At 36.6% G+C, this 130,710-nt stretch overlaps 9 protein-coding genes across 21 annotated transcripts; 6 read left to right on the top strand and 3 right to left on the bottom strand.

Annotated features, from left to right (window-relative positions):
* Positions 1-26,650: 26,650 nt before the first annotated feature.
* LOC147540012 (uncharacterized) lies at positions 26,651-27,262 on the top strand. The gene has a single exon (XM_086643189.1). The coding sequence runs from the start codon at positions 26,651-26,653 to the stop codon at positions 27,260-27,262; it is 612 nt and encodes a 203-aa protein (XP_086499315.1).
* A 5,948-nt stretch (positions 27,263-33,210) lies between these two features.
* LOC147540011 (wax ester synthase/diacylglycerol acyltransferase 4-like) lies at positions 33,211-37,385 on the top strand. The gene is made up of 4 exons (XM_086641891.1): positions 33,211-34,270; positions 35,758-36,111; positions 36,622-36,759; positions 36,972-37,385. Exons 1-4 carry the CDS (start codon positions 33,506-33,508, stop codon positions 37,128-37,130), a joined length of 1,416 nt encoding a protein of 471 aa, XP_086498017.1. The 5' UTR covers positions 33,211-33,505; the 3' UTR covers positions 37,131-37,385.
* Positions 37,386-43,599: 6,214 nt separating this feature from the next.
* LOC147540010 (Plastid-lipid associated protein PAP / fibrillin family protein) lies at positions 43,600-47,373 on the top strand. Its single transcript, XM_086640571.1, has 4 exons — positions 43,600-44,001; positions 45,643-45,766; positions 46,185-46,364; positions 46,858-47,373. The coding sequence occupies exons 1-4, from the start codon at positions 43,756-43,758 to the stop codon at positions 47,046-47,048; spliced, it is 741 nt and encodes a 246-aa protein (XP_086496697.1). The 5' UTR covers positions 43,600-43,755; the 3' UTR covers positions 47,049-47,373.
* A 1,070-nt stretch (positions 47,374-48,443) lies between these two features.
* On the top strand, positions 48,444-51,320 carry LOC147540009 (uncharacterized). Of its 4 annotated transcripts, none has more exons than XM_086643394.1 (6): positions 48,444-48,711; positions 48,811-48,884; positions 49,106-49,356; positions 50,398-50,471; positions 50,785-50,883; positions 51,013-51,320. In XM_086643394.1, the coding sequence occupies exons 1-6, from the start codon at positions 48,603-48,605 to the stop codon at positions 51,078-51,080; spliced, it is 675 nt and encodes a 224-aa protein (XP_086499520.1). In that variant the 5' UTR covers positions 48,444-48,602; the 3' UTR covers positions 51,081-51,320. The 4 variants fall into 4 exon arrangements, with proteins under 4 accessions (XP_086499520.1, XP_086499518.1, XP_086499521.1 ...); XM_086643392.1 differs by having other exon boundaries at positions 49,100-49,356; XM_086643395.1 differs by having other exon boundaries at positions 48,542-48,708.
* A 6,841-nt stretch (positions 51,321-58,161) lies between these two features.
* On the top strand, positions 58,162-61,110 carry LOC147540008 (Tetratricopeptide repeat (TPR)-like superfamily protein). The gene has a single exon (XM_086640553.1). The coding sequence runs from the start codon at positions 58,401-58,403 to the stop codon at positions 60,906-60,908; it is 2,508 nt and encodes an 835-aa protein (XP_086496679.1). The 5' UTR covers positions 58,162-58,400; the 3' UTR covers positions 60,909-61,110.
* A 710-nt stretch (positions 61,111-61,820) lies between these two features.
* On the bottom strand, positions 61,821-80,886 carry LOC147540007 (histone acetyltransferase HAC1-like). Of its 4 annotated transcripts, none has more exons than XM_086639334.1 (18): positions 80,475-80,886; positions 80,152-80,263; positions 79,356-79,689; positions 74,727-74,832; positions 74,113-74,428; positions 73,560-74,042; positions 71,609-73,449; positions 70,091-70,387; positions 69,730-70,008; positions 69,309-69,437; positions 68,546-68,746; positions 68,245-68,387; positions 67,824-68,136; positions 67,565-67,704; positions 65,235-65,313; positions 64,742-65,128; positions 62,510-62,727; positions 61,821-62,406 (listed from the first exon to the last, which is right to left on the bottom strand). In XM_086639334.1, the coding sequence occupies exons 3-18, from the start codon at positions 79,547-79,549 to the stop codon at positions 62,292-62,294; spliced, it is 5,241 nt and encodes a 1,746-aa protein (XP_086495460.1). In that variant the 5' UTR covers positions 79,550-79,689; positions 80,152-80,263; positions 80,475-80,886; the 3' UTR covers positions 61,821-62,291. The 4 variants fall into 4 exon arrangements, with proteins under 4 accessions (XP_086495460.1, XP_086495462.1, XP_086495461.1 ...); XM_086639336.1 differs by having other exon boundaries at positions 71,609-73,251; positions 80,475-80,839; XM_086639335.1 differs by having other exon boundaries at positions 80,517-80,838.
* Positions 80,887-83,308: 2,422 nt separating this feature from the next.
* Positions 83,309-87,965, top strand: LOC147540006 (U-box domain-containing protein 52-like). 4 transcript variants are annotated; one of them, XM_086643389.1, is made up of 10 exons: positions 83,309-84,069; positions 84,150-84,244; positions 84,374-84,495; positions 84,897-85,111; positions 85,193-85,250; positions 85,343-85,655; positions 85,763-85,864; positions 86,146-86,571; positions 86,672-87,466; positions 87,578-87,965. In XM_086643389.1, exons 1-10 carry the CDS (start codon positions 83,889-83,891, stop codon positions 87,587-87,589), a joined length of 2,319 nt encoding a protein of 772 aa, XP_086499515.1. In that variant the 5' UTR covers positions 83,309-83,888; the 3' UTR covers positions 87,590-87,965. The 4 variants fall into 4 exon arrangements, with proteins under 4 accessions (XP_086499515.1, XP_086499513.1, XP_086499516.1 ...); XM_086643387.1 differs by having other exon boundaries at positions 83,424-84,069; positions 87,595-87,965; XM_086643390.1 differs by having other exon boundaries at positions 83,492-84,069; positions 84,897-85,099; positions 87,595-87,965.
* A 1,360-nt stretch (positions 87,966-89,325) lies between these two features.
* On the bottom strand, positions 89,326-106,044 carry ATMIN7 (HOPM interactor 7). Of its 2 annotated transcripts, XM_086643385.1 has the most exons (35): positions 105,941-106,044; positions 105,434-105,611; positions 104,835-104,910; positions 104,209-104,416; positions 103,932-104,053; positions 103,796-103,854; positions 102,896-102,953; positions 102,723-102,807; positions 101,089-101,307; positions 100,939-100,997; positions 100,762-100,831; positions 100,577-100,645; positions 99,177-99,299; positions 99,044-99,097; positions 98,854-98,942; positions 98,590-98,686; positions 98,390-98,488; positions 98,126-98,314; positions 97,786-97,896; positions 97,533-97,717; positions 96,541-97,158; positions 95,993-96,410; positions 94,375-94,614; positions 94,137-94,260; positions 93,860-94,008; positions 93,160-93,516; positions 92,321-92,487; positions 91,978-92,231; positions 91,646-91,818; positions 91,300-91,416; positions 91,053-91,189; positions 90,530-90,860; positions 90,101-90,196; positions 89,935-89,996; positions 89,326-89,776 (listed from the first exon to the last, which is right to left on the bottom strand). In XM_086643385.1, coding segments are annotated over exons 2-35 (5,325 nt in total). In that variant the 5' UTR covers positions 105,543-105,611; positions 105,941-106,044; the 3' UTR covers positions 89,326-89,775. The 2 variants fall into 2 exon arrangements, with proteins under 2 accessions (XP_086499511.1, XP_086499512.1); XM_086643386.1 differs by lacking the exon at positions 89,326-89,776 and having other exon boundaries at positions 89,934-89,996.
* Positions 106,045-108,604: 2,560 nt separating this feature from the next.
* Positions 108,605-125,761, bottom strand: LOC147540004 (Calcineurin-like metallo-phosphoesterase superfamily protein). 3 transcript variants are annotated; one of them, XR_015225215.1, is made up of 13 exons: positions 125,367-125,722; positions 114,191-114,253; positions 113,929-114,107; positions 112,766-112,901; positions 112,285-112,381; positions 111,536-111,595; positions 111,348-111,448; positions 110,899-110,930; positions 110,728-110,785; positions 110,331-110,405; positions 110,100-110,257; positions 109,568-109,983; positions 108,605-109,214 (listed from the first exon to the last, which is right to left on the bottom strand). XR_015225215.1 is itself a non-coding variant. In XM_086640521.1 (13 exons), exons 1-13 carry the CDS (start codon positions 125,520-125,522, stop codon positions 108,977-108,979), a joined length of 1,629 nt encoding a protein of 542 aa, XP_086496647.1. In that variant the 5' UTR covers positions 125,523-125,761; the 3' UTR covers positions 108,605-108,976. The 3 variants fall into 3 exon arrangements, 2 of the variants coding, with proteins under 2 accessions (XP_086496647.1, XP_086496648.1); XM_086640521.1 differs by having other exon boundaries at positions 109,568-109,843; positions 125,367-125,761; XM_086640522.1 differs by having other exon boundaries at positions 109,568-109,843; positions 114,191-114,258; positions 125,367-125,611.
* Between the last annotated feature and the right edge of the window lie 4,949 nt (positions 125,762-130,710).

Genomic DNA, 130,710 nt, shown 5'->3' with positions numbered 1-130,710 from the left:
TATATCTAGGATTCCTCCAAATGTGTAATATGTAATGTTTTTTATTTTCATTGACTTCTGCAACTCCCTGCTTACTCATCACTTTATGATCTGGTTACAGTCTTTTGCAGAACCGAATTTTGTTTTTTTTTAATGAGAGACGAAGATGGGTACAGTCTTTTCAAGGACCGATTTTTTTTTTTTAAAGAATCCGACTAGTTACAAGACATTGATGCATAATGAAGATGTAATAAGCATGATAATCGCCTAATTTAAACCAAGACTGAAAGAGGCCTAAAGCCCAACAACAAAGAGGCTTAAAACCCGACAAATTATTACATTATTTATAGCCTAAATTACATAGGATAAATCTTGATGGCAAACTGCTTCCACCAAGACCCGATCCCACGACCTTATGAATTTAAGAGGGGTGTCCAACCGTTGCCCCAAAGGTTGGTGCATTTCAAGGACCGAATTTTGATGGATATGATCTTTAATTTTTGAGGGGAAATTTTGGTCATATGAAAATTTTGATGGCAAACTGCTTCCGCCATTTTTGTTCTAACAGAGGGGTAGCTAAATATATAGTAAATAGTCAACAATTTTTAGTTAAAGTGGTTACCAAGTTGATTTCTATCTTTTTGTGTCTTCCGTTCCAAAACAGATACTAAATTACCTTTCTAATTGCCTGATCTTCACCATCTTCTCGAATAAATACTGACTCATTTCTACCACCACTCCACCTCCATCTCTACTGCCACTTTTCTTATCCTCCTTGCAAGTTATAATGCAGTTCTCCATAGATTTTTTTGCTATGGTGACAGAATACAATCCGTCCCTAAATCCATCCCAAATATTATATTTGGACAGTTTTGTTATTAGGGACGGTGTTTAGACGTCCCTAATGGATCATATTTTGTAGTGACATGATTTTATTTTTCTCTTCTTGCTAGAGAAAAAAAAGCTCAATTGATGCAGAAGTCGATCTTTTGAACTTCTTTTTTGAGGACATTGATAGGCCACTAGTTGGAAGGAGCTCGAGTAGGAAGAAAGAACTTCCTATGGAGCTCTCAGTGAATGAAGTATTTACATAAACATAAAAAATAATAAGAAAAAGTTTTGTAGGATGTTTTTGAAAGCTCCTTCAATTTCGAAAATCATGAAAAAGTTTGTTCATCCGGATTCAACGAAATCTCTAATGAATTTTTATGAAACAAAAATCATTTTTCTGAAGACACTGTACATCCTAAAAACCATTATTTATACCCTATTAGTACATAATTAATAAATGATAAAATTTTCACTTCCAACAAATATCGATCCTTTTACTTCTGAACTCTCATAACGTATGTACTATGTGTGGAGCAAGATATCAAGTCTTCATGGAATGAAAATAAAATTCCTAAATAGTTGTGAAACCACAGGGACGGATCTAGGATTTCGAAGAAGGAGGTTCGAAATTATATATCCAAATAATTTATATTTACAAACACAGTAATTAACAAAATACTTTATATTCATTGATCATATTAATACATCAAGGATTACAAATGCAATTGACCTCCGCGAGAGTTCATGTTTTGAAATGTTTGCATAATTGACTCATTGTCTATTTCACTGAAAACTTCTTTTTCGATAAAGAGTATTAAACTATCATTTAACCATGGACCACTCATCTTATTTCTTAAACATTTATTGACTGACTTCATGGTTGAAAAAACTCTTTCAACGGAGGCAGTTGGAACAGATAAAGTTAATGCTAAAGTGATAAATCAAATAAACTAATGGTGGTGTTTGGATGACGGAATAATGAATCCAAGTAATATTTTTTGGTTTGTTTGGCGACTCACAAGAATCCTATGATTTATTATTGTTTGAGTATCTTTAAACACTTCTTTAGAAAAACGGTTGTCGTAAAATCGGGTTTTGAGAAAAAAACTATTTTTTGAAGAAAAAAGCGATTTTCGGGGAAAAAAACGATTTTTTTTGAAAAAAAAATATTTTTAAAATAATTATTTTGTAGAAGGAAATATATTTTTGTTGATTTTAAGTTTGAAATTTAGGTTTATTAATCCAAATCCTAGGGGGTAGGGTGGGATTTTGGTCCAGTACAAATTTTGGAATTAGGAATCATTAGGATTCAAGAGTCCTAGGTTTCTTGGTAGCCAAATAGACCAAGGATTCATGATTCCTACCAAATTCCACTTTTGATAGGAATCCTACAACCAAACACACCATAAATGATATGCCTTATCTTTCTTAGTTTCTACTAATGTTCTTGCAAGAATTTCAATCCCATCTAAATTTGAGAACTCATCATTCTGTTAGTTTTCTCCAACTATTCAAACCTCAGTTATCAAAGGAATCACGACCAAATTTACCTTTTTCAGCAACATAACATAACAAACAAAACAACATTTTTTTCAACACTATACTCTAACCACTATTTATGATCATTAAACCAAGACGGGACGAAGTGCTTTAAGAAAATTATTGTCCATTGGTTGAAATGGACAATGTTACAAATAGTATCTAAGAATTTCATATCTATATTTGTGTTATTGTATATACAACATAGTTATTTTGATAAATTTAAGTAAATGAATATAACATATATTATATGAATATATTTTTCTACGACCAAATCATGATCAAAGAACTCATTTTTCAGTTACGAACTACCTCGTAGCAGAAAGTTTGTAACTAAAGCCATTTGCGACGACACTACTCATTACGGGCTGTTTGTCATAGCTAAAGATCATTTGGTACGAACTTTTGTTCATTTGCTACAAATGTGTGTCGTCACAAAAAACCTTCGCCTTTGTAATGACTAATAATTTTTTTTTTGGGAAGATCCAGGGGGTGCGGTCACACCCCCTTGGATCCGTCCCTGGTGAAACCCATGAAATGTCCATATTACATTGATGGGCGGTCTTAACCCATAATTGCAGTCTATTTATTCGTATTTTTTGCTTGCTACGATGAGATAGATAAATGATGGTCTGTTTTTAGTTGGCTCAATTTTATAATGATAATGGGACACGGCCAACAAATTGTTAGCTGGAAATTTTGTTAAGTAGAGGCATGTACACTGACCTAGTGACCCTTGGACAAATACTTTTTCGCCACCTTTGGGCAAAATTGGCCTTTTTTTCTTACATAAGAAAAATAATTTGTTTAATACAAAGATTGTCACAAATCCTCAATGATACAAACATCAAATACAAGATAATTTAAACAAATCAAATATCAGTGCCATGTGCCCAAGACTACTAACAGAGATAGGACGTGGTCCACTTATTTAATAATGTTACTTTAGTACTGTTTATTTAATGGCATCTTAGTAGTGTTTCTTTGTTTTGAGATCAAAATTGACATCCAATGGCCTATAAACCAAGAAAGAAGATGAAAATGACACTATAGACCCTCTCTCTCATATGATTTCGAATAGAAAACGACAGTATTAATCAAATTCTAAGTGGACGATACAAGTGGTAGTTCTTGATATCTCTAAATTTCTTCTTCCAATACTTTTACATCGTGTTGTCCATGTCCTGTCTGATGTTGTATCATCTTGACCAAACACTTTTATAATATTTCTTTTAAAAATTCAAATTATAAAACCAAGAAAACACGATCAATACTTCTGAGTAAAACAATAAAACTCAAAGCATTTCTATTACTTTCAATTTGACATATTTCATGCACAATTTGGTAAGTGAATCATGCCATAAAACAATAGCGATCTTATTAACTTTAACTTTTTTTTTTTTGTTGAAAGTTACTAATATTATCAGTTATCAAATAAAGAGTACAGTTACAATACATATTATAAATTAGTCTTGAAATATATTTTCAAAAATTTATTGTTTCGTGTGGATTGAACCCATTTGGCAAGTTTGTCAGTTGGTTTATTTTGAATTATAGGGATGCAAGAGAATCTTATCAAATTTAGTGGGGTTTGAAAAGAAATGTCAGTTTTTGTTTTTAGTTGAGTTTGCTTTTTAAGACTGATGAGTTTCTTGTTGGTTTTCTCAAGAAGTTGATAAGATTTATCTATAAAGGAAAAGAAAATCAAAGTTTGTTTGAGAAGAAACAAAAATATGGACCCTTTTTTGATGAAGGATGACAAAAGTCACACTTCATTAGTCTAGCACATGTTTGACTAACTAAGATGATTTTTTTAGTGGGTATTGGGAGTTCCATTAGTTTATGGCTAAGAATCTCTCTTAGAAAGATATTGCAAATCTTACGTAATGCACTTTGAATTGTTGATGTTGTTTCCCTATCTATTAGCGTTTGTTTTACGTTATGTAGAACGTAGAAGTTCAATTTTGTATGCTTTATCGAACTAAAGAAACTATTGTTTTCTAAATGTATACCAGTTTAAATTGTTTTACGTAAGTAATTGATGTAAGGAGATTTTCAGAATATATTTCGAAAATCATAAATATCTAAAGATCTAATAGTGTTAGTAATTTAATATTTTTGTTAGTAGAGAGTTATTAGTTTTAGCCGTTTTATATTTCTAAGAGACTTAGATTTTGGTATTTTATTTATTTAGAAGTTGTTAATTCTATTTTAAGAAATACACACATGTGTTGTGCCGTGTGAGAGATGAACCTCTCAGTCGCATAATATTCCAGTATTGAACATGTCCTAACCTTCCATGGAACATCCTTCTCCTCTCTTGATTCAATTAGTAGGGCCTTGATTTCATTCGTTCAACTTTCATATTGTCGAAAAACTCTAATTAAAGTTTGTACAATTTGGGAAGCATCAAAGTTCTTAGTTAAGCCACCGCTACGAGGTGGTTATTTTTTCAGAAGTAACTTTTGGTAACAAATAAATATTATACTTTATTATTATGAATAGTAAGAAAACAAATGGAATCTATTATTAAGTTTGTTGTTTGATTCCTTCATCAAAAAAAAAAAGTTTGTTGTTTGATGAGATAATGACCTATGTGACCAATTGAACGTCTCAGTGATAGTCAGTGGAAAACCATCATTGAAGTGTATAATGATATATCCTAATAATGGATTATTTTGTTATCGAATATAAGATTTCACTTGTATAAATAGATAATTCCAGCAGACACTGACAATTTGTTCGTTTGTCGAGTTCAGAAATAATACATGCATAGACAACTGATTCATTTGCGCATGTACATTTGTTATAATTGAGATGGACATGTCAAGTCAAGTCAAAATCAGTCATCGATGATCCACACCACCTACACCACTCATGTTAGGTCACACCTCACACTCTACATATGTACATGGGTTGTCAGCAGGATGGAACCAAACAAATATTGTAAAGCTATTCATCACATGTTGCCAGGATGGGACCAAACAAATTATTATGTAGAGCTACAGAACCATTCCAAACTATTCAACATTAGTTAGGAAGCTTCAATTACATGGTTATTTCAAGTATGAAAACAAAAATAATGGTCCATAGTGTAACCATAAGAACCCTTAAAGTCTGCCCAACTATCCGTTCAATTTTGTCCGACTGCCAATTTCATTTCGGTTTCTCTCTCAATAGTGTTTGTCTACGTGCGTCTAGATGTCAATATAAAATTAAACTGATAGTCGGGAAGACAATTATTTTGGTCACAACAAAGATAAGAAAGCATAACATGGTTGTTTGAGGCCGGTTGAACACCAAAATATTGGTAGTCCATCCTCTCTAACCCATTATGATAAGAAGCACCACATAATATATAGTTAATACCATTGGTGTTAGGGGTAAGTCTAGATAGGGAATCAAAATAAAATAAGAGGTATTCGCCCATGCGGCCATTTTGAAATAATCTTTTAAAAAATATATGGTATGGATGGCCTCGGTAACATCAAATGATAGGTTAATCACATAATTTTTATGAAATGTCATATCACATGGATTCAACATAAGATATAGAAAACAAACAAACTTAAAAGTTTAAGATACTCTAGCAGTTACTATAATTTTAGGCCAGCGCTTTGGGGAAAGTTAAATAGTTTCCGGGGTGTGAAATTTTAAAAGGAATATGTAGAATTTTAGAAATTTTTCGGGGAAAACAAATTTAAAAGTTTAAGATACTCTAGCAACTACTATAATTTTAGGCCAGCGCTTTGGGGAAAGCTAAATAGTTTTCGGGGTATGAAATTTTAAAAGGAATATGTAGAATTTTAGAAATTTTTCGGAGAAATAAAAAAAACACTCCACCTCACCTCAATCTCTCTCCACCTCACCTCTTTGTCTTCTCCGATTAGGTCGCCGGCCGGAAAATTTTCCGGCCGCGACCATGAAAAAAAAAATAAAAAAATTTCACAGACCAGTTCCGGTCTGTTCTTCAACAGACTGGAACTCCGGCGAAGGGAAACCCCTTCGCCGGAGTTTCTAGAGAGAGAGAGAGTGAATTTTTTTTTTTTCATGGTCGCCGGCCGGATAATTTTTTGGCCGGTGACCTAATCAGAGAAGATAAAGAGGTGAGGTGGAGAGAGTGAGGTGAGGTGGAGAGAGAGAGAGAGCTGAAGTGGAGAAGTATTTTGCTTTTCCCCTAAATAAAATTGTCAAACAAAATTGATCAATTTTTGACCAAGTCTTCACACCCCGGATACTATTTAGCTTTCCCCAAAGCGCTGGCCTAATTTTAATAGTAGTTAAAATAAAATACAAGAACGAAAGGTACAATATTAAAAATGTAAAAGAAGAACCTAAATAAAAGTAAGACGATATATTTTGATTTGTGACTATCTAGTGCCACCATATATATGATTTGATGTCAATTGTCAACCACATGACTCTATGATGGAGGAAGTGTGAGCGGGATGTAGGAGGATAATATCATTCTTCAAGGTACTATTGATTTTCCGACCATGTGGTGTAGGGATATGATTCGACATCAACCGATGACTCCTACTATGTTGGATTAGATGTGAGTGGTTGTATTGCGAGCAAGAGTACAAACTAACATGCAACTTGGAAGCGAATCATAATGAACCTTTCGCTCTAGTAGCCTCTCAAAGGAGGTTAATTAAGTTTGGCATTGTCGAGTTGACGGTGACTAAGAAAAGTCTACATAAAGTAGGACAATACTATGTAAAGGAATGACATTGATATTGATTTTGTGACTTTTTGGTGTACAGATAAATTCGATATTAACTAGATGACCCCAACTATATTGGAGTAGGTGCGAGTGGATGTAGTGAGAGAAAAATACAATTAACAAGTTGAGGACATTATTTTAGGATGCTAACTCCTAAATCAATATTTTCATATTTTTTTGTCCTACTAACCTTTCGAAAAGAGGTTGAATTTAGGACAGTTTTATGGGTGGTTCTAAAGGCCCTCTTGATTAATGTTGTTAGCGCTCCTTCGTAAGCAAAACTCTATGGGTGTTTATGTATAATTTGGACGTATACATGGCACCTATAGAACTTCTAGCGTTTTATTGTTAGATATTGTGATTTTTAGTTATTTTTTTTATAGTTTTCATTTTGAAGTTTTGTTAAAATATCACCCTCAATCAAACCTCCTTTTATATCATTGGGTAGGTAAGTCATGACCCCTTGCCACAGAGAAAAAAGTAAGTCATGACCCCAACTAGGTAAATGGTCACAATCTTAAAAACAGAAAGGGTTAATTCCTTTTTCGTCCTCTAAAGATGACCCACTCACCAAAAAATCCCCAAGATGACCAGCTTTCGAAACGACTTGTTTTTTCGCAAATTTAAGTCAGTCACCTGTTAGTTATTTTAACAGTTAGTCTTTACCTTTTTACACTTATTTTCCTATGCGTTCACCCTTGTATCCTTTTTCATACTTTTCTTCGTTTAAGTAAGGTTGTCGGTTACAAAAAATTACTTTTTTAGTCTTCTTGCTCCTCCTTCACCACCACCTCCCTCCGGCCACCCTCTCCCTCTCTCTCTCTCTCTCTCTCTCTCTCTCTCTCTCTCTCTCTCTCTCTCTCTCTCTCTCTCTCTCTCTCTCTTTGTCTCTCTCTTTCTCTCTCTCTCCCTCTTTACATATATCCCTCCTCAGGGAATCTAAAAGCATACAAAAGGATGAACGTCGTCCGGAACTCGAACAAACAAGGGTTCTGAATCCTCGTCCACGAATAAAAAATAGAGGAGGGTTTCCGGATCACCAAACAAGGGTTTCAAACCCTCGTTCGAGAGAGGCAGATAAAAGAGAGAAAGATAAGAGAGAGATGTTGGTGGTGGCCGGGTAGAGGTGGTGTTGGAAGGAGGAAGAAGGGAAAAAACTTTTTATATAGGGGGTTGCCAACAATGGCAAGCCAATGGATCGTCGTCGACAACCCCTCTTCGGCTGAAGAAAGAGAGAAAGAACAAAAAAATCTATTTATCCCTCCATTTGGTCCCTCCCCCCGCCCTCTGCCTGATGTGGCGATATATCACTTAAGCATATATTCTCACCATTCTTTCTCCATTTGTTCCACATTCAAGTGATATGTCGCCACATCAGGTGGAGGGCTGGGGGAAGGACCAAATGGAAGGATGAACAAAATTTTTTGAGAAAGAATAAGTAGCGGAATACTTTCCTTAAGAAGGATAAAAAAGAACGAAGATAATGGCGGTTGAAGTAGGGTAACTAAAAAATGAAAGAAAAATGTCAAAATAGTAATTGGTCATCATTTGGGGGGTTATTGTGTGGCGAGTTGATCACCTTTAGAGGGCCAAAACAGCATTAACCTAAAAAAAAGACATAAAGGGTCACTATTACATGGTACAATAGAGAACCTCCACTATGCTGGACTCAGTGTGTTTCTGTGGATGTAGTTAACTAATGAGAGTGCTATCAGGATCTGCAAGTTGTGAATTTGGGTCCTAATTCCTAACTACTGCACCAAAACAAACATTCTACTGTTGGATTGGACCTTGACAGTCAGGGGCGGATCCATGGGGGTGCGAGGGGGTGCGGCCGCACCCCATGGATCCTCCCGAAAAATAATATAGTAGTAGTAGTTTTTCTTTTTTAATATTATCTGATATATAGGAGCTCATGTAATAAATAGACATAAGGTAGGATTTGGCTTAGTGGTGAAGGTGTTGTGTTAGGAACGTGAGGTCGTGAGTTCAAATCCGTCTACAAGCATTTTAGTGTTTTGTACATTTATATGTTTACACCCTATACATGCCTTATTGTGTGTATTAATGACGAGAAGAAGTACTTGGCTCAATGGTTAAGGCGTTGTATTTTGGGTCGTGGGAGCGCGAGGTGCTGGGTTCGAATCCCACTAGTTGAAATATTTTTAACTTTTAATATTTCAACTATCCTAACTTATAAAATTCTTCAACTACCTTAAACTCTATAAACTTCAATTCATCTACCATAAACTCCTACAAACTTCAACTCTTCACCATAAACTTTATAATATTCAATTCAACTATCCTAAATTTTTATAGTATTCAATTCAACTATCCTAAATTTCTATAGTATTCAATTCAACTACTTTAGACCCAACAAACTTCAGTTCTCAACTTGATAATTACATTTACGATGTTAGGCAGAATGATGATTTCTCAAATTTAGATGGGATTGGAGCTCTTGCTAAAACATTGGTGGAAACTATGAGAGATAAAGCATATCATTTAGTTTATTTGATTATCACTTTAGCACTCACTTTGCCTGTTGCAACTGCATCCGTTGAAAAAACTTTTTCAGCTATGAAGCTAGTTAAAACACGTTTTAGAAACAAGATGAGTCATCCGTGACTGAATGATAGTTTAGTGATTTTTATTGAAAAAAAGTTTTTTTGTGAAATTGACAATGAGTCGATTATGCGAACATTTCAAAATATGAACTCTTTTAGAGGTCAATTGCGTTTGTAGTCGTTAATGCATTAATATATTTAATGAATATAAATATTTTGTTAATTACTTTGTTTTAAAAAAATTTAAGTATATAAATTCGCACCCCCTAAATGAAAATCCTGGATCCGTCCCTGTTGACAGTGGCAGTTCAGAATATGAAGCTCGTTTGGTTAATCATGGTTGAAGAGATACCAGGCTCAAATCTTTTACCTCTTTTAAATCAAACTATACCTTTTTTTGTATATGGAATTTCAAGAGCCATTACAATACATTGATACACCATGAATAAACCAGTAAGAGCCATATGAATACCTTCATCAAAGACGTCTAGGATTTTAAAGACCACATAAGCACTCTTAACGCTATCTTAGAGAGAGATGAAAGCAGATATCCATATTTGCTTTATTTATATTCCTTAATACAAGCCAGTAAACGATGTGTTCCACTTCCACGGTAAACCGAGTATGTGACCTCTAGGTTTTCGATATAGATGCACAAGCAACTTACCAACCAATTTTTGGCAAACTACAATATTCTTATTCTTATGACTAATATTTTAATTTTTTTTCTTTGTTGCAAAGAGTTTTAGTCCCAAACATGGGTTGCACTTCCACTCTAAATTGGTGACCTCTAAGTTTTGGGTGTAGATGCACAATCAACATATAAAAAAAATGAAATAATGTATGGAAAACATAAAATAAAGTATGAAACTTAAACAATAAATAACAGGTAATTTATGAAACAAAACAAGAATTTTTCAACAGAAAAACACTGTAACTTTGAAGTCTAGATATACTTTAAATAATTTGGACTAAATATCCATTATAATTATTATTTTGGCTTAAAATCCTATATTAATATTAAGGGGGACTAAATGTGTGTTTAGGGGTAGATTTTTGGACTAGGAACCCAAAAATTCTTTTTCATTAGCTTTCAAACAAGATCGACTTTCAATCATTTTTTTCAAAAAAAATATTCAGAAAAAATGGCGTTTTTTCTGATAGTTTTTCTGCAAATTGCGATTGCAAAAATATAAATTGCAAGCTTTGCGGAACATAATCTCGGATTGTAGATCTTGCAAACTTGGTTTGCAAACTCTGCAAACTCGGTTTGCAAATTCTGAATATTTGGATCTGGTTTTAGGGTTTCTAGAATAAGAATAAAAATCAAATAAGAAGATTTGAAGAAGACCAAAAAGTTGAAGATCACAGTTGAAGAAGAAGAAGATCAATATCTAAATAATTAATAAAACTAGGATCAAGGCTTGTGTTATTGTAGATTCAGATTTGAAAGAAACCATTATCACCGCTCATCATCAATCATCGTCTTCAGATTTTGCAAGATTTAAACAAGATTTAACAATATAACAAGTTCTTTTAGGTTCATCTTTAACAAAGCAAGATTGAAAAACGCAAGATTGAAAAACGCAAAGAACTCACAGCTCATCATCGATCTGGATATAATGATGTACTCTAGTGAGAAAAAATGAAATCAAAATCTTATTGTTTTTTTTCTTGATCTAACTCCAGTGGTCATGTAATCTCCCTTTCCTACCTCATTGGGCGGTGTTTCCCCCTTAGATGACGAAGAAGATGACGACGAAGAAGATGATGGCGAAGAAGATCTGGCGATGATGATGATGTGATTCACGAACTCAGAGAAAGAAGAAAGAATGAAGAAGATAACCCTAAAAAAATTATGGGTGACTTTTAATGTATAAGGTAGTTTGGGAACCAAAATATTATAAAATGTCCTGATTAATAATTTCTCAGATTTTATGTATCAATACCCATATTATGTTGATAACTTTAAGTTAATAAAAAAAAGGGTTATTTTCCTAATACCCCTAACTTGGTGACCAGCTTCTTGCCTAGCCCTAACTTTATCAAAAATTTCTAGATGACCCTTTTTTCAGTTACTGTTAGAATGTCGTTAACCAGTCATCAACTCTCTCTCCTACATCTCTTCCTCTCTCTCTGCCACCTCATCTTCTCGCCACCTCATCGTCTTCTCCAGCGAAGGTCGCCGGCCGACCAATTTTTCGACTGGCGACCTTCAAACATTAATTTATTTTTTACTCTTCCTCTCTCTCTCTAACACTCCGGCGAAGGGAAACCTTCGCCGGAGGTCTGGTCTGTTCTCACGAACAGACTTTCAATGGTATGTTCTCACGAACAGACTTTCAATGGTATGTTCTCACGAACAGACAAGACCTCCGGCGAAGGTTTGCCTTCGGCGGAGTGTTAGAGAGAGAGATGAAGAGAGGGAAAAAAATTTAAAGCTTGAAGGTCGCCGGCCGGAAAATTAGTCGGCCGGCGACCTTCACCGGAGAAGACGATGAGGTGGCGAGAAGATGAGGTGGCAGAGAGAGAGGAAGAGATGTAGGAGAGAAAGTTGATGACTGGTTAACGGTGTTCTAACGGTAACTGAAAAAAGAGACCATCTGGAAATTTTTAATAAAGTTATGAGTTAAGCAGGAAGCTAGGCACAAAGCTAGGGGCTATTAGGGAAATAATCCTAAAAAAATTACTAGTTGAATTGAACCAAACAACCATTTCTCCTTCAGAAATAATATAAATTTTATTGTGGTTTGGAGTCTGGACCAAAATAACTTGGGTAAATGGTAAGAAAAACCACTTGAACATCAATACGGCTCTTTGGGTAAAAAAATAAAGTAAAGTCGAATTGCAGGTTAGATCACCAAATGGCAATCAGCCGAAACTTTTATTCACCCACACCCCACACATGTGCTTTCACATTTTTTAGTAATGACAAAAATGTCCTTTTTGTCAAACAATTGTTTGTTTTTTAAAATTGTTGTTTGTTTTCACACGTAATATGGCTATTGATCGTCGGATCTCGTCATCTTGATACGCGTATCAAGATGACGAGATCCGGAATTTTTGACCGATCAACGACCCTATCAGAGAAGATGATGGTGTGGCAAGAGAGTTGGCGTGGCAGAGATAAATGATGTGATGAAGGAGAGAGAGTAACGGACACTTAACGGTAACAAAAAAAAGAAGTCATCTCGGTATTATTGACAAAGTAGAGAGCTATACGCGGGAAGCTGGTCACAAACTAGGCCTGAAATAACCCAAAATAATATTATTTTTTTTGTTGACATTCCAACCCAAAATAATATTTGCTGATGTTATCCTAAAAATGTTATTGTGTGGCCTAAGTTACATAAGTTAATCGGTTTTTATGTGTCATTCTTAATAATTTGTTTGAGTTTCTTTCGAGAAACAACTTTTTGCTACAGGCTTTAACTACGCCTCTTTTATTACAGATTGCAGTACTGTAGCTACTAGTTAACATTTGCTATGAATATTTATTAGTCGTAACAAATACCGTCTAATAACTACAACGTGTCGAGTTGCCACTCATAAGTCTGTGTCAGGTGTGTCATACGCACAAGTTTTTTAGAATTGAAACGTGCATAACCTTGACTCCCAACATTCTCCCCAATTATGTGGGATTATCACATAACACCGTTTTCACCTGATCTCAAAACCTTTCTCAACTATTTACTCTAACACCCCATTATAAGCTTCAGGTGTCTTTATTTTTAAAGTTATACACATCAATATCTATAGATCAGCCTCAATCTTACTAAATTTATTACTTCGCTTACCTACACTTTGAGTTTACATCTTTGTGGTGCTAGAATTTGCCATTTCAATTATTAACGGGACAAGTTTGTTGTATCTCAGCTGACACCTTTATATATATGCACCTTTTTTTTTTTTTCCTATAATTCGTCAATTTTCTGTCATGTTATTGCAGCTATAATTCCGGACGCATTAGCTTATATGTAACAATTCTATCACTCATTCATCTCTTTTGGGTATGCCATAATTCTCTTAATAGAAACGAGTGTATTTGCTGGAAACAAAACTAATTTGCTATGGACAAGTCAAAATACCTAAATTAGTGCTCTTAATCTAGTCTTCTAGTCTATATCTAACTGACAATTTTTTCAATGGTAACAATCAACAAATGCAATTTCCAGAATTATCAACAAATGCATGAACCCAAAGTAATCCACTTTAATCACTTGTCACCCAGTCCCACATAATTTACGCCACTAACAATTGACAATTCATACATATCTTAATCAAGTAGTAATAAATTAGTCAATTTTAAATTAAGCATTATTACTAAAGACAAGATTACAATAAGACATCAGTGTCTTATGGGAGATAATTTCTTCCAACAAATAGGGTGTGGTCATGACTTTTCTACATAATTTCTCAATGTTAATCTAGACTTTTAAAAGTACATTGATGAGTTCGCTAGAACTCATTTATTTATCGTCAATGTACATTCGTTAGTCTTTAATTTTGGTGAAACTAATGAAGTTAATTAGTTTTTCAGGAATAACATATAAATGTGAAGAAGCGAATAGAAATGGGAATTTGATGTGTAATTTGGTACCAAAGAGAGTCAGTTCGGTGCAACTAAAGTTAGTTTTGAGGTTGGTCTGCAATAAAGACATTTGACGGGGGTGTTCTACAGAAGTGGTCATTGCACATGCACTATTAATTGGAAAATATCCCACCATTCCACCTACAAGTGCTATACTATTAATTGGCAATGTAAAGTGGGTACCACCACTTGTCATTTAGGTGCCATTTTTTATGTCTTTTTGAGGGGAATTAGGTTTGTAATTGGTGGTCAATACGCGGACAACCGTTTTTCTTATATGAACAACTATTTTCGGGCCCGATGCGAGTGAACTATACTTGACTTAGTTGACTTTGATTTAATAAGGGGACAACTCCATAAAGTCTTAAATACTAATAATTAGTAACTTGTGGACTACTAACAAAAATAATAGTTAAAGATTGAAAACCTAAACTGTCTTCTTCTTCATCTTCTTCCTTCTTCTTACTCTTATTCTTCTTTCTTCACTTCTACTAAAAGTAAACTGTAGTTTTTACCATTTTTTTTATCAAACCCTAGATGGATGAAGAAGACAAAATCTCTTCTTAGTCTTATTCTTCTTTCTTCACTTCTACTAAAAGTAAATTGTAGTTTCTACCATTTTTTTTTATCAAACCCTAGATCGATGAAGAAGACAAAATCCCTCAATCTGCACCCGAAGAAGTTTTTCCGGGCGTTTCTATAATAGGCATTAATGAAATTGATGAGGTAAAACAGAACATAACTTGCACAAAAATCTGGCAAAATCGGACAATTTTCCAGATTTTCGTAGCAACTTAGCTTCTGTTATGCCATATTTTCGCAGATTTTCTGCGAAAATATGGCATAACAGATGCTAAGTTGCGACGAAAATCTAGCAAGTTTTCTGATTATGCCAGATTTTCGTCGCAAGTAATTTTCTGTTATGCCATATATTTGCACAACCCCAATTACCAGATTCATCTTCCTCTTCACCATCGTTTTAAGAGTTGAAACCAACAAATCCATCTTCGTCTTCCACATCTTCTCTGATTTTCTCTCCCATCAGTACCATCTTCTTCTTCATGGTTGGTTTTAGAGTTTTAGGGTTCTAACCTTTATCTTTGGGAAGATTCTACAACAACTCCCTTGCCTTTGTTTGATGCTATAACCACCAATATTGCATCTCCAAGGAATTTCTCTCTCTAGAAATTTGGGTGATGATGAAGAACAAGTAATAGAAGAGATGAAGACTAACTAACCTAGGATTTATGGAGAAAGAGGGAGGTCATCAAATAATACATCTGATTCTAAGAGGACTTGAGTGAAAATAATAGAGAGTTGTCCCCTTAAAAACTGATGTCCATATAAAAATTTAATTTTTTTACGTTGTCCACATAAGATAATTGTCCATATAAGAAAAACGGTTGTCCGCGTATTGGGCACCTTGTAATTTGGGAGCCCAAACGGAAGATAAAGTTGGCCGACTTTCATATCCTATGACAGGGGATTAACCGGTTGCATTCAGGGGTAGAGTTGGAAGTGGGAGTTAATTAGAAAACCCTAGACAACATTACATGTATGAGACGACCGCAACTTTAAAAGGGTTGGGGGGATCAACAGTAAAGGGAAATTAATTTTGGAGGAACAAACAGTGAGAGGCAGCCGGACAGAGATCCACGAGGAAGATTAGAGGCAGCCGAACAAGAAGATTAGGACCATACTCAATCAAGAATAAGGAGGGATAACAAGAGAAGAAGAGACAAAGACTATGATCAGAACTTAAATATCTCATTCGGGTGATTTCTTTTAATATTATTTTTTTGTCTCTGGTTTTTTGGGCTTACCCCCTCGTCACTAATTGGTAATTGAGTTTACCCCCCTCAATAATGGGTAATTGAGCTTACCCCCTTGGACTTACTATTAATGACAAAAACACAAGGACTATGTTTGGCGTACATGAAATAATTGCCACTACCACGAACAACTATTCTTCAATATGATTCACATTAGGGATTCTACCTCATTTTATTGTTTGATTTGGTTAGGAATATGATTAGTAAAGATTGATTTTGTTTATATATTATTTACTTTCTGATTTTATTATCACACACCAAACATATCCTTAGTAGTTTTGACAAAAAATCTAAATTGAAGGGGGTAAGCTCAATTACCAATTACTCAAGGGGGTAAACTCAATTATCAATTAATTTTGAGGGGGTAAGCTCAAAAAACCCTTATTATAATGACAATAATTCTTGATTATATGTGTTGCTAAATATTCATCTAGAGTGGAGGATGAAACCCATATTAGATCTTTTGATACATGTTCTTAATCGATTAAACTCTTTTATTTGATCTTTAATGAATACATAATTATTTTTCATTGATAGTACTATTTGATTTAATTTCATTGTTTATGCTTTTAGTTTGATATATCATGCTTGAGTGAAATCTTTTTGATGATATATGCTTATTGATTGATAAGCAATAGTTTAAAAAATCTTATTTTCTAAGAGAAGGTAATTATGATTTTATGTTACAATAGCGTACTTAATCGAAAAATCTTCCGAAATTCGGGTAGTTCATTATCTCGAATTCCGAGTTAATAAAAGAGAGTTTTAGTCAGTTAGTTACATGTGTTTAAAAGTGATTTTTGTGGTAGATTATGAAACTCTATACCTTTCTCCGTTATTATTTGTCATTATTATTTTAATATCTCATCACCAAATCAATTTGAAAAGAAAACGTGCTACTTGTAAGTTTTAGAATAGGTTTTAATTAGTCTCTGTGGATCGATCCCGGTCTTACTGAATTTTACTACTTGACGCCCGTATACTTGCGGGTGGTGACCTATTTAGGAAACTTTCTAGGCCCATCAAATTTTGGCGCCGCTGCCGGGGATTATGTTTTAAATTTGTTCTAATCTTGGAAAGTTTTTATTTTTGGTAAGTTTTGATTTTTGGCCACTTTGACTTGCTTCTCTATTTTTGGTGTGTAGGGCATTAAGGAGCTAAAGAGGAGGCGCAACAAGGAGGAGGACCCCAAAAGAAGAAATTTACATTTTTTTAATTTTTTGTATTTATTTTGGTGAGAAAGAGAGACTTTAGACTTTCTTAATTTTATTTTTTGGATTAAAGTTTTGACCCTAAATTAGAGGGCTTTTAAATTGTAACCGAAAATCAAACGAAGCCTCGGGTTCGAACACTCGCAGGGAGAGTGGCCCGGGTCATCTGCAAAGGTCGTCGCCCGTCTCGAACGGGAGGTAACTTTCTCTAATCACCCACGAATCCCCTGTTAGTGGGTACTTTTTATAAGATCTTCGTAGTGCTTCCTCGGTTTTCGTGTTAAAAAAAAAATAAATAAATAAAAATATTGATGAGAAATGGATAGATCGTGGTCCCAACATAGTGGCAGAAGGGACGAGAGTTCTTCAAATCTACCATGGTGGTATTTAGCAAATGGGCAGAATAGTAGTAGTCATCCTAGAGACAATGTGCATAATGATGGTCGTAGGGATTATTATCAACCTCAAGAAGGTTATGAACCATATTATAGATATCCTGACAGATCACCTTACATGCATTATAGTAGAGAGTCTTATGCTCCAAATGTGTCCCAACCTCAATGGGAAAACATTGAAACTAATGACTCTTACATGCATTATAACGAAGAATTTTATACTTCACACGTATCTCAACCTCAATGGGATAACGGTGAAACTATTGATCCTTCATCTTCAGCATCACCTTCGTTGGCCGAAACTATGAGTATGTTAAAGAAGGTTCATGAAGAGTCTATGAGTGCGCTAAGGAGGATTAATGGAGAATCTTCTGCTCCACACGTGTCTCAACCTCAATGGGATAACGGTGAAAAGGTTGACTCTCCATCTTTAGCATCATCTTTGTTGGCCGAAACTATGAGTATGTTAAAGAAGGTTCATGAAGAGTCTATGAGTGCGCTAAGGAGGATTAATGGAGAGTCTTATGCTCCACACGTGTCTCAACCTCAAAGGGATAACGGTGAATCTATTGACTCTCCATCTTTAGGATCATCTTCATTGACCCAAACTGTTAGTGATCTTCAAAAGAGTACTTTCGAGTTTTGTCAGACTTTAGAAGAAAAGAATGACAATACCTATGGAACTCTACAAGAAATAACAACTAGTATTATAGAAGAAGATCACCATGAGAATGTAGAGTACGGTCCACAATGTCCTGTGTGCTATGATGACGAGGATACAATTTTAGAGGAGTACAGTTCTCCCGATAACATCGTTATTGAGACTAAAATCTCAGAAACGATGGAGCCCAATATAGAGATATCCTCTCATTGTATCAAACTTGAAATACATTCAGACCATAATGAAGAGTTCACTAGAGTTGAAGATGATTTAAAGTCGTTTGACTCAACTGAGGATGATGAATCATGGTTGACCAATTTGCTAAATGAGAGGATTGACTCGCCTGATTTAGGCGAAGATTTAGAATTCTTTAGGGACACCGATGATAACATGATAAAAGAAATTACAGAAGGACTATCTAACTCGACTTCTAGGGATTGTGAGTCTGATAGTAGGGTTTCTCCATTGAAGGAACCCGAAGTACCTGTTTTAGAAAACCCTAGTTTAAGTCCGGGTGTCATTGATAGTCCTCTAGATTGCTTTGTATTTTGTCCCTCAAAACCATGTGTAGATTTTGAAGCACTCACTCCCTCTGTCGATCATCCATATGAAGACCCATTCTATCCGGTCTGTGATCTCTCTGGTGCAGTACCAAACTTAACGACCTTATTGTCGTCTAAGTTTGGGGATTGCCCTTCTATCTTGATAGTCTCACTTACACTATCACCAAGTTACGAAAATGTGAGACTATCGTTCACTGAAAACTTTGTGTTTTGGGTGGACCCACAGATGTATCGATTATTGGTTTACAGTTAATCACATATTTGTAATCCAGTAGGTATAATTTTTTCTATTTTTCGAACCATCTGTTTCGTCTGGCTGAAGACGTTAAACTTAGCGCTTTCTGGGAGGCAACCCATGCAGAGGACGCTGAATCGGGTAATATCTCCCCCTTCATCCTGTTATTTTTGCATAGTCTTCAGAACATTGAGGACAATGTTCGGTTTAAGTTTGGGGATAGGGGAATGAATTTTTTGTTAAAGTCCTTATTTCAAAAATTCAAAAGGGTTCAAAATTTAAAATTTTTGGATTGAAAATGTGAGTCTAGTTGTTTTTGTTTGTTAATAGTTATAGAGTCTAGTTGGTCGGACTATCCGTTTGCTGAAGGTTTTTCCATGAATTTCGAGTTTTGAGGTTGTCTGTGCACTAGCCATGTGAGTCTTAGATAGGTGAAGAGTTGACTTTTCTGAGAGAACTTAATCGATCATTAGTGGAGACTTAACCTATGTGAGATTCCGAGCCTTTCTTGTTGTTTTGAGTGATCTCTTCTGAGCTAATTCTGAGTAGAATGAAGAGCTACTCAACCTCGCAATATTGAAAGAAGAACTCATTTGATCTCCTGAGTTCAAATTTTACAACCACTAGGGATGTCATCAGGAAGCGAACCCTTCTCTTGTAGTCTGGAAACTTGAAAACAGTCTCAACTAGAGGAAGATAGGGACTCTACCATTATTTAGAACCCTGAGAATAAGGCATAAAGCAAAGTTGAGAGAATTATACCCAAGGAAAGTGTCAAGAAAGTTCTTTGTGTATTTGAGTTTGATTACAAAAAAAGTACTATGAAAAAAAAAAATAGAAGAAAAAAAAAAGAGAAAAAGGAAAGTGTTTGTTTAGTTGTGTTTGAGTATTTATCCTTCGAAGAAATTCTTGAAGATTTGAAGACGTCGAATTCTCAGGAGTTCTAGTTCATCCTTTGCATCTATTGACCACTAGGAAACATTGTTAGACAGTTGATCAGGTGAGAAGAGTTGGTTAGCTTCCCCATCCCGTATTAGTGGTTGTTTCCGTCCTATGAGATCAGTCATTCACCAAACTTTTAGTCCATCTTTTCCATGTGTTGAGTTTTCCTTCATATTCATACTCACACATTAAGTGAACCATTTCTGAGTGATTTGAATTTTTGAGTGTATGACCGTAAGGCAGTAGTCGAGGCGAAATGTATCGAGACGGTAATCAAGGTCTTGTCTTTTCAGAACCGAAACGATACTTATATTGGCTGGTCACGTGCACTTCGAGTCTTGATTACTTATGAAGAGATTTTTAGCGTTTGTATGGTTTGGTCGATTTGGATTTCATTTCTATTAACTTTTGAAAATATACCGGATACACATTTTTAGTCATTATCATATTTAGACCCTTCTGGATTTATGAAATTTTTGAATTTTGTGGGTAAATTCACTGCAAACCCTCACGAGACAAAACTCGTCCTCTAGGGTAACCTAGAGGTTTAACGGCTTGTTACACGTGCTAAGTGCAATCGTGATTCCCTACGAAACTGGTGAAATGGGTATGGTTTTATTTTTCTGTTTTGCTCGACTAGCAAAATGTAAGTTTGGGGATGTTTGATGAGTTCGCTAGAACTCATTTATTTATCGTCAATGTACATTCGTTAGTCTTTAATTTTGGTGAAACTAATGAAGTTAATTAGTTTTTCAGGAATAACATATAAATGTGAAGAAGCGAATAGAAATGGGAATTTGATGTGTAATTTGGTACCAAAGAGAGTCAGTTCGGTGCAACTAAAGTTAGTTTTGAGGTTGGTTTGCAATAAAGACATTTGACGGGGGTGTTCTACAGAAGTGGTCATTGCACATGCACTATTAATTGGAAAATATCCCACCATTCCACCTACAAGTGCTATACTATTAATTGGCAATGTAAAGTGGGTACCACCACTTGTCATTTAGGTGCCATTTCTTATGTCTTTTTTAGGGGAATTAGGTTTGTAATTTGGGAGCCCAAACGGAAGATAAAGTTGGCCGACTTTCATATCCTATGAGAGGGGATTAACCGGTTGCATTCAGGGGTAGAGTTGGAAGTGGGAGTTAATTAGAAAACCCTAGACAACATTACATGTATGAGACGACCGCAACTTTAAAAGGGTTGGGGGGATCAACAGTAAAGGGAAATTAATTTTGGAGGAACAAACAGTGAGAGGCAGCCGGACAGAGATCCACGAGGAAGATTAGAGGCAGCCGAACAAGAAGATTAGGACCATACTCAATCAAGAATAAGGAGGGATAACAAGAGAAGAAGAGACAAAGACTATGATCAGAACTTAAATATCTCATTCGGGTGATTTCTTTTAATATTATTTTTTTGTCTCTGGTTTTTTGGGCTTACCCCCTCGTCACTAATTGGTAATTGAGTTTACCTCCCTCAATAATGGGTAATTGAGCTTACCCCCTTGGACTTACTATTAATGACAAAAACACAAGGACTATGTTTGGCGTACATGAAATAATTGCCACTACCACGAACAACTATTCTTCAATATGATTCACATTAGGGATTCTACCTCATTTTATTGTTTGATTTGGTTAGGAATATGATTAGTAAAGATTGATTTTGTTTATATATTATTTACTTTCTGATTTTATTATCACACACCAAACATATCCTTAGTAGTTTTGACAAAAAATCTAAATTGAAGGGGTAAGCTCAATTACCAATTACTCAAGGGGGTAAACTCAATTATCAATTAATTTTGAGGGGGTAAGCTCAAAAAACCCTTATTATAATGACAATAATTCTTGATTATATGTGTTGCTAAATATTCATCTAGAGTGGAGGATGAAACCCATATTAGATCTTTTGATACATGTTCTTAATCGATTAAACTCTTTTATTTGATCTTTAATGAATACATAATTATTTTTCATCGATAGTACTATTTGATTTAATTTCATTGTTTATGCTTTTAGTTTGATATATCATGCTTGAGTGAAATCTTTTTGATGATATATGCTTATTGATTGATAAGCAATAGTTTAAAAAATCTTATTTTCTAAGAGAAGGTAATTATGATTTTATGTTACAATAGCGTACTTAATCGAAAAATCTTCCGGAATTCGGGTAGTTCATTATCTCGAATTCCGAGTTAATAAAAGAGAGTTTTAGTCAGTTAGTTACATGTGTTTAAAAGTGATTTTTGTGGTAGATTATGAAACTCTATACCTTTCTCCGTTATTATTTGTCATTATTATTTTAATATCTCATCACCCAATCAATTTGAAAAGAAAACGTGCTACTTGTAAGTTTTAGAATAGGTTTTAATTAGTCTCTGTGGATCGATCCCGGTCTTACTGGATTTTACTACTTGACGCCCGTATACTTGCGGGTGGTGACCTATTTAGGAAACTTTCTAGGCCCATCATACATAGTTTAAAGTTACATCTCTAATTGTTCTTTTAAGATGTCTCAAGAAAAAATTCAATATCTGAGATTCATTTTATGGACTTCAATTGTCCACATCAACATTTTTTATGTAAAAGAAGAAAACTATCCATCTAAAAATATCACCAAAGTAATTTTTAAGTTTTTAAAGTGTTATATTAGAAAAATATTTTGAATAGAGTATTTGAGTATTTCAATAGTATCGTCTAGAAAATGTCATCTAAGTAAATTCTTGTTTGGAGCGTTGCATTAGAGATACCTTTTCAACAGAGTAACTCAATAGTGCTATATGGAAAAGAAAATCTCAATTGAGACTTGACACAAAGAACAATTAACTTTTTTTTGGAGTTTTGCATTGGTGACGCTCTACCTATATAACTGAAAGTATGGATGGGAATCCGGCGGGTTCAAACGGGCTCGGCCATAATATAGCCGGACTCGAAAAGATCGGACACTACTAGTGTTGTTATAAAGGCCAGGCCGGCCCGGGTTGGGCCCGGGACCGGCCCGTTCCGTACAGGCCCGGCCTGGCCCGTACGGAAAACGGGCCTGGCCAACCCGGGTTCTATTCAGGGCCCGGGCTGGGCCTATGGTTTGGGCCCGGCCCGGCCCGTCAAAACCTGTTTTTTTATTTTTATTTTTTTTATTTCATGCCATATCTTAAAAATTTCATAGAGAATTTAAAAACATTCATTTTCGAAAAGATCTATCCAACAAAATCGTTCCTAAAATATTCATTTCCATAAAATATTTTCGAAAAATCTTTCCTAACTTGTTAATTTATCTGTTTAAATCATCCTCTATATTATTTCCAAAACGTGACTTCTAAAATCACTCTCACGAAATCTTTTCAAAAATCTTTCTTAAATTTGTTAACCTATTTATGTAAATCATCTTCTATTTATATAAATCATCCTCTACTAATTAGTTTCAAAATATAATTTTTAAAATCATTTCCCAAAAATCTTTTCATAGAATCTTTCCTAAACTTATTAATTTATTTATGTAAGTCACCCTCTATTAATTATTTCCACAAAGTAATTTCTAAAATCAATTCAAAAAACTCTTTCTAAAAATCTTTTCTATACTTATTTATGAAAATTATATCCTATTAACTATTCCTAAAATCTTTCCAAAAGTCATTTCTAAATCATATCATTATTTATAGAAAATCGTCTCTAAAGTTTTAATTTTTTATATTCGAAATAAACAATAGATTTGTATTTTTTAAATTTAAATTTTGATTTTTCAAATATTTTAAAAAAATATATATTATAGAAAATCCGGGCTGGCCCGGCCCGGCCCGGATTCAACTCGGCCCGGCCAGGCCTGGGTCTATACCCAGTCCCGGGCTGGGCCCTTGTATAACCAACCCGGGTTGAGCCCGGCCCGGGAAATTTTCAACCCGGGTTGGCTAGGCCCGGCCTGGCTAGGACAGGCCCGGGCCGGCCCGGTCCGACCCGGCCTTTTAAGCATCACTAGACACTACCTTGCCTAGTTGTCGGGGGGATCGGGCCGGACAAAAGCCACCAATTCAAAGCTCGTCCGAGCCCGCCTGGCCGAGTGGGCTCCAACAGACTCGACCCAGACGGGCTCGGATAATTTTATTAAAAACAAAACATCACCAGAGATTTACTACACCAATAATATATACATAAAAAGAAGGAATTACATATATAACTAACAGAACTAAAAAACTAAATTACAAAAGAATTGCACTTTCCAAATCTTCAAGTTCCAACTTTAATTTGCAATCCAAAAGAATTTGTGTAAGAAAAGAAAGAATATAACACCAACATATGAATCATATAACATGGGGTGGCAGAGAGAGGTGATGACTAGTTAACGGTGTTATAATGGAATCTGAAAAAGGGGGTCATCTAGATATTTTTGATAAAGTTGGGGGCTAGGCAGGAAACCAGTCACAAAGTTGGGGGCTATTAGAGAAATAATCCTACAATATAACATCATCATATATATATATATATATATATATATATATATCTAATAATATATCTAATACATCAAGATATAGATCTATCTCAGAATATAGATCATAACAAAAAAAATAACAGATCTGATTCATGAGAAGTAATATTTGAAATTTAACCTTTCATAAAAATAAATCAAAAGAGATTTGTTTACATTAAAAAGGTTTCTCTGTAATAAATCCGGATCTGATACATTTGAAAAAAAAACCTTCATTTATAAATCCAGATCTGATTCAAGAGTAGTTTTCATATTTTTTTTCTCTGTCTCTTCAGAACTCCTTTTGATCTTCATCTCGAAGTTGAGTTATTGAAAGCAATGACATTATCTTCTTTAGAAAGCAAAGTTAAAACTATAAATAACCTTAAGGTTAAACTCTACAAAACCCTAGAAGGTTAAACTTCAAAAAACCGTAACAGGTAAATGAAGCTTCTCATCCATACCGTCTCTTTCTCTTTCTCTATCTCTTTCCCCTTCTCTTTCTCTTTTTCCCTCTTTCCCTCTCTAACTCAAAAATGGTTGGAAAATAATGAGGGATCTGTAAATTTGGCTTATATAGTGTAACCCTAACTCTGTAAGTGTATGATGGGTTAAAGAAACGGACCCCAGTCGTTGGATCAATAGATCCTACGAACCATATGTCGGGCGGGTTTCAGGCAGTATGGTGGCGGGCTTTCGGGCGGGTATGACAGGTCGAAACTCGGGTAAGACACCTTACCCGAGTCTCGCCCGCGCCCGATCGAAATTTCGGTCCGGGTCCACCCGAACCGGGTTCTTCTCGGTTGTCGGGCGGTTAGGGTCACATTTCTGATTTTCGGACCGTTTTCCCGGCCCTAACTGAAAGTAAAAATGTCTAATCATTTAGATCGATATGTGCATACATACGGCGGGAAAACAGTCCGCAAGCCCGTGACCTGAAGGTGACATCCCAGACCGCGAAAGGGTCGTGGGCAAAATGACGAGTCGGGCTTACCCGACCCGTTAAGGCGGGTTGTAGTAGTTGGGACATGGGTAAGTCCATCTACCCGAGTCCCGAATTGAAATACCTGATGAGTGATAATTAGGAGTTTGTTTAAGTGAATCTGAAAGTCTGCATGCCTTAGTTACTTGATCCAGCAACTGAGATTACATGTCTCATCAAGAGAGAATCTCAGCCACTGGATATGAAGAGGTCTCTTTTCAAACCCTAACTAACGACGCGTCTTCATTTCAGTAATATATTTTCTCTCATCTTCTTGCACGTTCTCTTCATCTTCTCTTTATCTTCAAACTCTCTTTAACTTTTGAAACCTCTCGCCTTATCTTAACTTTGGACTAATAAAAAATTATTTTCGTCTTACATTACCAAAGGGCCCCTAAATTTCGCACCCTACTCCATTTTTCTCAGCCACCCTTCGTGTTTATGTATTTCTAGTTACTTCTTGTTTTACTTTACACATGTGATATGCTAGTCTCGGATTTCAAATACAGATAATTCATGTTGCAGAACTACATAAACAATAAGATTTGCAAAAAAAAAATACATAAACAATAAGATACGGGGATTTGTGCCAGAAATAACAACAAGAGAAATCCTCAAGATAATTTTACCTAGACAAACTACAAGTGATAAATGGATTTGGATACATACAATAAAAGGAGTCTTCACCACTAAATCACTATATACATCGATAGTGAATGATCAAGGTACATCATCAAAATCGATAGAATTGCCATTCGGTTTAACATGGAACCGGGTATGGAAAAGACTAAATCTCGCACCAAGGGTCAGAACATTTGTTTGGCGTATTCTCCAAGATGCTCTACCAACAAAGATAAAAGCACTGCAATTTAATCCGGTAGCCTCGAAATTGTGTGAGTTTTGTAAAATCGAAGAAGAAGATATTGACCATATTTTCAGAAAATGCAGAAAAGCTCAAGAAACTTGGATTTGTCCCCCAATTAATTTGAGAGTAGATGGAAATAGAAGTTTTCATGATATGTTATGTACTTGGTTAAAAGGTGAAGAGGACGACAAAGTGATTTCACTTAGGATTTGTGTTGCGTGGTATATATGGAAAGCGAGAAATAAAACGGTCTCTGGAGAACTCTCAATGGGGAGTAGAGAAATAATTAAGGCAGCAATGTCCATGAATGAGGAATTTGAAGACTCCAGTACACTGCTCAATTCATCTCCATCTACTTTAGCAACCCAGATTCCATCCTCATGGAAACAACCTGATGATAATTCTTTAAAAATCAATTTTGATGCTGGATTTAAAGATGGAAAAGCTAACATAGCAGCCATTTGCAGAAACTCCAAGGGAGATTATGTGCTAGCTCGAGTGCACTCTACAACAGCAAACTCGGCTCTAGAGGCTGAAGCAAAAGCTGCTTATCTAGCCATGGAGATTGCTATTGACTTGCCTGAATATAAATGCACTATTGAAGGTGATTCGATGACGGTTGTACAAGCCTGCTCTTCGATGAAAGAAGATATGCCGTGGAAAATTCGAGCAATTATAATGGATATACAAACCATGATGCAACAACTACCCGAGTGTACGTATTCTTATTGTCCAAGAAATGCGAATAAAGTCGCACATTTATTAGCTTATTCTCTTGTTAGAAATTCATATGATATACCAAGTACCTTGGTTGATGTTCCTGAAAGCATTGTAAGTCAGTTGGAGACAGATCAATCCAACATTCCTCTGATTTTTTAGAGTTAATAAAGTTAGGCTGAGTCTAGTTTCATCAAAAAAAAAAAAGATACGGGGATTTGTTGAACATTTATTTAAAGATAAAGTCACATTTTAAATATGACTAATCATAAATGGTTACTTAATACAATTCATAACCCACCTTGACCATGATCACTATCATCCTTTAAACCAGAATACCCCAATGTACAATTTCAAAATATGTCTTTTTCGGAAATTCTTTTTTTTATCAATATAGTTATAAAATCATAGTACATGATTTTGATTACATCGCGTAGATCAAAAAATCAAATCATCACAAGACTTATTGAAATTTATAAATACTTTGTTTATAGGGAGATTTGCGATTTGAACCCCCTTTCCTGTAGTTGACTTGCTGTTTGGACTCCTTTTTTTCCACTATTGCACTTTAGACTTCTTTTTTCGAAAGTTAAATATAACAATTCCAAAATACTTTGAACTATGTTAAATATAACAATACCAAAAAAGTTCTCTATATTCATAATTCACCATTATTAACTTCCCCTTCCGAATATTAATATTTCTCAGATCTATATTTTCTTGCTTCCTCAACATTGATCCCCTTCCACTCATAAACAACTTTAATCAAGATGATGAAGTTTGATTTCATGCATTAATCAATTCTGAAACATAACTGCGGAAGCCATTCTGGGTTGATTTTGATACAGTGATGAACTCCATGGGTCCATCATAAACCATCATTTACTGGATGAACTCCATGTTGTTTACATTCAATTACTGGATGATTACATTAAGAGATTGTAATTTGTTACTTAATTCTCCCATTTGAGCTCTGAAAATTGAATTTTCAGATTCCATATTCAATTACTTTTGAGTTGTTAAATTCAAACTATTAAAAATTTCATTGTTCTCTTTCCTCAACTGATTAATTAGAGGCAGATGCTAATTGAGATAACATTATAATTCTAGATAAAGAAAATAGAGAAAAGAAGGTTTTTAGAGGAGCAAAATTTGAAAGTTGATTCATGAAAACATATAGAACCAGTAAAGGAAGCAAACAGAGAAAGATTGAACTAAATGGGTCCTGCGTCTAAGTGCGGAATTTTTCATAAACCCAGAAAGAAGGATTTCACTAAGAATTAGAGACATGAATCTCAAACATTAATAGACAAATACAACGCATCAAGATTAAGTTAGAGAGAGAAAACTGATTACAGTAGAGAGAGGGGGGGAGGGACTGTTCACTCGCTGTGGTTTATCGAGACTGAAATACTCCATCACTTGGTGATCAAAATTGAAGAGGTTGAAGAAGATAGATATGTTGACAATGGTGAAGTTCATCTTGCTTAGTTTGCCATCAAGATTTATCACATGTAATCAGGTTATAAATAAAGTAAATAATGTCATAAATTTACCGGCTTTAGGCTTCTTTTCTTTTATTGAGTTTTAGGCCTCTTTCATTCATGGTTTAAATTAGTCGGTTATCGTGCTCATCACATCTTCATGATGTATCAATTGCTTGTCACGACTAACGTAGATTGTAGACGAATTCTCGAAAAAAAAAGTTTTAGAGACGGAATATTTTTGGTTGATTCCGTAAAAGAAGAGTTTAAAGTGCAACACTGAAAAAAAAAATCCAAATAGTAAGTCAATTATACGAAAAGAAGTCCAAACAACAATTCACCTCGTTTGTACTATAAAATCTAACAAACTTTTTTTGGGTGAAGATGATAACTCTCACGAATTAAATGTATGACGTCATGAATGTCATAGATGTCTCCTATAAACCTAACAAGAATTCCACATTTAGAAAACGTATTAAAATCACATTGGTTGATGAAGTTAATGGAGATTAGGAGATTCAATTCCAAATGGGTTTCCTTTTCTTGTGTTCTTCTTAAGTCAAGTAGGGTTCCAAATTTAGTCCAATGTGTGGGCTCCATAGAGTTTTCAACCTTCACAAAGAAACAAATGCAAGTGGCAGTCATGGTTGCATCATTTTCCACTGTATAGGTAGATGGAGGTGAACCCTAGTTGGCATCATGGACCTTCTTTGCAGGTTCACTAAGTTTGTCCTTCCACACCCATGTGAGAGCCATGTCAAGTTTATTTCAATAAATTTCTTGCATATTTTATTAGATTTTGCTTTATATGTTTATTTTTTGTACCGGAAAATAAAATATTAGCGTCAAAATGCGCAACCGAAAAAACAGTAGCTTTTTCTGTAACAAATGAAAGTTACCTTGAAAATGATGCAACTAATTTGATGGAAAATTCTAAGAAGAGTTGTCACTCTAAAAATACAATTTATTTTAAAACACAAGAAAAATAATCTCTAATATTTATTATCAACATTTGACGGGTTATGGTTTAAAGCTAAATAAGTAGAAATATGTGAAAATTGGGTGAACTTTATTAGAAAAAGACAACACAAATTTTTGCTTCATTATTTATCTACACATATTTTAAAAGTCCAATCTAACAAATTTACAGTCTTATAGTCAATATAGCGTGCTCAAAATAGTCAAAAGAATTGAATCTTCGAACTGCTTTGATACACAATTAGAATACGGTCTTGTATTTTAAGCAGAAAATTGGACCAAATACGCACTTTTAAATTTTTTTTAAGTAAAAAAGACAAATTATATCTTTTTAGTTAAAAATCTTAAATTTATATTTATTTTGGTTAAAAATTCAAATGTTTATATTTTATTTGGTTAAAAACTTAATATTTTTTTGCAATGCGTCGCAAGGTGTTGTAAAGTTGTTGCAAGGTATCACAAAGCTGTCGTAAAGTGTTGCAAAGTTGTCGCAAAGTGTTGCAAGTTGTTACAAATTATAAATGTACCTAAAGAGTTGAAGACTAAAAAAAAATGAATGATTCTTTTTTACCAAAACAAAAAATTCATAGGGAGTTTTAACCAAATTTCCCTATTTTAAAAGGGCAATCTAACAAATTTGCAGTCTTATTAAAGCAAGAATATGTACTTTGATACGTTATTTATCATTTCTTGCATGTCAGTTTAATTAACTTCGTCTAATTTTATGAATTAGAAGTCTTGATCTTAATTGTTCATTATCAAATATTTTGATACTGTGTGTTTAGTTTGATAATCGATACTCAATGTACTTATTTATTTATTATACTTATTATGATACATTATGTTTGGGATTGCCAAATTTTTGTAGGTGAAATTACTCTAGTCTTTATCATGTGCTTATGGATAATTAGCATTTGTCGGCAATGTCGATCTTGTGAGTTTAAATACTTAGAAATATATCCAATATGACACTCAAACTCTAAAACTTAGAGTACAACTTAGGATTTTGAAAGATTTTGTTAAAATACCTTCTCCAATGTCAGACTCTATTTAACACTCCATGATGATGTGGGAGCATTTATTGTTACTCTCAAGAGAGACACTCTAAAATTGTTGTGTCTTCTTAAGACTTTCTAAGTATCAGTCTAAAATTTAAACCAATATTAGAACTCTCTATTTTTTAACTACTTTTTCCTACTAAATTTAAAAGTGACACGTGTATTAAGTAAAAGTAATTGTAAATCTTCATTGAAGACAAAAAAAGTTCAAAGTGTCTCTATATTGTCACTCGAGAAAGAGAATCTTCATTGACACTTGACAACTAGGTATTTTTAGTTTTTTTTAGAGTGACCCATCAAAGATACTCTAGCATCTCCCTTATTCTAATGGTAGGTTCTCTTATTTTCTTGGTAATTTTCTTACAAGATCAAAAACACCATTTTCCTTTGCTTCTTTTCCTAAATTAAATTTCACTTTTGAACATGTCATTTTTTATTACAAAATATGGATACAAAGTAGTCGATTATTTTAATTTATTTAAATTCTCATCATCTACCCAAGCTTCCACCACCGCAAACATCACCAATGTACCTCCATCACCATTACACCTCCACGGCTCCACCCCTACAACACCTCCACCATCACCATCACCATCGCATCTACCGACGTAATTAATTTAATAACATCAGCATACCTCCATCACCGTCGCATCTAATAACGTAATAAATGTAACAACATCAGCATACCTCCGCCACCATCATCTTACCGCTATCACTACCACTAAAATACTCTTGCATCACCACCACCTTGCCTCTATCATCACTGCACCTTAACCACCACTATTGTACGTCCATCATACCTCAACCACCACATCTCCATCACCATACCTCCACGTCTGCAACACAGTTATGGCTTCTATCACCAAGACCACTACCACTTTAGCAGGAGTAGCCCTGAGCCAAAGCGAACAAAGCGTCGCTTCAGACCACCGGTTTTTAGGGGCCACCAAGACATTAATTTCTTTAAGAAGCTCAACTCTCTAAGAAAATTATAAGGGTCTCATTTAACAAATGTTAAATAAGAAGGGCCACCAAATTTGATGATCTTTAAATGAATGGTGGGTCCAACAGTTTATTTGACTTATGAAACAAAAATATTTTTTAAATATCAAAATCATGAAATCCCAATATCCTTTCCTTTCTTCAAGCCAAAGTGCCAAACCGGACTGTTTATTCAACTTCTAGAAACAAAGTCATTTGTTTTTTGTTGTAAGTTGTTCAAATTCAGAAGTACAAAGAAATATTATGTTTTCTATTTGAGTTAAAAAAGTTAAACTCCCAAGATGATGGTGATTTCAGAGATCCATGTGTTCGCTTTGAAACTTTTTTCAAGAATAATGAGTCATATGACATAGACGGACTAGACTTATTTTCTGAACTGAAAGTGTTGAAGAGTCTTTTACCAAATGAGATCAAAATACCAATTAAAGTGCTAGATTTTTTTAAAGATATGAAAGGTTGTTACCCGAACGCATGAGTTTCTTATAGAATTATGTTAACGTTACCAGTTACTGTTGCCTTTTGCAGAAAGAAGTTTTTCTAAATTGAAGTTGATTAAGTCTTATATTCGATCTACTATGTCCCAAGAAAGATTAAACGGGTTAGGTATATTATTTATTGAGAAAGATATGGTTGACAATCTTGATTATTCGACGATTATTAGTGACTTTGCATCGAAAAATTTAAGGAGAATAAAATTGTACTGATTATAATTATTAAAAAAAAATATTTTGTGGAATAAAGCTTATAAACAGAATAAAGCTTCGTGTGAAATTATGGGATTTAAGGAGGGACTGGAACTAGCGGCTGAGTTAGGGTTCCAGAGATTTATAATGGAAGGTGATGCTAAGTATGCCCTAGAACTAATATCATCCGTTGATATGGAGGTCCTGTGGAGAATATCTACGGTTATTAATGATTTGGCTGGATTACCCAAAATAACCCTATTACTTTGAAGTATTGGCCTCGTATTTGCAACAAGAGAGCTCACGATTTGGCAGCATCGGCTTTACCCCCTGATGGATGGCTGTTTGCGGTATCAGTACTCAATAGTTAACTAGTGTTACTATTTAGTTTTATCATGATGTTGTTCTTTTTTAAGAGTTAACTTATGAAAACTTGATTGTAACCTTATCTTATTAATGGATTTATTTCTGCTCAAAAAAAAAAAAAAAAATTTGTTATATAAATATGATGAAAATATTTTGCGGATGAAAATATTTTGCGGTACTTACGGTTTTCATGTCAGAAATTCAGAAGTACAAAGAAAATTTTACAATTTGATAAAAGGTGTCACATTTTCAGACCTTGCTTCTGGCCACCGAAAAGTCAAGGCCGACCTTGCACTTTAGCCACAACAAATGTCATGAAATTCATATAAATAAACTAAATTAAATTGACATCAAGTATCTTTGCGAGAAAACAAATATAGAAGATAAAAAAATGTAGATTTTTATCATATTCTCTATCGCACCATTTAACGTCATATAAGTTTTTTTTTTTTTGAAACCCCATATAAGTTGATATGGACTTGGAAACAAAATTTCATAACTGATAATATTTCACTAAACACCTTGAAAACATAACACTTAGATCATTTGCATCTGCACCCAACTAAAACCGTGTAAGAAAATGAGGTGAGTTCTTAATATTTTCTGATCTATATGTTAAGCTTAAATCATCTTTTATGTGTGGTAAAGTAGAGATGTGGGGTGCTATCAAAGAAATTGATTTTGGGCTCTCTCATTCCCCAAAATAAGAGGACTAAGTAACCTGATCACTTATCTCTATAAATAGTGCACAAGGAGTGAAGAACAAAGAAAAGAACTACAACCCAAACAAGGTTAAATCAACCAAAACATTAATTTGTGATCAAATCATCACAAATGGATGGAATTCATCTTCTTCCTCCTCTAAGTCCATTAGGTCAATTCATAAACACACCAACACTTACCTTCTACATTATGGGTGTTCTTGAATTAGAAAACCCATTCACTAAATCTCAAGTCCTAAAATTTCTCAAAGATGATTTTATTCCTCTTAACATTAGGTTTTCATCTTTAATACTTACTGATGAAAAAGGTGTTCAAAGATGGAAAAAAATAGATTGTGTAGTTGAAGATCATCTTGTTGTTCCAACTTTCATTCCTACTTCAAATGATGACCATCAAAAACAAGAATTGTTTGATGATCAACTTGAAGAATATATCTCTGATATAAACATGAAAGAACTCCCATTAACAAGACCTCCATGGCAAGTTCATCTTATTACATACCCAACAAAAAATGCAAAAGGAAGTTTAGTTTTTAAACTAAATCATGCTTTGGGTGATGGTTATTCATTCATGGGTTCTCTTTTTTCGATCTTTAAAAGTGCGGATAATCCTTCTATTCCTCTTAAATTTCCTTCTGCTTCTTCAAGAATGAATCAAGTTAAACCTAGTTATTATTCTAAAGCTTCTTCTTTGGTTACAAAGTGTAAGAACACTTTTTTCGATTTAAGTCGAAACATTTTAGGAGCTTTTTGGTTAGAAGATGGGAAAACTGTTATTCGATCGGTGACACCGAGGATCGAACATCAACCTATTTCCATTACTTCTATCACTATCTCTCTTGATAATATCCGAGATGTTAGGAACAAAGTTGGAGGGGTAAGTCATGATGTTTCTTTATTTTTTTTTTTTCAAGTACTTCCATTTAATACGCTAAAATTATCTTTGGGAAGTTTTATAGGGCCTCCCCATTTTTGTTAAAAGGCCTCCCCATGAACCATTTCGCTTGAGAAATAATCATTGAGGGGGGGCCTTTTAACAAAAATGAGGAGGCCCTAAAAAATCTCCCATTATCTTTTTGGGAAATGATAAAGTTACAAAAGATTTTGACAAAAAAAGGTTCCCAGCTGATGTGGCGGGTGTGGTTTCAAACTTTGACCAAATCTAGGCCGTTGAGAGATGAAAATCACAACCGCCACATCAGCTGAGAACTTTTTTTTGTCAAAATCTTTTGTGATTCTAGCATCTCTCTATCTTTTTTTAGTATTTTGTTAATCGGGAGCGCTACAATAACAAAATCTTTGACAAAATTCTTAATTTAATGACTCATTTTCATTAAAAGACAGTTTTTTCAAAATTTGACTTTGATCTAGACCGTTTTTTATTCGTATGACTCATCGAGTCAAGATTTTTGTCAAAAATCTATTGTTTTTTTTTGAGAATACGACAACGATATACGTTAGTCGTTACAAGGCATTGATGCATCATGAAGATGTAATAAGCACGATAACCGCCTAATTTAAATTCCAAGAATTAAAGAGGCCTAAAGCCCAACAACAAAGAGGTCTAAAGCCCGACAAATTATTATATTATTTATAGCCTAAATTACATAGGATAAATCTTGATGGCAAACTGCTTCCACCGAGACTCGATCTCACGACCTTTTGAACTTAAGAGGGGTGTCTAAACGTTACACCAAAAGGTGGTGGACCATTGGTAGATATAAAATATAAATTTCTTTCACATTTCAGTCCGAGACACTATTATGTTCAAAAGAAACAAACATAAAAGGGAATCTTCTTCTGCAGTAACCAACTTTGGAAGTTTCCCCAATAGACACAAGTACTTGCAATAATGGCCTAAAGATAAGGATATCATATTATATTTGGGGGAAATTTCTTTTTGAATTCAATGTTCATGTGAAATATCACAATTAAGTGCTACTGAATTTTAATTTCAAGAAATTGAGTTGAAGGTCTATTTTTTCGGTTGCTCTTGGTTGAAAAGATCAATCAATATAATTTTTAGGTTTGGACCATGAAACCCTATGCAGATCTTACATAAGGAGCTAAAGCCCAAAATAGACGAAAAACCTTAAGGAAGAAGAAATTCTGGACATACTCCAAGCAGAAATATGACATGGCTTCCCATTATTGGAGCGCAAGTAGATATGAATCATTGGAGGACTTATTAATTAATGGGAAGCCACATCGAATTTCTGTCTAGAGCTTGTCTAGAATTTCTTGGTCCCTAACAATAACGAAAAGAATAATGTTACTCAGACTCACAAAGTACAGACAAAGTCATTTATATATAATTTGGTATAGGGAAATTCGAGCACTAATTTTTTTTTTTACGATGAACAGACAGTGAATGATGTGACCACAGGATTGATAGCATATGGATGTCATTTATATATGAAGAAACTTGGAGAATGTGGTGATGGAAGTTACTCAATAACAGCTTTGACTGTGATGAATATGAGAATGTATAGAGGGTATAAAAATCTTGAAGAAATGTTGAAAGCAAATATTTGGGGAAATCATTTTGGATTATTAAGTGTTTCACTTCCTTCTTTCATTAGTAGTGAAACTGAAAAAACTGATCCTTTAGATTTCATTCTTAAAGCTAAAGAGGAAATGGAAAGAAAGGCTAATTCTTTGGGTGCTTACTTCACTGGTAAATTTATCAATATTATTGGGATGATAAAAGGCCCTGAGGTAATTAATTCATTAATTTTTAAATTAAATATTACATATTAATTTATTTAAATACTAGATAAGAAAATACTATATGTGGTCGTTAATCAACTGGATTCATTACCTATGTTAAGTTTCTGATCATCCAACTCAAAACCATTCTCACACGCCCCCTCACGTGTGGCGTGGTTAGCGTAAGCCATGTTTTTTGTTTTGGGTGACATGGAACACGTGTCGCTTTTAAGACTATCACGATTCACGTGTAGCCTAGCTCTGATACCTTGTTAAGTTTGTGGTCATCCAACTCAAAACCAATTACCAATGAGTGAAGAAGACATTATATTCTTGGTTGCTAAATAGTTTTTCTTCCATGTGGGACTATTCTCACAACCGATGAAGTTTCAATCACTAGATGATAGAATTTATAGTATTTGATTGAACTGGATAACAGTGAAGATGATCTACATGATAAAATCAACTTTTCTATGATATTGTTACTAATTTGGCTTCTCTTTTTTTTTTTTTTTTAAGGGCGGAGCCCAATTCATTCATTCAAATGTGAAGAACAAAAGTATATTTATTTCCAACATGTGTGGCCCTATTCAGAAAGCTGCAATAGCTGGCAATCCTCTTAAGAGTTTTTACTTCACCATTCCAGGAGTACCTCAGGTATCAAAATATATCAATCTATAGAGACATGGTAGTCTTGTCAATGACATCAATCCAATTTTGGAAGGATTTTGTCAAAATAAATTTTTGATGAAAAAAATCTCACATTTTGTATATATAACAATTTTCTTTCTTTTTTCTTTTGCAAAATGCACATAGTATTTTTTGTGTGTATATTTACTGATCTTTCTTGTTTGTATGTTGCTCTACAGAGTCTTATATTTACAATAGTAAGTTACATGGGAAAGCTAAGATTGGTGACAACTTCGGAAAAAGGATTTATCGATGCTCAATTGATGAATTCTTGTTTGAAAGAAGGATTTCAGAAAATTTATTTTGCGGCTTGCGGGAAGAACCCTATTGACGATTAATCGGAGATTATCAAAGCCTACAAACTATATATATATATATATATATATTGAAGGGGATAAAAATCAAACCAGAAAATAAAATTGGACATTGGACTTCTCGCCGTCTTGCAATATAGTTGAATTAACCGTTTGTAAAATTAAGGGTTTGATGAATGTCCTGTTTTTTCTCCAAAAAAAGAAACAAAAGAAATGTTGTATTTCCTACTATAAATGCATTTGTATGGTTATTTGAATGAATTTAGCATTTTAAATTAATTGGATTATTATAATAACTGTTTTAATATAATAGATGTCCTTTTCTGGAGACCTGAGGGAAAAAAAATTCCAAACCCTATAAAAGTCATTAAATGTGAATTACTATTTGGTGTATGCGAAGCTCTCAACTAAAAAATGTAGATCTTAGCACCAAACTTATTCGAAAGAAGGGGTACCACCATGTTTTGCTAATAAATCTGGTGTATGATTAGCTAAATGTTTTACATTTATAACGTTATAAGTAACAAAAGATCTACTTGTTCAATACTTCAATAGTACGCCTATAACTACAATGTGCCTAATTCTTATTCTTTTGGAACTAGAACTAAAAATGCGCCTAATTCTTGATTCCTACTCAAAGAGACTTTATGTTCCACATTTAGTGCATGGTCGGCCCTTCCACGGGCCTTATCTTTGATTTCGGATCATGTAGACATTGATCAATCAGAGTTAACCGCAACTGACTTACGGAATGTTTTAATTGTCTTGCCAAAACTTAAAATGTTTATATTTTACTACTTAATGTTCATCTCACCACCATCTCTGACCACCGCACCATTTATCTCTCTCTCTCTCTCATCCGACAAAGGATTACCTTCGTCATAATTATGTTCTTCGTGAATATGGGTCCGATGAATGGAGCCGAAGAGATATATATATATAGAGAGAGATGGTGGCGGCGGTGGTGGGCTCCATAGTGTTTCCAACATGCATTTTGGGCGAACAGGTGACCAGGTAAGTTGCAAGCATGGTTGCATTTTCTTCTATATATAGGTAGGCAGAAAGTTAAGCCTAGTTGGAGTGATGGACCTTCTCTTTGCAAGTTCCCTGAGTTTGTCTTTTAAGACCCATAAGGGAGCCCTGTCAAATGTTTCTCAATAATTTTCTAGTATATTATACCTTATCTACTTTTTGTCTCTTATGATTATTTTTGTAGAAATACGATCTGTAACGTACATACCAAAACTACAACATGTAAAAATACAGAAAGTTGGGTAGAAAATTTGAAGGACGCTATTTTCTCTGAAAAATAATAATATAATGGTTTTTCAAATCTCGGGTTAAAAAAAACAAATATATTTAAATTTGAATATACTTTCAAAGATATATCACTATATTATGATTTTATATTATCATCATTACTCTATTTTACTTATGTTATTACATGAAAAACATATTTTAAAAGTATCTTATATGACATTCATACATTTTTGTTGAAAAAAGTTGGAGAATGTTTATTATTATAATATGATATTTGCAGTAATATTTCAAAAGTAATGCTCTTTTTCTTTTTTTGTTGAACCAAAAGTAATGCTCAATCAGTAGAAATTTATTATTACATTATTATTTTTATATTATATTACTAATGTATTACGTGGATTAACATATCTACTATTATTTCAAAAAATATGTTGTTAGAAATATAGTCGACATTATTCTTACTCTTAGAGGGTGTTTGATTTTTGCACTTATTAAGTGATTTTCACTTGTTAAGTTCTAGCCAACAATTTTAGGTCGTTTGTCTTTTCACTTAATAAGTGAGAAAATCACTTCTAAGTGGTGACAAAGTAAGTGCAAAAAAGTAAGCTCCAACTTGGAGCTTATTTTTCTGCACTTACTTTATAAGTGCTAAAAAAAACATTTTTATCCTTCTCTTAATATAATAATTACAAATATAATTGGCCGCGGCTTTGGGGAATAAAGAAAATTCTCCGGGGAATAAATTCTCGAGGGAATCCAGATTTTTTTGAAAATTCTCCGGGGAATAAATTTTTAGGGGGAATACAAAATACATTTTTTTTGAAAGTTCTCCTCCATGTCATCTGTTCTCTTTGCCACTTCATCTTCTCGACACCTCATCATCTTCTCCGGCGAAAGTCGCCGACCGGCCAATTTTCCGACCGGCGACCTTCAAACATAAAAAAAAAGTTTTTTTTTTTATTTTCTCTCTCCTCTCTCTCTCTCTCTAATTTTTTTTTTTTGTTTTCTCTCTCTCTAGAACAGATCTAGAGAAAGTGAGAAGGTCTGTTCTCACGAGAATCTAAAATTCACAAGAACCCTAGAACTGCTTATAAACCCATTTCACCAAAACTTTCATGATATTACTAATCAACATAAAATTTTACATTTCTATACGAAACCCATTAGTTTGTTGGATTCTAAAATGCATGAGATCCAAGCTAGGTGAACGCCTCATGAAGAAACACCCCAAGAATCTAAAATTCACAGGAACCCTAGAACACGCTCATAAACCAATTCAACCAAAATTTCAGAATGTTCACTAATTGAATAAAGATGTAAACTTTTACATATATGAATCAATATTGAAGTCTATCTAGCAGGACTATATAATATAAAAAGGCAAACCCCTAAATTTAAACTAAAGAAGTTCATAAGCTCAATCTGTTGACCCTAGAAATCCAAATCAAAGATAACCCAAATCAACTACAAACCCTAAAAAGTTCAAGAATTAGTAGTTACCAATAGATAAACCGGCCGTCGAGATCAAATATATGAATAGATTGACCCATAGATTGCAAGATGTTCTTATGACTGAAATTAACAGTAGCTGGTTCACTTCTTCTTTTAGGTTTCCGGCTACTACTAGTAGTACTCTCCTTCAGCAATGGAGTTGCATGTCTAAACGAACTAGAAGAACCCATACTTGGTTTACTTTGCCCTACTGGTCTCCTGGTCTTGCTCTTCCCCATCTTTTACCCTGGGAGCAACCAAGCTCGATTTTTGAGGTAAACCCAAGTTAGATCTCTGATTACCATAACCTAATTGAGGTAAAATTTGTGGGAGGCGGAAGAATCAATTTCGACATTTCTCCAAGGAGTTGAGCATGCCCTGCTTCTAATTCTTGGATCTTCTTAAGCATTTCTTCTGCCAATGGGGAGTCCATTAAAGATTGCCCTTTTTTCTAGAGAGAGAAAATGACAACATCAGTTCTAGGGTTCCTGTGGGTTTATGAGCAGTTCTAGGTCTTTGATTCGTGAGAACAGACCTTCTCTCTCTCTAGATTAGTTCTAGAGAGAGAGAGAAAATAATTTTTTTTTTTTATGTTTGAAGGTCGCCGGCCGGAAAATTGGCCGGCCGGCGACCTTCGCCGGAGAAGACGATGAGGTGTCGAGAAGATGAAGTGATAGAGAGAGGTGATGAGATGGAGAAGCCTTTTTTATAGCATCTTTTAAAATTAGAAGCCCCTTAGCAATAAAAAGAAACATAAAAAGTCAATCTTATTTGACTAGTTTTAAGAGAAATCTTTATTCCCCGGAGAATTTTCTTTATTCCCCAAAGCCGCGGCCATATAGTTATAACTAAAAAGTAAATCTAAAACAATTAATAAGTACAAAATCTTTTTATAACTGTAGCGATGACTCCTCACCTTCTTTACTCATCCTTCACCTAATTAACTTTTCTCCCTAATTTTTTTTTCACATTTCTTCCTTCATTGATCACGGAAGCACCCAAACTCCAGGATGAAACGTAAGCTCTTTCTCCTTCACAATTCTTAGTTATTTGAGGTTAACATTTTCGACACGAAGCATTTAAAAACTGTAATTCTCTTGTATCCAAACTCGCAAGCTTAACATTTACAATTTATACCATTTACATTTTTATTCTTATTATTATCACTATTATTATTATTATTAGAGACCACCCGAGTGGGTCAATTCATACCGAATTTTGTTACAAAATTTGGCTCAAGATCCACTGTTTCAACTCCAACGCTCGTAGTTGAAATAGGTGGATTCGAGCGAGGTCCACCAAATTCAACTCCAATATTCTGGAGTTGAAAATTTATAACAAAATTCAATCTAAGTCCACCGATTTGAGTTGTATTCAGTAAGGGAAATAAGATTCAAATTCAGAACTGGTGCGAACAGGTAGAATATGGGATCGTTGGATTTGAGCTGATTTGTAATCAAATTTGCTCGAGTTCACAGATTTTAAGTTGAAGAAAAAAAAAAGGAGTGGATGATCTGGGAATGAGTGCCTTTAACCATTTTATAGAACATGGGAGACACCAATAACAATATCCGTAGATGCCTTTAAAACTTCCCAAATTTTATATGTAACCCAAGTTTTTCCTTTACACACCCTGGTGCCGCTAAAACTCCCATTTGCATTAGTGTTTAGTAGGGTGTGAACAAAAAAAAAAAAAGGTACAGGGCACATAAAATTCCCCCATTTTAAACCCCAACAAGCTAGCATAAGCAGGACAAGTAGAGGTTCTTGTTTAACTGGCTAAATAACAGGTCGTAGACCAATCGACCCCGACAACCTTGCTTGGTCTGCTGATTGTGTCTGTGACATGCGCTACTTGTCCTGATCACTACCTGTCCAAACCGCAAATTCCAATAGGTCAGGCAGAGGCAAAATGCTCTAATCGAACTTCGCATTTGAACCCACCTGTTAATATTATACCTAACTTCAAAATTTTATTGTATATACCCGTGTACAAGGGGCGTAATAGAGGCAATGCGAGAGGTGCGGTTGCACCTGGACCCCTCTCCAAAGGGGTCCACGTGAGAACTGAAGTAAAGATACTATTGGGTCAAATAGATACGTTGGTGGTGAGTGGGTAACTTTATTGGTTTGATTGTTTGATTGTTGAGGGATAGGTCGAATGATCAAATCCTCTCCAAACAATTTTTGCCAATATTCGTTCTAACAGGTTATTCCACTGTTTTTATTTTTCAAACGATTACAGATTATGGAGAATGATTAATATGTTGCCTTATTGGTTCAATAGTTGTGTAAAGCAAAAGAGGTTAGAAGATCGACTCTGGGTTGTCGAGAATAACCATGATGTCCTAGAACATGCATGTATCACACAAGAGGGGTAAAGTATAATAAATTTTATAAATATTCTTCAATATTATTAACAATTAATTTGTCTAGATTATTTTCTTTATTATGTCACATTTACTTTCAGTTTTAAATTATTGTATTAGGGCCCCTGACTAAACCTTGGCACGGTGGCCCCAAAATCCTAGCCATCCCACTGCCCTATACAATAATCGCCTATCAAATAAAGTTAGCGTTAGGGTTGCATAATTGCACCTAAATGTATTTTTTAGGAGTTTTTGATTTAATTGTCAATCAGATTAAATGTTACTATTTACCGATGTAGTCAAGAGGGATCTGTCGCGCTGTAAAACGCGACAAAAACCTAGTATGGGAATAAAATACTCATGGTAGGCCTCAAACTAGGGCTTCCTTGTAAAGCTTTTACCCAATATCCCCTCGTGAAATCTCTTTTTTGGTTGTTCATAAAAGAAGTTCTTGTGTTTGCCTGAGTCAGAAAGGCCTGACACCCGAAACACCTGCGGTTGACGGGCTCAGAGCCTCAAACGGATAACAGACAACCAGGTTTTGTGAAGTGCCCATCCACGTCCTCCCAACCGTAATGGTCAAGAGCCTAGTGCGTCCAGTCTGCCTAATCCGGTGACATAAGTGATTACCGACTAATCCGACCGATTCGATTCAGACGGTAGACTTGACCCATTGCCCCCTCGAGCTCACTAATTATGCTACTTTTTAGAGTTAATTCCTATATGGCCCCCTACTTTGTGACCAACTTCCTTTATGGCCCTTTTTTTTTTCGTAAATTCAAATATGACCCCCTTTTTTGATGTAATTGTCCTAACTACCCTTCCTTTAAATCTTTTTTCAAAATTAAAAAATAAAAGTAAAATTATAATTCCACCTCATTTCCTCTCCACCACACATCTCTCTCCATGTCAACTCTCTCTCTCCACATTACCTCTCTCTCTCCACATCACCTCTCTCTCTTTCCAACTCACCTCTCTCTCTCTCCAACTCACCCCTCTCTCTCTCCAACTCACCTTCATCTTCTCCGATTGAAGTCTCCGGCCGGCGACTTCAATCGGAGAAGATGAAGGTGAGTTGGAGAGAGAGAGGGGTGAGTTGGAGAGAGAGAGAGGTGAGTTGGAAAGAGAGAGAGGGGTGAGTTGTAGAGAGAGAGAGAGGGGTGAGGTGGAAATAACTTTTTTTAAATGTTTTAAATTTAGAATTAAGAAGGGTAGTAATGACATTTACTTGAAAATAGGGGGCCATATTTGAATTTACAAAAAAAAGGAGGCCATAAAGGAATCTGGTCACAAAGTAGGGGGCCATATAGGAATTAACTCTACTTTTTATTTGAAAAGATTAAAAAAAATGATGAAGATAATGATAATTGAGAAGAGGAGGTGAACAAATAAGAACATGCCACTTGTCACGATGTAGGATGATGTGGACCCACATTAGATTTCCAATTGCTGACATGTCTAAATGATACGGCTGGATAAGGAGGTTACCATTATTAGCCTCTCTCTGGCCTTCACTGACCAGAACGATAATGGCGGCTTCCACTTCATTCACTGGTCTCTTCTCAACTTCCATAGACCCTAAAATCCCTAAATCCAAAACCCTAACTTCTATTCCGAATCACTTTAATCTTCCACTTACAGTATCGTCTACTTCCCATTCTCTATCGAAATTTCACCTTAAGAAGAAGTCCCATTACAGAATCTCTGCGGCTATCTCGACTACTGAGGAAGTTCGAACTAGTCCTGATGATCTCGTCTCTACCATTCTCTCAAAGGTATAACTTATTCTCAAGTTCATTTTCTTTCTTTTTGTGTTTTCTTGGTTTGTTATTTCCATTTTGTTTGCCATGAACTTTGGGGTTGAATTTGGTAGGTATAATTAATCTTATGTGTCTATTACTTATGGGGCTAGGTGTCATGGAGCACATTTGGTCGTCGGGTCTATTACTTATGGGGCTAGCTCTAATACCATGTTTAGTCTGTGATCATCTAAATCAAAACCAATGGACAATAATGAATAACACTTGTGTTAGGTGACATGGAGCACGTCTGGCCATTGGGCCTATCTCGTAGTAGCCTAGCTTTCAAACCATGTTAAGTTTGAGATCATCCAACTCAAAACCAATTGACAATGAGTGGAGAGGACCTGGATCTTAAATTCTTGGTTATGGAAGCACCTTTTGTCCACGTGGGACTATTCTCACAATTTTAATGTCTGAAGTCTTGTTTTAGTGCCGACCCCATTAAAAGAGAACTGGTAGATGTTGAACAATGGTTTATCTAGAATTCCTTTTGGTTTTGTACAATGGTAGGTTGACGCAAGTTTTGTTGATACAAGTTTTATTTACACATTCTTTGTCACATGATAATCTGACCATCCATTAGTTTCATTTTACGAGGATGTGCATCTTTAGATTTGAGAACATTGAAAGCAATGCTCATTTGATTGTGTCAACAAAACGTTCTTGTGTGATCTTTGAGTTAATCTCCAGAAGTTAACAAAAAATAATAATCGAAGTAGTTGAAGTCTCCTTCAAGCGTACCTAAAACTACAAAAGGCTGAATTAAGTTGGAAACATAAAAGTACAACTTCGGAAACCTAAAGATTACCTTAGATTCCGCTGGGCAAGACTGCTTAACTGGTTCACGCTCCTCGATATTCCCAAAAGCAAGCAAGCGGAGCTGCATGATTTGAATCTTAAGGTAGTTTTGAGGTTCCCATAATGGAGGTCTCGGGTCCGATTTGCACAAGTTGTCTTCAATAACTAGAATGTAAGGTTTTCAAGTAGTTCTACCCAGTTGTACTACTGAACTAGCTTCTATTTTATCGTACGTCTTCCTAGCCTCTAATCGTGTTGTCTTACCAAAAAAGAGGCAGCGATACAAAAATATATTTTCAATATGAGTCGACTCCTTGCTAAACCTACAGACCCTATGTTTTTACCCTCATAGAAACTTCGAACTTTTAGAACAAGTGGTTGTTGACATGGTACAAGAGCCTGCTCATTCCCACCACAGCTTTCGAGTTTCCACCATAGCATTCCGCATGAGATATGGTACTACGAGTCCACTCATTTCATATAGGCACTAGCAGAGTAGACTTCTATGTTGTGGCTTGGTTGGGCCTCGTAAACCCATAGAAGAGACCACTAGTTTCATGTCTTGGGAAGATCATTGAAACCTCAATATCAACTAAGCATGCACATATTATACGACCATGTTCGCCATTTTGGTTAAGTGCTATTAATTGTTATTATTATGTAGTCCGGCAGCTTCTTTATTTGATTTGTTTAGTTACAGGGTAATTTTTATTATTATTTGGATCGGGGTATTTTTTTAGGATAATATTTGGTTAAATTGTGTTAGTTGATTGTATTTTTGTCTTTCATAAATTTGACTCTCGTAGAACTATTTAGGTGATTGGAACTGACCGAGGAGTTTCATTAACTCAAGAAGGACACAATGAGGTAGCTGAAGTAGCTAAGCAATTACAGACGTACTGTGTTGATGAGCCAGTGAAATGCCCACTTATATTCGGAGGTATAACTTAGCGACTAGCTTATAGATCTTTTCATGAACTTGAGAAGCCATTATCCCTACTAATAAGTAATAACCAAGAAATCCATTTCAGCTAAATAATATCTGTGCATTTCATAAACTTATTTTACTTGAAAAGACTTACTTGCTTTTATTGATTAAGAATCGACTTAAATCATTTGTGGGATTATGAACACAATTTAGTGTTCGGGACTTGAAAATCGGCACCCGCTTCATAACTTTGAGATAACTGCATAAGATGGATCTTATGATGAATTCCAAATTTCTGGAACTCTCATCAGGAGACTTTCAAATGGCTACTCCTTCCGATTTCGTCCCTTCATGAAATTACGCTTTATGATATTTGTGTTGATGTCTGTGGATATGTTGGTGATGTTCATGACTACTGAGTGATTTTCAGAATGGGATGTGTTATACTGTTCGGTGCCAACATCGCCTGGTGGTGGCTACAGGAGCACATTAGGGCGTCTCGTCTTTAAAACAAACGAAATGATTCAAGTCGTTGAAGCTCCTGCTTGTGTTAAAAACAAAGTCTCGTTTTCTGCATTCGGCTTCCTAGATGGAGAGGTTTCCTTGAAAGGTATGCCCCTTTACCAATACAATTTATTCTTGACTAGATAACTAAATTTCTCCAATCAACAAACTAAGCATAAATTATGTACTCGAAACACAAGAAAAAGTATGTATCATATAAGCATAGAGTCATAACATTTCAGTCAACCTCTCCAAGGTTCGTGCAAGAGTCCGTGAGCTCTATGTTTTCTCTGCATCTTGCTCTTAGTCATGGATCGCCTTCTTATCTTAGAGACGTCCTTGGCCTCCACCAGTACTCGCATCCTTGTTAGACTTTCATTCAACCCTGGAAGGAAGGGATACTTGGCCTTATTTGTTTTACAGGGCCGATCCCTATAATTGGACCACCGACATCTATGAGCAAGAGGGCCTTCAACGGACTTAAGAGGGGATGAAGAGTTTGGTCTTCTGAAGTCAGAATTTTATGGAGAGCTTTAATATAGTATTTGTGTATATTAGGTGACTGGTTAATTTATTTCTTATCTTTTGACATGATTTAGGTGAACTGAAAGTGTTGGATGATAAATGGATTCAAGTTATTTTCGAGCCTCCTGAACTGAAAGTAGGAGGCTTAAACTTTACTTACGGTGGGCAAAGTGAAGTTAAATTGGAGATCACCTACGTCGATGAGAAAATTAGATTAGGAAAGGGCTCCAGAGGGTCATTATTTGTCTTTCAAAGACGAAAATGAGAACCGAAAGTTTGCACTCACAAACCGTGCTTTTGGTTTGTTCAAAGTTTCTTCGAGCCATGGTATACGTTTGGTTTGGCTCGATTGATTCCATATAAACAACATTTTGAGGTCATGCATCAAAGTATTATAGTATCTCAGATGTATGTGTTTGTAAAATACTCTTAACAGAAATTGAGAGGCAGATCCATCTCAATTTATTTGCAACTATTGAAAGAGTCACTATTGATGATGATGATGTCAATTGAGTGTAAGAACAAGATGTGTATTCCAAGTAATTGTGGGGGACTCAGGACCAGCAAAGTTTAACTATCTTTTAAGAAAATACATTTTCTTTTTGTTCTTTTAGTTTGATTCCATAGACACAACAAAAATGACAGGATTTCTGTTCCACCACCTAAGAAAGAAAATCTCAATTGAGTCTTAAATATTGCCAAACTACTAAAAAATAACAGTGAAAAGAAAAATCAAAAACTCTAAAGAGTTCTGCTTCTCATTAGGATAAGGTTCTAAAATGCGTAAGTATCAAGGAGCCTCACGACCGCCTCGACTCCAGACATACGCCTCAGCCGTCTTTTTCAAACATTGGTCTTAATTACAGAGTAATTTGGAAGGTCAACTAAATTACCAATTATCGCGAGATAAATCTAAATGCTAAAATTACCTTCGTTTTGTTTCCGACATGTATTTTAACAATTTTGTGGTAAAATATGTTAGATGGAGAGTGTAGGGGTAAACCGACTAACGTACAAGGCCTAGTGGCCGATTATCTTGTGGGCTACTGCGCTAGGAGGGGATGGTGCTCGCTGGGTACGAAGCCCAAACTCTACTAGACTCATAGGTTAAGCGTCCGTTGCCAGTTTGACCCAAATGACGAGCCACCCTACATGCTCTATGATGTAAGCCCATCAAAGGGCCATGACACCTTACACAGAGCCCACACTTTACTAAACCCGTAGGTTAGGCGTCGTTTGACACAAACGACGAGCCACGGTATATACTCTGTGCTCTAAGACCATCAAAGGGTCTTGACACCTAACACATGTAGCTCGCGAGCCTCCCAAGGATAAAATCCAAATAACTCGTATCTAAGGTTGGCAACTCGTTCACTACTCAACACGTAAAGCGGTAGGAAAACTTATTATTGACGAGTTCTCATCATACGATGGGTAGATAAATCGTGGTCCACCCATTTCGGAAGTTAAGATGTTCCAAACAAACGACCAGTCGTCTTACATACTCAGTGCTCTAAGCCCATCAAATGGCCATAACAGTTAACACATGTAAGGTTTCGATTCTGGACATTGGAAGACATAAAAATGTTTTCAAGTATGCGTAAATGTCTGTGTTATTCGTTTAATACATTTTAAATGTCCCAAAACATCTCTATTATTCGCTTGAGACATTTCAAATGTCCCGAAATATCCTGAACTGTGTGGAACCGAGTTGTGTAATTCATAAACAATATTCTCCACCAATGGAAAATTTGACCTTCGAGTAAATAAAACCAACAATTTTACAAACAAACAAACTCAAAAGTATCCCATAAAAACCATGTCTTTATCTTCTTCCATTCCTCTTGCCACCTTCTCTGTTACTACCAAGAGATTCTCAACAACCAAAACAACATCTCTCAAATTCCCCCCTTTCTCTCTTACTAGTAGTATAACTTCTTCAATTCCTTCTTCTACTTCTTCTTCAATTTGTTCTTTTAAAAAATATAATTTTTCTAACAATATCTCGTTTTACTTTTGTGATTCAGATAATTTCATCATCAACAACAACAGAAATTTTTTATACCCACAATACATTTCTTCATTTTCCCCTGTTTCAAAGGTTTGTTAGATTGAAAAGACATGTTTTTTTTTTCTACTTTCTCTCTCTAGCTTCAATGATGATTCAGTCAAAATTAGGGTTTATTGGATGATATGTAAATTGGGTCGGGTCTTAAATCTGGATCGACCCTCTTATGATCCGTCCATTTATATATAATAATGTCTCTTTCTCTCTCACTAGATTTCGATTTTGATTTGGGGGTGTGAATTTTGTAGTTGCAGAGGAGGAGATCTGAAGCAGTAGTAGCAGTAAGAGTTTTAGAGAGAGAAAGTGTTATTGAAATGGGAAGAAGGATGATGATGATGAACCGTGGGATGCCTTTGATGTTATCTATTCTTGTTGCTTCTCTTTGCTCATCTTCAACATCTGTATCTGCTTCTGGATCTGCTGGTGGAAGTTCTTCTGAAGCTGCTTTTATTGACAAGACTATTTCTTCTCACAACATCGTCATCTTCTCTAAATCCTACTGCCCGTAATTCTCTCTCTCTCTCTCTCTCTCTCTCTCTCTCTAAAACCCTAGAAATCTAATAAAGCTGATAGATTTTGCAAATTCTATTATATGGGTAAGTAATATCAATCTTATATGTTTCTGGGAAGAAATGAGATCTAAAGTGTTAAATTATCATTTGCATGAAAATAATTAGAATTTGATGCATCTTTTCTGTTAGATTTTGATCTTTTTTTTTTTTGTTGTGGTTGTTGATGAGATTGACAACCTAGATTATTAGTAATTGTGCATGATTTATGTTTGTCACTCGAGTTAACCCGTGTTTGGCCTTTAGAAATGGAAATGCAATTACTAGGAATCACATTCCCACCTATTACTCCTCAAGGGGAATTCCGAACCCAGGGGTTGCGATTCTTTTTTCCTTGGAATCATTAATCTTATTCCCAATAAAACCAAACAATATGTTAGCGTATTGCCGTATTGCAATTACGAGGAATCACATTTCAGGATTGCTATTCCTGATAACCACCGTCCATTCCTGCATGCCAAACATGGTCTTCGAGTTTGATCTGGGTGTTAACCGATATCTCTTCTTTCAATTTGGTGAATAACCTTGTATTTTTTGAACCGTCACTATAAGAGAGGAAGGAAACCTAACTAGGTTATTCTTGAGGATATCAAATTAAAATTGTTGCTTACTCTATGTGTATAGCTTTCTATTTGGCCTATAAGGACTTGGATAGAAACATTTGACAAAGTTAGAACCTGTGATATAAATTCATGGCTATAACATAAGTTAGAGTTCAACTCATTGGTATCATTTCAGCTCATGTGCGAAAAACCCGATCATTTTTTCTCCTTTTTCTCTACCCTCATTTACTATTTGCTTTAGTGGTTGAGTGTCTTAATGTTATGTATATTACTGTGCTAAAAGAAAAACTCCCAAGAAAAGCAAAGGGAACACGATTTTTTATTTTTTATTTTTTATCTCTAGCCCCAAGTTTGATTCTTTCCCAGGCAATCTATATGTTATTCAGGATCAGTCTTGTTGTTTATGTTATGTAGGTACTGCAGGAAGGCAAAATCTGTTTTTAAGGAATTGAACCAAACACCTCATGTCGTTGAGCTTGACGAGCGAGGTTTGTATTGAACTACCCACCTTCGCAAAATACTTTCAGAACGAGAAATATAGCTCTCGTAATTGAGAGAACTTGCTTATCTAGTTGTTACTCATATAACACTATAACGAATTAACGATATAGTTTCAGAAATATTACTTTGTCGAATTGTGGGTAGGAGTAAAACAATTTGGAAAGCTTTATTTCTTTGAGCTCTGGGTGAGGAAATGAGGAACTTATAACTCATATTAGAAGCTGAATTATAAATTTGTTGTTATGTACTCTCCTAAGCATGTTCTTGATTTGACTTGATCGTTCTTTTTCTTTCCCTTAGATGATGGATTTGATATCCAAGATGCACTTGGTGACAAAGTTGGCAGGCGTACCGTACCACAAGTATTCATTAACGGAAAACACATCGGTGGCTCAGACGGTAATTCCCTCAACATCTTCGTACTTTTGATTTTCTTTTTTCTTCTTTTATTTGAAGCAAGATCCGAGAATGATTAGAAACATTGTTACTTGTTAGGGAAACTAATTGATTAACTATTCGAATTCCTAGATACTGTTGAAGCATATGAAAGTGGAAAGTTGGCCAAGCTTCTAAATATTGGAAAGGATGATCTCTGAAGCAAAGAACACAAAGAGTAGTTGCTGATTTCTGCAGGTACTCGGGCAACATAGCGAGGTCTTTTATATGAACAATGTAGGATGTTGGTCATTGAGTCGATGAGATTGAATCCCTTAGTATTTGAACATTTTCACTTGGTTTCAGATGTTCTTTATGTTTTCACTCTTCATGTAGGACTAATCTTGATCTTAAAAACTTCAAATACAATCAGTTTGAGAAGAAAATCCTTTCAGAAGGCATATTGTATTGTTGGTTGATTTTGTTTGTTAGGGGGCTTCTGAAATCTGGCTAGAAATGATAACAGGAAAACCATATTGTGCGCGGACTCTATGCCCAACGTGGGCGGCCGAGGCTGAGCATCAACCTAATGGTGCATGTGGAGGCAGGATTCCCAAGTAGGATTCTCACTAAAAATGAGATTTGGTAGGAATCATGATTCCTTAGTAGGTTTGGCTAGGGCTGGGAAAACGGTCTGACACCCCGCGATCCGGCCCGTTCGGCCCGAACCGTGAGAGACCGATGACCGAAGCCAACCCGAGTCGGGCTTACCCGGCCAGATGGCTCAGGCTTATAGGGTCGGGACTCGGGCAGGCTCTCAATTTCGAGTCCCGGCCCGTAAAGCCCGTCCGAGCCCGAGCCCGATTAATAGCCCGATAGAAGAGCCCGATAGGTTGCCCGTTTGAATAGCCCGAAAGAGAGCCCGTCCTTATGCCCGAAAAAATCCGCGTGTTTTTCTTTGATCCAACGGCTGAGATTAAATAATATCTCAGCCGTTGGATTAAATCCAACCACCCTATAAATACCCCCTCTTTTATCAGGTTAAACCCTAATGCCTCTGATCGAACCCTCTTTTCGCCTCTCTTTCTCTTTCCGCCGCTCTTTCTCTCTCTTTCCGCCTCTCTCTCTCTTATTGAACGAACCCTAAATACTCTATTAAAGTCTTGTTTGCATCTCTTTGATCTCCATTAAAGTCCATTATCTCTCTCTCTGATCTCTGTGACACCGCCTCTCTCTCCCTTGCCTTGGTGCTTCAAAAAATGGTTAGTACATCATCTACTGTCTTCATCTCTCTGTGATCTCTACTATCTACATGTGGGTTGAACTCTCAAAGTCTCTGATCTCTCTGATGCTATGTTCATAATGGGTATACGCTGATGATCTTCGGATCAAAGGACGCGGTTAAGCCTTCGAACTCATGTTAGAGTCAGATCTATTTTTTATTTGATGTTATTTGTTGTTTGTTTTTATTGTTAAAGGTTATAATGTGTATAATGTTATTTGTTGTGATTTGTGTGTAAAGATCTCGACTCTAACGAGTCAGATCTGTTTGATCAGACAGATCACAGACCTAAACCTTTGATCTGTCTGATCAAATAGATCAGATAGAGGTTTGTTTCCATCATGTAATTTTTTTTTTGTGGTTGATGTCGATGTAAGATATACACATACAAAAAATAGTGGATTTTGTTTTTAGTTCTGAAACAGAACTCATCTCATTTGAGTCTGATCTGTTTAATCAGACAAATCTGACTATCGATCTGTCTGATCAAACAGATCAGAGTGTTCTGTTTCAGAACCATTAGATAGATAGATCATAGTATCATACTATCATAGTTCATTGATATTAGTATTTCGTTGTATAGTATGATACTATGATTATCACATACAAATTAGTGGATTTTTTTTTTAGTTCTGAAACAGAACTTATCTCATTTGAGTCTGATCTGTTTAATTAGACAGATCAAACTATGGATCTGTCTGATCAAACAGATCAGAGTGTTCTGTTTCAGAACCATTAGATGGATAGATAGATCATACAATCATAGTTCATCAACATGATCTTGCCTTCATCAACATGACACCTCTGTTTTTTTTTTTTTTTTTCAAACTACTCTTCTCTATTTTTCTTTCTTTTTTAAAACAACTAAGTTTTCTAAACTTCTCTTCTCTCTCTGTTTTCTTTTTCTAAAACAACTACGTTTTCTTTGTTTTCCTTTTTTAAAACTTCTATTCTCTTCTCTCTGTTTTGTTTTTCTAAAACTACTGTTCTCTTTGTTTTCTTTTTTTAAAACTATTCTTCTCTCTGTTTTCTTTTTCTAAAACAACTATGTTTTCTAAACTATTCTCTTCTCTCTGTTTTGTTTTTCTAAAACTACTTTTCTCTTTTTGTTTTTTTAGAACTATTCATCTCTCTGTTTTCTTTTTCTAAACAACTCTTCTCTCTGTTTTCTTTTTTTAAAACTACTCTTCTCTCTGTTTTGTTTTTCTAAAACTACTTTTCTCTTTGTTTTCTTTTTTTAAAACTATTCTAGTCTCTGTTTTCTTTTTCTAAAACTACTCTTCTCTTTATTATCATAACTTATTTCTATTCTAAAAATCTGTTTTCAAAACTTACTTATGTGTTTCTAACTACTATGTTTCTAACTTCTCTTCTAACTCCTTTGTTTCAACTTCTAAGTTCCTAAACTTATTTGTTTTCTGAACTTCTCTATTTCTAACTTGTATGTTTCTAAACTTCTTTGTAGGATTCATGATTTCAGACAGGATCACTTGTCATTCTAGTTTCGGATGCTTTGTTTAAACACTTAGAAGGACCGAATTGATGATGAGCCTAAATGGTTCCCACAATTGTGGACACTTCTTTGTTGTTAGAACACTGTAACCAAAATGGGTGACTCAAGGAAGCTGGTTAGAAATTGAATGTCCGAACGAAAATTGACGTTCCTACAAATCGATGATGAATTTCGTTATCTTAGTTCTCTTCACATGAACTCAGCTTAGTAGAATGATTTTCTATGTTGGTTGTGCTTCTACTTAGGTTGATTTGACGGAGAGTCAGAGTGGTGCTCATGGAGAAATATCTCATGCTGGTACTGTTTATCCTCCTGTTCCTGGTGTATCTGCTCTTGCTGGTTCTCCTGCAGGTGAAGTGGATGTGCCGACTGGAAAATCAACCTGTAAGAGAGATAGAACATCTAAGGTTTGGAACTTTTATACCTTTGTTGATGTTACTGATCCTAAAAATGAAGGCAAGATCATTAAGATGGCCAAATGCAATTTTTGTGGTGTTATGAGAAATTGAAAATCTTTTAATGGGACAACCCATTTCAAGAGGCACACCTTTTTGTGTGCGGCCAAATAACAATCGACTTATCTCAATCAAAGTTGGTACAAGATCCAAAGAGTGGAAATATGGGTTCATTTCAGTTTAGTCAGGCGAGAGCTCGCAAAAACACGATCAAGCTTTTAATCCTTCGCGAGTTGCCGATGCAATTTGTGGAGGACCCTTTCTTTGAGTTTTATATTACTGATTCCTTCCATCCTGGGTTCAAGTCATTTTCCAGGAGCATAGTTAGAAATGATATCCTTAAATATTTTAAGGAAGCAAAAGATGCATTTAGAAATGCTTTACTTAGTGCTCCTGGCCGTATTTCTCTTACTTCTGATATCTGGTCTTCGAACCAGAGGCTTAGTTACATGTGCATAATTGCACATTACATCGATGAGATTTGGTGCGTCCAAAAGAGAATCGTCTCTTACATTTTGTTGGACAAGTCTCATACTGGGGAACACATTGCCAATGTTTTGTATGATAAGTTAACTAATGATTGGATGATATCTGGCAAAGTGTTAACCCTGTCACTTAACTGAACTTGAGAACTGTTTCGAAAGTTCGTCTCATGTTATCAAGTGTTCTACGGAGCAATCTATCACCATGATCAGCAAATTACGCGAATTATTTAAAGAATATACGGCTGATTTGAGTGTGCCTACATCCGTTTCTTCATCGTCTATTGTTGATCAACCCGAGAGTGAGATCGATGTATCGTCCAGGCGTGGTGCTTTTTGGAGAAGTATTAAGAGAGTCCGAAAGGACCCTATAGCTACCGCTTCCGAAGAAATATCTAGATATGAGTCGGAGCCGGATCCCTCGGTTGATAATATTGAAAAGTTTGATGTTTTGGGTTGGTGGAGTGAGAACGAGAAGAGGTACCCGATTTTGTCCCGAATAGCACGTGATGTTCTTGCTGTCCCGGTTTCGACTGCTGCTTCCGAGTCGGCTTTTTCTTTAGGTAAGAGAATTTTGGGGGACTATCGGAGTAGTCTAACTCCGGAAATGTTGGGGTGTTGTCTTAAGGATTGGTGGAAACATGAACTTAATGTTACTTTGAAGGAGTTTGATCCCTTAAACGACAGGTTTCCCGAACCAACTCCTAGTCCTAGCATGTCTCAAGTTCAATTAGCTCGATTAATGAAGGAGGGAAATATAACTTTTTGTTTATATTTTGGACCTTTTGATACTTTTTGTTATTAGCATGGGTCTTTTCATGATTATGTAATATGTAATTTTGTTTATGATATAATCTGATAACCATATATAAAATGGTTGGTATTTTAATTAATTATTATTTTTTATTAAATTATTGTTTTTTAAATATTTTTTAATGCTTAAAAACCCGATCCCGTCCGACCCGAGCCCGTTGGAACCCGCTCGGGTAGCCGGGCTGCGGGCACTTCAATTCCATGATTCGCCCGACCCGATCCGCCCGGCTCCCTACCTCGGGCTCGGCTTATCCGAGCCCGATCCGTCCGAGCCCAGCACTTTGTAGCCTAAGCCCGTCCACGCCCGCCCGATTCCCACCCCTAGGTTTGGCTACTAAAAATTTTAGGACTCTTGAATCTTAAGGATTTCTAAGCCCAAAATTTGTATAGGATCAAAATCATACCGTTCCCCCAAGGTTTGCTAGGATTTTAGATATTTTTTTCAAACTTAATACTAGTCCAAAAAAATTTCAAACTTAATATCAACCCAAAAAAACTATTTCTTTAAGACATTATTTTTGCCAAATAATTCTTTTAAAATTTTTATAATTCGTTTTTTCCTGATTTTTTTTTTCTGCGAAAATTGTTTTCTACAAAACCAATTTATTTTCGAAAACCATTTTCGTCGAAAAAAAATTTAGCAAGATTTTTTCCGAAAACCATTTTTTCTTCGAAAATCGTTTTTATTTTGAAACTTATTTTTTCGAAAACCTTTTTTTTTGAAAAATACAGTTTTCAGGAAAAAAAAAAGTCTAAAAATTGATTTTTGGGAAATAACAGGTTTCCTCGAACAAAATGATCTTCGTTTTGCGAGAAAAACGATTTTTTAAAAAAAACTTGTTTTAAAAAAAATTCTAGAAAAACGATTTCTGAAAAAAGGAATTTACGAAGAAACAACTTTCGAAAAAACAGACGGTTTTCTGAAGAAAACGATACTTGGAAGAAAAACTAACGATTTTGAAAAAAACGGTTCTTCATTTCTTTTTTAAATAAGCATTTAAACAAAAGTCAAATAATTATAAATTATAAAATTCTTATTAGTTACTAAACAAAAAAAAAATCATTTGGACTCTGGAGGATGACTTTTAAACACAAATTCGAAAAAAATCCTACGGGGTACGATAAATTTTAGAGTTTGAGTGTTGCATTGGAGATGCTCTTAGATAGTTTTCATTTTCTTGAAATTCTACAATTTCTTTACTTAGAAGTTGTTAATTCGAATTCGATTAGGTTTCGAAACCCCCTAATCAGTGGCGAGGCCAGAAAATTTTATGAGTGGGGGCACTTTTTTTTATTATAGTTAGTGAAAGAATTCCATAGTATACGATCAGGCTAGAATCAAAAAACAAAAATTCCAAAATTTTATTTATAGTTTAGATATTCCATGGTAATTTTGATGTACAACAAGCAATAATTTTCTCATCAATATGGTTTGGGGATCTTTCCCCCAACTGCATTCCCAAAAAATATTAAAATAAAAAACAAAGGAAGGGATGAAGAGATAGTGGTGAAGATTACGAAAACGATGGTGGAGATGATGAAGAGCAAGTGATCGTAATGGAAAAAAATAAAGATAAACTTTTCTTTCTAATAACATGTTTACTATAACAAACGTGTAAAAAACCAATCTTGAAGTCCAAAATACAAGTCACTAGAAAATCAGACAGAATCAAAATTAAGGGAGTTATTTAGAAAATTCATCATCTCTACGAAGTCGTGTTATTAAGTTGGTCTCTTTGAGGAGGCCAAAATTGAATTAGTTGAATTCATAAGAATCAATTTTAGACCAAACATGCACTTTATAAAGTATTTTCAATAAGCAGTCATCTTAAACCAAACAATACTTTCAACTAATGTAAATAGTAGACATTCTACGAAAAAAAATGTAAGTAGTGGAAATTCAAGAAAAAAATGTGTTGTGTGTGGGTCGATCCCAAGACCTCCACAATGTAATCCAAGCATTTCACCACTTGAGCTACAGACAAATTCTGTTTAAAATGTGGAACTATAGATACATAATATAATGACAAGTGTAACTTAAAACATACGAGTCACATTAGGGTCGTGGGGGCACGCGCCCCCACGGGCCCCTATGTGGGCTCGCCCCTGCCCCTAATAGTATATTAGTATATAAAGTGGATCGAGTAGTTGTGTAATTCATTCAGTTTATCAATAAAACTACAGTCTTCTATTTACTCTTGTCAGTTTTGAGTTTTCTAACTTTTCAACTTCAATCTAAGAGCATCTCCAATGCAAAACTCAAAACAAAATCTTTATCTTTCGTGCTGAGTCTCAATTGATATTCTTAGTCTTATCTGGCAAATTAGAGATCCTCCAATTTTTTTTGTCTCCAAAATACAAAACTCTAAATTTGTTTTTCTTTTCTTATTTGGCATGCTTATTTTTGTAAAAAAAAATATTTAATTATTTTGAGAATATACAAAGATTCGATTTTTATTAGTTCAAACTCAAATACTAATGAGTTGGACAAATAGAGATATCTCAATTTAACTACCTCCACATCATCTTGGAGATTCAACTTGAGTTTAGCAGTGAAGAAAGTTAAAAAAAAAATATTCTAAAAATTACACAAATTTTTTAAGATTGAGTGTTGCATTGGAGATGCTCTAAAGTTGTATGAGTTTTCTGATACGTATACTGTATACATATTACATTTTTACATTATTTATATATTTTTAGAACAATTTCTATTTATATTATTTAATTGAATCCTTGAGAAATAAGAATTCGAATAAAAGCTGAAAATTTAGGTCTTCTAAAGATAGAAAAATAAGCCAAAAATAACTAAGGAGGAAACTCTAGTAAACAGGATAGCAAAACGAAATGAGCAACCCATGAACTTCAAAGACCAACCAACCATGCAAGATTAGATGACAAACACCACACCACATCACTCTCTCAAGTCTCATCTCTTTCTCTCTCTAAACCAACATCCAAAGTGAGGGAGCTACAGAGAGAAGAAAACCAAGGCTCTAATGGAAGGAAGTTTATTTCCAAATAGACCAGCTTTTCCTGCTCCAACAACAAAACCAACAATACCATCATCTCCTCCATTAAAATTCAATTCAAAAACTCTCCCTCTTCCATCACATTCTCCTCCTTCTCCTTCTCTCCCTCTTGATTCTATCCTTCAACATCTCCTTCATCTCTCTCCTCCCAAACCCAAATCCAAAAACTACCCTTCTCTCTCTATCTCTTCATCTTCTTCTATCCAAAAAAAGCATACCCATCTTATCAATAAACCCAATTCTGCTCCTACCCTTAAATTCAAAAACAGAGATTATGAAGGTGATAATGGAGATTCTTCACCTGAATTCCTCACTTCAAATGGTAAGTACTTGCTTAACTCCATTATAAATCAACCCATTTTGAATTTGAGCACTTTCTTGGACTCTGTTCAATCAGAATTGACTGAATTTGATCATATTAGTTTATTGAAAGGATTGGAACTTTCGGGTAATTGGGAAAAAGCCCTAATTTTGTTCCAGTGGTTTTACTCTAATTCCATTGAGAAAAATGAAAACAAAAAATTAGATAATCAAGCAATAGAAGTCATGGTTAGACTATTAGGTAGAGAATCACAGCATTCAATTGCAGCTAAACTGTTTGATGAAATTCCTATTGAAGATTACTCTCTTGATATTCGTGCATACACTACCATACTTCATTCTTATGCTCAAACTAGCAAGTATGAAAAGGCGATTTCCCTTTTCGAAATGATTAAGAACAAGGGTCTTAATCCAACTTTAGTAACTTATAATGTCATGCTTGATGTTTATGGAAAAATGGGTAGGTCTTGGAACAAAGTTTTAGATCTCTTAGATGAAATGAAAAGCAAAGGACTTGAATTAGATGAGTTCACTTGTAGTACTGTTATATCTGCTTGTGGGAGGGAAGGCTTATTAGAGGAGGCTTCAAAATTCTTTGCCGGATTGAAATCACAAGGTTATAAACCGGGTACCGTTACATACAATGCTCTTCTTCATGTTTACGGGAAAGCCGGGGTTTACTCGGAAGCATTGAGCATTTTGGAAGAAATGGAAGAAAACAATTGCACACCTGATTCAGTTACCTATAATGAACTCGTGGCAGCTTATGTGAGGGCAGGATTTTACGAGGAAGGAGCTTCTGTTATAGAGACGATGACTAGTAAAGGAGTAATGCCGAATGCTGTAACTTATACAACCGTTATAAATGCATATGGAAAAGCGGGAAAGGAAGATAAAGCTTTGAGTTTGTTTGATCAGATGAAGGAATCTGGTTGTGTTCCTACTGTTTGTACGTATAATGCTATTTTAGGGATGCTCGGGAAGAAATTGTTGTCTGAAGAAATGGTGAAGATACTCTGTGAAATGAAATCAAATGGTTGTGTACCAAATCGAGTGACATGGAACACGATGCTTGCTTTGTGTGGTACTAAGGGTATGCAAAAGTATGTTAGTCGAGTTTTTGGTGAAATGAAAAATTGTGGGTTTGAACCTGATCGAGATACATTTAATACATTGATTAGTGCTTATGGTCGATGTGGGTCTGGAATTGATGCTGCCAAAATGTACGAGGAGATGATAAGAGCTGGGTTTAGTCCGTGTGTTACAACTTATAACGCTCTCTTGAATGCGTTATCTCGAAGAGGTGATTGGAAATCAGCAGAATCTGTCATTATCGATATGAAGAAGAAAGGCTTTAAGCCTAGTGAAACTTCATACTCTCTAATGCTCCAATGTTATGCAAAGGCCGGGCATGTCGAAGGGATAAAATCAATCGAAGAAGAAATTTACAGTGGGAAACTCTTTCCGAGTTGGATGATCTTGAGAACTCTTGTTCTTGCAAATTCAAAATGTAGGGTTTTATCTGGAATGGAAAGAGCGTTCGAAGAATTAAAAAGACATGGGTATAAACATGATCTTGTTCTCTTCAATTCGATGATTTCAATCTACGCCAAGAACAGAATGTATGATCGAGCTCACGATCTAATGCATTTGATACGTGAAAACGGATTAGAACCAGATCTTGTTACTTTTAATAGCTTAATGGATATGTATGCAAGAGGAGGAGAATGTTGGAAAGCAGAAGAAATTCTCAAGGGTTTAAAGGAATCTGGTGGAAAACCAGACCTAGTTTCTTATAATACTGTGATTAAAGGTTTTTGCAGGCAAGGATTAATGCAGGAAGCTTTAAGAACAATGGCAGAGATGACAACTATGGGAATTCGACCGTGTATCGTTACTTATAATACTTTTGTTGCAGGATATATCGGAAAAGGAATGTTCGAAGAAATACCAGATGTGATAGATTATATGATTCAACATGATTGCCGACCGAATGAACTAACTTATAAGATCATAATCGATGGTTTTTGTAAAGCAAGCAAATATAATGAAGCTATGGATTTTGTTTCAAGAATTAAGGAGATTGATCCTACTTTTGATGATCAATCAGTTCAGAGGCTAGCAGTTCGAATTCGTGAGAGTGTCGATTTGTAGTTTTGATGTTAATTTTATTCGTTACTTTGTTTCAACTACTACTTCACTGTGAATCCTGATTGTATAAGTTCAAAATTTTGAAGTTGTTGTAGAGTTCTTTCCTTTTGAGTATATTTGATGCTTTTGTTTGAATCAGCAAGTTCTTTGATTTGTAAATTGAATTCATATTTTCATGGGGTGAAACTTTTTAGAATTTGATAAATCTCTACTCATTTTCTCTCACTAGAATAATATAAAGTGGAGTTATATTGAACAGGTTACTTGCCTCTTCTACTACTCTTTCAATAGAAGAAAAATGAATAGGCGGTTCGGATCGATGTTTCTTTGTAAGCAGATCGCTATCATACACAAGTACTGGTAAGCTACCATGTGACTATCGTGTAGCTAGCAGACGCTTCCACCCATTTGTCTTTTGCTAACAGAATTTGTGGAATATGATTGAAGTACGAAACAGAGGTTCTATTTAGTAAGCACTCTCAGGTCTAGCTATCTAGCCATCCACATATCTCCTTCCCAGCTGTAACTCGGACAAGATGGGATGTGCTATATCATACTTGGTAGTGAAAATTTTGTAGATAACTACTCAGATAATCGAGTTCGACAAACAAACCAGATTCAATAAAACAAACACCAATACGCCAGTTCGGACATACTTGAACACGAATCCACTCAATAAAAAACTCGGACATACTTGAACGCGAATCCAACGGGGAATCAAGTGCGCATTAAAATAACAGGATTTTCAAGGAATGTGTGCTTTATCTAACTGTGCCCTCTCACTAAAAGAACCCTATATCACTGCAGTAGAAGTGTAGAACTCAAGACTGAGGTCGACCTAAAATGTATACATACTGTATGTGTAACTGAGGGGAGTTAGTTTCATTGCGTGAATCATTAGATACCACAATGCAATTGTATGTAATATCATCTTAGTTTCTGATAAGACGATAGAAGAATGGAATTCAATAAGAAATTACACAACTACTTTTAGTTCTGTTTTACAAGTACTTCACAAATTTGAAAATTGTTGTGCACCAACCACAGGAAGGATGGTACTTAAATACAATGAATCTAACATCAGAGGAGCAAATAAGACAGATCTCTCTCTATATATATGGAAGGACGATACTCTATCGACTGAATGAAGACTGCTGACGGCAGCTCCTACCAACCAAGAGCAGCTTCTAGAACATGAATCCCTCTACTTCATATGTATTTGAAAGATCTTTGAAGTCTTTTCTCCTTCGACTTATGTGCAGTTTTTATGTACATTCTATTGAGATTGGTAACAATCAGATTTTCTTTCGGAGTAGCTTTGGAATCTCTTATCTCAGTTTGGTTTCTCAGATGCTCTCATCCATTATGTACACACAAGATGGTATGTCATCCATTGTTTCCAGCAACCTCGGCAGCTCGTTGTCTCATCATCTCCATCACTGCAGCTCTACGTCGAGACTCAGCTTGTTGATTCAACCTCTTCAAATGTTCTTTTAAGTCTCTGTTGAAAATGACAAGAAAACAACATTCAGACAATGGGTTGTTGGACTTGGATAACATCCGCAAATAAATAATAGAGAGAGAGAGAGAGAGAGAGTACGCACTTGCAACGCGGGACACGACATGCTGATTCTTTGCAAGTACGGGCATGAAGTTGAAGGAGATACCACATTCTCTTACAAAGAAGACAACCTCCAGAAGCACGGGTTTTGCAATGCATACCATGGCGAAATAGCCCCTTAACCTTCCGACAATGCGGGTACTGGCATTGCGATAATTTACATTGAGAAGCATGAATGAGAAGGTCGAGCATTTTCCTCAGCTGCAGCACAAGATCATCCGATTATGTGAAATGTTATTATATAAACCAAACTATTCTTTTATACCAACAATAATGGATACCAAAATATGGGTAAGTCAGCCAAAAGCAAACCAACTTCATTTCATCATTTTATGGCAACTTTTGTATTGTTCTACATTTCAATCTCACCAAAATATTTCATAAAATATGTATTCCCATTCTAATACATAAATCGTTTCATGTTAAATAAAATCATCTTTGCAGTATATGCATGTCTTACTGGTGCATTCACACAACAAGCACAGATAATCACTCGTGTCGCAAAAACTTCAGAAAATGCCTACACAGGTTCTGTGTCTGTCAGGCATACATTCTTTTCTATATTACACTTGGGCTCTGCTTCGTATCCTGGATATTGTTGAAAATGCCACAACATCTCGGTTATACTATTTCAATATTTTCTTTTTTACTTTTTTTTTTAATTAAATACATATATTTATTTATCGAAGTTGAGGGGAGGCTATAGACCCCTTTAGTCCTTACATAGACCCGCCACTGCCCATAAGTAGGAATGTCTGGGCGTTAAGAATATAAAAGCCATGAATGAAGCCATCTCAAAGTGGTTATAGAGATTTGAGGAGAAAACTTCATTGCGGAGAAGGAAATTGGCGAAAGTATGGGCAGGAAGTTGGTGACAGGAACACCAAGAAACCAAGAACATGTATAGCTGCTCACTTTGGAGAGGGAACTTGAATAAAAAAGCTAAGCTTGATGGAAGGATCAGAAGAAAGGTAGGAGATGGAAAAGCAACTATTCTGTCATGACTATTGGTGTTCGACCATCGCCTTGTCAAATGCAAAACCTTTATAGTATTGCTCTTAAGAAGGATGGTCTGCTGTTGGAACACTTGGATATTGAACAGGATGACCAAGCATGGAATCTTCATCTAAGGTGAAATCTAAATGATTGGGAAATCGATGATGCAATATCCCTACTTGAGTTGATCAATCCTGTTGTGCTGAAAAGTGAGGAGGACTCAGCTTGGACGAATAGAGAAGATGAAACCTTAACAGTCCAGAACTGCTATTGAAGACTCAATAACGAGACAGTGGAGCCAAGCAACTACATCAACAAACTATGGAGAAGAACATCCCAAGTAGATTTTTTTTTCCATTTGGGCTGTGCTATCCTTGATAAACTCCCCATGGAAGATCAGTTGATAAAGAGCGGATCTAATAGACCTAACAGATGCAGCTTACGTAAAATGGAACCCGAAGACCCTCATCTTTCCCTTCATTATGAGGTAGCAGCTTCCCTGTGGCACATCTTCGCGGCAAGCTTCCAGATTGCATGGTGTCCCTCAGAGAACCCATATAGCATTCCAACAATATGACCAGTTGCATCTCCCTAAGCAAGGCAGGAAATTATGAAAGATGACCCCACATGCTAGAATATGGGCCATTCGGAGGAAAGGAACACTGCCAACTTTCAATGGGTAAAAGTAAGGACTGACAAGATTATTGAGGATGTCCAAGTTCATTTACATCATTGGAGTAGAGAGGACAAATTGGCGAATCTTTGTTCTTTTCTAGACTTCACTTTGTCTTGGGTGCCATAATTGATATATTGCAATATTTAATTTTGGCTTGCAAAAGCCTTTCTGCACCTTCCACATACTGCATGTGAGGTCTTCTATATATCTTTCATAATCAGTATTAATTCAAATTGTACAAAAGAATAATATTTGCAAGAAAATAAGCGGATACCAACATCTAATACCACAATAATTCCCATTATCAGCAATTTCTCATCTCTAAACTAAGTTCTCTAACCTTTATAACATCAACTAATTGAGTGATTTAGCCTCAACGTTTTGATTTGGTACTGGCATTTACTAGAAAGTCGTATCTAAGTATCAAATTGCTGACGGGCTTGCATATCGAAGATGTAGACCTCTATCAAAGTGAAATAGGAAAAGTAAAAGCAAAATACGAACATTGACAAACCATAACTTCATATACGGAAAACCATTTACCTGTGAAACTCTTATTTGCCGCGCTTCCGTATTTTGTGCATCACGTTCCGCACTCGATGGATGATTAGTTAACATATGAGGATGGTCAACACCTTTCTGATAACAAGCATTGCATACATCATAGTCAGGGCAGATTTCACAGCGCCACCCCTGACCGGCTTCGATTTCTTGAAGACAACTGTGACAATTACTGACAAAAGCAGGTGCAGTTGGGTTATGGAGATGATATAGAACCATCATTGATGAATGCTTTGCCCGACGTAAAGTATCGTACTGATAATGATTTCCTTGACAAAGACTCAGAAATGCCTGTCTGGTGTCAAAGAATTCACTTTCTAAAATATCATCTGGATCTTTGGTATCCACCGGCACATCTCTTATCTCAATCTGCATAAACATTCCTTGCATTAAAGATTTCCATGACCATTAAGCTCAAGATAAGTTACTATTCAAGAACCCAGAAAACATGGAATGGTATTAAAAGAAAACTTACTGGATGAAATGAATGTTTATCCCTACTGTTGATCGGGTGCTTCTCTCTCTCCTCAACCTTTTGCTCAGAATCATAGCACCTGCAACAAGGTTGAAGAACAAAACCGAAAAGACCATTAGTTTCTAATCATCACTGGTGAATATTAAAAAGCTTGGCTGAATATCAAAACTATGCTCTTTGTGACTGCTTCGAGAAGCCTATTGCACGTGGATCAAGAAATATATCTCTTTCTCACCTTACTGAGCAACAGTAGGTGATGTGAACCGAGACGACAATAAGATAAAGGTTTAGATAGTTTTGTAATCATTATTTTATCGTTTTGAATGTTATTTAGGATTAGTTCAGATTAAACTTTTCTGTTTTAATTAGGAATCTGCTTTAGGATTAGATTTAGTTTCCTTTTTCTTTACGGATCTTATTCTACATGCATTAAGTTTTCCCGCACCATATTTAGATCTGCCCCTTCTTCTATCCGGAATTCCCAGCAAATCCTTGATTCCTCGGATACAATGAGATGTCACACCTCGCGAATCTTTCACTCTAACTCCTCTTATTAACACCATACGGAGTTATAAAGTGATAGGAAAGAGGAACACTATCTCCTATAAGTGCATGTATCAAGCCGATTGGAGCAGGCTTGACTTTTGAGTTCATTTTTGATTTTTTTAGTTTTCAGTACTTTTTTTCAAGTTTGCTTAAGAGTTCGTTCAATGTAGTTGAAACTTTTGCCTCTTTTAAGCTTAGCATTTCGATTTATTTAGGTGTTAAGCACCAGAGAGATAAGAGAAATGCTTGCAAAACTTCAATAGTCTTACCCATGTCAAGCTTCGACAAGTGTTCATGGAGATGGATAGAAAGGTAAAAACCCCGAGTAAGACAATGTGGTAAAAATAGAGAGACCTTGTGGAAGACTGCCGACATTGAGCACCAGAGAGATGAGAGAAATGCCAACAAAACTTCAATAGTCATACCCATGTCAAGCTTCGACAAGTGTTCATGGAGATGGATAGAGAGGTCAAACCCTCCAGAATAGGGTTCAAGAGTTTAATATCAAGCATTCACAAAATCACAAATTGAATACACCTGTAATACTCTTTCTCCTAGCGCATCAAAAAATAAATCATTTGACATTGAGTACTTCCTATTTTTGATGAGTACAAAGAAGATGAAGAGAAACGTGTAATTGAAACACCTCAAGAGTACGATGACGTAGCAACAGAACGGAATACCTGTGGAAGTCCCACGGCAAATATTCAAGATATTAGAGAAGAGCTTTTTGCATATGCCACAACCCGTCGGCATCATCTTTCAGCCATCACAACTTCCTTCATCTTACTGAAAGAACCCACACGAGTTGATAGTGGTAAAACTACACAATCGTTGCAACAACGATATGTTTACTCTTCGATGTGTATAGGGAAGATTTTACAACCTAAAACACATTTGTTTAAAGGAAATTTGGAGTATCCAATTTGAAGTTCCTTTTCTTGCACGTACTACAAATCCGAGGTTCGAGGAAGTTCTCATCGAAGATTTCGGACATTTGGTGACACAAATAACAGATCATTTGAGCATTGAAAGTAGATACAAAAGCAAAGTTCGAGGATAAAGTTTCTTCGAAAGGAAGGTGGATGACGCGAATTGGGAAAAGATCCCTTACATAATAAGTTTCTCACTTTCTCTCTTCACTTCTATTTTCTTTTCTATCTTATTCTTACTATTAGATTTGATTTTATCCATAGCTTTGGTAAGTTTCTCCAATTCTAATTAGACTTTAAAAGCCCATCACATTAAGGAACTAATATTACTATAAATAAATGTTATAGTTTAGTGAAGAATTTACTTTCTTGTTCGAGTTTCTATTAGAATTTGTCAAGAAATGGAATTTCGGTTTCGGTGGAAATTTCAGTAGACACAGAAATGGAAATATTTCGGTCATTTCGACCGAAATATTTCAAATTTATTTCCTTGACAAGGCATTGTTAATGGAAACTTAGTTAAATTTCACTTTCGGTGGAAATTTCGGTACGCATGGAAATGGAATTATTTCGGTCTTTTCGACCGAAACATTTCGATATTTAATTCCTTGGACTTTGCTATCATAAACAATAATAACCTCCCTATCTTGCTTTCGCTTACAAGTTCACATCATTCCCCTTTGTATTTTTCCAGGAAATAAATAATAGCCATCTACACGTCCTAGTTGCTAGCAAAATAAATAAGTAATTTAAAATCTGATTCAACAAATTTTAATTTATAAGAAACATCGTAAGAAGTGCAAAAGGTAGTTCAAGCATATAAATAGATAGTTCTGTTTACAGATTTCTTACTTGTCACAAAGTTGGAATTTTTTGCATTGCTTGCACACCCATCGATTTCCAGATACCATTAAATGACAACAATGACTGCACGAATGTTGCAAGTGTACCATGATAAAATCTTCCTTCATCGGGCTGATGGTCTCACCAAGCTGTAAATGATAAATATGTTGAAAATGTTGGATTAATAGCAAAGTAAAAAAAAAAGGTATGAACTAATAGAACTCATACAAAAAGAACTATAACGATTCAAATTGAAAATAAATATTACTTTGTGCATTAAGAGAAAATCTTTTGAGGCGTTCGCAGAGAGATCGGTCTGACCAGCAGCTTTTAGAGCCCTTTTTGAAATAGTAATTTTTGTCTTTCCTTTCTTTTGTTGTTTTGTACCATCTTGTTCTTGTTGGATTTGATTGATCATATCCTCGGCGGCACCAGGCCAGTAGTCACCATCAAAATACGGCAATCGAGCTGCGGTTACCTTAGCCTTACATTCACCATTAGATACGAAAAAATGGTCATATAAATTAGTGAGTTCAACCACAATACTCTCCTTGGAAGCCTTCCGTAGCATAGACAGATACCTACATGAAGAAATGCACAATTATTACCAGAGAGGTATTAGTGAAGTCAAAGAGGGAAGAGTTGTAGCAACTATTACTAAAAAAGATAACAAAGATTATTTAGCTCACCACTCCCGAAGTTTATCCGATTTAGGTGTTTTTTGGATTTCGGGATGGCAATATAAAATATAATCTTCACCCTTCAATGGAGGGCAAGCCCATATGTAGCAGCTTGTGAACCCCCGGTTCTTGCAATATTCGAGGTACCCAATCTGGAAGAGAAGCACAATATGTATAAATGTCACTATTTTTATTAGCTCCAAATTGTTCTAAAAAAATTAGAAACAACAAAACTTCAAGTATCAGACTGAATAACATGGAGATAAAACTAATCAAACTTGCAGTGTGAGTAGAAAAAACAAATTAGTACCAGAATTTCATGATAAACATATGTCCGGAGAGCCTCTCCTGTAGCTGTTTTAATATCAGGCCTGAAGTATTTGACAGAATCCAGATACGAAAGATACACACGGCGTTGGTTGGGGTATTGAGATTCTGAACCGAATTCTTGGACATACATGCCAAAAAGGCACACTTCTACACCTTCAATCTTCTGAAACAGTAGAATAACCTGCACGAAACACAGTACAATATATTATCAGGCAATTAATCTATCTCTTTTTCATTTTCTACTTCTTTCTATAGCCGTAACTTATAATGTTTTAAAATAAAATTTTACGCCTCAAGACGGTTTGCTCTTACAGGGCGAGGCGGTGCCTCGACGCATGCGCCTCGATGCCTTAAAGCCGTAAACTATTGTTTGTAAGGAAAATGATATCAATTATGTAACAATATAACATAGTTTTCTACTTTACTACCATAAGATAAAGTGGGAAGTGTTTAATAAACAAAAAAACTAATCTTTTTGTGTTACCAAACAACTCAAAAATAACAAGTGACTTCAGATGCACATGTTTCATTCTCGAGTTGAAATACGTATGTCTCGAGGCATCATGTAACTGCCTCGCCTTCAGGCACGCCTCGAAGAGTTCGCCTTAAAAGTTTTTTAAACATTCCTGTGAGTCTACGACTCCTATAGACATCAAAGTTTCTTCCAGACATAATAGAGTACACACATATCTCACCAAATTACAATTACAATTAACAAAAAGAAAGCTCTAACTCATTCACACCTTGGATTTATAAGGGAAATCTGATGGATAGTTAACTTCTTGAAAAATTTCTAGAAAGCGTTGCTTCACTTCCAACTTTTTGTCAACTGATGATACAACTCTGACTACAAGTGCTTCAGCTCCAAGGATCTGGAAATACCAACTACAATTAGCTGACATGTTTTAAGTTCGAGGAATGGACAGCTGGAACATTAACTCTTTGAGAAAACCATTTTCCCTACCATGATTTATGCAAAGTTTATAATGACAATGTCAGAAAGCATATACTGTATGTCAAATGCTCCATTAACAGAGATCAACTTCCAAGTTCAGAAATAGACATTTGGAAAACCTCAATTGCTAGGGAGCCAATTTTCCTACCATGGATTTTTGCTAGGTTCACAATAATCATATAGTTGCAACATAAATTCAAATAGATCACCTCATCAGTGCTCTTCCCAAGAAGAAACGCCCTTTCTTGTTTCTCTTGCTTTAAACGCCGGAACAGACGGTGTTCTATGAAATCACTGAGGATAGTTCTTGGCAAATCTTTTGCACCAAGAACAGAAGATTGTGGCAAGGGCATTCTATCTCCTCTTTCAACCTCTACCATGTAGCAATTAGGACAAGTATATTCAGCTTGCCCACCATCATTCCTTCGAGCATTAAAGAGGGCACATATCTGATGTTGCCAGAGTTCACATTTATCGCATTGAACCCACTGCATATAAACATAGAATTGTGACCAAAGTCATGGCCAGTTGAGAGCATAAAAAGAAAAATTAAATGGAAATAACACCTACCCCTTCTTCAGTTTCCTCATTATTTCTCTTCTTTTCCAGCCTTATCTTTGGAATAAGAGCTCCATCAACCTCTATGTGGTCTCCACGAGCCTCATTATAGCAAGGAGTGCAAAAGTAATGCCGTGTATCACCACTTCCCATGGTATGAAATGTTGCGTTTCGTTTTATTCGAGCACCACATGGTGTGCAATAGATAGGTGGAGGTTCAAAAGCAAGTTTCTCCACCGCACACAACTGACAAGAGTTTACATCCATAGAATGCTCCATTGCTTGGTTCTTTTCGGCCTTCGCTTTACTCTGCAAACAGAAAATTTTGAAGGAAAAGTGAATTTGAACTCAGTGGTCATCACAGAGGAAAGGAGGAAACTTTATTATCGTTCAATTGTACATAATTTACAGAATATTCCACTTAATGGTACTAAAATATGAAAACACCCTCAAAGTACAACATAACTTCAACTTCTCTGATTAAATTTGAAAAATAAAATGGATAGAGAACGGTGTCCACAACCCGCAGAAAAAGATCAAAGGCGTCATAAGAGGATATCAAGGGCATTATTTGGTATATTCTAGATGAGGAGCCCAACTTGGATGTTTACATAATGAAGGCCAATCATAGATAGGGGCATTAGTATTCTACAATGTTTAGCTACAGTTCTGAGGCATTGAGTTCATAGGGTGGTTAAGATCCACAGTCAAGAGTTCTAAAAAGTGATGGAATATGTGAGTCATTTCATTGTGGACTTGGAAAGTTATGCAAAATTCTCAGATGGGTTTAATGTTTTGTGAAGTCAAGGAGTTAGTTCTTGTCTCATTAAGTTATGGAAGTTCATCTAGTCTACAGGATACGGGTATCATCTGAACTAAGGGAGATGAACAAATTTACAGAAAAGTTTGAGCCACTATTCCAACTCTTAAGTTTGTGTTATGCAAACTTGCCCTAGTTCTGATGCCGAAAGTCACTACCGGTGATTACTACTTACGTGTAATGATTCTAACATATTAGCAGTTTACCTATTTTCAAGTTTTTTTGCCCAGGTGTCAGGTTTCTAGGAGTCCAAACCCCTATTGGTGCAACATTAGTACTTTATCTTTCTATACCTTGACATTTTCTTATCTTTCAATGCCTTTGATATCAAAATAAAACCTTAATGGTGTTTAGTTTCACAATATATCCACCTTTTCCCTCCTTTTTTTTCCTGCATCACCAACCCAAAAAACTTTCTTCCAGTAACCAGTTTAGTTCTAATTTGTTTTGCATCCATTCTTAAGAAACTGTTTCTCAACCAATGAACAATTTCCTTTCAATTGCGTCTGCTAGGTCTACTGGTTTATCAAGGTAGTCAATGCACATCATGATCTCCCAAATGGAAACCTCGATCATGCTCAATTTTAGAGGAGGTATTCTGCCACTAAATAATTATAGCTATATACTGCATCTATGGTGTACATGAGACGATTTAGATATATAGGAAATGTACTTGATGCAAGTATAAGGAAGTACAAATATGTCCTGACCTGACCAACCCACTGCCTGAGACCCACAATATGCTCTCTTATCTGCTCAGGAGTGAAAAGTTCCATCAAAGAAACACCCTTCACTTTTGGCTTGCCAGATTTTCCTGCTGCATTTTCCTCAGGTACTGAAGCACTTTCTTGCTTACTCTGATCAAATCTTTCCTCAGCGTTCATGCTTTCTTGCTTACAAAGATTAACAGGCTCACTGGAAATAATAGGTCCATCCACAGGCCTTTTTATGTCAATATCAACAGATTCATCTGTCTTGACATCATTGACATCCGTACTACTACCAGTTGCAGAGTGTTCATTCTTGTCCTCCATAAACTTTGATATGGAAGCCATTTGCATATCAGAATGTTGAGATATGTTGGGTTGTTCATCATGGGTTACTAAACTTTGGTCTATAGCAGCTCTTTGCATAGGAGAACATTCAACACTGGGACCAAGAGAATGAGATGGATGATCCATCTTCATGCGTTTCAATGAAGGCTGTAAATCTTCTGAAGTTTCAGCAATTGAAATACTAGCCTTTGCTGTTAACCTACCACCATCTCCGGCATTAAGGGATTTCCGCATTCCGTTCATGGAATTTGTTGGACCAGTGTCAGAGAGAGCAAGAGTGCGTGCTTTACGATGTTCCTCAATATATCTACGGAGCGGAATACAGAGCGGACAATTTAGATCCCGACAACTCCTAAAATGCTGAATCAATCTCCTGGTAGAATGGCAGCGCTGATGTGGGCATTGATCTATATTGCACCTTGACATGTGCTTTAACAACTTCTGTGCAATAGTACAATTACGTACTGCACATTTTCCTTCAGGAGCTGAACAGTTACGAGCATGATACAAGAACAAAAGCCACCTTCGTTGGTCAAGAAACTGCTTCTCAGGGTTTGTGCTGTTACAGGCACCTGCTGCAACGGTTGATGCTTGGGGCATCAAGGTGTTGCTTGGAAGTGCAGTTTGGCTCGCAATAGATCCTTCTGAAGATAAATGTGGCTGCTCCACTGCATCTTGTTCTGATATTTGTTGGCAAACCCCGTTTTGGATATGCTGCTCGTTTGATGACTGCTCTACTGTGATAAACTTTTCTTGCAGCTGAGGATGACACTGGCCTTGTGGTTGTGATTCACCACCGAAGCAAGCAAAAATATTTTGAGGCTCCGCAGCCAGATCTTGAGGTTGGAGCATCTGGTGAATATGCTGAGAGGTCTGTGATGGAAATGAAACGGGAAAATTATTCGCTCCGAATTGGTGACTTGGCATTTGAGTACTTCTATGATGTTCTTCAGCAACCCTGTTCTGATGTTGTAGCTCAGAGAGTTCAAATTGTTCAGCATCTTCAGAGTGCAGGACTTCATTGCGAAACTCCATTACATGCTCAGGCACTACTTGACTTCCTAAATGAGGAGCTAGTTGGGATTGTCTTGAAGAATCATTTTCTAACAAAAGTTGATTATGATGATTACTTTGCTGCTTTTGCTGGTTTTGAACAAATAGTTGTTGCTGAAGATTATGGTTCTGGTGAAATGTGTGCTGCTGAAAATTTGAAAGATATTGTTGATCATGGGGTGATTGGGAACTCGTCTTACATGAATGATCAAGCATTTGAGGCTTTCCATCAGCATTCTGCTTCGCTGCGTGCAAATTAGCTTGATTAATCATCAAGGAGTTAGTATTTGTATTTGACTGCATGCTCACAGGATTCATGTTTTGGTTATCCACTGAAGATCTAATAGACGTTACAGTACGATATAAGTTCCTTGATCCAGACAAATCATCAGAGTTCATACTATATCCATCACTTTTTAGCGGCATCATTTGTTGGGATATCGCTGTATTACAGATGATTAAAGAAAAAGAAAATCTCTTCAGTTTATATGGGAACTAAAGTACTTCAAACAGATGCTTTGAAACAAGAGACTGAGAAAAAGAGTGAGCTTACTCGGCATTAGCTGTTGTTGCTGATCGCCGCGTTGAGGTACAGACATCGGCGAGTTCCCATAGGCTGACCCAGTCAGATAGCTATCAGATGATGCAGGACCACTCATCATCATGTTACCGCCAATCAAACCTAACCCACCATTTAAAGTCCCATTTGGAAAACCGTAAGGAGGATCCTTTTGCTGCAAGTTAGATGCTGTTACAGTGCTTGCTTGACCTCCAAGGTTTTGCAACATGCGGCGGTTTTGACTACCAATTTGATTTGAACGTCTTACTTGTGATATCATTGCTGATTCAACTCCAGAAAATCCACGTCCACTATTAGAAGTTTCTGAATTAATGGAAGACTGGGTGTTGCTCATTCCTGGAGTAGGAACCATCTGACCTGGAATTCTTGGTGCCATCACTGACTGAATCATGTTGGTCCCACCAGATCCAAAGGACGTACCACCAAGTGATTGTTCATAGCCATTAGTTAAGGATCCTGCAAAACGAAATTTTATTACCCTGAACTGATGAATTGAGCTATCAGAATTACATATTGTTTAAATTACCATTAGACGTCTTGAAGGAGCTACCATGCATTGAACCACTAGAACTGTTGGTGGTTGGCAATATTTGGCCAGTTTTGGCAGTATTATGGTGTACGTTATTGACACCAGCTGACACAATCATTGGATCGGACGCAGAAGATGGAATTGTTGAGTTAAAGTTCCCAGTGTTTCCCATACCAGGGGTTGGTATCATTGTACCAACTGGTGAGGAAGAAGAAGTAGGGCGAGCTAACTTTTGGCTCTGGTTTACACTTTGCAAATATCTGATCACAGTAAGAAATCGCTGCTCAAATGTTTCCATGTTCACGTACTCCTCCTATAGTGAAAATAAATTAACAACATCGTAAAAGTCATCGTTTAATAAGAAAACAATTTTAAACATATCCATATTGGTGAAACAGAAGACTGAGAGTCATGGGCCTATTATCAAGTGAAAAATATACGAACAATCCTAAACAAGTTAGCCTTAGTGAGCCAAAAGCAAGTGATTTTAACAAGATATATTTCTTCCAAGCTGCATGCTCTTTAAAAAACTTCTAAAAGTCATCAAGGAAAAGTTTGCAATATAGATGGTTTACATAGAGACAAGGAATTGACGCATGAAACATTCAAACCTTTGAGCCAGCATTTCTGTATAGAAGTTGCTCCACGCGGGTTACCGTATCTTTGATCCTTGGAATCATTTCTGGATTAGGTTGCCGTTGTTGGAAAAGACGGTAACTTGAAAGAGTTGAACAGTAATTGAAATTAATAAATGAAACAAATAAATTGATATCAATCATTACAAAATTCACTATGTGACAGGTTTTAGAAGATATAGCATTTCAAGGAATAAAAAACGATGATCCCAGAAAAATAATTCAATGGCTAGAAAAATGGACTTAGCCAAAACCAAGTGTATGTCATTAGTGCTATCTATGATGTCCTCCATGTGACATTCTATATAACGATGGACAGAGTGATAAACAATTCTGAAGAGCACATCAGTATATTTCAAATCCAAATGCAGTAGCCTAGCCAAGTGATGAGTAAGCAAGTACTACATCTTGGTCTCTAACCTTTGTACGTTAACTTTTAAATTCGTATTAAATTAGTTGCTTTAAATGAGTTTTGCATGGAACACCCAAAAATGCTGGAGGATATGATGATATGCGAAGTAAAGTAAAGCAGGAGAAACCCATATTCTTTTATGCAGGTGACTGGGTTCAGTCGATGTTTTAAAATACGTTTTTACACCTCAAGGCAATACACCCTCACAAGGCGAGGCGGTGCCTCGAGGCGTAAAAAAAAATTCCTAAGGAATACGACATCAATTCTTTAAAAACATAAAATAGTTTTTCTACTTTACTACCATAATTTAAAGTCTTAAGTGTTCAATAAAAATTTTAATATTTTTATGTTGTCCAGCAATTCGAAAATAATAGGTGACTTCAGATGCACACTATTCTCGGGTCCAAATGCGTACACCTTGAGGCATCAGGTGACCGCCACCCCTCAAGGTGCACCTTAAGGTGTACGCCTTGAATGTGTTTTAAACATTGGGTTCAGTAATATAAGTCCATCATGGTGTCACCATGACATCTCAGCAATTCAGCAAAAAAGGAGTGGCCAATTTGTGAATGCCCAGCTTTGGAAGGGGCACGCAAGTTATTAATTTGATTTGGTTTGTGAAACCAAAACTTCCAAACAAAAGAAATACGGCCACGTAAATCAAGTTGTTAGCTTTGGAAAGGAGTCGCCAATAGAGTAATTGATCATTGACTTTAAATTAAAATTATCAATGTTACTGGCGGACTCCGACATCCTAGGCTTTTCTTCTCGTATCTTTGAACATCTTATTCCCTTTAATTTACTTTTGCATAATCCTTACTAGTTAATACCCTAAGAATTTGAGTGTTCACATTGCTAGTTTGTTAATTACTGCTCAAGTTAGTTTAAGTTCCAAGCAAATCCTTGTAGACATGCCATTTTCTCATATAATCTATGTCTCAATCTCGGTCAGGCGGAAGGCCGAGACCGAGTCATGACGAGAAACTTGGCCGAGACAGCAGGTACAATATGTTCCCGCACCAAGACCTAAAATATAACCTTCGATTCTTCTTTCATCCGATTTGTGGAATCACCTTCTTTTATTTGAATCTTCTTGTGTTCTTCACTTCTTCGTAGTTCTTAATCTTAGTTTGTACTACTTTAGAGTAGTATCTAACTTTCTAAACCTTTTGTAAACTTTCAAAGTTTTTATAAGGCAAAAGACCTAAAATATCTATACTATATTATTGCTGATTATCTCAGATTGATTGGGAATAGAATAAGTAGTTAAGAAGGTAATAAATTGTTAGTGTGCAATTAGGATTTATAACTTCTAAAAAGAAGTCCAAAAATATTTAAAGTTGTTGTTCGGCCGAGTCAAGTAGGTTTGTCTCGGTTTGGATCGGACGAGATGGACGAGAAACTCAATCAAATCCTAACTCGGTAGTTTGGCCAAGTCTCGTCTCGTAAGGGGTCCGAGACCCAGCCGAGACACGAGATTCTCGGCCGAGACAGATTAAATAGCATATAATTCATGCAGTTACGAGTTCTATGAAATTGGAATCTCACTAACCTATTAATTAGGTAGCCTAGACTTAGCAGCAAGTTTTGGTTAGATTTCACAAGATTTTGCTACTACTCCGAGCAAAACCAAGTTGCCAAAAATAATAATGACGCAGCGGAAATCTCCGGAAAAGAATTAGAACTCCGTCTAAAACTTTTAAAACTCAGAAAAAGTCTTAGAACTCCGTCTAAAGACTATAGAACCGAAAGTATAAGAAGTAATACTAAAATACTGAAATTTTATTGATTGAATTGAATGAATAAAACAACTACTGAATCCCCTTTATATAGACATTAGAGTTTTCCTAAACCTAAACAGACTCTAATTAACAATTTCTAATAAATAAAATACTAGTTTCCTAAACCTAATCATATACTAATAACAACTTCTAAATAAATAAAATACTAGAATCTGAAACCTAGAAGGTTTCCTAAAAATATAAAATTACTAAAATTAACAATTCTCTACTAAAAAAATAGGAAACTACTAAAATAACCTATTTGATGATATATAAGATTTTCAGAAAATCTTCTGAAAATCTCCCTGCATCAGTCTCCTCCACTTCAAAGAAACTCGCCTCGAGTTTATTGATTGACTTGAATGTTATCTTGATTGATACTCCCTTGATATATCCTTCTCGTGAACTATGCATAGGAATTACCAAACTTTCAGATTTGACTGACGATTTTATTATGACATAGAATATTTTCGGTCCATATTTGTAATTTGACCCAAACTCACTTTTCAGCCCAAAAATAAACTTGTACAGATCATGAGTATAGTGATTGAAAATTATGAACTTCGATGAAGACTTTCGAATAAAATTACTTGTCAATCCATTTGAAACAATTTGAGATTCGCATAATTCTGAGAATGGATCTTCGTATGAAGGAATTTTAATTGGATCAAAGTCTAACTTGCGAAGTTCTTCTTTTGAATCAACTTCCTTTGATTCAATTTTCTGAACCACTTCAATTTCCTGAACAACGTTCTTTGTCTCAATTTCCTGAACAACTTCTTTTAACTCAATTTTGTTAACAACTGACTCAATTTCTTGAACAACGTCTTGAACGACTTCAATTGACTCAATTTTCTGACCAACTTCTTCAGAAACAAATCCTTCATCGTGTAAATTGATAGTAGGAGACTTATCCGTGAACACAATAATGTTAGATTTTGATTCGTGAGTAATATTACTTGAATTTTCTGTGCTCACAATTTGTGGTGGTTCAACATTCTCTACGGGAGCTATTTTTACCTTTTTAATGTTTAAGTGAGGTTGTTCTTCCCTCCGAAATCCAAACTTCCTATATTCCCGTTCCTGAGCTTCAATTTTTAGGGCTAAGTTGTACGCCTCCTGAATAGTCCATACTGTAGCTATCCCCACTTTTTCTCGCAAACTAAATTTTAATCCGCTTAAAAATCGATTTGCTACAACATCTTCATATTCTATAATGCTCTCCATATTGTTTCTTTGAGCCAATTTTGAAAACTCCTCATAGTACGCACTCACTGAACGCAACCCTTGTCTACAGTTTTGGTATATCCTTAACAAGTGTTGTTGATAATCAGGAGGTAAGAACCACTCCTTCAAGTTCTCTTTCATAGACGGCCAACTCTGAATTGGAGCCCTTCCTTGTCTCTTCCTTAGAAGTTGTAATTGATCCCACCAATCTGCAGCACTACCTCTAAGTCTATAAACAATGATTTTAACTACCTGCTCATTGAGAATAGTAGCACACTTATTAGTGACATGTCGTTCGACCTTATCTAGCCAATCGAAAAACTCTTCAATAGTTGAATACCCGTCGAAAATTGGTATTTCTTCGTTGATCTTATACTCATTATACTCTCTACGTGGGTACACTTGAACTGAAAAACTGTTACCATGATAGTAATTCTCCATATTGAGTGATTGATAACAAAATAGAGAATACTAATAATAATCTGATTCTTTTTTTTTTTTTTAAACCAACTTTAGATGCATCTTTGGCAAATCCATCGATGTGTTCTAAAGTGATCTTCGCGTAGATGATATCGAACCAGGCAAATCCTCGCTCTTGATGCCAACTGACGCAGCGGAAATCTCCGGAAAAGAATTAGAACTCCGTCTAAAACTTTTAAAACTCAGAAAAAGTCTTAGAACTCCGTCTAAAGACTATAGAACCGAAAGTATAAGAAGTAATACTAAAATACTGAAATTTTATTGATTGAATTGAATGAATAAAACAACTACTGAATCCCCTTTATATAGACATTAGAGTTTTCCTAAACCTAAACAGACTCTAATTAACAATTTCTAATAAATAAAATACTAGTTTCCTAAACCTAATCATATACTAATAACAACTTCTAAATAAATAAAATACTAGAATCTGAAACCTAGAAGGTTTCCTAAAAATATAAAATTACTAAAATTAACAATTCTCTACTAAAAAAATAGGAAACTACTAAAATAACCTATTTGATGATATATAAGATTTTCAGAAAATCTTCTGAAAATCTCCCTGCATCAAATAATTTATTTGTTCAATCGACCAACGAGTGGACTATAGTTACAACTTACAAGCATGCATCGCAAGGATGCAAAACTCACATTAATAATTAGAAACCTTAAAAATGACCAATGTAAATATTAGTTAAACCTTACATTTTCTGCCGAATAAATTGGTGTTTCATCTGATACTCCTGATCCATGTCGGAGTTACTACGGAGACCTCCCAGATTTTGCATCTGGGGAGCTAGAGAACCACCACTATGAGCAGATACACCCAGTAATTGAGAGCTTGCTTGGTTGGGAACTTGCCCTGAAATCTGTCCTGACATATAGGTCTGAGCTTGCATTTTTACTTTGTATGCTACACTTTAAAGAGGTAGAGACAGGGTTTGGCAATTCCACCATTGAGACCTCAATGACCAAAATCTATGATGCAAAGGAAACTCTTCGCTAAAGTCCCATTGTGCTCCATTACATATCCAACTATCTGAAGAAAAACGCAGCAAAATTTAATGAATTCAACGTGGCATAAGTAAATCCTTAAGCACATTTAAGAAGATCAGGAAGTGAACTAGACGGTAGAATTTGAAGCCATGTCTAAGAAAGACTAGCCAGATTAACCTTAGTATTCAACTTGTGACCTTGGTCACAGACTCACAATATTTCTACAAATAATGCATTCTCGTCATTGCATTCTCGATCAATTAGATAAGTGGGTCTAAATCAATAACAAGGAATCAGGGCAATAGATTTTTTTTTTTTTTTGTTAAGAGAGGGCAATAGTTGAACTAGTCAATAATAATGACATTTGGTCCTAAACAAGTACCGAAACAATGACAACTGAGGAAGAAATATGATCTCAAAATGATGGTAAGTAACAACAAATTCTGCTATTCAACAAACACAAAATCGAAGATTATAATGTTACAAAAATAGGGCATTGATTTACCTTTGCCAAACCAAGACAGAGCACAGTGATCTCCTTCCCACCAACTATTAAACAATTATCTTCCTCAAGTAATACACACTTAACCAACACTTGAAGTCTGATAAATTAATCACTGAAACAAAAAACAGCAAAGAAAAATAAAAACTTATTTCAGAACTGTCTGACTGAATCTAAAACAAAAAAAAAAAAAAAAAACCCCAAAATAGTTAATCAAACATAAAAGGCATTTACTTAATTTGAGTAAACAAAATAGAGAAATTTCAAAATTGGGTGAGTAAAACTGAAACCCTAATAATCGAACCATTAAATAAAATGAAACGAACCTGAAAACCAGATTAACTAGAGCAAATTGAAGCTGTAATTACCCGATCGGAGCTGCGATTAAATTAGTAGTATCAACGAATTCGAATCGGGGGATGACAAATCAGAGTTGAAGAAAACACGTCAATCTCAAACTCAATTGGGGATTTTTTGGGGGCTGATAATCTCGAGGTTAGATTAAAAATAATAATAATATTTAGATAGAGAGAGAATTTTTAGTGAGAGAAAGTAAAAGAAACAATTAAGACTCAAGACCTTTTTATAAGTCCGTCGCGGGTATTTGGTGTTTCATTTTAATTGACGGAAAACGGGAAACGAGTTTTCAAAGAAAAAATAGACCAAAAACGAGATAGGCTCGTTTACCTCCTATTTCACTAAAAAGGTAGAAGGTTTTTAGCAACGTTTTTTTAGATTGTTACCCAAAAATAAAAATAAAAAACTTTAAACAAAACCTCGGGAAGATGATTACTAGCTATTTGACAATTATTCACGGCATCGGTTACATGGGATACCAAAATATTCCTATTCAGTTGAGGTTATTATTACTAGGATGATTACGTATCTACGACGTATATGATATGATTTTTTTGTCACGTGTAAGATTTGTATGATACAACAATGTTGTTATTGTGTTGGTGGTTATCGATGTTTTTTTCCCTGAAAAGACAATCATTCATTCACGGAGTCAGTATCTTACGAAAGTGTCTCGTGAAACTGGGAATAAGATTCTGCCAAAGAAGTTCATCGCCATACAGAGTAGCTTTCTTAGCTAGAACATCCGCTACTTCGTTTCGTAGTCTATTTACCTGAAGAAAAGAGATATTAGCAAAAGAAGATTTGAAAGATCTCATGCTTTCCGAAATATGATTTGTTGTGTAGTGGAAGTTTAAAATCTTCACATTCATTCTATCAATATCCTCTTTGAGTCACATTCAATTGTGACCTTTAATAACCACCTTCCTGTAATTGCTGGCCATGATCCATTAAACTGCATGAAACGCCTCTGTAGCTTCTCTTTCGTCTACTAATAATAGCTTGTCCATATATATTGGGGTAGTGACTTAAGAAACCCACAACACTGCACAATGTGGGCGCTTTAGTGTCACAACTCGCGAGGTTCGATTGGAACACTTATCTTTTCAGAGTTGAGATCTAATACGATGGTGGATAGATGGAGATCGAATAAAACAAATATGATGGTCAGACAATTGGGGCGATTAGAATCTAGCGGTCCAAATAAAGGACGTCTACTCACATAAGGTTGTTGGAGATCAAACAGTGGAGATAGTGTGGTCGTTGGAGACAGACACAGTAATATGACTTGTGTCTGTTCACTTCCTATATGTACCAAACTAGTTCCCCAAATAAAAAATAACAACATTGTAGCATTCGTAGCAGAAGCATTAGAGTTCCGCAATCACTTAGTTCGCCAGAAGTTTGTATTGCTAACTCACAGTTCAATAAACTATCGAAAAATAGACATGCCATTGAGCCTCTATAAACTAACGTTTTATTATGGGAGACAAACACCTAGTCTGTTGGTCCAAGTTACAGAGTCTAAATTGTCTTAAGGACAAAGATTACTCGACTCAGTGATTCTTTAATCTCTTATTCTTTTGATATCACTATTCTTTTCCATTAACATCTATTTTTCAAACCAAATACAAGGTTGTATTTTAAAACAGGAATAAACGTCTAATCAAACTTGCGTATATAGTGGGTTGATGCGAGCTTTTCATTTTAGCTTTTACTCAATTATTCTTCTTCTTCTCTTGTTTGTTACCGTTTTTTCTCTCTCTACTTTCTCTTTCAATTTTCCAATCTCAAAATTAATCAAACGTTAAACCAACAAAAACCATTAATCTTTAGGTTTTGTTTTGTTGAGAGGATGAAGAAACCTTAGATGGATGAAAAATACAACCCTAGATTTGGAGATGAAAAAGTCCTAGATGGAAGAATCAACAAAAAAGAAATCCTAGAATTTTGTGAGATTTGGGAAAATCGACCATGGTCGTCCACCGAACTAGTCAGTCCGAAGTCCAAAATAGGGATCCGGATTTGGCCAAGTCCGAAGGTCCTATCGGGCTGAACAGTCCGAGTCTTTTCGGACTGGGCCAGTGCGAGACCATGCTCTCGGACTCGGACTGGTCAGTCCGAACGGGGGGCACCTACAATTGTCGGGGTTCGACCGTGGTCAAACCTTCTAAGGAGGTCCCCACAGTCATTTATCATAAAGGTGTGTAAACTGCATCAATTCTAGAATTGAGTAATTGTGGGTTGTTGCGAGCTTTTCATTTTAGTTTTTTCGTTTGTCTAATGTTTTTATGCACTCCATTATGTAATTTCCTTATTACAAGTCTAATCAAACTTGTGTATATATAAAGATTTATAGGGCTTTAGGCCTCTTTCATGTTGTTGGGCTTTAAGTCTCTTTCATTATGATTTAAATTAGACGGTTATTTCCTTATTATAAGTCTAATCAAACTTGCGTATATATAAAGATTTATAGGGATTTAGGTCTCTTTCATGTTGTCGAGCTTTGGCCTCTTTCATTATGGTTTAAATTAGGTGGTTATCGTGCCCATCACATTTTTATAATGCATCAATACTTCGTAACGACTGACTAACATAGACCGTAGTGAATTTCTCAAAAAGAAAAAAAGATAAATTGATGAGGTGATAGCGAGGTTGTTTGCAAAATTTGTCTCATCAAGCCATTGGCACCCATTTCCTTATTATAAGTCTAATCAAACTTGCGTATATATAAAGATTTATAGGGTTTTAGGTTTCTTTCATGTTGTCGAGCTTTGGCCTCTTTCATTATGGTTTAAATTAGGCGGTTATCGTGCCCATCACATTTTTATAATGCATCAATGCTTCGTAACGACTGACTAACATAGACCGTAGTGAATTTCTCAAAAAGAAAAAAAGATAAATTGATGAGGTTGTTTGCAAAATTTGTCTCATCAAGCCATTGGCACCCATTTTTTCTACCAAATAGGATTATAGCGCGAAAATTAGGTATTGAGAAGAGAGAGAGAGAGAGAAAATACCCGGGAGTTTGATCGGTAGTGAGAGAAAACGTGTGTACGTCTCTTGGTTGATTCAGTTATGAAAGAAAGAAAATAGAAAACCTAAATATAGTTAGAAACTTAGAGAGAGAAAGATCAATAGAGAGAGAGAGAAAAACACAAAATGAGAGGGGGAGAAAATTTGTTAATCTTTCTCCCTACCAAGAAGACGAAGAAGAACAAGTAGAGAGAGAGAGAGAGAAGAAACAGAATCATCGAGAAGAACACAGATCTGTTAAACTTTAATATTCATATTGAATCTTCAATCTCTCTCTATATATATATATAGATAGATAGACATAATCAATCGTCGTTGTCGTGGTCGGGAATCGTCATCGGAGATAGATGTGGATGCCAAAAGTAGATGAAGAGAAAAGAGAAGGAAATGGATCAATAGCAGTAGCAGTAGATAAAGATAAAAGCAGTCAATATGCTCTCAAATGGGCTATTGAACATCTTCTCATCAAGGGTTCCACAGTTACTTTAATCCATGTCAAAACTAAACTTTCCTCTGCTCCTATTCCTCGTAAGTCTCTCTTTTTTAGGTCATAATAATCTGTAATACTATACCCATGATATCATGTTCTATATATCTTGTCTTTGCAGGATCAGATGATACCATTACATCACCATTTAAACAACAAAATGATATATACAAGGAAATTTTTCTTCCATTTCGTTGCTTTTGTTCGCGAAAAGATGTAAGGACTCAACCTTTGTGTAGTTGTTAACTTTTCTTTTACAGAAAGAATTCTGCTTTCAGTAGACAAAATTAGAAGGAAAAGACAGAAAATCTGACTTACATACACTTTTCTTTCATATGGGTGAAGATTAAATGTCAGGATGTTGTACTTGAAGATGTGGATATAGCAAAATCTTTAACAGAGTATGTTGCCCACTCGGGGATCGATGCCTTGGTACTTGGCGCTGCATCAAGGAATTCTTTTCTCAGGTGAAGTACTCCGTGCTTTATCATAGTCACAACCAGAGAGAATGTTGTAAGACTAATTGCTTCCAAGATTGAAGATGTTAAATTTATTGTTGTATTTTCGCCTAACTTGTTCGGATAGGTTGATCGACCAGAGTAGGTCGTGAATTGGGTCAGGATCAGGGTAGCCCGAGCCAACCCCACACTGAACCCCCGAGTTCATCTTTATGTACTAGATTTTTCTGAATGCTCCACGTTCAGTAGATGCAGTTGTGTCTTATATATGCTGACACCTTGGTGATTTATATGGGTCATGCATGATTTATAATTGGAACATTCTAAAATTCTAAATGCTCCACGTTTAGCGAAATCATACTTAATATTTTCTACGGAAACTTAATGATTTTATATATTATGTTTGACAGAACATTTAAGCATGCAGATGTTCCGACAAACGTCTCAAAAACAGCTCCAGATTTCTGTACTGTCTATGTTATCTCCAAAGGAAAGGTCTCATCTGTTAGAACTGCCACAAGAGCCGCTCCAAGTGTGCCCCGTGCTCGACCTCAAGTGCAGAACCAAGAGATCTCGAGACCTGAGATGACCGAAAATCGTGTCCCTCGCAATAGTAATCCAAAATGTTTGTCTCTTACGAATGACATATCTTTCCGTACTGACTTCCTTTAATGAATTAACAAATTATCTGAATTTTCATCTGCAGCTGGCACAACATCACCAATTGAGAAACGTAGCTTCCAGGAAGATATGGAACCGATCAAGTAAGTCATAATTTCAAGTAGTAGCTGACTTATTTATAGAAGAAGCTCCATAGTTGTTTAGACAGCAATCTAATCTTGATAATTCGAAACAGATCACCATTCAGCAGGATAGGTGGGAGGGGATACAACAATAGATCATATGGGGAACTTTCAGTTCCAGATACTGATATATCATTTGTCAGCTCTGGGAGGCCCAGTACTGATAGAATGTTCCCTTCGCTGTATGATAGTTTTGATTCATCAGGACGAACTCCACCAAGATTATCAAACAGCTCTGACATAGAAAGTAGAAGGAGCTTTGAGTCAACGAGATCAGGCCTCAAGACTGCAGATGCCCAGTATATGAGTGATTTCTCTATGGTGTCACAAGACAGCAGCAGGTTGTCATCATCCTCATCGAACATGGTAAGCGAATTCAGAATGAGGTTGAAGTTGAATGTTTTTCTTTCTGCAATACAGAGGCAAATGACTCCATGAATTTCTATCTATTGATTGATTGTTGAAATTCGTAGGATGATGTTGAGGCAGAGATGAGGAGATTAAAATTGGAGCTTAAGCAAACAATGGACATGTATAGTACGGCATGCAAAGAAGCACTGACTGCAAAGCAGAAGGTACTAGCACTATATCACTTACTATCAGCAGGCAGCCACAAAATATTTGTTCGCAGTTTTTAGGTACACAAAAGCAGGAAATTGGGGCGGAAACCCAATTCCCTGTTGGTCTTGGGCAAAAAGACATATCGATGTCTTTTAGTTTGAGCTCCCTATACAAACTGTGCAAACGTTACATAGGGAGTTGAAGCATAGAGATCCTATTTGACCAAAGAAAGTTCTCTCCGTTCCTTCCCTTAAAAGAATTTGTTTGTTACAACTTGAATTTGGCGTTTACACAGGCAATGGAGCTTAGTCGGTGGAAAATGGAGGAAGAGAAAAAATTACAAGAGGCAAGACTGTCTGAAGAAGCTGCTGTAGCACTTGCACAAAAGGAAAGAGCCAAATACAAGGTAGCCATAGAGGCGACTGAAGCAGCAAAGAGGATAGCAGAGCTAGAAGCGCAGAAGAGACTGACTGCAGAAACAAAGGCTTTGAAAGAAACAGAGGAGAAAACGGGATATAGTACACTAGCACATTCAAGTGTGAGGTACAGGAGATACACGATTGAGGAGATTGAAGAAGCAACAGATTGTTTTGCTGAATCTCGGAAGATTGGAGAAGGAGGTTATGGGCCAGTATATAAATGCCATCTAGATCATACAGAAGTTGCCATTAAAGTGTTACGAGCAGATGCAGCTCAAGGAAGGTCACAGTTTCAACAGGAGGTAATCTTGGACCGATAAACAAAACCTACCCGCTAAAATTTTTCCTTCAAAATGAATTTCTAACGAACTATCATTCTTCACAAAACTACATTATGTACAGATTGAAGTACTGAGCTGTATTCGGCATCCCAACATGGTTCTCCTTCTAGGTGCCTGCCCAGAGTACGGTTGTCTAGTATACGAATACATGGCTAATGGGAGCTTAGATGACTGTCTCTTCCAAAGGGATAATAAACCGATTCTCTCTTGGCAACTAAGGTTCAGAATTTCAGCAGAGATTGCGACGAGCTTGCTCTTCCTACACCAGACCAAACCGGAGCCTCTAGTACATCGCGATCTTAAACCAGGCAACATTTTGCTAGACCGAAACTATGTAAGCAAGATTAGTGATGTAGGGTTGGCTCGACTAGTCCCTCCAACCGTGGCTGATACTGTGACTCAATACCGAATGACATCTACTGCTGGAACATTTTGCTATATCGATCCGGAATACCAACAGACAGGAATGCTTGGTATTAAATCTGATGTCTACTCCTTAGGTATTATGCTTCTGCAAATAATAACAGGGAGGCCACCAATGGGCCTAACTCACCATGTCGAACGGGCCATTGAGAAGGGACAGTTTGCTCAGATATTGGACCCTGCCGTGACTGATTGGCCCGTTGAAGAGGCATTAGTTTTTGCCAAAATTGCACTTCAATGTGCTGAGTTAAGGAGAAAAGATCGGCCAGATCTCGGGAAGGTTGTCTTACCTGAGCTGAACAGATTGAGAGAACTTGCAGAAGACAATATGCATAGCTTAATGTTCGGTAGCACCGGAGGAGGCTACCATACATCAGGAGGTTATCGTTCATCTATCGAGAACAGTCACAGCAATATATCCCCAAGACACCAGGTAACTTCTTTTCTATCATTTAGAAAGCACAACACACACCATTATCCAGAGTAGACCTCACCTTCATCCTTTCCTTCCACTTTTCATCCCTAACTAATCGAGAAAATGTAGTATTCGCATTAATGCAGGAGGTGATGAGATGATCGAATGTTTGTCCAATCTGGATATGAGAGTTCAAAGAGCCGCAGCAGTACATCATATTGGAGGTGATTCATCAAGTACTACGAACTTATGACGGTCTTCTTCTTCAACTCGTCGTTAAAATTCGTCGAAAGAATCCACAAAACAGTCATTCAAATAGCATATTATGGTAATAACACCATCAAAAACATAAACAAGTATGAAAACCGAAATTTCATAATCGAGTAGAGCATTTCTTCATTTTTTTTTTGTTACTGTAATTTGCAATTTTGCATATAGGGCATAGTGGGGTTTACCAAGAATCAGGTGCTGGAAATAAACATGATCATTGATAACAATTATTGATTTCTTTTTCCTATTATTATTGTTACTCCATTTTTGTTTCCTCTTGGAAGGGTCATATATACATTAACTTTCCATAATCCTTCATAATAAACATGAAAAAATTATTCAATCCGAGAACATTCTCGACTGTGGTTAGCAATATAAGGGTTAACGAATACAAATCTCAAACTTCACACATTCAATATATCTCTATTCATTGAAAAATCGAAGACCAGACTACTAAACAAAGACGACATTCCCAAATATGGGTACAACAATGATTGTAAAATCGAAACATTTCCTTAAATATGTTGTTAACAAAAAAGGTGTTATGGTAAGCCAACTGATTACACCTCTAACTTATTCACTCTCTTTATGGTTGACTATCCTATCTCATTCTCATTTTGAACTTTAAGTATAGAAATAGAAATATGCTAAAAGAAACAAAACGGGTTGAGCAAATCCAAAAATGGGTTGAGCAAACAAGTTTTTACTTAGGGTGATATGTAAGCTATCTTATAAAACGTAGTTAGGATGTGTCACATCGAACAAGTCCAAGACATGACCCGAAAAAGAACAAAAACCATACAACTCGTGTGACCATGTAGATCAATTTTACGTGCACATGTGAAAATGCTTTCAATACTACAAGTCCAAAAAAATATAATTGAAAATCCTTCATAATGTGTACCATCAAACGCTCTATTCACTTGATCTTGCACGGAAATGCATACAGAAATAGTTAAGTTGCACATAACTTTACAACTTTTCATACTGAAAATAGGTTCTTTAGAGATAGAAAGACAAAAACAAGATCAAAGAATGCACTCTTGCTCTATCTGTAAAAGAAATTGAAAAAGTTTATTTACATGAATGTTTATCTTTTGTAAAAGATATGAAGCATAAAGCGAAAGGAAGATGAATGATCACTAAATTAACAAAGCAAACTACAATGTTAAAACGAAAATGTTTGAACCAAAATCAATAAACCAAACCGACATGTGATCGAAGATAACCCACTTCCTGTTGCAAAAAGGTGTTTTCTGATGACCAAATGTTAAAAGGTGGAAGAACTTGTATGGAGCTCTCAGTTTTTCCGGTAGATGAGAAAATTTCGGTGATGGATGAGAGATGGACTCATTTTGATCTCAAAAGACCTCAAGGTTTCTTAGAGGTGGTCTTGTATTTATAAAGGGTTTAGTATGGGCGTTCCAAAAATTGTTGCCTAGAGATGGGAAGATGTGCATCTAGAATCTAGATTACCAATTAGACCAAATCTGAATGTCCAAAATGTTATAGGATTTGGAATTGATTTATGGTTAGGAGTGGATCTTAGATGGTATTTGGCCAAAGGCCCCAATGTCGACTAGAGAATAGCTGTAAACAAGGAGTCATGAAAAGATGGAACAAGACCTTATAATATTAAATGTGCTCCGAACTACTCGGAAAAAAAAAAATTTAACCCTAAAACCAGAAGGATGAAATACAACACCTAGTGATCTTTCATCAATCCCATGAGAACAACAAAGTTTAACAACAAAACTTGAACTGACATTGTTGTACTAATAATAAGAGCTCGAAAGCAAAAAAGAGAAAGATCATAGTCTATCTGGAGAACTCGTTCATGACCTCCTCGTGTACCTCATCGGGTAAGAATTGTCGATTGCTCTTTCTTGTTCCGAGTTTCCACCAACAAATGTTTTGGTATTCTGCTCTTGATTTCATTCTCCTTTTTTCCTAGACGAGACTAGTATGCTGGTAAACAAACTAAATGACATTATCTTTCAGAGCTCTGTTTAATCATGAAATCCTTTTTGTTCCATCGCTAAAAATACCGTGTTGAACCTGGAAATCACGAAGGAACAAGATTTCGAACTTAATGACCATTATTAATGCATAGTGATAGTATAGCTAAGTTTCTCTCTATGTTTACGTATATATGGACAAAAAGGAAAACAATACGAACAAAGATAAACGGAAGCTTTCTATCAGAAGAGACTCACTATGGTAAGAGCACAGTCAATTGTGTTGTGAAGAGATCACCAAGGGCTCCACGAACGTCCATCTGAAAGGGGGGGGGGGGGGGGCAAGACAGACATTAAAACCACAAATGAAAAAGAGAAATATATTAAATAAAGGATAAATAATATTTTGGAGGTGGAGAAATACCTGGTCACAGCATACAAGCTTAGTGAACAATGGATAGAATTCCTTCAGATGCTTTCTGAAGATCTGCTGGTTCATTACACACATACCATTGAGCACCTGAAAATTCAGCTTATTAAGTATGTGAGGAGGAGCAACATAGATAACGCACCCGTTACTGTGTGAGGAGGTCCACATAGATTAGTTTGCCTATATGGTTTATATATATATATATATAGCAGCCTAAGAGAAATATGATCAGAGCGAACAATAGAAAGGCAGATAATATAACAAAAAGCGAACAAGATAACATGAGGTGGGGTTTGTCAGAGGGGGTATGAAACAGCTATCCAGCTTCTTAAAACGACATCGTTTGGCCATGAAAAATATTCAAGAACATTTTTCCATAAAATGATAATATACATTTGGTTGCTGCATGTCTATTTGATATACCTTAACAATAATTGGGGACCGCAACTCGAGCACTCTATGAGTGTCAACATTAGCAGCTTCTCCTGTGCCAGACTGGAGGTCCGACGCCTCCTTCAGTATCAGTCCACAGAACGAAACCAATTTCTGTTCTGCTATACCTTCCAACTTCTCATCTCCATTTGAATCTTCAGTAGAGCTCGAATTATCAACTGGAGTTACATCACCACCAGAGGGGCCATTTGACTCCAATTTTTTCTCATTGTCGGTGTTAGGTCTTGAAGTTGTCTTTTGCAACATATCCAAATAAATGCAAGTTCCTACTAATTCCTGGCGAAGAAGATTCAATGGCGGCCTGTGCAACCATGAGTTGTTTAGTCATAAGCATCTAATAACAAAAACTGGTGTTCATTTTGAGAGTATAAACAAAAAAAAACACATTCAGAAATCTGACTCAAGTCAATTCATATCTCGAGTTGGATTCAGATCTAAGTTTGAGAATAAAAATACCATGCAAGTAGAATCTAGAAAGGTTCATCTTCCCTACCTTTCAGCAGGAATATGGTGCATACGCATCCTAAGGTTGGTATATGAATTGTATGAAGCGGCAAACTCTAATACAGATAGCAAAATGTCCATTATAATAATCTTCTGTGGGGCCTTCAACTTGCTCCAGTATTTTTTCTGCATATTTTAAAGTATTAGTGATAAACCAATTTTATTTTGCCAGGACTATTTCTTCTTTTCAGCTTTCTTATGAGAGAGGGAGAGAGAGAGAGAGAGAAATTATATACCTGGATACTATCAATTGCGCCTAGAAGGAGCAACTGAGTGATGCATTTGCCTCTAACAGTAGCCAATAGTGGTGTATCTTCCTCAATACTAGAATCAGGTTCAGTTACATAAGGAATCTACAAGAGAATTTACACGACGTATGAGGAGAAACTAAAATATCATAAGAATCTTATCCAAAAAGGAAAAATAACAGTTAATCTCAAATAGATCGCTAATCACTTCTGGGATTAACAAATTTTCTGAACTTAAGATTCCACTTTAACTTCAGACTCTGACTCCCATGAAGAAGAAAAAGCACAAATAAAATTAACTGGAGAACATAATTTTTCCTCCATCACCGAATACCTTGACAGGAGAAGCTGGTGTTAAAGCATCTGAAGGAGGGCTTTTTGATTTAGAAGTTAGATTTCTGAGTAAAAGGTTGTCCATCATGTTTCCCATTATTCTTTGACCTAATGTTTGACTTCTTTGAAGAGCTTCTGCGGGTTTCTGAGCTTTTCCTGATGGTGATGGCAGGCCTACAAGAATAATATTCTGCTTAAAAGGTTTATCGTTTATTAAATGCATTTATTAATTAGAAACTTATAAGGATGGACTAATCCTAGTATAACACAAATATACAAACTTAGACCTAGATTAAGCATCCAAACTCTAAGAATTGAAGACATGAATCCAACCTTCAGATTCCTCCAAGCGCGGCCGTGAATCAATATCTTGGTAATTGTCCTGAATGGTTGATGAACCAGTATATTTCCCAGGGCTATCGTTACCAGCACTTGGTGATGCCTGACCAAAGGTTCTTTCAGAATTGTCCATGTTCCCATTGTCAGAAGGACTTAAAGGAACACCATCTAACACCACATTCCTCTTTGAGCTATCAAAACCTATAGAGTTGAGGAGCTCAACTGGCTGGGTTGCATATGAAGCATCTCTGCCAATCAAAATAAGAGAAGGTAAATTGGCATGATAATAAATTAAATTACTAAAGTAACTCAGTAAGAAGAACCATCAATCGTGTACCTAATGCTTTTCAGCAAAGTATCCCAGTCACTATCACTGAATTGATGGCCTCCAACTTCTATAAGATGTACCAAAGCACCAAGAGATATTGAAACTACAGATTGATCGGTCTTCTTAGCGCAATCTAACAGCAACCCAAGTAGTGGTGGAAGCATAAAACAGACCTCCTGCACATAATAATGACCAAAAACGAAGTTATAACTTACTAAACTGACTTCACTTCTAGGTCAACTGCTTACAAGATACTATTTCTGTCCCTTTGAAGCATAACTTACACGCATAGATATATAAAGGGGACTATTTAGTCTCCCTTAGTTAGTACCCTCAGTTTTGCTGGTTCACTGGAAATGATCCAAGGGCCAACTCCATATAATGTTTTCTAAAACATAAAGGTCACAATATCCCATAATTAGCACGTTCTACAACTTCTGACTGTGTCGATTTTGTTTCAAAATATTCAACTCTTTTCAAAGCCTAAATTTGCCAATTTATTAAGGGCGATTTGAGGGAGTCAGATTTTTAATGGTATGATTTGCAATATGATAGAAAGCGAGCAGAACATCATCATTTAAAATTAGCTCTAGGTCATATGTATGAAGCTCTACAAGAGAAGAGGGTTAAGTGAGAACTTATTAACATAACTCTTTAACACATGTTCAGTTACTTGCATAATTTCATAACAATTGCATTGGACAAGCTTTCAGTACTTATAAAACACTGGAAGAAATGAACATCTCTATCAAAATGATAATAAAGCTTAGGTGTATCAGTGTATGCAATATCATCCCGATCTTCAGAGTTAACATATCTGAAATGAACTACACGAATATTGTTCATACCTTGTAGAATGTGTTAAACAGATTGCACAACAACTGAAGCGAGTGAATACTAGTTTCCCGGAGCCATTCATCACCAGAAGAAACAGAGTTCTCCTTTCCACCATGTCTTACATGATCAAAAATGGGAAAAAGGACGCGGTGAAAAATGTTCTCCCAAAATGCTGAGGAGAATTTCCGACCTCTTTCATTCAACAAATCAAAAAGCACCTCAAGTGCACAACTTCGGACTTCCGCTCTGGGATCTGATGTCAGATCAGATAAACCGGCAAGCATTGGAAACCAGTAGTGCTCTGTCACATCAAAAGCTGTATCCAGATTATCGTCGATAGGTTTCAAAGCACCACCTGGTATAAGGCCCTGAGAGAAGTAGAGTTAGAAGAATCTCCAAAAGTTCAAAAGAAACAAAGAAGGTAAAACCTTTCATCACCATCAAAATAACCAAAAATGAAAAACTTGTTTTCTCATTATAAATATAAAGTTCAGTTTGAACTTTGAACCTAAAGCAAGTGTTAAGCGGAGAAGCTCAAAGTTATTGAACTTTACTATGTGACTGGTTACAGAACTTATCAGGCTAGTTTCATGTATCGCACAACAAAAAGAAAAGGGGAGGATAAATATGAACTCGCAATACTAGATTCAAGTCTCTTTCAATTAAAATGATGTCGACAAGTTATGTCTCTGAGACATTTAAAATAGTCACCTCTGCCAGACGATCTTCACATATACGCAGGAGAGCAATAGCCTTCAAACTTATCCTGTGAGAACTTTTATTATTGGCAAACCCAATAAGGCAGTTAACACAGTCCATAAAGCAGTCTCCGACAACCTGATCAAAGTGTTCCAGGATAACTGCAACAACTTTTGGTGTTAGAAAATGAACAAGCAATCGGAAGTAATAATAACTGTAAAACAATGGTGACACTATGACGATGCAATAATGATGAATGAAATTGTAGGAAAAGAAAAGAAGGGATTACCTTGTTCTACGTTTTCAAATGCACCTTCAACAATGGATTCCAGTTCATCATCAGCAGCAGCCGTGAAGATCATAAACACACTTCGCCAGCCTGATTTTATGCTTCCAACCTTTGACTTTATCATCTGAAATTCAAGGGGCCAACCATCAGTTTCTAATTGTCATGGCCGACAAAGTTTCAATAGAGAAATATAAAACTTGGTGGGGTTGTGGCAGAACAGCAAAGGATGTATACGTACTTGAACAATGCAGTCAACAATTAGTCCCCTAATGGTTTCACTTCGGCTATTACGTATGAGTACGACAAATGGTTTCAAAATGTCATTCTGAAATGTGAAATTGGTTAGCTCAGCTCGTTCCAGATACTTCATACCAAGCTGCCTCAGTGAGTCAATGGCGTACATTGCAATTTTCTCATCATGATGGCTCCCAGCTGAAATAAAATGATTAGCCAGAACGGACCATATTCGAGCCCATACCTGAAAATGACAAGATAGAAATGTTTAGTGGAAAATAGAACAGTAACGAGATTTAGATAATCGTTCAACAATCAAACATATAATAAGCACCAACTTTCTTTTGATCACCTGACAACTACAGCATCACGACACAATTAAATTAGTAAGAAGTCAGTACAGTAGATGATGTAGACAACATATTTGACCTCATACATTACATGGAAGCAAGAGCACTGATGATTCATTTTATTTTTCACGCAGTGAATGAATACTAACCAAAGTATTTATTTTCAATTTTTTCCCTCTACTAATAATAGTTTATCCAATGATCAATTTAGAAATATATTCGTTCATATTTTTTTTCTCTTCAATTAATTTAATCTCTGTTGAGTAAACAATACGTATATACCTGTGTAACAAAGTTGTAGGTACGAGCATCTGTATCCGTCACGGTTAGGGGAAAAAACGAGTTGACATGGTGTCCTTTATTTTTACTTATAACTGGCTTACGTATGAACAATATACACTAACAACCTAGACTGGTACTTTACATGATTGTCTGGAAGTGCACGCAAGAGGCACATACGAAATCTCACACCATTATGTGGAGTGCCCATTCGTGCGCTACAAGAGTGTCTGAAACAACAGAAACACTAATACAAGTATCCCTGGTACACAGATATATACAAATAGGTCTACAACTGAAAATCACTGATAGTTGCACTGACAAGTCAAGAGCAAGACTAGGAAGCTTTCTAAAAGACTGAAAACAATATAATGTATCTGAACTGCTCTAGTCGTGATAACTAGCTGCTTGTATCCTATGGTGATTCTATTATTAATTTCTCATGGAGGCGGTTTAAGAAAATCCAATACTATCGAAGGACACCTGAAAATTAAAGAACTCAAATAAGTAAATCTGAAGGAGATACTTAGCTAAGAAAATGATGTTCAAATGGAAAGTGAAGGAGTACAGAATATGAAGGATTTTCACTTGATTAAAGTTATTCGTTTGATGAAAGTTATATTTTTGTAGTTAAATTTTCCAGCCTTCCCCTGGGTTTTAAATCAACTGATATGATTTCTTCTGTGGATATGATTGGACCTTACGGTTGGTATAGCCCAAGCTCTAATGTACTACCAAGCAATTATTTTTCTTTTATATAAATTTAGCATTTTTAATTAGTAAACCATTTATAAGTTACTTTTTAAGTATTTTTCTTTAGTATTGCTTCCAAGAAAAAATTTATTATAAGGTTAAGGTTTTGTGTGGTTTTTCTTTAAGGTTATTCTCTTAGAATTCTATTCATGAAGTTCGTCTAAATTGCATGACAGATGATTCTTTTCGTCTGAAAGATGTGGTATGTAAGACGCATGCCTGCAACTAACGGAAACTCACCAATCGAATTCGGGCCATATTGTAGTAGCTGATCTCAACAACTTTCTGCAAGCTGAAAACACGAGCAGGTGTCTGCTTCAGCTCTTCAGCAGATACAGTACAGAGAGCTGTGAAGAACTCCACAACTGAATCACTTGGTAATTTCTCGCTATTCACAAATACTTGCTCCGATGGTTTTCCAGCCAATTCTCTAAGAGATTGAACAACAGCATCCCTAGAAACTTGATTTGATCCTAGCATCACAGTTGCTGATATCGATGGGGATGAAGTAATGAGTTCTAGCCGAGAAACACATTCCAACACAGCATTCCATGTGTCCTCTAGAGAGTCTCTTTCCAAGTCACATAAAGTTAGAAGAGTCCTCAAAGCCTCCACATTCTTACTTCGCATATCTCTAGGGGCATGCAAGAAAGTAAGTCTGGAAATAAAATAAGAAACACGATTGTTATAATAAAGAATATAAATAACTTTTAACTAACTCTAATTACTTAATTTTTTAAAAATAAAATATGTGCAGTATAGAACTACATAAAAAAAAAGAACTTCACCTTACTAGAGATGTTAAAAAGGCGTAACGCATGGTATCCATTCGCAGCACACGTGTCATGTGTATGCCAGCTCTAAATCCTTCCATACAGAGAATAACCCTCGGCTTATTGTCTCCTTCCTCCATAGTAACAGAGAAAGTAGCAAGCAATGGCCATCCTACAGCTTCAACCATGGGCCTGACAAGTTCAATCTCTTGGGCTGTATAAAAAACTCCCCTTTTTGCCCCTTGCTTTCTGAAAATAGCTTGTGTTTGCTTGATGATATCTTCACTCTCCGATTTTATATCAATAGCTGATTGTCTTTTGGGAAGGGCCAGATTAAGAATACCAACAAGACCACCTTTCTCTTCCGTTTCTGGCCTTTGCCTGCTGCTTTTACTGCTATCATGCTTCATTTTTATCTCCTCTTTAACAATTGAATCATAAATCTCTTCTAGAAGTTCCTTCGGCGCACTTTCTTCTGCCTCGCTCACTGTGTTCATGCGTACGAAGTCAGACTTCGACATTTTAGGCCATACCATAGGATTGTGTGCATCAGTATTCAACATGATCACTGCGTATGCAAGAACATATGCAGTATCTGCATTCTTAAAAAGTCCTGGATTATCAGCACAATACCTACAAGAAATCCAACAAGACAATGCTTAAGAACGAAATATAAATACACAATTCACTTCTCAATGGTTGTGGATAGTTGCAGCATATGTAAGGTAATTATGTACCGTGTAGGTACTAGAGAAGAACACAGGAAACCCCAAATCAAACGATAATACTAAACTATAGAACCATTTCTAGAATCTAAACGATTACAGACCGTAGTGATTTTTGAGTCACTCGACCTACTACAATCATGACAGTTGACCTACAAAACTAATGTGTAAGAAGTGGTGAATTCTCAGATGTTCTCAATAGTTCAAGAATAGTGAAGGGCATTCCGAACTCCGAAGGACCAGGAAATGATAGAAGAAGTTAACATAGCATATAGATCATACCGCTCGGCAAACTTTTCCATGATACGATCTATCTTTTGTGCTTCCCCTGGAAGCCGAAATCCTTTCAGGAATTCACGAACTGCAGTATCAAATTTCATACCGGCAAACTTCATAGAATCCACATACGCATGCATAACAGCAAGAGGAAATTCTTCGTGCTGGCCCAGGTAATCACCAATCATAGCCTACAACTTTCAAAATGTTAGATGGATCTACGTAAAATAAATTCAAGACTTGCCAAATGATACTTCACCTTGTCCAAACTTGGTGTATTCCTTAGAAAATGGGCAACTGAAGAAGGCGTCTTCTCCACCAGCATATTCGATATTAAATAATCAATTCCCTTCCCTGGTTTTCTATTGAACTGTACAAGAAATAGAAAGCAAACTGTATATAATCTATGCTCGATATTTCATTCCTAATAAGAATTCAAAATTAAAAAGATAAAATATTGAAAATTTGTACTGGTTACAGAGAGAAACCAATAATGCTAATAATGGTAATAATAATGAGAACACAAGTTTTCACAACCATCCCACTTGTTCACATCAAAATATCTAGAATATGTTGCAGTGAGACCCTCAGTTAATCACCTCAGATATTGCAGCTTCCATGGTAGACTTGTGCGCCTTAGCCTTTTCAAAACTAGTTGCTAGATCTTCCTTGTTTTTCAATTCAGTATGATCGTCTTCTTCCGCGGACTTAGAGACTGTACTCTTCTTTCCGGAATCTTTACATGACTTTTCCCAATCAACCAGTGATTTTAACACGCTAACAAGGCACTGGAAAGATCACTTAACATTAAAATCAAGCAAAAGGAAAACTTAATACAATGACTCATTGGCTATATGGATTACCTGAAGAGATGAACCTTTATTTGATGTCGTTTGGGATAAATTAGATGAGTTAGGATCTGTATGCAAGGTTCCTTGCGCTATCTTTGATAGTGCACTAACCTTAATGATAGGCCAGTAGAAAGAACATGTGTCAGAGGATATTGGAGAGCCTAAACGAGAAGCACAATTATCATAAATCAAACTATCACTTCAAAACCCACCATCCGCTCAAACAAATTTGGCGCCTCAAGATCACAATCGTAGTTAACAAAGATGTCAACAAGCATTTGGGGATCCTTGCATACTTTCTCAAGCATCCTATCAACATAACTCCATCAGAAATAGCAGTGGGAATAAAGTGAAAGGTCGAAGATACAAGATGACCCACTAGATTTTGAAACCTCTTAAACAACTGGCAGCCCTGCCGATCTCTTAAAAAAATGAACACTCCAATTAAATTTACATATTCAATCAGAATACTATACCTGAGAACACTGGTTCTTTGGTTAAGAGGACTATCAGAGCTGTCCAAGAATCGTAGAACTATCAATGGAAAAAAGACGCCTATTTCACCCTGAGATAGTTCAGAAAAACACAGTACGAACCCACATAAATGGACAGTATTGTAGAACTCTCTAAAGAAAAAGGTGAAGGCCAAGATCAACATAGACTCACTTTAAGACTTTCTCTGAAGCGCAGCAAAAGCACAACGAAGATACCAGTTGCATACTGCATAAAAGAGAATATGAAAACATAAAAGAAGGTTCCCCTATCTCGGTTAAGAATAAACTTCAAAAAATTCAGTTACCTGGAAGATAATTGGAGACTGAGAAACCGATGCCCGCAACAAGGCATAAGAAAGATATGCTTTGACCGAGTCAATAAAATGGAAGTTCTTCGTAAAAGAGTGACTAACCCCTTCCAGTAGGCCCTATAAACATCAAAGGTGTAACAAACTTTATCTTAGAACAAGTACTAGTATCAGCAAAACAGTAAAATTAAGAATCTAGCCCTAGTGGTGATCCTAGTCGGTAGTCTCCAACAATTTTAACTCTGCCAAAATATCTAAAATGCTTCAGAAAATCTCATAAATTTTCATTAAGACTGAGTAAAAGCTTTCCTAATGACGTAAATATCTTAATATATATATATATATATATATATATATAAATGGCATAAAGATTCAGGATATTCTTAAATGGTGTTGTATTCCATTCAAATGGACATGAACTGTGAAGGCCACGATGCTGCAAGTCTAATGCTGAATATCAAAGAGGAAAATTTTCACAAAGTTCAACCGCATTATGAAACGTATAAGTCACAGTGAATCTCGTTTGCATATTAAGCAGTAAAACTGAATGATGGGCATTCATACCTAAGATTTCGTTCACATTTTATTATCTGAGCAGGGGGTCAAAGTTTACTATTTTTTCATCCAGATAGTCCCCACCTAAGGATATTATCCAGAATAGAATCAGCTCTACGGCGCCTACCCCCATTTGAGAACTTGTAACCCTAGAGAAGAGTTGGTCGAAAAGTTATGATTTTGGGCCATAACTTTAGGACATACTCTACTTTTTGGGTTTACAAGTATCAGAATCTACGTATGTTACTCTGGACAAACAAAGAATCTAATGAGGGTATCTACCTCAAAAGCTTCAACCTACTCTAGTCTACATGTCAAGACAGAACTGCCACATATATGTGGCAACAACCCTAAAAATAAACTGTTGCTGTGTTGCATATGACCACTAATCTCATCGGCAATGTCAAATTAAACCTATATATATGGATCGTGTAAGTTGGTTAGATAAACAAAAGTCGGCTTGGTGAGAAATTCCTAGCATTAAATTTGACTATTTTAGCCTTTTCTAACTACAGGCTTCTAATGATCTCCATCATGAGGAGTTTGCATTCATAAAAAAGTAGATACTGATTTGCATGTTGACCTATGTGTAAGTAGAATAAGACTAGACAGAAGAAGAACGCCGGATATTGTTTTATTATTTAACTTTTATTTTTCTCTAAGCTATGAGCTATCTTCTATGTCTTTTCAAGCCCCCCAACTGACCATGGCACAACACAGGCAGTCAACCGTCCCAAGGATCACAAAGTCAAATTTACCCCCTGAACAGCATGTCTCACGAAGCACAAGATATTACAGGAAATGCATGTACAACATAAGAAATCTGAAGCTGTAGTATTGACCTGCAGAAGCTCAAGAGACAAAAGTCTAGTCTTAGTAGTAACTTCATCAGGCTCTTCCTTCATGCCCATCTGCAAGGTTAAGAAACAGTTAAAGCTGGTTGAAGACTCTTAAGAGAACCTATATAGAAGTCTAAAGTACTGAAGTTCAAATACAATATATAGTCTGGATAACTGAAAAAACAAACCTTGCAAAGAGTGCGGAAAAGTAGTAAAGCATCTCTTTGTCCTATGCTCATGCTATCAAGGTCAATTCCTCTGATAAAAGAAGAGTTTGTATCATAGATCGAATAACTGGAAGTAACGTGAATGATTTCGCAAAAAAATGGTCATAGTAGTCAATAAATGTTTTTAAATTTGCTAACCGGGTGATCTTCTTCCCATCTTCAAGATGCACAGCATTGTCAAGAACAGCTTCTAAACCCTGAGTAACAAACCAAACTCATAACAACTATTACAAATCAAACACCAACGAGAAAGGAGTCCCTATGCAAATATTATCTAAAAGTGAGTACCTTAATATCAGCACCACCTGCAAGAGTCTGAAGCTCTTCAACAGAGGCGATGGGTGTATCTTTGTTCTTCACAGAAAGTACATCTCCGAGAATGACACCTTTCTCATTTGTCACGTCTGTTTCTCCAATTTCCGACTCAGCTGAACTGGTTTGTGCTTGAGCAGAGGTATCAGGGGATGGAAGAGAACCCTCACTTTGCTCAGAGACATTGCTTATGTTCTAGAAGACAGTTGAAACACAAACTCATCACAATTAAAAGACAACATAAACACATTTTAACCAGTCACCGAGGGCGACTGAGGAAAGATGATGAGATGTGTCTCTTCCCTAAGGCTGTAATGTATGCCATTGAAATGCAGCCCTCGCTGAAGAAACAAATGGAGACGTTGGCTAAAGAGATATTGTGTGTTACATTGTGCTGATTTTCTGTACACTTGACCTCAACTTTCCTCAGACAAAAGCTCTCTTTGAAGTTTGAACAAAGTAATTTTTCATCCTTTATATATTATACAGGCCTATGGCCTAAATGATGTTAACAATATTAATAGTTGACGTCGACGAGACTAAACTTTTAGTTCCTTTGCCCACTGGTTATCGCCTGAAGTTGCTTCGGAGTTCTGCCTATGTCCACTCTGTCTTGGTTGGTGCAGTTAATAGAGCTGAGCTAGATCTTTATTTTGGCCAGGCAGGTCTTGATCCAAATATCATCAACCAACTCCATTCACATGGCAGTGCCATTACCATAAGATAGTCACTTGGGGACATTCAGCAGAATTTCTCCTTCACATTAATCATTAAATTATTTGCAGATCTCTAATGTTGTCACGGCCCACGGGGATCCTATTGTGGGGTCTTCGTTATTCATAAAATTGGAATCACTTCATCAAGTACTTGGGCTCGGGACCTGATTCAAACTCAACTATGGGCCAAGTGCTTAGCCAGCTGACTCACCGAGGAGTTACTCGGCTGCAAGTAACTTATGATCCCGACAAAAGTCACAATTTCTTCATGTTTCAATAGAAAATGTACTTTGTATTCTTTACATTACGCATAAATACAGCTTCCCAACAGTGCCATAGCAATCCTACTTTTTGCTCTTTTTACATCAACCATAAAATTAATGCATTCCTATTTCCTAATGTTTATGCAAGGAAAAGAAGGAAAGTTCTTATAGTTTGAGGGGGCGGGCCTGACCTAGAGATGGAATCTGCCCAGGCCAGGCCAAGATAGACATATGATCCTCAGATACAGGACGAGTCTATAAGTTTAATTGCTGTCCCTGGATAGATATCATAAAACAAAGAGACATCAGTTTAGTTTCTCTCGTCTCAGGGTCTACCAATTACCTAACCACATGTACCGAGAAGAACCATGTATGCTGGGTTGGGACTCAGGCCTGGTTCTGCGAAGGAATTTTTTAGTATATACCATTCCAAAGTTCCATGTACAAGAAAAAGAAAGAAACCAAACTTGGCTTCAGCTAACACCACAGACGAGCCAAGATGAGTGCCAAATTAATCGAGAGCGACGCGTAAAAACCAGTTATAAGGGTTGGCAAAGGTATGTTGAGTAATGAATACAAATTTTAGAAATACAGCAAGCATGTAACAAATGTAGGATATGCATCTACATACCTGATCCGATTCCATTCTCCTAAATATGATGCTGACCATCTGGGTTAGCATTGCCTTCGATGTGGCCTGATTTATCGGGCTCTTGCTAATAATCCAATCAAATTACAAATTTGAGAATTTTGTTTCAAACTAACTAATATGCTGCTAAAATGAAACTATAGTACAATATGCACCTGTTAAGAGCAATGTTATAACATATTCTGATCACTCCCAGCAATGGTTCCCCATGAACTGCAAAATTGCATTTACATATTTTCAGCTCAAAATGGCATTATGTGATAGATGACACTATCACAAGAAATGTTCTTCGTTTTTGACCCACTAATTCAAATAGTTTTAGTATTTGGTGTCGTATGATATCATATTACGTACTAGACACCATATGATGTAACACCCATCTCGGCATGACGACATCAACCTCAACCTAGCCAATCTAGGCAAGTAGACATCAAGCCCACTCAAAATGTCTAGCCAATATGTAAGATAACGTGTTATCTTACAACATAGGTGTGGAAAGTCTTCCTAAGAAATATGGGACTAGTGCCTTGCACAAGAAACTTCCATTTGGCACCATTATTTGGTTGGAAGATACTGAAATCCTGTTAAGCAATTACAGTAAGAAACAAAACATAATTGTACTACTAACTAGTACCTAAATGTAATGCTATAATGCATTCTTTCTAAGGCGGGAGGTAGGTATCTGCAAATCTTAGGCAAAGAGACCATATCATCTCCTCACCCAGCATTTAGTAAAACATAAATCTAAAGGTCAGAGTCACTAAAAATGTAAGATTTTTTTTTTTGAAACTTTGAATGAATTTTATTGATAAAAGAATAATTACAGGCTAAGATGTTTCATGCTTTTGGTGTTACAATATAAAGTTGCGATATCCAAGCCTCCAATTATGGCAAAGCGATGTAAAAATTTTCCATTGAGGCGTAAAACATATGAAGAGTTCGATCCATTTATATACTTGGTGAACACGATGATGAATAATATGGATAATTAATGACATTAGTTTGGCAGGTAAAAAAGTTCACGAATCACGGTCACTAAGATCACCTAAGCATACCTCTAAACTTGTTTGATGCCACAGCAGTAAGCAGCACCTTCAACACTTGCAGAATGGTACTGTGAAAGCATTCCCCAAATTGTTAGTGTAGTTACGAGGAAGGAACCGCTGGAAACAAGCAGGAAAAGATGAATACCTGTCAGATGATGAATTATCAACGCAACCACAAACCATGTTGAGAATATCCGTGAAGAGTGGAGAATTTTTACCACCATCCAGACCAGGATCACCTTCTAAATGATCATATGCAATCAGTTTCTGTATTTGCACGTTTGCATAAAACTAAGTTAGCTTGTCGACTAAATTCATGAAGTGACTCCCTCATTAAAAGCAAGAAGAAAGAAACGTAATCTCGCACAATATAAGCTTTTAAAAAGTTAAACATGACCACAAAAGATAACAGAAGAACATACATGAAGACAATCTAAGGCAGGTTCTACAAGTTTTAAGTTCTTCGTTTCAAATGCAAGTCGGAGTGGCTGTAAGACAAGCTCTGCCTGTGCTGCCTCTAAGGTGTTTCCAGCACTTGCTAAAGCAGTAGTAATAGTTGCACCAATGCCTGGCTTATCTGAAGTCTGTGTAGTAGGTTGTGAGCCATCCGGAGGCGATCCATCAGCACCGCTGGTGTCATTTGAACTAAATTATAAGATATAAGGCACAGAAGAGGGGAACAAGGAAAACAGAAAAGAATAATAACCAATTATAAGTTTGTGAATCTCTAACTAAGAAAAAACAAAGAGCACCAATAAAAAAATTCTAGAGCATCTCGAAATCGGGGAGCTATAACAACCAAGGGAAGAGTAATTGTTAGGGTAGTTAGAGGGAGGGGAAGAGAGAAGCACAGGCTATGAGGGCCAAACTCCATTACAAAGAGATAATAACTATGCAAAAAGTATAAGAAAAAACAAATGAAATAGCAGAATAGAATGTCATCACAGAAACCAAGGGAAAAATAGGAAGCTCCTCGAATCTGTAAGAGTAATTTGCAAGTACAATTTGTCAAATAGGTAACCAAAATAAAGTGTATCTGTATGTAAACCTGTCATCTCCTGTTGTAGCAACTGCTTGACTGCTGACACTAGCAGTTGATGGCTGATTTATCTGATTTGCATTATCTACAGCAAAAAAGAACAAGAAAAAAAAAAGAGGTAATAATCAGATCCAAGTAAATTAGGTACCAGTAAGCTCAGGCCAAAGAAGAGCACTACCAAAACAAATCAGCTAAATAGTTGCCACTATCACAACATAAAAGAATTGATATAGAAGTTAAGACACCCCAGGCTCAGTTTGAGAAATTTAATACACCAAAGATAATGAGCGGGAAAAGTGAGCCAAATCCGGGGTAGACGGATGGATGGATTTCGCCCTACTTTTTCATGCACACTATTGTTCTTTTATTTAATATATCAACAATCTGTAATTAAATGGTTATTACTTAAGCAATAGGTTTGTGCTTCTAGTCATTAGCTCATTGTTTCCTTAGTAGTTGTTTTGATGTTAAAGCCTTGAAGGGACGCCATCCTTTCTCGGGTATCACTATTATTGCAGAGATTTTCATCTCACAGGAATGTAAATGACATAAACATGCTTAGAGAGAGACAAAGAAATGGTCTTGAATTATAGCTCCATAAGAATTACCTAAATAGGATTGAATAGCTTTCTGAAGATCTCCATACTTTTTCGGAGAACACTCCTTCAGCATAGATTCTAAAGCGCGGGTCAGAAACCCACCCGCAGCACCAGCCATTGTAAACAATGCTTCTTCCTCCTTCAAAATCCTTTTTTTTCCCTTACCTCAAAAGAAGCTCCTTTTCACCTATAAACACTCTCCAAATCAAAATCTGACAAAGTTCTTCCAATACAAAATTCTTTCTATAATTGTGAAACCCAATTGAAATTCATACAATATATTAAGATCTCAAACGAAATTAACAACATTGTAACTAAAAATTTCTAACCAAAAGAGAGATAGATAGGTTAAGCTTGACCTCTGTTATAGTAAATTAACTAATTTATGAAAGAAAAACTTGGATCCTAACAAATTCAGAACCAAATTGAAAGAATTTGATATAGATCTTGGTTTTCAAAGATCATAAAATATCATTTGGATCAAAATGAAATGTTAAAGAAGTAAAGATGATTTACCAGTTAAGGTTGGTTGATGATGATTATGATGAAGATTTTGATGATGATGGTGAGTTCTTAGATTTGATGGAGTTGAACCAGTCGAAGAGAGAAACAAAGAGTTTCTCTCTCTAGATGTGTTTGCGAGTGTGGAATTTAGAGAGAGAAAATGAAATGAAAGCTGTAAATCGGGAAATCTGACTTTTTTTTAACCCATGTAAGCTGCAAAATCAAGGACAGTTCGGGTTCCGGGTTAATTCCGGTTCGAATCTAGTTTCAGTTTGGTTCCATTTTGCTCAAAAACTACAACCTTTATAAGTTGGGGTAGGAGTGGGAAACGGACCGGACCAGATGCGTAGTCCACAGTTACTTGCTCTCCTGGTTCGGACGGAATGGATAAATTCTTAATTTAACCGTTCCGACATCTAGACAAATCAGATGGGCACTTGACAAAGTTTGGATGTCTGTTGCCTATTCGAACCCGCCTAAATGGTCGGGCAATCTGGATACCGGACCGATCGGACTCGGGCACAATGTTTATATATTTTTGTTTTAGTGTATATAAATGATACTCCTTAAGATTTCACCCAAGCAAAGCCCTTAAACGTAGCTTAAACAAGAGTGTTATATCCCTCAACTCTTTAATAAGAAACCTCAATCATTTTTTCCCCTATCGTTAGTGATGCATGATTAAAATGTGGAGACCAAAATTTATTGGACCGTGGTTTGGAGAAATAAGCAAAATTTCTGGGGCAATAAGTTTTGGGCGGAAACAATTTTTTTTGTTTCCTCCAAACATCACCCTTTCAATTTTTTATTTTTTCTTCTTCTCCTCTCATCTCAACTAAAACTCCAGCGACCTCCACCGGATTCCGGCGAGTTCCACGATTAATATCAGTAATCACCATCAACATCATTCTTTCTTATCTATATTTTCTTATTTCTTTTCTCTCTTTACTTTTCTCTCTTTTCTTCTCTCTCTCTTCTCTCACGAATATTCCGGCGAAGGGGATCTCCCTTCGCCGGAAACTCGTCTGGATCTGGTTCTTCCAGATCTAGACGAAGGGTTCCGGCGAAAGGAAAACCCCTTCACCGGAACTGTTAAAAAAAAGGGGGGAGAAGAGATAAAAGTGACAGATAGATGAGAGGAGGAGAGAGAGAAGAAAGAAGAGAGAAGAGAGTAGATAGAGAGAGAAACACGTCGTTGCCGGCCATTTCCGACCGGCACCTTAATTCCGGCGACTTGGGAGGAGTGTTTGGTTTGATTTTTTTTAGTTTTTCACCGTCTTCCCCGAAAGCTTTTCTACTTTCCCCAAAACGTTGGCCAACTTATTCTATAACGATAACATAGTCCCACGTTGTAAACTCTTTGAGTTGAAAAAGATATAAAACTTTATAAATAAGAAACGTAGTTTTTCCATGCACATACGTGTAAGTGCAGCTAAATGCTAACTATATTATTTGATTATAACTATCTATATGCGATTAAATTGTCTAAGCAAGACGAAAATATCAATCGACCAGGCTTATCAGTCGGACTCGGATGGACGGCTAGTTAAAGCCTTTTGTCTGTGCCTGCCCGACTAAACTTGGTGGTCCTGACGAAAAGCATCTGTCTCAAACACCGGGTGCCCACAGACACATCAGGCTCGGCTGGTTTGTGGCGGATCCGGGCTCACGAGTCTTTTTCCCACCCTTAAGTTAGGGTCATTCGAATGGGTCCTGGGCTTTCCGAAACAATGAAATTACTCCGGGTACAAAATTTCAAGGGTGCAGCTTTAGGGCGTAATGAAATGTCTCCGACGCATAAAGACTTTGGTCAACAAGATTAATTTTATTTTGTTTTTACCCCTTAATCTTCATCTCCTCATGTCATTTTTTTCTCATTTTCTCTTCCACTATCTCCCATGTTGTTCTCTCTCTCTCTCTCTCTCTCTCTCGCTCTTTCACTATCATTGTATGTTTCTCTCCCTCTCTTACTTTTCTCTTTCTCTCTCGTGCGGTCTTCTCCTAGAGGGTTTTGTGGTCGACCAACCACGGATCTCTCGTGGTTGACCGACCAGGAGCGAGAGAAATATGTAGCGAAAGAGAAAAGAAAGAGTGAGAAAAAAGAGGAGATGGAGACATAGGGGGATGGTAATAGTGAGAGAGAGAGAGAGAGCGAGGGGGGGGGGGGGGGGGTGAGAGAGAAGAGAGACATTACAATAGAGAGACAAAGAGGTTGTGTGAGGTGGTGGTGGTCGGAAATGGTGGTGGTGAAGGAGAGGTGAAGATGAAGATTAGGGCACTAGAAACAATCAAGTGAACTTTTTGGTTTAAAAAAAAGACTCCCCTAAGTCAATCTGATTGAAGGGAAAATGAATGAAACTGGGTTGCGAAATGTTTGCAACTGCATCCAAAAAGTTTACAAAAAATATTAGCCTTTAAACAACCAAGATAAAAATATCTGAGTTTTAGTGAAACAAGATACAAATGTTGAGTCTTTAGCACAACCACCGAGTATTGAACCTTTGACATCCGGATTTTCAGAGTAGATGCACAACTAACTGAGCACCCCCACCAAGTATGGAGCTTGTGACTTTTGGATTTTTAGAATAGATAGATGTACAACAAATTGATCAAGTAGTTGTTTGCAGCACTTTGATACTTGGTTATCAACCCAACAAACAAAACAAGTAACACTTACAAATATAACTTATTATATATAAACATCTTGTAAGGCACCTTTAAAGGCCAAAAAAACAACAACAGCTAGAAAAGAAGAAACAAAAAACCCCTAAAGGTGGCTTCAGTCAGTCAAGTTTTCAACCTTCGACTTCTACATTAAGAAGGGGCGTCCGAGGAAGTAATTATTTGAGGATCGGAACTGCTACAATCAGTCAATTGCTTGGTGTCTAACTCAGAATCTCACTAGATGCACGGATTGTACCGCCCCAAATCATTAGGACTCCAAAAAACACTTCATGAAAGTACACAGTTGAGTTGATGCCAAATTAGATTTTAGTATCTAAGCAAGACTCGGGGGAAGACCCATTCCCCACTAACTCCTCGTATTTTTTACAAGTCAATCCAATCTTTAGACAAAAGCATCATGTATAAAGGTAAGTTTACCACAGCAATAGCTACAAGTACTCGCAATATTCGAAGAAATCTTCCGCATACCATCTTGGTCCTTGCCCCTCTACTTGGCTTATTATGTGTATCTGCATTATTCATTTCAACTGCTACAGATGCATCTGACTGATCGACAGTTAAGTGTTGTTTCTTTGATGCTGGTCGTAGAACAGCACTTCCTCTAAAATGAAAAAAAAAAAAAACAGGTCTTCGTAAATATTTCCTTCCATATATAGGAAAAAAAATAAAATTTAACAAACTATAACATGGCTTAAGAAAAAAACCGAGAGTTTTAATCGATAATATGGATGACTTGTAAAATTATTTGACTTAAAATTTTAATATGGTTTCTGACTGGGATACTCATGTTAGAGTCCACGGACAAGCCGACGGCAGACCAAACCAAAGCGGTTTTGCTCGATTTGGTTCGGTGTGTTTGAATCAATTTTTACTCACTTTTATGCTAATGCATGAGAACTTGTTAGGTGTAAAAAGAATTGAGAAAATAAATGGAAAAACCATATTGAAGAGCACCTTGCAACCAAGTCTGAGTCTGTTGAACTCCTCAAGGAAGCTTTTGTTGACATTTTCTTGATGAGATGCATGGATCCCTCAGCATCCCACATCATCTCATACTCGCAGTTCTCATCTTCTTCGTCCTTCTCCTTCAGTCTACCCTTAAAAATGTCGCTACTAAGAAGTTCCTTTAAGATGGATTGCAGAAAATGTATAAAACGATTCCAAACAACGAACCCATTTAACGACCAAAGGAGAAGTACAAGAAGTGTAAGAACGAAAAGGACAATATACCTGTGCACATCAAATAATATCAGAATTAGCAACGCACAAAAAGAATCAAGTAACAAAATTTCCGTCCTTCATTTTATTTGGCTACTCATGTAGTCCCTCTATCCCACATGATCCGCGCATTTACAGGGAGGATAAAGTTCCTGTAGGTCGTCAACAAGTTTTTGAACCCAATATAAATATAATATATATACAATGATATATTTTTTTTTGAAACCCCAAACAATGATATTGTTCATTATTATTACGAGGACATTACCCTATGTAAATGTGTAGCTGCACCGGAAGAAAACACAACTGAGTCGATACTGTATCTTCCAATTTGGTTTCATTTGAAACTGCAAATTTACTTGCAGTGAGTAGCATAAATGATGGATACAAGTTTCCTTGTTGCCAACTTATCGTTCCGAGAGTGTGCTGCGTGTAGAGAGTAACTCAGATATTCTATCACTGCCAAAAACCATAGATGAACAAACTATCGGGTGCTTACCTCTTTTATGAGCCCGTGTTGTGTTCGGTGTGTCACGGTACATTGATCGTGATCGTGTCCAGACAGAACAATAATCTGCAGCATGTCACAAATCTTTAATTTTTGTTAAGAACTTTGTACTTTTTCGTATTCGTATCTACCCCATTGACCACATTTTTTTAACTATGATCTTACTCGGTGTTATTCAATCATTGGCATGATCATTCGTGGTTTGAAGAATTTACACAATTTGGCGACAAATATGTGGTTCCCACAAATTCCTTACACTAAAAGTAAAAGCAGCTAGTTCAATTACTACAGTGTGAGAAGGAAACCAAATTTAAGTTCAAAATTAAAATGACTTTTTTTTGAGGCATGACCATGACAATACCAAGAGAGAAAAGGAAAGAGAACTTACAGGTTTGATCAAGTCTAGTAGAAGGCGTGACGTTTCTTCAGATAGATAATTCTGATAACTGTTACAAGCATATGTGTTAGAACTCTAATCTAGCATACAATCCGAACTAAAAGGTATAAACTGAAGTAGTTTAGAGGAGGCACTAAAATTAGCGACAGAAGAAAGACTTACGTTACTTGTTGATCGAAGGCACGAGAAATTCTCTGTATATACAGAAGAAATTAGGCAAATTTAACTAACGGGCAAAGGCAACGATTGACTCGGACCAAGAAAGGGCATGTTACAACACAGTTAGAAGATATTTCAGGGAGGGCTGGCCCTACGATCTGGTGGCCCTAAAGCGGACTTTGAAATTGAGGCCCCTTTTATTAATGTTAAAAAAAAAGTCACCTAATATTGCTAATTTGCAACTAATAATCAATAACAACTTTTAATAAAAAAGAGTAACCTAAAAATTTGCAAACAAGACTTCTGATTGCTTTTTTCGTGTTATGGAGCCGACAACAGAAATCAATATTTTGGAACCAACTGGTGGGGTAGGCTGAACTACAAATAGCTGTCCTGAAATATCAGTTCTAAAATCACGAAAACATAACTTTTTTGCAACTCCATCTACTAACCTGATTGATGATTGGAGAAGAACGATGTGGGCCACAAGAAGTCCAATCAGGTCGGTACAATGGGATATGAGTCAATAACACCCTTGGTTTCACCACAACATCTATGAAGGCAGAAGGTTTCATCAGGTTATCTGAAATTACGAACAATATATCCCAAGATCAAATAGTTAAGGTTAAACATCACATACCAGCAGCAACACTTTTGACGAAATTCCAGGTAGCGGATGTCATATTTCCATCTTTCACCGCTGCAAATTTAAGATCCACTACTCTTCAGTGTGTATTTCTTTTCCTACTTCCCAGGTAGCAAATTACTTCATTCCTAGAACTACTAATGTGACAATATGATCTAAAACCCGTCTCAATACCAGCCATATTGTCCTCGACTGAGGCGCCACTGGCCTAGTTCCACGTAAGGTTTTTCATTGGCATGGGCCTGCTATAGACCACCCCAGGTTTCTGCACCTGACCAATCAAGCACCAAACCCACTCAAAAGGTCTAGATGAAATGTAAGAAAAGGTGTTTATGTTATAGCCCAGGTCTGGAAGGTTATCCTACACAATATGGGGCTAAGTGCTTTACACATGAACTTCCTTTTTCACATCCCAATAGATATAAATATCATTCTGAAACAGAATATAATGTACGCCCCTGATTGGTGTGGCATTGATTCAAAGTTGGAGCCGAGGCTGCAGGCCCATGTTCCATCTATTCACAGCCATGGCACCAAATGAAGGTAATTGAGGTATATTACAAATGACTATATTATCTTAAGTGATGGAGATCACGGTTACATGAAAGGGACACAATTTAAATGTTTTTCAAGGTTCTTTGTTACTCAAATGCTTTGTTTTTGGTAAGATAATTATCCCATGGTGAGAAAATCATTCTCAAAGAAGACGGAAAAAGTTAATGACTAATAGCTTCATAGTTTACCATCAAGAGTTTGGCTATCAACTGCAACAAATTCCACCTCTCCATCAGTAAAGCGATAGTTTCGAGCTCCAAATTCTTTTTCGTAACGGCCAATAACCTGAATGATCGCGAATGAAACAACCCACAAATAATAACTTAGAGAGGAAATATAAATAAGTAACAGAAGATAGCTAGTTCAATTTGCAGTTGTCAAATTTTATTCTTTTCAACACAATTTACGCAACCTCATTACCAATTTCTCGATTGTTATTGTCATTTTAACTATGTGCAGTCCGAAGCAATCACTATTTTCAGAAATGATCAAGATTTGGGAGGTGGATTCAAAACGGAGATTTGATGATATATGCTTTACTTTACCATTTAGTTCGACCATAACTGAGACAACAATTTATAATTTGGTACCATGAATGGCATGAAGAAAGTGGTAAGTCAAACTCTCATTTTGTGAACTGTGCTAAATAGAAGATTACTTTGTTTTTACCTTTGGATTACCAGAGAAGATAGCGGAATAGCCAATATCATGGTTCCCGGAAATGTAGTATATTGGAATGTCTGAATGTCTTCCTCTGTGATTCAGATCAAATATGTGCTTGAAACGGCTCAATGATGTCTGCCACCTATTAAACAGATTTTGTCACCAAAATTGCATCTAGGGAAACTACACTTATTTCAACAATAATAAAAGCAATGCCACTTCTGAAATACATACGCCAAGCATATCAAGAAACAAGGCACAACTCAGTAATGATACAAGAAAAACAGAAATTTGTTGGTGAGATGAATACAATATCACAGGCTAATGCCGTGGATATGATTACATACTTCGTTCATTGACACAATGTTTATTCGTAATACTGGAAGTCTGGAATACACTTAGGGTACATTTGAAATACTGGGTCACTAATAGGCCATGTTCACAACATTTAGAACAGCTCTAGGTCCATCACAGAGATCTTCAACCAAAAAGAAGGAAAAATTAGGAGTAAATTGCCACAGCTCATTTAAACCTTTTATTTTACAAACTAATATATAAGGCAGCCGCTGTCTCGCCCTATTTATTATTACTATTTCGGTCAACTATCAGTCAAATCCAGCAGCCAGACTGTTAAGTTTGTGGATATCCAACTTAAAACCAATTGGCGACGTGGAGCACATGTGTCTTTTAACACTATCACGTGTGGGCCTAGCTCTGATACCATGTTAAGTTTGTGGCCATCCAACTTAAAACCAATTGGCAATAAGTGGAGAGGACCTAGACCTTATATTCTTGGTTGTTAGATACCCATTCTCCCATCTAGGACTATTCTCACACAGACACTTCAATATATGGCAGATTAGAACGAAAACCAGAACTCAGTGGCTCAGCTACGAGGACTGTCAGGCCATTTTGTTAAATGTGTCGTCGTTTTAAGACATCGAACACGGAAGCTGCATTGCGTTAGTAAGGAGAGGTAGGTTGAAATGGTTGACAGAAAGTTGTATGCAAGAAACAGTTCATAGAACATATGGGCGATTCAAATACCAATTTTAACTGTTTTCCATAGGGTACCTGAGTTCTCTGTTTAGTACCGTAAGTTTTCCGATTTTAAGAAAATAAGCAATTTACAAATTAGCAGAGGTGAATTAGAACTTCTCATGCCTTACTCTTCATCTGCCAATTGGGGCCCCCCATCGAAATAATCACCGAGGAACAGAATAAGATCCGGTTTGAATGGCAATATTGAACCAAGGAATGATCTCCTCATGTACAAATCTGTGTAGAATTGTGCAGCCTCAAGAGCAAGTGATTTTGGAGCAAGTCTAAGGGATGTATGGTCCATAAGCTGTTACAGGAATCAAGATTTCTTTATTATAATGCAGATCAGAAAAAAAAAATTTACAATAAAAAATCATGATATGTACTTACCTGAGGATCAGCAAGGACGGCAACCTTCAAATGATCATCTACATAAGATTTTCCATGTGACACCTGCACTAGCAACATAGAGAAGGTAAAAATTCATGTCGAATAGCACACATTAGAATACATGGAAAATAGACATTAGATTTCTTATATTCAATCTTTTCTCGCTCTTTTCCTAGTTGCATCAGTTCTATTGAACACAACAAAAAGTCAAAAATTAATAATTTTGTTATAGTTTAGGCATAGCTAGACCACCTTCGGGTACAACTCATAGGTTTCCGTACAATAATACTCGCTTATGACCTATAAATTCAAGAAAAATATATTTGTGTTTTGCATGACACACTTATGGTCTCACATAACCTGGCAAGCGACAAGTTTGAAATTGCAAAGCAAAAAAACTTAAATTGGATTTTACCCTCTGCTTTACACTGTTACACACACACACATAACCTTACATTTTTCTATAAGTAAACAAAAAGTGTAGTCTGAAATTGTAACTTAAAGTTTCTCTTTTCGAAAATACCCTTCTCTAAATTATTATTTTTTCCTTGTCCTCTCTACTATTTCTCTGTCATCAGCTTCCTCAACCTTATCTACTTCATCACCTTCAAACTACAAAAAAAGATTTTATTACGGATCATTCATGGATCCAGTCCAAGACCCATCGTGCACCTCCACCACCGGTCCACATCCATGCATCCCATGCACATATGATAATAGACTTAGTCAACAACTAACTAGATTTGATTTCCTTGTAATCTTTATTGTTATTTATCTCATACATACCTATATATACATGTAACAATACTTCATTTGAATACACAGAGAATATTTCATTCTATCTCTATCTCCTCTATCTCACTCGATCTCCCTCTTCTCTATCTCGGTTTTCTCTCTAATCTCTCTGGTTCTCTTAAACTTCATATGGTATTAGAGCAATTCTAGTTTTTTTTTCTTTTTCTTGATTATCATGGCTTCCTCAACTGAAATCTCAGGTACCAATCCCTCTCTCGGAACTCAATCATTTGATGTGCACCATTCCGACTCTCCCACCACGATTTTGATAACACCCCTCTTATCGGGTGACAACTATCCTGCTTGGTCTCGTGCCATGAAAATGGCCCTTCGAGCAAAGGACAAGTTTGCTTTTGTCGATGGTTCGATTCCTCGACCAACTGATCCCAATGAGTTACATTCTTGGGATCGTTGTAATGACCTTGTCACGAGTTGGATACTAAACTCTGTTGATCCAGACATCCGTCAGTCTATTTTATATGACGAGAGTGCTGCCGACATTTGGAAGAATCTTCACGAGCGTTTTCATCAAACAAACGCTCCAAAGGTTTTCCAATTGAAACGAGCTATCTCGTCGTTGAAACAAGACGGATTGGATGTGTCGGCTTATTTTACTCGTCTCAAATCCATTCAAGACGAACTCCAATCGCTTACTGCCATTGAACCGTGCATCTGTGGTCACGGCAAATCTGTTTTAGAGCGATGTAACCAAGATAGGGCAATGGAGTTTCTCCAAGGTTTACACGATAGGTTTTCGGCCATACGTAGCCAAATCTTGCTTATGGACCCATTCCCATCGATCCTACGTATCCATAGCTTGGTAAAACAGGAAGAGGTTCAACAACACCTCATGAATGATTCACCCATTGTTCCAGAGGCTGCTGCCCTCGCCGTGTCTCGTTCAAATTTCAATAACTCCTCTCGGTCGGATAGGTTGGATAGGTTTGACAAAACGGATAACCCGCGCCCTAAACGACCTCGGCCATTTTGTGACTACTGCCGTACCCATGGACATCTCCAATCGAGTTGTTACAAACTCCATGGTTACCCTGCTCGTCGACAAAATGCACCGGTAGCTGCTTCTGTCCAACCGAATGGTCCTGTGGCGCCTCTAGCAACTTCAATGAGTGCTGAACAGTATGCTAACTTATGTAATTACTTAGCCCAGCAACGTCCAGCTCCTTCTTCCGTTTCTACAGGCACCACCGTTGCTTCTCCACAGCCCATTGCTTCCGACCCAACAGTGAACTTCACAGGTATGTTTTCTAAACACACCCCCTGGATCATTGATTCAGGCGCCTCCAAGAACATTTGCTGTTCACTTTCTCTTTTCACGAACTATCTACCAGCACCCCCGAATTATTATGTACGTCTACCCGACGACACAAGGGTTCGTGTTTTGCATATTGGTTCTGTAACATTTTCTAATTCTTTCACTTTACATGAAGTACTTCATATTCCTTCTTTCAAATTCCATTTAATTTCCGTTTCTCAAAGATCTAAATCGCTTAATTGTGAAATAACTTTTAATTCTCATTCGTGTGTCTTTCAGGACCCAACGACGGGAAAGAAGATTGGACATGGTGATCTCAACGAGGGCCTTTATTTCCTTCGCACGGAACCTAGAATATTTTCGGCAATTTCTAGTTGTAGTTCTATTTCCAATTTATGGCATTTTCGTTTAGGTCACCCTAGTCTATCTCGTTTAAAGTATTTATCTAGTAATTTTTCATGTATTTCCGTTGATTCAATTAATAAAACACCGTGCGAAGTTTGTCCTTTATCTAAACAAACACGTTTACAATTTCCGATTAGTACTTCTTGTACCTCTCGCCCCTTCGAATTACTTCATGCGGATCTATGGGGTCCATTCTCCATACCCTCATCTACAGGTTGTCGTTACTTTCTTACCCTTGTCGATGATTTCTCTCGATGTACTTGGGTGTTTTTACTAGGTCATAAATCGGACACTAAATCCTTCTTATCAAACTTCTCCAACTATGTTAACACACAATTTAACACTAAATTATCTAATTTAAGTTCCGGTAAGGGAAACATTATTTTTCCTCAAATACAAACCTTCCGCTCAGACAACGGCTCTGAATTTTTGAACCAAGATGTTCAAAAATGGTTAAATGATAATGGCATTATTCACCAACGTTCTTGTCCTTACACCCCACAACAAAACGGGGTTGTCGAACGTAAACATCGCCATATATTGGAAGTAGCAAGATCTCTTCGCCTTCAAGCCAATCTCCCACTATCATTTTGGGGAGAATGTGTCTTAACCGCCGTATATATCATTAATAAACTACCAACCCCTATTTTAAATGGTAAGTCTCCACACGAGAAACTACCCGGTTCCCCTCCTTCTTTTTCCCACTTTCGCGTTTTTGGGTGCTTATGTTTTGCTCGGAATCCTCACCCTAAAACCAAATTAGATCCTCGAGCTATTCCGGGTGTCTTTCTCGGATATCCTCATGGCCAAAAAGGCTACAAAGTTCTTTGTCTTGCGACTAAGAAAATTATCATTTCCCGAGATGTTGTATTTCATGAGACAACATTTCCAATGCAACACATAAATAATTCGTTGCCTTCACCTATTCATTCTCGTCCTTTCGTTTCAATCCCGGACGATGGTACATTTACCATGACTCGACCAACCTTACTGTCTTCGGGTTCTGGTTCGTCATCTCTAAGTTCTGGTCCGCCTTCTACAGGCAACCCCCCTATCAATTCCACTCCCAATCTGCTGGACGTCCAACCGCTACCCACTGATATGGGCACTCCAGACGACCCTCCCTTGAATTCTTCTCGGCCTGCTCCTGTATCTCTGCAGGCACCCCACACAGACCCCGGTACTTCCCTGGCTGATGTTTGTGACACAACCATGTCATCACAGGACCACGATCCTATTACTCCTACTCGTCGTTCTCAACGACCCCGTCGACTACCCTCGCATTTGGGTGACTACATTTGTTCGGCTTTACAAAAATCTTCTCCATCTTCCGACAACGAGATATCCTTTCCTCTCACCAATTTCATTTCATTTGACTCTTTTTCACCTTCACATCGAGTCTTTCTTACATCCGTATTAGCTAACACCGAACCACGCAATTTCACGGAAGCTATGACTTCTTCTTATTGGAAAGACGCCATGGCTAAAGAAATTGCTGCATTGGAATCCAATCAAACCTGGTCACTTGTTGACCTACCTCCAGGTAAACGGCCCATTGGTTGTAAATGGGTTTATAAGATCAAACATCGATCAGATGGCTCCATTGAGCGATATAAAGCTCGACTTGTGGCCAAGGGCTACACTCAAATTGAAGGCTTGGACTACACCGATACCTTCGCTCCAGTTGCAAAACTTGTTACAGTTCGCATGCTTCTGTCTATTGCCGCAATTAAAGGGTGGACTTTACATCAACTCGATGTCAATAACGCTTTCCTTCAAGGTGATCTTGATGAGGAAGTTTTCATGAAACCTCCACCTGGTTTTTCCACTAAGGGGGAGACACGTGTCTGTAAACTTCACAAATCATTGTACGGTCTAAAACAAGCTTCACGTCAATGGTTCTCAAAATTCTCCTCTGTCTTGCTTTCTCGAGGTTTCGTTCAATCTTTCGCTGATTACTCTCTTTTTACTTACACTAAAGATTCAACTTCTCTTTATGTACTCGTCTACGTTGACGATATTATTATCACTGGTTCCGACGACATTGCAATCTCTAAATTAAAGAATTTTCTTGATCAAACTTTCTCCTTGAAAGACCTTGGACGATTACAATATTTTCTCGGAATAGAGGTCTCCCGTTCTTCCAAAGGGATTTTTTTATGCCAACGTCGTTATACTTTAGACATCCTCGAGGATTCCGGCCTTACGGCTTCCCGTCCTTCATCCTTTCCTATGGAACAGAAGTCACGACTCAATCATGAGGACGGTACTCCTCTTGACGATCCATCCGTTTTCAGACGTCTTATCGGTCGACTCATTTACCTTACCGTTACAAGACCTGACATTACTTATGCCGTCAATAACTTAAGCCAATTTATGCAATCTCCACGGTCAACTCATCTTGATGCCGCCCATAGAGTACTTCGATATCTCAAAGGTTCTCTTGGCCACGGTATTTTCCTTTCCTCTTCTAGCCCACTTCACATTTCGGGCTTTAGCGACTCGGATTGGGCGGGTTGTCCCACTTCACGTCGATCCACCACCGGTTACATTACCATGCTAGGATCTAGTCCACTTTCTTGGAAATCAAAGAAACAATCTACCATCGCTCGTTCTTCGGCTGAAGCTGAATATCGAGCTTTAGCTTCACTTACATGTGAGCTTCAATGGTTGAAGTATCTTCTTCACGATCTCGGCATTGATCATTCTGATCCTATGTCTGTCTATTGTGATAATCGAGCTGCCTTACACATAGCTGAAAATCCGGTGTTCCATGAGCGCACCAAACATATAGAGATTGACTGTCATCTTGTCCGTGAGAAAATAAAATCCAAACTCATTTCCACTCGCTTCACACCAACAACGGAACAACTAGCTGACATCTTCACCAAACCATTAGGCGCTGAAGCATTTCGAAGCATTATTAGCAAGTTGGGCGTCCTCTCTCCATCCGCTCCAACTTGAGGGGGAGTATTACGGATCATTCATGGATCCAGTCCAAGACCCATCGTGCACCTCCACCACCGGTCCACATCCATGCATCCCATGCACATATGATAATAGACTTAGTCAACAACTAACTAGATTTGATTTCCTTGTAATCTTTATTGTTATTTATCTCATACATACCTATATATACATGTAACAATACTTCATTTGAATACACAGAGAATATTTCATTCTATCTCTATCTCCTCTATCTCACTCGATCTCCCTCTTCTCTATCTCGGTTTTCTCTCTAATCTCTCTGGTTCTCTTAAACTTCATAGATTTTCCCCTCTTTTTTCTCGTCCCCCTTATTATTTCTCAATTCTCTATCATCTTCATCTTCTTTCTCTCGAACCGTGAAAAAGAAAAATAGTTCCTCTCTCCATCCCATTTTATCTTTATCTATTTCTGGCGGAAGGGGAGGGAATCCTCTTGTCGGACGAAGGGATTTCCCCTCCTCTAGAATGAGATTGCCAGAAAAAAAAATTCATAGATTTTCAAAAAGATTTCTTTAGATTACTTTCATAAATCTTCCATCAAAAAGATTTTTTTGAGATTACTCTACACAAAAATGCTAGATGGAGATATTCCTCTCCAGCGTTGGATCCACATAAGAATGATTGACAAGTGTTTTTTCGCGAAACTACACAACACCCTCACGAAAACTAATACTGCTCTAACACATTTTAACCATCGAACACAAAGGTTAAGAATATAAATCATAAAAAAAAATTTCTAATTTAGTCAACTTTAACTACTTATCATAAAATGGTATAAATAAGGTGGCCAATATATGGACAACCAATTATGTTATATGGACAACTATTTTTGGGCCCGGTGCAAGTAAACTATGTTTAACTTAAGGTGGCCAATACGTGGGCAACCTTTTTTCTTATATGGACAACTATCTTACGTGGACAATCAAAAAAATAACTTTTTTTATATGGGCACCACTTTCTAAGGGGACAACTCTCCATTATTTTCACTCAAGTCCTCTTAAAATTAGATGTATTATTTGGACATATCCCTCTTTTTTCCATAAACCCTAAGTTAGTTTGGTCTTCTTCTACTACTTCATCTTCATCATCAACACCCAAATTTCTAGAGAGAGAATTGTTTTGGAGAAGCACCATTAATTGTTGATTATGGCATCAAACAAAGGGAAGAGAATTGTTGAAGAATCTTCCTAAAGAGAAAGGTAAGATCTAAGAACCCTATAACCCCTTCAACTTGTAAAACCTATAAATCAAAAATTTGAAAACCCTAGATTTTTTTTGAAACAAGTAGATCTGCTCGTGTTTCGTGGCAAAGCACAAGAAATCATACCAGATTTCGTGGGAAAACCCCAGTAAAGTAGGAAATTTTTGGAGATTTCCCACGAAATTCTGGGAGTTTCTACTTCACCTCGAACTTTTGCCATGAAATTGTTTTGTATTCTTCCAAACTACCCAAACGAAAATACAAAATAACATTGTAAAAGTTATAGTTTTACCTCATCAATGTCATTAATTCGTATTATGGAAACGCCGGGAAAAACTTCTTCAGGTGGAGATTTAGGGGTTTTATCTTCTTCATCCATTAGGGTTTGATATAAAAAAGGAAAGTGGTAGAAACTATAATTTACTTTTAGTTGCAGTGAAGAATAAGAAGAAGGAGGAGAGAGGAGGAGGAGGACCGTTTATGTTTTCAATTTTAACTATTATTTTTGTTAATGGTCCAGAAGTTACTAACTGTTAGTATTTAAGACTTTATGGAGTTGTCCCCTTATTAAATCAAAGTCAACTAAGTCAAACATATTTGAACGGGCCCGAAAATAGTTGTCCATTTAAGAAAACGTTTGTCCGCGTATTGGCCACCTAACTTAATTGACTTTGATTTAACAAGGGGACAACTTTATAAGGCTTTAAATATTAAAAGAGTAATTAATATGAGGACCACTAACTAATACAACAATTAAAAATAGAAAGCCTAACTTTCATTCTTCTTAGTTGACTTTGATTTAATTAGGAGACAACTCTACAAGGCTTTAAATATTAAAACATTAATTAATCAGAGGACCATTAACTAATACAACAGTTAAAAATAGAAACCTTTAATAAGGAGACAACTTTATAAGGCTTTAAATAATAAAACAGAAATTAATTTGAGGACCGTAATACAACAGTTAAAAATAGAAAACCTAACTGTCATTCTTCTTCTTCTTCTTAGTTTAGTCTTATTCTTTTACGGCCACTACAAGTAAACTACAATCTTTACCACTTCGTTATCTTATTTATCAAACCCTAAATGGATTAGGAAGATAAAACCCCTCAATCTCCACTCAAAGAAGTTTTTCCAATCGTTTCTATAGTAGGAATTAATGATATTGATGAGGTAAAATCCTAACTTTTCTTTTTTTATTTTGTATTTTCGTTTTTGTAGTTTGGAATAATAGAAAACGATTTCATGAGCAAAATTCTAAGTGAAAGAGATGGTTACAAGAATTTCGTAGAAAACCTACGGAAATTTACTACTTTTTCTGGGGGTTTTCCACGAAAATATAGGCAGATTTCTTATAGTTTGTCACGAAACACGAGGAGATCTGCTTGTTGTTTGGGTACCAAAAATTAACTTTCTAGGATTTTATTTTTTGATTTCAGGGGTTTCTAGGGTTCATGAAGAAGACTAGATCTGTCATGGATTGGGTTGGTTTTGTTCAACAATTCATGTTTGGGGAAGATTCTTCAACAGTTTCCTTTGATTTATTTGGTGTCATGATCAACAATGTCTCCAAAGCTATGCTTTAAAAAGCGGCGCCTAGGCGCCGCTTACACACTAATCGGCTAGCTGCCGATCGACTAGCACTCGGTCAGCTAGTCGATTTCAGCAGCCGAGTTAGCCGGCGCCCAGGAGCCGACTAGAGCCGACTACCCGGCTGGCTAGGCGCCGACTAACTCGGCTCGGGCAGCAGCTATTTCTTTTTTTTTTTTTTTTTTCAAAACCCCAACTTAAAGTTAGGGTTTTAATGTTCTTTCCTTATGCAGCCGTCCCCCTCTCTCTCTACTACTTCTTGCCCTAATAGGCTATAGCAGCAACCATTGAAGATAAAAGAAGAAACGTTAGAGAGAGAATTAGAGGAGAAGAGTAAGAAGTTCAGCAACAGTCTCCGTCACCTTCGATTTCCTTCTCAATCCTTTCATCTCTTTTCTTCCTTATACACTGATTTGTTTCTCTCTCTATCTTTCTCTCATGTTTAGTGTTTACTACCTGCCTCATCTTTCTCTCTCTATGTCTGTCAAAAGTAGGTGAAAAGATACCACGTGATTATCTCTCCCTTCTTTCTCTCTCTTGGCTGCTGTCACTATATGAAAGAAGTTCTTCCTTCAATCTTTTCTTTTATCAATAATAAAAATAATGTAGAACTTTAGACTAATGAGGAACCTATGTATTATTGTATAATATATATTATATATTAGTTTAATGTTATTATTATTATTATATTATATAATGTTATTATTATTATTATATTATATAATGTTATTATTATTATTATATTATATTATATATATATATATAACCGATTAAATCCGACTGGTCCCGTTGTAGTCCCGACTAGTAGCTAGGCCCGGGTCTGCCGACTAGTCCCGATTTTTCGAGCTAGTTTCTCTTTCTACAAATTTTGTTGGTGATGAAGAAGAAGAAGAAAAAGAAGAATAAGGTTTAGGATTTATGGAAGAAAAGAGGGAGGACTTAAAATAAAACTGTAATTCTTAGAGGACAAGAGTGAAAAATAATATAGTGATGTCCCTTTAAAAACTATTGTCTATACAAGTTGTCCACATAAAATAGTTGTCCATATAAGATAATTGGTTGTCCATATATTGGTCAACATAAATAAAGTGAAGGTAAGAATGAGCATTCATGCCCTAAAACGGTCTTAAGGGTCTCTATATGGCCTTTAGGGCCCAAGATGTCTTTAATGATGGTCGTTACTGAGCTTACTCAATTCATGTATTTATTCATGATGTATCCATACCATGTCGAACATAATGACTGTTGGACCCAATCTACAAAAAAATCTACCATAAAAAAATGGATTATCCAAAAAAAATTGGTTTCCACTCCAAAAAAATACCATTTTTTTTAGATTGGACTCCAAGGGTCATTACATTTGAATGTCATTGTAAATCATGATTATAATATGCAATAAATCCTGAATCTGGATGAGCACTATAACTTAAGACATCTTGAGCCCTAAAGGCCATATAAAGACCCTTAAGGCCATCCTAGGAGGCCTGAAATCCCATCGATTCCTAGATCTACCTTATTTACTGTATTGGACCAATATATGGACAATCAAATATCTTATGTGGACAATAATTTTATGTGGACAATAATTTTATGTGGACAAATGATATAATTAGAAATCTTATATGGACAACAATTTTATATATGGGGGTATTACTCTAATATATTTCACTCATGCCCTCTAAAAATTAGAATTTTTAATGTAAGTCTTCTCCCTTTTCTTCTTCCATAAACCCTAGACGCCTTCTTCTTCAGATAATCATAACCATCCAAGAACAAAAAGAAAAATTCTTAACATTCTTGTTAATATCGTCATATTATTAATATCAATCGATAGACTAATACATAATTTATAAAGAAAAAGAAGCAAAAGGAAATGCTACTTGCCCAAACTCATATGAACTTGTACAATTCCTAACACACAATCATCTTATCTACTAAATAGTGAATACTGCCCATACATACGGAAACCACCTGCGGAAATGAAATGCCATTACAGAGCATTTCATCGTGATCGGTTCTCCTCGTATGGGCGCCCTTAGTAGAACCATCAATAGTACCAAAACACTACTATTGCTACTCACTCGCACTCTCTCTCTTTAGAAGGTTACCCTAACATTCCAAGTTTTCTAGTAACAAAAGAAACCATTTTATCTTACTTTCTCTCTCTAACAACAGTAAGCATTACAATTCTTCATACAGTCTATAGTATAGCCTCCACCACCTCCACCCAAATTCTTGCCCGACTTACTGTAAGAACTGAAGCACTTAGCCGGTGATGTCAGCTTCTTGTAACAAGGGCATTTCTCATGACAACCATAACAACCACCATATTCACCCACTAGAAGGACAACCATAACCACCACCATATTCACCTTCCCAACCATTTCTAACCCTGGTATTCCAAAACCCCCGGACCAAAGAAACCACCCATCCCACGCCATTACATGGGATAAATCTAGATGATAAACTACTTCCACCGAGACTCGATCACACGACCTCATGGGCTTAAAAGGGAGTGTCCAACCACAGCAACAAAGGTTGGTGGACAAAAAAAAAGAATCATTTCTAATGTTAACTAAACCATTTCACAAGGAAACAATAGTACCAGAAAAATCTTCCAAAAACAAGTTCCCCTGAAAAAGCTGGGGCTTGGGTCGAGTAGGTTTAACCGTATGGGCAACTCAAACACAAAGTCAGTATCTTGTAAGAAAAACCCTATTTTTGCGACAAAAAGTCAATCCGAAGTCTAAACTTTTCCTATCCTCAATTCTATAATCAATCAACAACTTATGGTATCAATATCTCAACTAGTTTCATCACATGCAAATTAGCAGCCAAAGAGATAAAGAATTAGATCTAGAGAGAGAGAAAGACAGATCTAGAATTTAGTAAGAGAAAATCAATATATATATATATTTTGGTTACCTGATGATTGGTAGAGGATGATGGTAGATGAGGCCAAGAGCAATTCGAGATTGAAGGCATCCAAAATGCTATCATTTCTCCATAAAGAAGTGTAAATGCCCAAACACAGCATAATATCACCGTCAACTTCGTCAATCCACCTCCTTGCTGCACCATCTTTCTTTTTCAATTTAATTTCTCTCTCTAGCTTACTACTCTCTCTCTCTCTCTCTCTCTCTCTAGATATTAATCAGAGAGAGTTCTTCTTCTTCCTTGATCTGGAATAGTACTTTTTTTAATTGGAAGCTGAAGGTTGACTTCAACTTGGGTGATGTACACGCACAGGCGCATAGTGAAGTGAGAGTTACTTCACTATAGAGAGAGTTTGGACAGGCCAACCTCTTGGGTGACGTAATAAGGGGTATCACAGATTTGAAAACATTTCAGTGTTTTGAGAAAGGCCAGCCAGCCCTTTGGGGAAAGCTAGATAGTTTCTGGGGTGTGAAATTTTAAAGGGAACATGTAGAATTATAGAAATTTTTCGAGGAAATAAATTTTAAGGGGAAATAAAAAAAAACACTCAACCTCACTCTCTCTCCACCTCACCTCTTTGTCTTCTCCGATTAGGTCGCCGACCAGAAAATTTTCTGGGCGGTGACCATGAAAAAAAAAATTCACTCTCTCTCTCTAGAAACTCCGGCGAAGGGGAAACCCTTCGCCGGAGTTTCTAGAGAGAGAGTGTGAGTGAATTTTTTTTTTCTTGGTCGCCGGAGAGAATGGTAGGGAGAGAGAAGTGAGGTGGAGAGAGAGAGAGCTGAGGTGGAGAAGCTATTTTGCTTTCCCTCTAAATAAAATTGTCAAACAAAATTGACCAATTTTTTACCAAGTCTTCACACCCCGGAAACTATTTAGCTTTCCCCAAAGTGCTGACCTTTGAGAAAATAAAATAATTGTGGGAGGTGTGTTTGGTGGGTGTTTTTTTTGGCTTTTCAATCTTTTTCTCCAGAAACTTTTCTTATTCTCCCAAAACACTCATCTTGTATAGTCAGATGTGCTTCTCAAAGGCAATGTTCCTAAAGACAATCCGCTCTATAAAAGCAGTAAAAGTAAAAGTAAAAGGTCGCGAGCCATTTCTTGCCGGCATCATTCAACCCAATTTTCTTTTATTTCTTTCTCTCTCTCTCTCTCCTTCTTCTCCTCCTCTCGTCGACAGTATGGTAAACCAGGCCGTGAAGGTACGTCACGTTTACCCGACGAGAAGGTTTGGTTGCCCGACCTTCACGATCTTGAACACCAGACCTTCTCTTATGAATCAAGTTTCCAGACGAGAAGGTCTAGTTTCCGCACCTTCAAGGTCCGGTAATCTGGATCTCAATTAGACTTACATATATGACCATTCGAGTTTCTCTTGTCTTTTACCTTGGAGGTGCTTTTAGTTGGTGTTTGTTCTTTTTTGTCACTCGTCGGATTCAACTCATCTCATTTTGTCTCCTCTATTTTATGTTATTTCAGACCACGAACTTCGAATTCAGACTTATCTCATATCTTACTGGAATGGACTTAAAATAAATACGAGTAAATTAGTCATTCAGACGAGTCTTTCACCAGGAGTCAAACCACACACTAAACAAAGGGCATTGCTATTACTGGTGATGTTATTCCTTTGCAGCGCTCCAAACATGGCGGAAATGAGTAAAGCGCTCCTCTCGTTTATTTCCTTCTTCCTTCTTCTAATACTCTTAGCTCTACTTCTCTTAATGTTATAACTAAAAGTCGCGGAAGCTATCGAACCTATCCTAGAAATTGATCCGATTATGAAGATTAATCGAAAAGCTAAGCCAAAATCAAATATGCGAACAGAATTTAACGAGGTTCGGCTTTAAAGCCTACGTCCTCGGGCGAACAAGAAATCTTTATTGAAGGATAGATGAAGACGACTAACACAACCCGCAAGTTCGTCCCAAGATGGTACCGTATAGAATTTAACCTTCTATACTAGATCTTCGACAACCGAGAAATTAAACACCGCTCAAAACTATGAACCAAATTTCTCTCTTACTTGCTCTCTCTCTCTCTAGCTCTCTAAAGAAGAGTTGTTGTTGCTTGTGTTGGTGATGTATTACAAAGACTCAAGACCCCTATTTATATAGGATATCAAACCCCATAAAAAGGAACTTTGGTTTCTAAATTACTTTGGTGCCAAAATTTAGAAACCGCCTATATGGTGTCAATAAACCGCCTATGCCAAAATTTAGAAACCGCCTCTGCCTCTCACAATTCTCCACCTCGTACACAATTTGATACATTCAAATTTTGGACGAACACCAGGATACTCCTTGTAAGATATATCTGCTTCTTGTAACTTCATCCGACTGCGCCATATGACCATGGCTGCCTACGTACCCTTTTACGGGATCAAGCCTACCGTAGTTCTACCAACCCTTCACATAAAGAAAACCTTGTCGCCATTACGCCCTTTCGGGCAACTTAACACGAGCCGATTTGTAGCAATTCCAGGCAATGCTGAAACTTGCTACACGTCACCACTTTAGTCAACATGTCCGCGGGATTTTCATCTGTGTGTACCTTCATGAGAGAAACATCACCTTCCTCTATGACATCTCGTACAAAGTGATACCTGACATCGATATGCTTAGTACGAGCATGATGGACCTGATTCTTCGCCAAGTGGATCGCACTTTGACTATCACACCATACATCCACGCACTCCTGCTTAATCCCTAGATCATCCAGAAGACCCCACAACCACAATGCTTCCTTCACACCCTCGGCCATAGCCATATACTCGGCCTCCGTAGTAGATAATGCAACTGTAGATTGTAACATCGATCGCCAACTAACTGGAGCACCATGTACCGTAAATACATAACCAGTAGTATATCGTCTTCTATCTAGATCGCCAGCATAATCCGAGTCAACATAACCGCTTACCTGACATGTGTCTCCACCAAAGCACAAACCCGTATCAACGGTACCCTTCAAGTACCTCAAGACCCACTTCACAGCTTCCCAATGTGTCTTCCCCGGGTTTGCCATAAACCTACTAACCACACTGACTGCCTGTGAAATGTCTGGACGAGTACACACCATAGCGAACATCAAACTGCCAACTGCACTAGCATACGGTACACGATCCATATGATCCTTCTCCACCGTAGTAGTGGGAGATTGTTTTCCCGAGAGCCTGAAGTGTGGTGCCAAAGGTGTTGACACCGCCTTCGCATTCTGCATCCCGAATCGAGAAACTACTCGTTCGATGTAACCTTTCTGATTCAAGTACAGTTTCTTACTTGACCGCTCTCTCTTAATCTCCATTCCCAGTATCTTCTTTGCAGCGCCCATGTCTTTCATCTCAAACTCTTGACTGAGTTGAGATTTCAACTTATCTATCTCCACCATGCTTCGAGAAGCAATAAACATGTCATCCACATACAAAAGGAGATAAATAAAGTCACCTTCGCGAAGCTTTTTGATGTATACACAACAATCATAGTCACTTCTGCGAAAACCATGCTTTAGCATGAAAAAATCAAATCGTTTGTACCATTGGCGAGGGGATTGTTTTAATCCGTAAAGAGATTTCCTCAAACGACATACTTGATTTTCTTTACCCTCAACCTTGTATCCCTCAGGGTGAGCCATATAAATTTCTTCTTCCAAATCTCCATGCAAGAAGGCGGTTTTAACATCGAATTGTTCCAGCTCAAGATCACTATGAGCAACAATACTCAATAGCACCCGAATAGAAGTATGTTTCACGACCGGTGAGAAAATCTCATTGTAGTCGACCCCTTCTTTCTGTGCATAACCCTTGGCCACTAGTCTTGCCTTATACCTTGTACCCTTGATCTCGGAAGAATCCTCTTTCTTCTTGTACACCCATTTACAACCAATAACAGACTTACCTTCGGGCAATGGGACAACCTCCCATGTCTGGTTCTTGTGAAGAGACTCCATCTCTTCTTGCATAGCAACCAACTAACTCTCTCTTTCCGCCGCGGTGATAGCTTGTTTGAAGGTGACCGGCTCGTCGTCTTCTACCGAGAGTGCATATTCAACCACATTTGCCTGCCCGTAATGCCTAAGAGGTTTGTCTGACCCTAACCTCTGTACCGGCTTATATAACCGTTTCGGCCTAGTGTGTACCGAAACATCCTGCTGTTGTTGTTGTAAAACTTGTGTACCTTCCCCTTGAACCTCCTCATGATCGGGTTCATCAATTTCCTCATCCTGAGTATTATCTTGATGCTCCACCTGATCATGATTCCTAGAAACCCGTTGGTCTTCGATTTCTACTTCCACTACTTGAGCTTTAGTAGACCCAACATCACCACAACTAGGCACCGTAGCTTTCGCCATAGCTACAATAGATGACTCATCAAACACCACATCTCTGCTGATTACAAACTTCTTGTCTTCCGTACACCATAGCCGATAACCCTTGACTCCTGTAGCATATCCTAAGAAAATTGCCTTCTTTGCTCTATTGTCAAGTTTGTTACCTTTAACATGGTAATAGGCCGTACAACCGAAAACCTTAAGTCTCCCGTAATCTGCATGTTCACCTGACCACACCTCGTAAGGTATGCCGCCATCTAAAGAAGAATGTGGAGACCTGTTCACAATATAACAAGCTGTAGCAACAGATTCTGCCCACCATTCTACGCCTAATCCCGAATTGGAGCGCATACATCTAGCATTCTCAAGTAGTGTACGGTTCAATCTCTCTGCGACTCCATTCTGCTGAGGTGTGTTTACTACTGTCCAGTGCCTCACAATGCCTTCCTGATTACAAAACTCCTTGAATGCCCCATCCGTGTACTCGGTCCCATTATCCGACCTTAACGTCTTCAGCTTTCGACCAGTTTTGTTCTCAACCATTGCTTTCCACACCAGGAATGTGTTGAATACATCATTCTTATGCTTCAGAAAATAAAGCCAGACAAATCTCGAATGATCATCAACGAATGTAACAAAATACCTGGAACCACCCTTGGAAGGTAACTTTGCCGGTCCCCAGACATCGGTATGTACGTAGTCTAATACCTCTTTGCTCCTGTGCTTGCTTGTAGAGAACGTCACCCTGTGCGCCTTCCCGAACACACAATGCTCACAAAACTCCATGCAAGGCTTCTTCATGTCCTTCAACAAGCCTTTCCCGCACATCAGAGATAGACCCTTTTCTGACATATGCCCAAGGCGCATATGCCAAAGCCTCGTACTAGCCGTTGGATCCCTTCCACTGATTCCTACTGCTACATCTCCAGTAATTGTTGTCCCCAAAAGTTTGTATAAATTACCGTAACGAGTACCTCTCATTACCACCAAAGAACCCTTAACGACT

Source organism: Eschscholzia californica, unplaced genomic scaffold, assembly GCF_041429995.1.
Source record: "Eschscholzia californica isolate CP2 unplaced genomic scaffold, dmEscCali1.0.p SCAF_5, whole genome shotgun sequence".
NCBI classification, from domain to species: Eukaryota; Viridiplantae; Streptophyta; class Magnoliopsida; order Ranunculales; family Papaveraceae; genus Eschscholzia; species Eschscholzia californica.
This window is presented reverse-complemented; position numbering and strand designations above follow the sequence as displayed.

Bases quoted from the DNA above. Each gene is read 5' to 3' on its own strand.
- LOC147540012 (XM_086643189.1), top strand. From the start codon at position 26,651: ATGGGGAGTAGAGAAATAATTAAGGCAGCAATGTCCATGAATGAGGAA.
- LOC147540011 (XM_086641891.1), top strand. From the start codon at position 33,506: ATGGATGGAATTCATCTTCTTCCTCCTCTAAGTCCATTAGGTCAATTC. The intron at 34,271-35,757 runs GTAAGTCATGAT...TACGATGAACAG, and splicing joins TTAGGAACAAAGTTGGAGGG to ACAGTGAATGATGTGACCAC. The intron at 36,760-36,971 runs GTATCAAAATAT...GTTGCTCTACAG, and splicing joins CCATTCCAGGAGTACCTCAG to AGTCTTATATTTACAATAGT.
- LOC147540010 (XM_086640571.1), top strand. From the start codon at position 43,756: ATGGCGGCTTCCACTTCATTCACTGGTCTCTTCTCAACTTCCATAGAC. The intron at 44,002-45,642 runs GTATAACTTATT...AGAACTATTTAG, and splicing joins TCTCTACCATTCTCTCAAAG to GTGATTGGAACTGACCGAGG. The intron at 46,365-46,857 runs GTATGCCCCTTT...GACATGATTTAG, and splicing joins TGGAGAGGTTTCCTTGAAAG to GTGAACTGAAAGTGTTGGAT.
- LOC147540009 (XM_086643392.1), top strand. From the start codon at position 48,603: ATGTCTTTATCTTCTTCCATTCCTCTTGCCACCTTCTCTGTTACTACC. The intron at 48,712-48,810 runs GTATAACTTCTT...TTTGTGATTCAG, and splicing joins CCCTTTCTCTCTTACTAGTA to ATAATTTCATCATCAACAAC. The intron at 50,884-51,012 runs GTAATTCCCTCA...TCGAATTCCTAG, and splicing joins ACACATCGGTGGCTCAGACG to ATACTGTTGAAGCATATGAA.
- LOC147540008 (XM_086640553.1), top strand. From the start codon at position 58,401: ATGGAAGGAAGTTTATTTCCAAATAGACCAGCTTTTCCTGCTCCAACA.
- LOC147540007 (XM_086639334.1), bottom strand. From the start codon at position 79,549: ATGCAAGCTCAGACCTATATGTCAGGACAGATTTCAGGGCAAGTTCCC. The intron at 68,747-69,308 runs GTGTGAATGAGT...TGTTTCGTGCAG, and splicing joins ATTTCCCTTATAAATCCAAG to GTTATTCTACTGTTTCAGAA. The intron at 67,705-67,823 runs GTAATATTTATT...TATCATTTACAG, and splicing joins ATTTTCTCTTAATGCACAAA to CTTGGTGAGACCATCAGCCC.
- LOC147540006 (XM_086643387.1), top strand. From the start codon at position 83,889: ATGTGGATGCCAAAAGTAGATGAAGAGAAAAGAGAAGGAAATGGATCA. The intron at 84,245-84,373 runs GTAAGGACTCAA...ATATGGGTGAAG, and splicing joins GCTTTTGTTCGCGAAAAGAT to ATTAAATGTCAGGATGTTGT. The intron at 85,112-85,192 runs GTTTGTCTCTTA...TTTCATCTGCAG, and splicing joins TCGCAATAGTAATCCAAAAT to CTGGCACAACATCACCAATT.
- ATMIN7 (XM_086643385.1), bottom strand. From the start codon at position 105,542: ATGGCTGGTGCTGCGGGTGGGTTTCTGACCCGCGCTTTAGAATCTATG. The intron at 98,687-98,853 runs GTATAGTATTCT...TTATGTTGATAG, and splicing joins CAAAGAACCAGTGTTCTCAG to GATGCTTGAGAAAGTATGCA. The intron at 97,718-97,785 runs GTGAAGTATCAT...TGAAAGTTGTAG, and splicing joins ATACACCAAGTTTGGACAAG to GCTATGATTGGTGATTACCT.
- LOC147540004 (XM_086640521.1), bottom strand. From the start codon at position 125,522: ATGGTGCAGCAAGGAGGTGGATTGACGAAGTTGACGGTGATATTATGC. The intron at 111,449-111,535 runs GTATGTGATGTT...CTGCCTTCATAG, and splicing joins CGTCAAAAGTGTTGCTGCTG to ATGTTGTGGTGAAACCAAGG. The intron at 110,931-111,347 runs GTTAGTAGATGG...CTGTATATACAG, and splicing joins CTTCTCCAATCATCAATCAG to AGAATTTCTCGTGCCTTCGA.